This window comes from Lipophrys pholis, assembly GCF_963383615.2.
Source record: "Lipophrys pholis genome assembly, chromosome: 2".
NCBI lineage: Eukaryota > Metazoa > Chordata > Actinopteri > Blenniiformes > Blenniidae > Lipophrys > Lipophrys pholis.
In genome coordinates this window covers 13171163-13315341 of record NC_137636.1, presented here as the reverse complement: position 1 = coordinate 13315341, position 144179 = coordinate 13171163, and the positions used below count along the sequence as shown (strand labels likewise).

The 144179-nt window shown below is 40.7% G+C and overlaps 3 protein-coding genes across 4 annotated transcripts; 2 read left to right on the top strand and 1 right to left on the bottom strand.

Annotated features, from left to right (window-relative positions):
* Positions 1–13960: 13960 nt before the first annotated feature.
* Positions 13961–39355, top strand: lmo1 (LIM domain only 1). Its single transcript, XM_080490694.1, has 4 exons — positions 13961–14596; positions 29413–29626; positions 37023–37148; positions 38571–39355. The coding sequence occupies exons 1-4, from the start codon at positions 14575–14577 to the stop codon at positions 38674–38676; spliced, it is 468 nt and encodes a 155-aa protein (XP_080346820.1). The 5' UTR covers positions 13961–14574; the 3' UTR covers positions 38677–39355.
* Positions 39356–73880: 34525 nt separating this feature from the next.
* ric3a (RIC3 acetylcholine receptor chaperone a) lies at positions 73881–79957 on the top strand. Of its 2 annotated transcripts, none has more exons than XM_080458483.1 (6): positions 73881–74093; positions 76957–77168; positions 77419–77494; positions 77822–77918; positions 78397–78548; positions 78671–79957. In XM_080458483.1, exons 1-6 carry the CDS (start codon positions 73976–73978, stop codon positions 79474–79476), a joined length of 1461 nt encoding a protein of 486 aa, XP_080314609.1. In that variant the 5' UTR covers positions 73881–73975; the 3' UTR covers positions 79477–79957. The 2 variants fall into 2 exon arrangements, with proteins under 2 accessions (XP_080314609.1, XP_080314610.1); XM_080458484.1 differs by having other exon boundaries at positions 73888–73999.
* A 9020-nt stretch (positions 79958–88977) lies between these two features.
* Positions 88978–143953, bottom strand: tub (TUB bipartite transcription factor; the record flags this gene model as incomplete). Its single annotated transcript, XM_080458847.1, has 12 exons — positions 88978–89111; positions 90607–90778; positions 90899–90997; positions 91401–91515; positions 93628–93740; positions 93883–94074; positions 96395–96516; positions 97853–98005; positions 99794–99931; positions 101389–101551; positions 103906–103957; positions 143898–143953. The coding sequence occupies 12 exons, from the start codon at positions 143951–143953 to the stop codon at positions 88978–88980; spliced, it is 1509 nt and encodes a 502-aa protein (XP_080314973.1).
* Positions 143954–144179: the final 226 nt, after the last annotated feature.

The following is a 144179-nucleotide window of genomic DNA, read 5'->3' as shown; positions in this document are numbered from 1 at the left end:
ACAAGGCGGAAGAGAGGCTGAACCGGCTTTCTGAAAACTACAGCGAACACGGAGACCCGGAGTGGTTACAGAGAAAAAAAAGAAAAAAATAACGCGTGGGAACGATTTAATAAGTCGCTCCCTGAAGTTAATAATACGAGGGAACGAGATCATTTATCGTGGAGCCGTGGTTCTCGAGAGTGCTGGGGTGCTCCTCCGCTGTCAGTCAGCTGCGTCGGATATATAATTTAGAAGCAGTTTTCCATTGTCGTTTTTTTCACGCTTTTCACCGTAACATCATTGTAGCTAACTTCACTTTCATGTCTTGTTCCGCGCTACGACCGCAGGCTGAGGTCTGCGTGCAGCTGCATTGCGCTTCGCTACGAGACGCTCCATTATTATCTTCTAATCCACAAAAACTTATTTTTGGTTCATCAGCAACTAAAAAACAAACTCCATACTACTGTAAATGAAAGCTTGGATTTTTTAGCCATATAATGAGCCTTTTAATGGCGCTTGATGTGAAAGAGACCTTTAGTCAGCAGGTGTTTATGTAGGTTGCCAATGAAAACTGCGTTCTATCATTCTATACCTCCATTCCTCTCCGATGTTGAAGCATTTGATTCAGACATCCAGGAATAAAGTGAAAGGAGCAGAAATTCCCAATGTAATGCCGACATGTTGAAAAATAAGCCCCAAGCTCATTCAAGCCTTTTTTTTTTTCTCTCTCTCTCTCTCTATGGTCACTCCAGGGCTCCAGACTAAAGCAAGACGGACGTGAAATACAACAAAAGAGATGCGAGGAGAGGAAATGTTTCTCGCTCTTTGGTCTGCATCCAAGGTTCAGGCCAGACTAGATGGAGCGACCCGGACGAAACCGATGTGTACAGTCCGTCTCCTGGTTCTTGCGTGAGCACTGTCAGCGCTAAATTGGTGAAATCAGTGACGGATCACATTTTGGAGTGACGCAATGACGTGGCTCTCACTTGGCTCCGTTAACGGTGGAAAAACAACCAGTTCTTTAGCGGTGCTCATTTAAGAACTGGCTCTGGCACCGGCCCTGAACACGCTCCTGGTTCCTTTTGGTGGAAAAGCCCTATACACTGTATGTACTTGAGCCTGTGTCTGCATGCCCTTGTGCTAACACTGGAAAGCTGATCCGTGACTACAGTTCCTACTGCTAAAGGCTCTCCACCATAAATAAGTAGACGGATACAGACAAAGTCTCCTGTCCACCTTCTGAGTTCACTACTTTCGTAATTTGGTATATGTCCAGGGAACTTGGGGTTGCGTAGCATACCGAGTAATACCACTGATGACCTGTGGTGTCAGTATTGGGCACTATAGCTAATTTGCAACCAGCAAAGGGCGTGCATAGGACATATACAGCAGGTGCAATCCAAAGACAGAATTATAAAAAGTTTTTTTTCACTATAAAATATAAAATATGTGTGATTTTAGTCTGTTTAATTCTCAACACATTTGATTACATAAAAGTGGTACATAATGCATATATGTGTGCATACTGACATTATCTTGTCTGAAGGTGTTTTTTCATTTTCAACATCTTCAACAAGTGCTCTATAAAGCATCAATAACATATAAAGCTGACAAACATTGACAAACATTTTAACAGGACATGTTATTATATTGGGATAATTTCTTTTTTTTGGGGGGGTGTTTTTGTCCTAATGTCTACTGGCATCCTTTACTAAGATGGCATTGTTCTATCAGCAGCGACTAAGCCCTCAATAGTGAAGTGTCCAGACAACAGAAAAAAAATACTTCTTCCCATCTGTCCATCTGATTTGAGAAAGAGAAGACAGAAGACCACTATGGTGTTGATTCATTTTAACACCACCCCCACCCAATCTTTGACTTTCCAGACAGCCACACTTTTATTTGGCACATCATTTGCTATTGCCACAAATGCAATCATTAATTTACGGTTCCAAGTGAAACGTCATATACCCAGGACACTTTTTTTTCTTTGTCTAATTAAATATAATTTTGAAGCTCTTTAAATCCAACTTCATCCAGATGCACAATCTAATTTTTCATTTGCTTTTGTACATGATATAAGACATCAAGTCAATAATTTATTAAATTACTTTTCCCATTCATTTTCTTCTATCTATAATTGATCTCTCCAGTTGAAATTCTGTTGTTCCTCTTACTCAGCCAGTCTGTGGAGAGTCTGCGTGACATCACTGTGAACAGGGCTTGTACCTCACCATATACCCCCACTGGAAAACACACTCAGACACACACACAGACACACACAGAGACAATGATTTTTTTTTTTTTTGTGCAGCTGTTGTCTTAGAACCTTGACTTTTTTATATAAATAACAGCCTAAACCAAGCATAAAGCTTCACAATAACCTATTTAGATCAAGCTGCTAGATTGAGTCCAACCTGGATTCACACCACACCTCGAAGCTGACCAGGTTGGATTTTTTTTAATTGTTTGTTTTTTATGCTGCATTTTTTATATGAAGCCTCTCCATCAGGCATTGACTTATCGTGGTATACACGTCACCATTCTTGTATGTTATGGATAGCAACACATGTATAAAGTCGTCTCCATTCCTCATTGAACTATGGGAGCCTTCTCAGCTCAAACTTGTCGCTTATGCATATGCATTTGTTACGCAGTATACTGCGATTTGCTTCTGGGCCAAACCAGAGTTGGACTTTAGCAGCTCCAAGACCACTTCACCAAGCCACCCTCAAAATCTCAACTAGATTGACCCGAATACAGCCAAAGTCTATTACTGCTTTTTGTTTTCTAAATGCTGGTGAAAGTTTGTTATATTTCCTCTGCCGTAGCAACAATTCCAAAAATTCTACATAGTCACAAATTATTGATGCACAGTGTTTTTCTAGAATTAAGTCGACCTGTTCTGCAGAAGTTAATATTACTCACCTGCTCTCCCAACTGATTTGCTCCTGGTGGGCGAATATCCATGTGGCTCGAGCAATGGTGGATGATTGGTTGGCAACACGGAGAAACTCTCTCTCCATTGGTTAAAACGCTTTGTCCCTCAAGGATGAAAGCCCGGCCGATGTTTGTAATGGAGCTGCAGTGTTCATACTGTCAGAAATGTCAAAAAGAAGTAACAAAAATTAATTCAAACCCACATACACAGATGCTTTGAGTGTCTTTTCAGTGTGTATAAAACAACAGTTTCTGAACCTTGTGCCTGTCTTGTTAGGAACAGTTGTCATACTACACAGCAGCAAGCTGAACTCCAACATCAGGGCCATTACCTCTGGTTTCAGTCAATCACGAATCATTTTGAGGTTTCTCAGAAGAAATAAACCATCCTCATGGTTAAATTTGAGAACCGCGTCTCAGAGAGGTGAATTCAGTTCCAGTGTAGGACAGGAACAGAGAGGCTCTTTCGTGACTCATACAAACAGAGGCACCAGACCCCTTCTGGATCTGCTTGCACAGCAAGTATGCCTTTCTTCTCACCCACATTAAAAGGCTGCAAGAGCTGTCTCAGCCAGGTGGTTCACCACTATCAACCTGAGAAATGTTTATTTTTAGGTTACAGTTGCTCTGTGTGACTTTCTCGAGAGCGGCTTGCAACTACAGCATGTTGCTTTTCAGCTACTTTCTTGTTCTGAAAGCTTTTGTCCTCCTCCTTTAACCCCAACCTGACCTTAAAATGTTTTTGACTTGATCTTCAGGGTGTTTCACACACTGTAGTTTAGGTTGCTTCTCACTCAGACCCTGAGAGAGCTGTCAATAACCCATCACACAGTGAAAATGACTTGTGACCCATTAAGTGCCAACCCTAAATGTCCAAATGCATAGGTGATAACCCTTATTATGTATCATGTATCTTTCAATCTGAACAAAACTTGGACTTTTCAAATAATAACCCAAGCATTGTTTTAATTTGATCTTTTTTTTGTGCAACCATTTCATGGATTTGATCATGTACTCATTATCGTCACTGTGGCTTATAACCAGACTTTTTATTGATGCAACAACATATTAGCTGTTGAGAGAACATTTACAAACCTGTGTTGTTTAAAAGTAGATATTTTGATCCTGGTCACAATTTTGCTGTGTTGAGTTTGCACGTTCTCCTTGTGTCTTCAGGGTTTTTCATTACATACACCGCCTTCCTCGGGCCCATCAGTGTCTCTCAAATGTCATCAGGTGTGAATGTGTTTGCCATGTGACAGACCTGTTCAGGGTGTATGCTTCTTTCTGCTCAATATTATATAAGTACCATAACTTTTGATTAATGGTACATTACCATCTGTTATGTGTATACAGTATGTTTATGTGTGTATTATCTTTAAAAATGCAAAATTTTTTTTTTTTGTGAAATTTGTTTTCATGGGATTTTGCTCATATGTGCACTGAAAATCAAAGTAGGAAACAGAAAATCCTTACATCTGTTGTCACAATGATAATAGTGAATAGTTGAAAAAGTCTTGGTAAAACTGGCATAAAAGCTTCGGACAATGGACAATGGACTCCTAATTAGATGTTTAATACAGAGGTTCATTTGGCTTCATTTTAAAATTCAGCGCTTTACTGAAACAATTTCCTCTCAATAATTACAATTTCCTTCCAGGCCGACACTTACAATGCAATCTTCAGATCTTATAAAATGTGTTTTGATTCATTATTTCTTAATCAGTGTAGTTTGTGACAAGAAATGAGTTTATAGAATAAGAGCTCAAATAATCAGGGCCTTTGACCTGCTACAGCTGGCTCATTATTGTATGTCAAAGAAGAGCTGAACAGTTTTGACAACCAAGCACAGCAGAAAAAGATCAGAGAAAGAAATAGGTTGTTTCAATTGCCTCTCTGCTATTGAAATTAACTAAAGGGACATCAAACATTCTTGGCTGCATAGTTCTCACAGGGAAGACAGACGACATTATTTGATGCCATCTGAGGCTCACCAGTGCTGAGGATCACACTACAGCTAACTGACACACCGGTGATTATTCATGGCACCCGTGCTTATTATTGTGAAGGAACTGAACAATGGTTTTCTGTTGTGGGAAGTGAACAGTTAGAAGTTCTAACCCCTGCCAAAACAATCGCTCCATGCATTTCTCTCAGCAGTGGAACAACAGAGGGCTGCAGGGATGCAGACATCTCTGTCTCTCTTGGGTGTAATCGGACTCAGATAAATATTTGCCATGCAGTGTGAACATCACACAAAGTCATTGTGATGCGCTTGTGAAGCTTGCTGTGATTGCTTTACTCTACCGCAGAGATGGATTTTTGTCTCCAAGTGACTTTCCCTTAAAACTGGTTACTCTTTGGCACAAAAAAAACAAACAAAAAAACAACAACATTCAACCGGCGAGGGTGAAAGTGGAATGAAAATCTATTTAAAAACTCTTAGGAATCAAGCCAAGAAGTAATTCCCCAAACATAACAAAGAATAAATAGTGGCAAAATAAAAATATTCAAAGCAGTGAAGAAGATTTCCACTTCTCATGTTGGAGGTTTGTTATTTTCCTTTACAAGCCACACCACAAACAGGTGGCTTAGTATGGGCACTGGCATACTGTAAATGATATTGCTTTGTCTTTGAAGAGCAAAGTTAAAGCTCTTCTCTGAATTTCCGCTTCCCCAACAGCAAGCTGGCCTATCTAGCTCGTGTTTTACCATCACACACATCCATCACTAAGTCAAGAATCATATCAATACTTGCCCATTTCCCCATTTGGGTTGAGCTGAGTAGATCAATTCATTTAAAAGGAACCACAGCCAGACATCCGTTTTAGAGATTAGTGCATATATTGGCTAGTCATCTGATGGAGGGTTGAAGGTTCATTAAGTCAATGGAATCCTTAATCAATAGGCAAACTTTAAGCCCAGGCTTTTATGGTGGACTTTCTACTCAGTATGTTGTTACACTGCAGAGGCACAGAGCACTGCACATCCTGGGTCACATTTCCATTATGATTTTATTGTATTTCAGACCTTTTGTGTGTTTTGTCCTTGATAAACAGCTCGTCTCACAAAAAGCTTGAGTTACTCCTAATAGAATGCTATAATCTAGCATCTGAAGTATTGTGAAAGCGAAATATAAAAGCCTTTACAAATATGCACCATAACCTTGGTGCTTCCGGTAAGCTTTGACATGACAATAATGGCAGTATCATATTAGTCAATTGAGATTTTTTGTTCTATTCTCCGAGTTTGAGCAATTGGTGATCTTGGATAGTTACACAAATCTGAAAGCCATCTAACTCGGGCAGTCATATTCTTACAGTATTGTCTGAATGACAGTGGGCGATAGGTCACCACAGTCCTTAACTGCTGGGTTTATGTAAATCTGGCATCTCAAGTTTCTGTCTCTAGTCCAGTGTATTCCCCTCTCCAGTTAAATCATGGGGCACACTCCGGCTGTGATTCTTAAGTGTCACTTGTGTCCACCTGAATTATTGTTTGTGTGTAATGCAGGGGAAGAACTGGGATGCAATGAGAAGTGGTTGTGTCCTCTGATTGATTGTTAAGTGTTGTCCAGGAGCCCATTGCCAGACTCCACTTAACGGCCTGCACAGCAGAAAGCAATCAGTGGCTGTTACTAAGGGTCTCGTGGGGACGGGCCCAGTCATGATTGATCTTCAGTGGATCTCTGAAGATGTCTAAGAGAACTGGGTTTCACCAGAGTGGTGTTCAGGTCAGAGCGAATGCCCTCCAACTTGAGAGTGAGGCATCACATCAGCAATGAAAACTTTGGGTGGTGCAACACAAATACGCTCAAAGTCTTTTTTAACTGACTGAACTTTCCTTGTCCGAAGAAAATTAAACGTCTTGGTATGAGTGATCACAAGTGTTATTGCCACATGAGACTTTTTAATTGGCATGACAAATTGTGGGCATTTGCATACATCAGCTATATGGTATGTTAACTGCAAATTACCACATGAAGCCGTGTATTCTAGTCAAATAGTAAATCCCAGTGGATATATTGCATGTCTCCAGGCACTGTTGTACCTGAAGTCACACACACACACACACACACACACACACACACACACACACACACACACACACACACACACACACACACACACACACACACACAGAGTAGAGCGGTGGGCTCGCCGGTGGTGTGTCAATGTGTTCAGTGACCACAACGCCTGGTGTTAGTCTCATTACGGAGGGATCAAAGGGACATGAGCTTCATAGCAGCGGGGACTCTCCTCAGCCCCCTGAGAAGCAACTCCTCCTCTAATCTCAAAGGTCATATTTAGTCATTCAAATATAAAACAGCATCACATCACTTGCAGTCGTGTGACATGCTAAAGTCTTCTCCAGAGCCAATATCAGAAGAACACCTCCCCCCCCAAAAAAAATAAATAAAAGATCCAGAATGTATATAGCACATATAGATATTGTAAATATGGGAGTAAATATATACATAAACGATAATTTTAATAATCCTCACAGATGCTGAACTTAAAAAGTCGTGAAAATAATTTCTTTGAAATGAGCATGACACAACACATTTACGTCAGAGGTGAACTGAGGTTAAAAGACTCACAGCCTGAGAGATCTGTCTTCTCAGCAGTACTTTCATGAACATCCGTCTTTTATTTTTGATTTTATGTTCCACATATTCTCTTACTAAATTCTTTTCTGGTCTCTATAACAGGATTTTGCACCCAAGAAACCAAGTAGATGCCGGGCAACTTTTGCAAACACACAAATACTGCAGACAACACAATGCTCACAATTAAAATCACCTCAATGATTTTTGTCATGGAACTTAGTTTCCATTCTTTAAATGACACAGTGAGTGGACAATGATGGTGGCAGCTAATAACATTGCAGTGCCAACAGCAGTTCCTCGGGATCTGAGCAGCTGTTCTGCAGTCTATATTGGCCTGTTCTTCAAGTGGAGAAAAAAAAGAGCAACCTAGATGAGAATTTTGTGCTTCAGTGGCTATTGAAAGATGAGGCAATAAACTGCTAAACTTGAGTAATCACACACTCCCCGAGGAATTTCTCAAATGGGGATGGTCAAAAACCTTGAAATTTGAGCCCCTTGCACACGACCCAAGCTTTAACATTTGATGAGATTCATTATTGTGGAGAGCTGAATACAAGTGTCCTCTGATTACAGGGCAAACCATTAAAAGTTCCTACCAGTGTGCATTTCCATGGTAGAATGTCAATGGGATTAAAATCTCAATTCATTCCAGTCAATTCTCCAGTAACAAGATTTCATTAAAAGCAGGCAGGGAGGAAAATGGACTCGAAAGCACTGAAACAGCTGGACTATAAATTATAAAGATGTGCTTTCTGCTAACTGAACACACCTTCAGCTTGCAGATGCATTATTATTTAATGTTCAGAGGAGCTGGTTTTATGTAAATTGGAGTCTTCTATTCTCTTCTGCCCCCTTCTCAATGCCAGGTACTTCCAACCCAAGCAAAGGGAGAGATTATGCAAACCAATTAACATATGAAAATAACGTATTAATATACTGTCTCTGAACTGTATCCAATCAGTTCCTTTTCACTGGCGTGTGTACAAAACAATTAAAATTAAATTTATACTGCTCTTCCTTAACATATTCTGCAGAAAATGGAATCAGTGAGCAAATGCTGACAAAAGTTTTACAGGCCTGTGTTCTTCCTTAAAGGCACACTGACTTTAAGAATATTTATAAGACACCATGCTAATAAATTCCAGTCTTTGTTTCTCCCTAATGATGTGTGCATCTGAGACAAAGCAGTGAAATCCATAGCGGTAGCCAGGTGCTAATGAATGGCTTACATTATGCTGTCCACTAATTACTACTGCACCATAAATAAAACACAAGACAATCAATTAGTAGTAGACGTGTGTTTGTTAGTCACGGGCAGCAAGTTCCTTCAGGCCAAGGCTTTGCAACAGACCTGCCTCTTCAGGGTGTAGCTCGAGAACAAATAGGCTGAGTTCAGATAAATCACATTTTGAATGTTAGTGAATGCACTTCGGGCAATCTACGCACGCAGATTGCGAGTAAATTATTATCTACGGCTTCAACCAGGAGAGGAGTAAAACGTTAGAATTGCACATGGAGCAGAAAGTCCCTTCCACCGAATTAGACAAAAGAAATCCAAAGGGCAGCTGTCATCTCGCCGTCTTCTAATGGAGTTTCGCAAAAAGGCTTTCTCCTCCACTTCATACGACGCTCCTCCAGTTTCCCAGACACCAACTGGCTGACGTATCACACTTGATTTGAACCAGAGCAGGGGAAATCAGAGTGCATTAACACTGCATGTAGAAGGCACTAACTGAATGATCCTAGCATTATGTGGCCTCTGGTCTGGCCTGTCTGCGTAGTTTGATGCATAATTTGAGCATTAATGTAATTTACATTTTAACACAGTCCCAAAAGTAAACTGATTAGTTGATAGTTATCTACTAATGTGGTGCCAAGAGGACCCACATGTCACTTGCATCCAGGCGGGGGTGGGGGGGATTAGGCCACACATGACAAGGTTGGCCGTACAGGAACACAAAGAGACAATGCCTGCCAGAAGGACAGAAAACAGAGAAAAGGTAGCGCGCACACACACACACACACACACACACACACACACACACACACACACACACACACACACACACACACACACACACACACACACACACACACACACACACACACACACACACACACACACACACACACACACACACACACACACACACACACACACACACACACACACACACACACACTCTTATGTGGTAAATGGTTGTCGTTCAGGTTTGCTAGTGTAGCAATTCTGTCTAACAGGATCCATCTTTCTTTTTTATTTTCAAGGACCTTTAAACAGATCATACCAATAAGTAGGGAGAACCGTAACGCTGAAACCGGGGGATATAACAATAAGTTCTCGGCTGTATTTGGAGGCTTTAGACCACTTGCTTGTGCAAAGTGTAAAAATGCTAAGCAGCGTATTAATCAATCTAAAATTCAAATGAATTAAAGAGAGAAAAAAAACTTTGAAGTGTTTAAAGTATTTCTGAGCCATCAAATGCATTTTATTTATGACCCAGAAGATCTCTTTCCCTTTTATGGAACAAATTAGTGCCCCTTGAGATGACAGAGCTGCTTCAAAAAACAAAAAAACAAAAGTGCAACAGAGTTGCAGTCCCATGATGCAATGCTCCCAGTGGTTACATCTGCTCCATTCTTTCATCTTTCTCCATTGTTAGGTGGGAGCTGTCACATTAGGAGGAGAATCGTGGCTCCTTCCCACCCCCAAGTGCCCCTTTTTTCCCATTCCAGCAGTTGGCAGGGTGGCAGGGCCATACAAAGGAGCGTGCACCAGGAGCGCAGAGGGGAGCACCGTTAGAGGAAAAACAGTTTGGGAATTAAGGTCATTAATTTTCCACTTTCAAGGGCTGCCACACAGACGGAGATAAAGTCAGCATAAATATTCTGCCGAAGTTTCTCCTGTTTTTCTCCTCTCCCCATTTTCATCGGCAGCCCATTTATCTCCATGCTGTCAATTAGAGGCAAAAGCAAAGAACTAATTAGGAACTGTGCAATTTTAATTAGCTGTTTTGATAATTAAAGTAATTGGTTCCCTTGTGTTTCTGCAATGTGTGCTGAGAACTTTTTTGATATCTGGGCAGCAGATTTCCTATCCGCTGGTTAATTAGTCACTTTTGCATTAAAAAGGAGCCTTCCTTAATAGCCTTAATTTGCAGTTGAAAAGAGAATCTACCATCAATAATTTGTGTAATTGGTAACCGTTTGATTGTAATTTAGAGGCACGGCCGGACAGCTCGGCATGTCTAATTCCTAATGACTAGGATTAAAGTTGGATTAACTGTTTGGGAAAGGGATTCACTCTCCCCTCTTCCCTATCCACCAAATGACACCTTGTCTACATTTGATTGGTCATGAAATTCAAATTGACTAGGTGAACAGCAGGACTTATGCTCTTTCTATTACTTTCTATATGGTGAGCCTGTCAGGCTACATCAAAAAGATTCCAATAATTCCTACTTTCCACCCACCATCCGAGAAGCTCAGCTAAGAGGAGAATAAAAAGTGGTTACAATTTATTATGTGATGTCTTAAACCCCTGCTATCACAGCCGTTTGTGTGCAGCACTGAGAGGAAAGATGTCCACGTTTGGCCACTAGGGGGAGCAGAACCTTAGATCTCACAGTAACAAAGTAAAGTCTCAGTGTTAAATAAAACTTCATTCATGGAGCTGTCAGTGCGTTCCTGTCTGAATATTCAATTGCATATTAGGCACAGAGTACATTCACAAACAGCAGCTTTATGTCTGCCTTTACTCTGCACACCCCATAAACTCAGGGGAGGCCGTGACTACACAATTTTTCTGAACAAGGACTGAGAGCAACGTGTACCACAACAGCAGAAACGTAAACAGAAATCACATTGATGTTTACAGGTGTCAGTGTGACGCTACAACACATTTAAATATTAGTGGAAGCCGGCGAAGCCAGGACTAAAAGCATATCATTTAGCATCTTAACTATCAGGCAACATCTCTATACTTTTACTACACAGAGCGCCGTCAGTAGTCTGATTAAAAAGCACCATTCATCCCACTTAGCCAGAATACAATTAAGGGACATGGCTTTAAAAGCCCAGCCCTGAAGCCGCTCCCCATCCCACATAAAAGGAGCACTCTCCACTGAGCCTTGCCTGTAAATATCATGTTTGATATGAGGTTTTAATCTGCTTAGCCATTCTGAACTATAGAATGGGCTCATCCTCTCTCTGAAACCCCTGTCCAATGGCTGTGTGCCTGAGGACGAATAGGAACACAACACTAGTGCGCTATCTGATTAGGTGGGGTTAATTACAGAGCACTGTTTTGTAGTGGCTGTATTTGAGAGCCGCCCATAAATAGATGGGCATGGCTAATGCATGCTCAGAAACGAATTTTAATTAACCGTGTATCAGAGAAGCCCACTCAGGGGCTTGTTTCTAGTATTCACTGACCCAGCTGCTGGATGTGGAGTGGGAAGAGGTCTGCACCCAAGACACCGTGAGGGGCTGAGAAGTACACCGAGGCCTACATGAACCATGTATGATAGCCGTGGCACATGTTCATGTCCGTGTCGCCACATATGTTCATTGTTAAAACATGTGCTCTGCAGGTAATTCCTCAAACACAGGCACAAATACTGGAGACACTATAATTTACATGAAACTTCAGCAGCAACATGCAGGTGTCCAACACTAAGAGTTTAAAACGTAAAGAAAGGTATACTAGAAGGGTGATTGTGGTGAATTCACAACTCCATCCATTATTATCCACCCTTCACACACACCATTTTCATTCCCTCGCTGAATGGTCTTCACATTCAAATGTCAAATGGCTATTTGAAGTCAGGCCCTGATGATACTGAACCATTCTTCTCCTTTCCTTTCCAGTTTTCTGTGTGATTGGATTAATTATGTGTCACTCACTTTGCTAGAGGTCAGCAAACATACATTCTCGGTCATAAGTCATCAATCTATGTGACCGTGGAGATGAAAAGTCAAGCATGTCAGCCGGAGAGCTGTACAGAGAGGGATCAGCCCATTGATTTCAGGGCCAACCCAATCTCACCACAGCGTGCAGCCCTGAGAACTGAAATTATCCCTATGGGCTATGTACAGTGAGTTTCATACCTTAGATTTGTGGTGCATGAGCTCATAAGTAAGACCTATGAGATGTTAATTTCAAAAGTGGAGCTGGAAAATGATTCAACAGTGGAGCATGTGTACTCCATACACTGTGGCTTACTGTTAATTCCTATTAAAGTGCTGTAGGGTGTTAATACAGATTTATGGGTATGGCATTTTATTTTTACTTTACACAAGTTCTGACAACACTCCAGTATAGACAAACATATTTGATAAACTTCAACTGCACAACAGTTTTTCAAAATTTTGTTTGTCACAGATCTTCACAGGAAAAGTTTGAGATTCATTTTTCACAATTGTTTGATTATAGAGAAGCTAATGATAATGTGCTGGGAGTAGGGTTATAATATCTGGTGCAAAATGTAACAGAAGGCAAGGACAGACTGAGCAAGCTCACACCACAGACAGCCTGCTGGCTGCTGACGAACCAGCATTATTGTAGCTATACTCCACTCCACTCTCCTAAATGGCTAATCTTTGTTGGATCTCACCCTTAATTGGTTAACAGTCTCCTCAGGGCAAGTGAAAGTGGTGCTATTTAAGGCTCCACCATGAAACAGCAACACTTTCATCTTGGCAATAACAGGCAACAATTATATTACCAGATTCGAAACTGAACCTTCTATCTACCCACTAATCAAAAACGCAGCCCATCTGTTGTGCTGTCTCTTTTGAAACGACTGTTTATCTGCAGCCTGCGCGATAACTGTGTCTGGACACTAATTAACTGCTAAATAGACCACAATTAGATGTTATTTCTATTAAATTCTGCAGGAGAAAAGTACAGAGGAGAAGAAAACAATAAGCGCATTTCATGTTTACCCAAACTGTACCAGGCACTGAAGGGGCAGCATCACATCACTCTCTCTCTCTCTCTCCGTCTCTCTCTCTCTCTCCGTCTCTCTCTCTCTCGCTCTCTCACACACACACACGCGCCCGCGTGCGTGTGCACGTGCATCAATACAATCTTGCGTGTATGCGCTCTCTCTCCCTCTCCATCACGCACATTGAGACTGGCAGTCACTCACACACACACACACACACATACACACACGCGCGCACGCGCACTTTCCCTTAGCTGTGCTTTTGTGTTTTGTCAGAATTAATGAGAAAAGTTCCCTTGCCCTAGGGGTAATTAGTGTCCTTGGAGTTAAATAAGCTAATACTTAGACACCTCTGGCACAAGCAATTATGTTTGTGTATTGAATAATTGATTCAAAGAGGGGGGAAGGGCTGCTAATCAGATCTGAGCATAATGAATTGATTTAATTAACAGGGGAATCCGAGGGTCTCTGGAAACTGCGCGCATTTATTCAGTGGCAGCAGAGGCGAGCGCGGCACATAAACTGGGAGAGAGGCGGTGCGAGTTTGCTTTTAGCAGTTGTCAGATTTGCAATTGGATTTGTTTGAATATAGTTGCTGTTTGGGAGCAAATGAGAAGGAGAAAGGGAGAATATTAACAGCTCGGAGAGCTCAGCCGATCAGTCTGAGCGTCTGATCCCACCGTGTGTGCACATTTTACAGATAGGCGACACTAGATTTTACATCGCTTTTCATTGTTTTGCCTATTTTTTTTCCCCCTCCGTCTCTTATTCGCATGGAATTTATCAAGAGCGACCAACGCTGTTCGACCGCTGTTTATTCGCATCACAGTTCAGCCCGGTTTGAGGGTTCTCGCCGCGTTTATCGCCGTATTCCGAATTATTATTGATAGGGGGGAGAAAACGTGCAGACGGCAATTCATCTTTCCAGGCTTTTTCTTTTTTCTTTTTTTTTTGTTGTTGTTGGTTCATCGAGGCGTAGTCTAGTCAGCCGCGCGTTTCAAAGCCATTTCCAGGAGCAGCTCCGAGCAGACCGAGCGGTGCAGCCTGCAGGAGCCGAGGACGGATCGCCCGGGGAAGGACTCCTCGTTCCTCAGGACGATGGTGTTGGACAAGGAAGAGGGTGAGTAACATGATCGCTCAGCAGCCGCAGGATGCTTTAACCTGGTCGGAGTAACACGGCAAACTACTGACATTTTCCCCCACCGCCGCCCGGACCCTGCGCACCAGCAGCCTGCCTGCGCTCCACACCAGCTCCTAAAGCCCCGCTCCGGTCACCAGTCACGGCAGAAATCCGTGTTTTTCACCGACTGCCTCCGTGCTCCGCCACTAAACACTCCACCTCGACTCAACTGCTTTTTTTTTTTTTTTTTTTTTTTTTTTTTTGGTTTGTTTTTCTCTTTGCACGTTTATTTAAGGCAGATTTCTTTGCAGGAGGCGTTGAAGATGCTGGAGCCGGAGTTTGTGAGCAGACTCCACAGTAGACTGCAGTGCATGTGGCTCCTGGTTTCTTTCCTCCTCTTAAGTGCTTTTCGCGTCTGTGAAGTTGGCGAGGCAGCCTTTGACATCACCACGGGATGGGAGATGACAGGAGAGTGCTTTTAACTTGATTGCAAATTATGGATAGCGCCGCGCAACGCTCGCTCACTTTCCATCCAAATAGGCCTACTTGCATTACTTATCTATTTCAATGTATTTAGGTTAATGGGTGAGGCAATCTAATTAATTTTAATTTAAATCAAACTCGCCACTAATGACGTCCCATTTTGGATTAAACTGATGTTCAGATGTGCAGCGCATTTATCACTTTCGGGTCTAAATGGTTTTCAATGCCTATGCGCTGAATACATTTATTCCGTATATTAGATATCTTTAAGAATGGGCTATTTACAGAAGGAGTATTTATGTGCCTTCAGTCCTCTGATCTTTTTCTGTATTTCATCGCTAAGCTTGATTTGGTAGACCACCTGCTGCCATCCACTGTGACAGCTTCTACAAATCATAAAGCACATTTTTTTTTGTCTGTGTGTGGTACTTCTCAAAGTGTGGTGCATTTCTGTTGTACACTTGAGTTTATCCAAGGCTCCTCCTCCCCCAGAAGTAATGGATGCATCTGTAACCCATTATTTATGTTTGAAAATGGATATTTCGTTCGTCTTTAGCGGAGCATCCTTTCACTTACACATCTAAAAACCAATAAAAGGATTGCGGCAGAGACATAAATTGGTCTGTCTGGCTGAATCCATGTTGTGCTGCTAATGTACTCAAATTAACTCAACTGTAAATTGCCTCCTTTGGATGTCTGTCTAGCTAAAAGTTCCCTATATGATTCATGATTCAGATTGCTTTTAACAGTTATTGGCTAAGCAATATGGTAAATGTACAAGGTGATGCAAATGGCATTAGTGGGAAAGGATGCACAGGAGCATGTAATGCAGTCAATACTACATTAACTACTGATGCCCAATTACAGAACCAGGGAGAGAGGCTTTTAGGAGCATTAGGACTTGCAGAAAAGCTGAGATCACCTGCTGCTCATTGCCTAAAAGCTTCACCCTTTATTTGCTGGTCCCAACCAGCAGCTCCAGCATTTTGGCCAGGTTGTCAACAGAGCAGCTCGGCTCTGGTCTCTTTCACTGTGGTGCCTCTTATCGTTTATTGGCTCTAAAGTTATAGGCTTGTCAATTCTACCTTCTTGTCTAATGTATCCACTTAGTGGATGCACACATAAATGCGTGCGTATGAGATGACGGGGGCGTGGGTTAGTGTTTTGGGATGGCGTATGTGTATGATTACTCTGTGTTTCGTGATTGATTTACTTTTATGCACGTGTGAGTTTGTGCGAGCAGCTTAAGTGTCCATATTTAGTCCTTATGTGGCCCATAAAGCAGGTCATCAGCGTGTTTGTTGTGGTGTTCAAAGCCTGTGCTGCAGGTTGGCGACAAAGTAAAGACGCTGCTTATTTGGCAGACTGTTTCTGAACTCTGACATCTCTCAGAAAAGTCTGCCACAAATTGTGCAAAAACAATACAAGACAATCACCAGAAATGAATCCCAGCGCACTTTTCCTCAGCTTCATTGAGGAAACATATCCCACACTAAACATGTCCCACTGTATAAATCCATTGAACGTGAACCATATTACGCAAAATATCAGCTGTTAGTGGTCATTTTGTCTTTCCGTCTTTCAAACCAAACGTATATTTATATTAGTTTCATGTTGGATGCAGGCACCTGCTCATATTGTAGCACTACTCCAAGATAGCTTACATGCACGTTGGCAATTCCCAGCTTTTTTCTCAAGATGTTCAGGTCAATAACTTCTAATCTCTGGTAAAGCTCCGAGTCTGGGAATATGGAGGAGGCCTGGGAGAGAAATACAGGCTCTGCTCTGTGAAACGACTTAATACGCAGGTTATGGTTAGCAATGAATGTTCCAAAATATTCTGTGTCAACAGTTTATTTCAGCCCTCGATATGAGGTCCCAATTTGTGTCTAATTTGAGAGGAAAGAGCAACTCAGCCATTTTCTCTTCTTCTTCATACCAACAGCAGGAGAAGAAAGTGGATCCAAGCTGAAGGCACATTTCTGCTGAACATTAACATAACTCCAGTATACTTTTTACAGACCCGGGCAAAAGATAAATCCTCCAGCTCCGGATAAATTCCTGGTTACCTGTGCTTGTTAATTTTAGATCGTGTTATCACCCTGTCCGGTGAAATTTGTGCATTCATAAAGCAGGAGCTTGAAAAGCAATGCTTCACATGAATACAGACTGGCGATCTGTCGGCTGCTGTAATAAAACTTGGGCTTGGGGCTCCGATTTTTATTTTGAAATAATAAGAATTGCTTCATTCTTTACCAGCGTTACCATGGTAATACTGTCTTGTAGCGATGTTATATTGATTTAGAAAGTGGACAGCAATATTTCTTTTCTGTTATTTGGTTTCTGAGGGTTGATTTCTAATTTCCAGCTGGAGATTACTTTTATATGTTCCTTAAGTCTTTTCACTTTTACAAAGGAATGCAATTTGCTCTCTTGTATTTGCTATTTTCTCGGCTTATTGGTTTGCTCTTACTTCAAAATTAAACTTGCCCATTTCAAATATTGAAATTACATCTGGTTTTGGTGCTCAAGGCCTTGAACAATATTAAAAAACACATTGCTTCGTTTGATATTTCTTAAGTCAGTACAGTTTTTTTTTTTTTTTTTATTAAGCTTTATTAAAGGCACCTGCATTGCCTTTGCTGCACTTTACCAATTTCCTCTCCAACACATTATGTCAGGAGACAGAAGTGTCGCCTGCACAGATTAATCTCCTTTTTTTCTTTATTTGCGTACATATTGCAAAATACTTACAAAATGTGCACATGTAATAATAACATTGCCTACTCTACATTAACAGGTAACCTATCTGATGCCCAGTATTTTGCCCCCATCCCATATTATGCTAAAGCTGTTCTCATTTTCCATTTCAGCTAAGCTCAGGAAAAAATTAGCACAAAATCACATTAATACCATTTTCAGCAGTGAGTGTTTAATTCCATCTAATCTGAGTCTGATCTTACAAATGCAGAATTCTCACTAGAGACAATTTCGTCTGTCACCACTAAACCCCTAGATCCCTATCAGTCCTGATCATTTCACATTTACGAGTGCGGGAGATGTGTATCATTTTCTGTGATCTAAGTGGAATTCAAAGGGAATGGATCGAGACTTAAGAGACATGTGTTAGCGAGCGCGCCCACCTGCCTTCGATGTAAATGGCTGCACTCATCAGTGTGGCACACAAACTCAATTATGCACACTTGAGCTGTAAGAGCATCCCTTTTATTATCACCGGAGGCCACATGCTAGCCATGTTATCACAGAGATCCTCACAAGATCTGCGGTTAGGCCCCATGCATCACAGACTACAGATGATCTCTGTTGTGTTGTCCCACGTCTGACCCCTTTGGTTCCATTTACACTGAAAAGGAGAAATAGCTCGTACAAGTTGAAGCCATAAAAGAATTCAACATTTGCACCATGTATGAACCAGACACATGTTGTAGGAGTGGCAGCTAAAGTTGTGACAAAATCCACAGTCTGCTGACGAGCTGGGCGGAATTGTTTCTTTTGAAGTGCCATTCCTGCATGCAGACATCAGTGTGTCATAATTGTCGTGCAGAACTGTTCTCAAAGCTGTATATTTGATTATTTGCTGAATTACTTCATCTGGATCTAAAAATATATCAATCGACACATACAACACAAAAAAACCACCCGTCACACGTGCGCACACTTCCTGCAACATCTCAGGAGTTTCCTTTTGCACACAGTTATTTATTCACCTGTTTACCTACTGCGCGCTCACCGTTCTGACTTGTTTGGTATTCGTTGCACTCTGTAAAGATTATTCTTTGCTCTCAGGAAAATCATTTCCCCTTTATTCTGTCATGATAGGCTTACAAAAGGAAGACAGGGGGGGGGGGGGGGGGGGGGGGGGGGGGGGTGACATGCAGCAAAGTTCTTGAGACGAGCAGATGTCAAAACTACAATGTCACCAGCTGTGGCTCTTCGGCAGTTCAGTGCTGTATTACTGCGGAAGAAAATGTGCAAACGACGTACTCGATAGAATTTTGCGCTGAGAATGAAATTGAATGTTTATGTGTTTATCTGGGTGGTGAAGTGCTTTGTTCGGGTGTAAATCTGAAAATCATAATTGCAGTGATCTTAACACATTTCCTGTGTCATGAGCTAATCTATTATTCATTGAGTATTAAGCAGGTCTTGTTTAATCCCTCCTGAAGTAGTCCCTCGATGCATATTTCTATAAAGTCTCTCAGCATGTGTTATAACCTGAATGACACTGGATTTTTAAGGTCAATACCGGTCACCAAAAAGACGACAAAAAAAGATTTGCATTGCTGCTGTAACGTTGGAAAAAGCGCTCAGTATATCACAAGTTGTGCACACAAAAGCACAGAAACCAAGTGACACATCAAATGTGCAAGCGCTCTTCATTGTGCTTCAGGAGAACATCAACTTTGTCAACAGTTGTAAGTCGGTTTCCAGTTGTCAAACTCATGTCAGTTATGTGACTCGCTGCAATGTTGTTAGTTTCTCCTAAACTCCTACAGCTCTCGGCGTCCACAAAAATGTGTCTCCAATCGTGACCTTCGTCTGATCTTTCTTATTCTTTCACGAAGCACTTTCAGATTTCTCACTCCTTTGTTTCTCCTTTAAGATATTCATGTTGGGGTTTTTTTTCGCGGTATATGTCATTGTTTGGCAAGGAAGATATTAGAAGTACGAGTTGACATGCTTGACACAACTTCTGCAAACACGACGTGGAGTCTGGTAGAATAGAGGCACAAAGGGAAAACTCAGTATACCTGCATGACTCTTTGTGATACAGAGTCGCCCTAATGTGTCAGCGAGCCTTGACTGGATCTTTAATTCAGACTGGGGCAAGTGTTTCTTTTCAAACATTAAAAAAAAAAGAGGCGCACATGTTTTGTTATTTTTAAGAACTCTTAACAAAATAATGTTGACCACCAAATATTTTATTTAGTTATCACAATCAAAATCACAATGAAATGACATGGCCTGCCTCAGCTTGAACCAACAAAGGTCGAGCTTCAGTCTCTCCCCTTTGTGTTTACTTTGTACTTTAGACAGTTATAGGGGAAAAGCGCCTTTTTATATTCTGCACCCTGGTGGTGGAATCATTTGTTAAAAGATCTCAAGCTAGAAACACTAATATCCTTTAATGAATTCTTTAATAAAATATGCTGAGGGAGGAATTTGCTGCTTCTCTTATGAGTTTCATGTGTCTATTTAGCTGTACTGTTTTAGTGAGATACTTGTATATGTGTTTCAAGGTTTTGCTTTGTCCTTTTAAATACTGTCTTATAATGGCTGTAACCCTGGCCATGTCTACCTGACAGTGGGACCTCTTGGCAAAATATAAAGAAAAAATGCTAAAGAAAAAAAGGGTGCTAATGCACTCTTGCGATGATGCAGAGTAGAAGATGGCATGTGTTTATTGTGGTACATACAAAAGTAAAAAAAAATATATATAAAAAAAAAAAAATACATTTGTAGTTAGTAGACGGTTTTCAATAACAGCCATGTGCCTTTAAGTTGTAAATCAAGTATGCATTGGTTTGATTAGTATAGGTTTATGCATAACAGAGAGGGACGAGGCACCTGCAGAAATATAATATTGCAATATTGCTCTGCTATACATTTAGGAGTCTATATGAGCAGGTCTGTTGTGCTCTCCGTAAAGTGCCAATTGGAATCCCTGCCAATGCTGTATTTCCTGTGTGTAAAAGCTTTGATGATCATTGTTGCTGAGTAATTTCACTTGTTTTATGCTCCGTGTCTATGTGAGAGTGTGGCACTGAGGGGGGCAGTGTTGGTTGGTCAGTAAAAGAGCCTTTGTTTTTGTGGGTGTAAAGAGCAGAAAAGCCTCTAGTGGCTGCTATTGAGACTTTCAAGCTGTTCAACCCCCTTCACTACAGCTTTCCTTTCTGTGTTCTGCAGGTTGAGTCTCAAAAAGTGAGTTTGGCTTTAAGTGATGGATGTTTCATATCACATTCAGACATGTTGCTGGTTTTGTCTGTCTCACTGCTGACTCTTTTGCTCGATCCTCACTGAGTCTCTCTGTGAAATGAAGATGCTGCACAGTGTAATAAGACTGGACCATCAATTCCTGTAATTTTACCGGACAATATATTTGCGTTTTTTTTCCATTTTCTAATGCAGCATCGGTACAGTATGTAATTCTACGTCTGTTCAAAATGACCTTCACGCAACTATTTTTGGAAGAAAAAAAAAAGTTGCATGAATTTATGTCAAAAGCAACACAATTCAAAGTTTCCTCAGAGCCTTGAACACACACATCCAAAGTAAAGTAGGGTGGATGCTTCGCACTTTCCTGAGATGTTACAGTTGTCTTGTTGGCAAATAGGAAAGCCGGGGGTGCTTTCTCCTAAACAAGAGCCAACTTGCTGAGAACTAATCTCTTATTGGATGACCTTCAGTAAATACAATCTTAAGTACCTAATTAAAGCGTGTGATTAAGGGAAATAGTTCTGTGTCCCTTAAAGCTAACGGATTAGGTTTGGATATTGAAGTTGTTGATTTAATCAGCCTTTAACACTGATGTTTGTAACTACAGACTCAGAGGCAAACTGACACACATTTCCAGTGAACCTGGAATTAACTTAAACTCGTCTGCCAGATATCCAAACTGGCCCCCTTCCTTTCTTTCGTTTTTACTTTCCATTCCATCTTATTTCACTTCAGTCGACCAGTTGTGTCGAGCTGAGCGACCGTTTGATTTCATCCAGTCACAGGAACTACTCCTCGAGGAAATAAAGTCAATCTTTGTAATAAGAGTTAATATAAAAGCATTTCATTAAAGCCATTTTCATAATGAAACATCAAATATCATCTACATTATTTCCCTCTTGAGAGCTTTCAGATGAGACAGCTTAGTTTACCATCTCACATGTTCTCACTCCGTCTTCACCAAGACCTCTCCTCTAATTGTGCACCCACCCAGCCTTCCTCATTATTTACCCCATCAGGTGTGGGAGTAGGTGCATGAATGACATTAGAGGCCTATGCGGCTAAATAACTGCCCCCTGTGGGGAATTTGCATTATTCAAGATTAAAGAACCTCACACAGTGCGCCACAGTATGGTGTTCCTTCTTCCCGTCCATTTTCAACTCACTGAGAACCCTGAATGGCACACCTGTCTCCTGGCATATCCTTTCAAATAATAAGTGCGCAGTAATTGCTGGGGAGTGGGGAGGATTTTGTACATCACTTCCTGACCTCATGAGTGACACAAACTTTAGAGGGCTACATTTATTCCTGTGCAAATGCATTTTTAATGTGGACTAAAAAGTGTTTGTGCATTCTTTTCCGGATGGCGGAAAGTGGCTGTGACAGGTCTAATGGTTTGATTTTTTTTTTTTTTTTTTTTTTTGACAGGAATCATAAAGTGGCAGATAAGATTGCCTCTTGTATGAAAGTTTAAAAGCGTATAGTTTAAGAAAAGATGGATTTTTCCTTTATGCGATCTCAAATGCAGACTGTGGAGGAAATGTCAGCTGCTCTTGTACCTACTCCATGAGGACTGAAGATGAAGATGTATTCACCTCCGTGGTTATTGACAGCTTGCTCTTAAATGGAAAAATGGCAAAATGGGAGGTTTCAAGAACAAAATACCTCAATAGCAAGAGCAGTCAAAGCCTAACAGCACACCTACATTCGATTGGTTGGATGAAATACCAAATTTTCCCCTTGCTCTGTCAACACTCCTGACAGTCCTCCTTCGTTCGGAGCTCTCATGGGTTTATTTGAGGTAAACCTGCATGATAAAACCCTCAATGTTTTGTGTCTTTTCTCCTCCTCCTCATTCATCATATTCCCTCGCTCTCATTTCCTTTCCCCATCTCCCCCTCTCCCACTCTGCTTCTGCTGCTGACAGCTTACCTTGCAGAGCTCTAATCTCAACCTACTACTGAGCAACCAAGTGTTGGAACAAGTCGCCTTCTGTAATAATTTGAAAACTCTGCCAGTTTCATGTCTTTAAAAAAAAAAAAAGGCAGCAATGAATTTAATTAGAAAGCTGTTGCATATCTCTGTGATACATTTCTTTTAATTAACCCCATGTGAATAAATTAAAAATAATAGGGGGCTGAAAAGTGTGGAAAAAACACCCTAATGAAGTTTTCCGTTAATTGGGATGGAGTCTGCAGCCAAACCACAGTGAGCAGTGAGCACCAGGAGCTAACAATGCCTTCTGTAAGCCTCAGAAAAGGGCCCAGGGCCTTCGTGCTGACTTCAAGTGTAAGAAATGCACCTCTGACGTGATGGAAATGACCGTGGGCTGGGAGAAAAGGCAGTCCTGTTCCAGGCTGCTCTGCTGAGACTCCCCATGCCGCGCTTGAAGCTGGGCCAGTGTTATTGCAGCCCTAATGCGGCTGACTCATTTGGAGCGGATCAGGAGTAATTATGGTAGGGAAAGTGGCTGCCGACCGTGGGGGTCAGGACACTTGTAACATGTGAAAAGAGCAATTATTCCAGGAGACAAAACCCTCCCTTATCCTGGGCAGTGCCAGGGTCAATGTAAGGGACGGCTGGGCTCCGTTTCAGCGGGGCTTATTAGCCGCAGCAAGCTGCAAAGTTTGAGAGAGTGCATCTTGTTAATGAACAGTCCCCTCCTCAACTCCACCAGCCCTGTCTGCGCTCTCTCCCACTTACTGTGGGTGTTAATTATGTCATAATCATAGCACGCATACAGTCCCAGAAATCACCTCACAGACCCCAGCATTCATACACAACCATCTGGAAAAGTGGCATGCCATACAGTAATATAGGAGGCTCTCAGAGCAAATTCTCAGAAAAAAACACAGCCAGTATGAAATGTAATATTGACTTGGGCCTTGTAAGAAACTACCTAATTTGAGAGTGAATGCTTATGTCTCTTTGTGTGTGTGTGTGTGTGTGTGTGTGTGTGTGTGTGTGTGTGTGTGTGTGTGTGTGTGTGTGTGTGTGTGTGTGTGTGTGTGTGTGTGTGTGTGTGTGTGTGTGTGTGTCCTTTTCCCCTCCTCTTTTATGCCACAACTAAGGATAGAAATATGAGTCAGTGGTCTTTATTTTGTTTATCATTCAGAATATGCTCATCAGTCTGCTTTCAACTGGCATGTTGTATTCCAGATGATATTATTACCAGATGTCTTGTGTTTTGTCTTGGCGATAGAAAAACATGTCTATGGGCTCAATTACAGCCATGATAGTAGCTCAGTGAAAGGGGCTGATTTATGCACACAATGGCAAGACATCTGCATGAGATCCCTATTAACCTCAGACGCAGACACCTTGGCCCAGGGACAAATTTTATTTGGGATTGCCATGGCCACCGCGTTTACAGTGGTGGCAGAAACACAAAAGATGGGGAGGGGGTGAATTAGCACTAAAGCTTTTAAACTGCAGACTGAGAGTTGGTCTGATGTGGAACCAACACCATAATTTCTAAATTTAGCTATTTTATACGGATATCCATGTTTTAACCTCCTATCTATAGAAGGAATGACTTAACTCATCTGTATTAAAATATATTGCAACATAATTAACCCAAACTGCCACATTGGGTGAAGTCTTCACCTGGAGGGTGTGAGACCCAGGTTTAAACCTTTTTTGCTGCAGAAAGAGCGTCCAATGTGAAAACGAGCCAAGTTGCAATAACTTGCCGTGGAAAACCTGGTAAAGGGTGCAGGTGAATAAACGCTCAAATATAATTAAATGTTTTGTAAATGTGTTTAATATGATTGATTCTGTTATGTATTTCTAGTTCACTGTTATTTGGTAACCTTATGCTGCAGTTTATAGTGTCATTGTTGCCCATTAATGTCTGGATGATGTGTGCAGGAGTGCTTTGAATTAAGAGATTATAGTAGTGGTGGTGATTACGAAGATGAGGATGAAGATGAAGACAAATGTACTTGTTCCAGATAAATGCTATCATTTGGTAATGTAGTATTTAATTTCCCTGGGTATCCTAGTCAATGCATTCACCATGCTGGTGGCTAACAGTTTCTTATTTAGTGCAGCTGGGAGTTGGAATTATAGGGGGCCCCTGAGAGGAGGCCCACCCAGGGCCAGCTTCCACTTCCTTGAAAGCCCACCTCCCGCCCCATGTGTCAGGAAGGCTGAGCGATTCTCATCAAGATCCTTTACCTCCCCATGAACCAGAAAAGCCTGCATCACACCATGGCGTCAGTGCTTTTAATTGATCAAAAGACATTTAACAAAACACAGAAGCAGATGTAACTGTCCTTTCTACCATTAAGGGTGAGTGCTTGTGAGAGCAGCTGGTCCACTGGGATCATGCGTGTAGTAGTGGAGTGAAGAGTGCCATCATTTGTAAGTGAATTTCCTGCAAAAAAGAAATAAATTCAACTATCTTGATAATGGACTGTGTAGTCAATTATGTGGGGAAAAAACTGCTAGTTTAGGTTTCCAAGATTGTGAACTATATTAAAAATGGGAATACAAGTAGTGTCGACTATAAGACTTATGATTTATCCCCGATATCCCAAACAAAATGACACACAGTGATTCACACGAAATGTGTATACATGAAGGATACCATTCAAACGCCTGCTCACTTGTTTTGACAAACACATCCAAACATTTTAGTGATAAGACAGAGACAGAGGCGTTTGGCACAAATCATCTGTCTGTTCAGTCTTGCTATGTCTATTTAAAAAAACGTTTTTATTTTTATTTTTTCTATTTTCAAATATTTCTTTGAGTGCTCCATACTGCGGAATTCCTTTTAAAAACTTAAACATATCACAAAGGTTAGTGAACTGATGTGATTTTTGATAGCTACAGAGATTGAAGTGTAAATAGGGTAACACAAGTCGGATACTATCTATAATGGAAAATACATGCTCTGACAGACTGCTTGGGTTGAGTAAAACTAACTGTACATATTCTTGAAAGATACAATCTAGAAGAAAGAGAGCCATGACAGGCCTCCACACACAGTGCTAATGGCAAATTAAATTCCTGCTCAGGAAGAATATTTGGCAGGGCAAGTGCTGTCTCTCCACTTTGAGGGGTAAAATGCATCCCTTGTTGGAGAATGAATCGTGATGTGGAGAGGCATGCTTTTGGTGACATCAAATGACACTGGAAGGTCAGTGGCACTTGTATCTGTTAAATGGATTGGATTAAGTGGAGGCTGCCTCCTAGTCTGGTGCTTCCTTTCATAATGCAGCTTTTCTTTCTGGGAGGTGGCAAGAATTGGAGGTTCTGTTCTACTCCACCGTTTCTCAGCGCGCCGGGAGTGGTGACAGGTGCAAGAAAATGTCTGGTGGCATTAAGGGAATTGAAAAGACATTTACTTTACACAATCATTTTTTTTTCTGTCACCGCTCTTTGTTTAGCAGGTTTTAGCTACCGCTTGCCACACTGCTATTAAAGCTGTTTTCCAGAGGCTGCTTTGGTACAAGACATCAAACTCATGTTTGTTCCCCACAATGGCTTCGAGAAAGAGGCATCAGCTGAACGAGCGCACTGAGTTCCTGGTAGGCATTAGGTGTTTCTTCATAGAGACATCTCTCTCGCAGTCAGGCCTGAAGGACCGGGACATATGCACGAATAAATGAATGTCAGACTAACTGCAAACACAGAAGCCAGGTCGCACCAAGACACAGACTGTGTTGTCACTTTAATGATGCTGAGCAGGGTTTTAAACAAAGTGTGCATCTCGTAGCGGAGGTGAGCTGCATACAGCAACTCCAGGATAGGTTAAGCTTTGGCCTTTTCAAACGTGATGTAAAACACACACGATATGTTTAAGGAATGTGTGGCGGGTGGTGGTCTCAACCAATTAGGAGTAGTTCTCTGGAGGTGGAGGAACGACCTTTTTGTATAATTAGTTCTCTTATTTAAAGCAAAGATTTTGAGCAGAATAACTAATTAGGTGTCATAAAAGGCAAATTAAAGATTTTTGTGATCCCTGAGGGAATTGAAGCAACTCCTTTCTTTTCCTTCGCACAAGCTTTGAAGCACACACACGTACACATAGGCACAGACACATACGTGCGCGTGCGCACACACACACACACACATTTTCTCTCTCCTCATTAAGACTGTTTTTAGTTCTGTAGAAGCCTGTCAGGCGAGCACTGTTGGCATACCTGCAGAGAGCTGCCCTAACAAGCCATGAAATACAGGTAGAAGAGTCCGCCCTTATCCAGTGTGGCTTGAATTTGAAGCTTTTTAGCTTCATTTACACTGAACATTGGTATTTATAGCAGGTTTTGTGATCCTAATGCACCAGCTTCAAGGGGTCTGTTTTGGGAAGGGAGGGAGGTGAGGGAGCTGGAGGGCAGGCAGAACACTAATTGATGGCTCCCATCACCAGCACTGGACCAATTAGCCTCTCCTTTCCACTTCTGATAAAGAAATAAGACGGCTCAACACCACTGGAGCACTTACTGACATATAAACCAAAGCTATAAATTTGACTAACAAGCTCTCCTATTTCTTTCACCTCTTCTTTAAAAGGGGGAAATGCTAATTATATTACATTCATAGCATTATTGATGTGGCGATGGCCAAAAATTGCAGAGCGAATCTGGATCTGATAAGGTACTTTGTGAGTTCATTTCCATATGTGTGCGCACATGTGGAACACACAGAAAAAGAGAGAAAACGATGATGATTTCCATTTGAACCAAGTCTCTTAAAAAAAAAAAAAAAAAAAAAAAAAAAAGGAAAAAAGTGCCACACAGTTATTTTGTGAAGGAGCGCACACTCGGCAGACTTAGCTGAGAAAACAGTACGGAGAGAAACAGTTTCTTGTCCCTAGCTGAGGTTGTTTTTGTCATTCAGCAAACTGTAAAAGTTATAGTTAAATAACAGGCCAGGCTTCAGAATGACTACAATCACAGTTAACGTTACACAGCTACAGAATACACACACTGTTACATTGTGCACACTCTCCTGCTACAGAAATGTAAATTCAAACTTTATCAGGGTTGGAGAAAATGTACCACTGCAGACCTCTAAAGTGCAACAGTGAAAGAGTGACATTTCATATAAAACGGAGTATAACATGACTTTAAAATGGGCCTTTACAGATACCCACACATACAAATTGTTGGCCTGCCCCCCTGTGATGCAGAGTGTCCAGTCTTTTTTTTTTTTTTTTCGTGGAAAGAGAGAGAGAGAGAAATGTGTTTTGAAAGTAGAGTGGCAAGTGGCGTCCACTGTGTGTTCTTTTAGACGGATCAATAGCTCAGTGTGTGAGAGAGTGTCTTAAGAGCTGTTGTCTTGTGCTTTCAGCTGTGGCAGACCTGTTAGTGCTACAGAGGGGAGCTGCGCGCCCCTGCCTCTGTACCAGCAGTGGCCTGAGGGGGGCTTTTAGTCCAAACACAAATGTCAACCACACATAGACTATTAGTGTTTAGTGCAGTTATTAAATGGACTTTATTTGTCCTTTAGGAGGCTAAAAGGCGCACTTAAAGGGGACCTGCGTGACAGCAGGGCAATTTGCGAGTTTGGTAACTTAGGCTCGCTCATTGCAGACACATGAGTACAGATAAGTGTAAAAGGAGGAAAGGCTGTAATGCTCTGAGTAGGGAGCGGTGTGTGTGTGTGTGTGTGTGTGTGTGTGTGTGTGTGTGTGTGTGTGTGTGTGTGTGTGTGTGTGTGTGTGTGTGTGTGTGTGTGTGTGTGTGTGTGTGTGTGTGTGTGTGTGTGTGTGTGTGTGTGTGTGTTTTTGCGTGAGCCCATCAGTGTGGGTCCTTGTGTGTGTATGTAAAAAAAACAGAGAGTGAGTGTATGCTGAAAGGCACTTAGGCCATAACATATCTCACTGGGGTCTGGTAGCAACGTTTTTGTGGTCAGAGGCTTTTTAAAAGGTTAATGTTAATCTATACCAAACAAAGCCCATGAGGAGCTTTTACAGCTGTGGACAGTTGAGTGAAATGGGCTTTGATGAAATGGTAGGTAACTAACGTACTACACAGCTTGTTGTAAATACCACAGTAAGCAAATAAACATTGTGTGTTTTATTCTCAGTGAAAAAAAAAAGAAAACACAAGACACGCTTCCTCCGCTGAAGCCTGCCACCAGTGATCATGTAACTTTTGTATTACAACATGTTCTTGGTGGAACAAGTAAGTCAAGGCTTTGTAGTCCAATGTGACCCGTGTGCCTATCTACATGGAAGAATGTTTTCTTTAATGCATATGAAGCAGGTAGGCAGTGTGCTGTGGCAGTGCAATGTGGCCGTGTGCGAGCCGGGCTTAGACGCCTCGAGAAGCAGCCAGCTTATCAAAAAGCGAACATGAAAAGTCACTCGTGTTCCTGGGCCGTAAATCACGCATGGCTGTTTGTCTCCTTATCACTACAGGTGTGCCGATGCTCTCCGTCCAGCCCAAAGGGAAACAGAAGGGGTGTGCTGGCTGCAATCGGAAGATTAAAGACCGCTACCTGCTCAAGGCCCTGGACAAATACTGGCATGAGGACTGTCTCAAATGTGCCTGCTGCGACTGCCGCCTGGGGGAGGTGGGCTCCACCCTCTACACGAAAGCCAACCTCATCCTCTGTCGCAGGGACTACCTGAGGCAAGAACAACACACAATCACCTTTCTCCACTCTACAAACACAAAAGCCATGCCATTCGATGAGGTGTGCAAGTAGAACAGATCACCTTTTTTCCCCTCCTGGTTGTGTTTGCTTTGGTTTCTCAGAGCGTTCCCTGTGGCTCCCATACAAAGTTAAAATCAATCTAAATCATGCAAAAACTCCCTCAATGTTGTGCGAACATCAGTGCCATCAGCAAAATGGTGCTGTCCTATTTGTTGCAGCATGCATATAGCACAGAGTAATGTTGTTTTCCCTCCCATGAGCTGCACAAAACCATCTCCATTAGTATAATACATACGTTGTAGTTAATCCTGTGCAGCCATCAAAGCTGTCATGACATCTCTGTATCATCATCCACAATACAAATGCATCATCAAACGGCACGTGGACATTAAATCCAAAACAAAACTGATCGCAATCCGTGTGTTTAACTGGAGCCCTTCATTTGTTGTGAAGCAATTCTTCATTTAACTCTCAGGTAGTGTTAATAGATATGAGGTGACAGGAACCTTAAAAAAAAGAAAACACAATTACTCACTGTTGTTGATTATTTTCCTCAGATAATTTTTGTGTTTACATAAACAGAGAAGACTGCTGTCCTGGAATAGACTCGCAGTCTTCATTACACAAGGGCTCTAGGCTGGAAAAAAAACCTCCAGGCAGGCTTGTTGCTTCACTAGTACCCCCACCCCTCACCCCCTCCAATTCAGATACCCCTGCCATCTGTTTGTTAAATTAAACATGACCACTTCCTAGGCGTTAGGTCACATTCCCTACCATTTATCCGTGAGGCAATTCCCCGGGACCTGACATAGGGAAGCAGCCCTTAGGCGACCCATCCCAAAACTCCCTGTCGAACACTGCGCACCCTGTTTCCATTTCTTGTCTCTCCGTTTCCTCAGCATTATCCCCGAGTTGGACAATTTGAGTATCGTAGTTTCACAAAATAATTTAACCAACATTATTTCAAAATCCAGTATAAAGAAAACCTAAATGAACTTGGGTTGGGGTTTTTTCTACCCCAGTCATGACGTTCAGTGACATTTCAGTTTTGTCCGAGCTCTTCCTCTGACCTGGAAGAAGCCTACACACCACTTCAGAGGCGCTTAGGGACGTTACGTTGAGATAGGCCATTACCATCCATCAGTCCCCACCCACAGTTAATGCTTTTAAGATGCAGTGAGAGGTCCACTAAAACCTGGTGTTGCCCCCAGAAGGGGCAGATGGTGCAGATGAGGTAATAATAAATGGGCAGATGACCAAGAGAAGGCAAAAATGATGAAGCCGGGAGTTTCACTTGGTAAAATACATCAGCTGAGAGGACAGCAGTCTCAACCCTAAAGTCATAAGTGCCTAACTGTGCCAGTGACGGGAGATGAAAAAGGGTTTTTTGCACATTGGACCAGTAAGACGTAGAGGTCGAGAGAATGAATGAAAACGGAAAATGACATATGAAATCAAGAGTTAGGGATACTGAAATAAGAATAAAAGAGAAAGAGTAGTAGAGAGCTTCCTGTGCTCCTCTGCTGCCCCAGATTGCCTAATGAAATCCATCCCACTCTCCTGCTCTTCAGCCTGCGACAAATGCAGAGCACTTAATGGCTGAGATGCTTGAGATGAATTCTATTATGGAACAAATTAAAAACCTTGCCTTGCGTATAGAGAAGAGGCAGTTTGAGAGACCAGAGTATTCAAAAGTAGGCGATGCAGTCCCCATCCGGCACCGTTTTCCTTTTCATTCCCTCTTTTCTGAGCAGTAAGACGAAGGCTCCGCTCACCTGCAGTAATGAAGTTAAATCTGTGCACTGAATTAGCCTCCTGCACTTCATTAAAGACAAGCAGTGGATCAAACACACTTTGGTTATTTCCCAGGCTTTGGAACCCTGCCATGCTCACATTAATTATTATAGGAGCTCCATCTGTGATTGTCCTTCAGTGGCATTAGCAACTTATTGAATGCACCCACACTTCCTTGAATCTTACACTTCAACACACACACTAAATAGGCTCGCATAGCTCAGTCGATGTCCTCTTGTGCCCTTTAAAACCATGAGCCCACAGCGAAATTCACCTCTAATCTACCTGATGATATTTTCCCAGCATCAGTGGGGTTATTTCGGAAAGTATTTGTCTTTTTTTGCCTTAAAAACAAGACTGCATTGAAATGTGCACTTTATTTGTCAAAGAGCTGAACTTTGCACCACATCACCAAAGAGTGGACAGTCAGTCATAGTGTGATCACCAGGACTTCAAGCTAAAAATCAGTTAATCTTCTATTTCATATATTAGAGAGGACATAATAGTCACCCACTTATCAAAATGGAGTATAATTAACTCTAAAAGGAAAACGTTTTCAAGATAATGAACATTATAAGTTATCCACAAACCGGTGAAATAGCGGGGGGAAGATGATAGCTCCATCTGGATGTGACCGTTTTTCAAATGTGGTGTCTCTCTCTCTCTCTCTCTCGCTCTCTCTCTTTACTCTGTTAGGAAGTAAAACAGTTGCTCTTTTTCTGTAACAGTTGCTCTTCTTTCTTTTTTTTCTTCTTTTTTTTTTCCGAGCGGGATAGATCTGAACAGAAAGGTTTACACTTTCAAAAAGACACAACTGTTGGGGAAGGTCAGAACATGCGATGCATGCATTAACAGCTTTCCCTTTTATGAAATCTGACAAACCCTGAGCAGGCAGGGGAGTCTCAGAGAGCTCAGAGAACAGGTAGAAAACTTCAAGAGCCACAGCCCAATCTGAGGGAGGCAACACACAGAGGCAGATGATGCACTGTCGGAGCTTTAAGGGTTTGAAGTTCGCAAAGCAGTGAGTTGAAAGAACTAAAGAAGGCCCTCTATTCTCTAAAGACAAATTGTAATAACCCAATAACAGAGGAAGGAGAGCTTCTTTAAGTTCCTGCCGTCCAACTCTGCTTGCAACATCCCACACCAACACACTGTTACATTTTTAGCTACTAAAAAGGACCTTTTCACCGAGTACAGTCACTTTACTGTGTTAAAGATGGGAAGCAAGGATGCATTGCTGTAACACAGATGTAACCGCATTGAAGAAAGAACTAACGGACCAAAAAATGTAAAGAATAGATTAGAAGTTTGAGCTGTTTGAGATGAGACTTTAAAATACATGTAATTTTGTCAAGTTACTATTGAACCAATGACGAGGATTTGTAACTCTCACTATGTGTTATGTGTGCTTTATCTGAGACCGTAAGATCATTACATTCACATCGAGTATATAAGCCGGGATTATTGATGTGTTCACAAATTACAAACTAAAGTGCAGTAACTGTACCAAGCAGAAAATGTTTTTTAAAGAAGCAAATTAAATATAGTAATGTTAAAAAAAGTTATATTACCATTTCTATTTTAATTGCACATTAATACTCATTTTGATCGATTGATTGATTGATTTAAATAAAATGCATTATTATTATTACATTCATCATCATCATCTTGTGCACAGAAAACTATATGCATTTGTAAGTCAGGTTGAATAAAAACAAATTTCTGCTTTACTTTGTTCCATGCAATAAAAGCTAAATATTTTTCAAAATTAACTGGTTGAAACATACATGTGGGAAAACAAAGCAGTGGAACATATTTGTCTTTTGCTAAACTACTTTAGCTACTGCAGCAGTTGCGGCTTTAGTGCACTTGATTGTTATTGTTATGTTATTGTTATTGTTATGTCCAATTTCAAAATAAAAGTTATCATTTCAACAGATGCTGAAATTTGTATCGAAAGCACACACTCGTGACAGAAATACCCATCTTGCTTTGACTTCATCCTTCATTATCCCACTCCGAAAGCTGTGCCAAAATGTCACACACACATTGATGAGGGGGGGTCCAAATCAGCACTTCTAACCCTTTAATCCATTTAAATGAACCACACAAGCGTTTATTTTTAGGAATGGACCTTTTGTGGTTGAAACCCTGCAACAATACCGATGATTGATCAGCCACATACGCAGGGCTGAGTCTATTACAAGCTGCTCTGAGCAATAATATTTTTGAGAAAGTTGTCATTCACACTCTATTTAAATGGTATTGCTTGAAAAAAAAAAAAAGGGGGGGGGGGGGGGGTGTTGATTTTCTTCTCTACCTTCCTTTGGAGAATATTGATTTATTTAATCCAAATGACCAGGGAAATTGAAGTGCATGAGCCAGTGCTTTCCTACAATACAGGACATGCGTCAGAACAATACGTGTGAATTCTTCAGAAAATAATCTATTCAAATTAAAAAAAAAAAAATTTCACTTTAAAAGAAATGAATTAAGTTTTTTTTTCTTCAAAAGGAATTAGAATTACAGCCTGTGTTCTTTCAAAGGCACTGTTGCAGTGTTGTGAAGCATATCAACGTTTTAGAATATGTCTGCTATAACTCTATTGTCAGTTTTCTCGTGTGTGTGTGTGTGTGTGTGTGTGTGTGTGTGTGTGTGTGTGTGTGTGTGTGTGTGTGTGTGTGTGTGTGTGTGTGTGTGTGTGTGTGTGTGTGTGTGTGTGTGTGTGTGTGTGTGTGTGTGTGTGTGTGTGTGTGTGTGTGTGTGTGTGTGTGTGTGTGTGTGTGTGTGTGTGTGTTCAATAATTGTCAGTCCGTCAGTTACTGGACATGACATTTGGTGAATCGTTAATTCAGTGTTGCCGTCCCTTTTCTAGATCTTTAGGGTTTTTCTTCATGCTTTATTAAGATATCACCATTATATTTCCCATTATTATATCAAATAAATCCATTCTTCCAGCATATTGAATGCCGCCTCAACATGGCTCATCTTGATGCCGCTAACTCCTTTGTTTTTGTGGTAATATGTTGCCGTCCTTGAGCCGAGCTCATGTTTTGCTATGAAACTCATTGCTTACTAATACATGGCACCCCTCAGCTGTTACTCATGAGACCACTGCAGTGGTGTTTCTCTCTCCAGTCGCTTTTAGCTTCACAGGAGCAGGAAGAGAGGAGTGTAATGTGTTTGAACAGTTCTCTCAGGCTGTAATCTCCCCTTAGCACGAGGAGCTCAATTAAGCCATATGTTGATGCCACATTATAACCCAGACACATCAACTGTTGGCGGAAAACCTGTGTGAGTGGGACGCAGCCATTTCCACTGCACTTTCTTACAGTCCAACTCTTTTGTGCCATTTCTGCCTCTGATTGCGAAGCACAAAGCAGATAAGGAAGTCAGGTTAGCATGAAAGAAAGTGGACTGCTCCCTGATATGAAGACTATTAAGGTGATTAAGAAGAACCATTGTTAGTGAGGTGAACATGCCACGGTGCTCTGGCTTCTTTCAGCTTTTTGTACATGCACATAGAATGTCCATAACCTTTTTTTTTTTTTTTTTCCTGAGGTCAGAATACCAGACTGAAGGCTTAGAGTTTGATAGATGTGGGCTTCAACCGACTGGAGTTTATGAATTCTCCAATATGAGCTGAAATGACCCCATTAATATAGCAGAAAAAAAAAGGTTATTCCCACAGTGTTTGGATTATTGGTTTGTAAAGAATATAGATAAAGCTGAAAGGTGAAAAACACGCCACTTTCGTGACCCACCGCTAGGTCTGATTGTCAAACTTAGTGTCAGCAGCAAGCTGGGATTCCCCACCAGGCGTTTTCACAACCTGTATGTATCAACTGAGCACCGTGTCTGGAGCCCAGCGGGGCATAATGGAGATGGGTTAGAATAATCCTAGTAGCTGTTATAGGTGTGTGCATGTCAGTCTCTGTAAGTGACCAAGGCTCGTTCGGCTCTTTCATAGCCTCGGTTCCCTGAGGGATAGAAAAGGGCATCACTGTGTGAGCCCTCGGAGCTCAGGTGTGGTGAAACATGGACGAGTCTCTGACTATCAGGATGACACCAGGAGCTGTGGGTTTTATCGGATGGGGGCAACCTTTAGTCGAATAGTAAACAAAATGTGCAATGATAAAAAAAAAAAAGTAATTTAAAAAATCACTTGGAAACTTGCGGCATCACAGTCGCGACTACTTGTTCTCCGTCCACCAAAAATCGTCTTTGATGATATAAATATTGGATTATAATGGTAACAAGGTCCGTCTCTGAAGCACTGATATTTGGTTTGTTTTTGGATCGATGGTGAATGTGTGAGAATTTTATTTCGACGTTTGGATGAGCAAAAATCTTTGTATCCCCGTCTGTGAAGAGGGAGGGAAAATATTCTTTGTGTTACGGCAGATGTCTACTGTACGAGAGCTTTTTTTTTTTCTTTTTTTTTTCTCGCTAAAACAGTAACCAGTTGTAACAATGTCTCAGTTTAACACCCTGTAAATCCCTCTCATGGAACATAACAACCTTTCTCCCTCTGTTTCTGTCTCTCCTGCTCCTCTGGGGCAGTGGCCCCTAATTAGAAGCAGAGCTGCTGGATAGACATTTTCTTTAACAAGGTGAAAGCAACTGAATGGGACTAACATAAACGAGGCAGAATATCAACACCGCGAGTCCTCCGTCTGAGCTCAACAAGTTTGGAGAAAAAGTGTTTAACATACTGTTGGAATGACAATCTGCTGTTGCCTTATCCCCTCTTGCAAAGCTGTGAAGCGGTTCTTTTCCTGCTGCAGAATATATAAATCTATCTGTGCTCCAGAATCTCCAAATTAAACATAAGGGCAGGCACTTGGAAAATGGAAATGTAAATCTGACTGGAAAAAAGTATTTGAGGTTCCTTTGCTTTGCGGCGAGGAGAGATCTACACCAGTTACTTCTCGCAATGTTTGTGACCTTTATCGTTTGGCTCCTATCTAATCAGCCTAAACAAGCTGCGCTGAGGTTTGAGCCGCGAGTCTGTTCAGTGTGAAACATTTAGTTAACTCTTCAAGGTTACGTCTACCGGGCTCCTCTCTGAATCAAAGAGGAAAGTGAAGAAAAAGAGAGAAGGAATTCAGTCTAAATTCTCTTAAGAGAAATGTATTTTACCTTGTGAATGCCATAGAGTGTGTCGCCTCTTGTGTGAAAATCCAGCTGGCTTTGGTTGGAGACAGACTCATTAGGTACTTCAGTATTGAAAAAGGAAAAACTTTCAGCAGTTCAGATGATTTGCCTCAGACCTGTTTTCATTGCTTCTGCAATGTGTAAATGGGAAATCCTTTGAAGGAGGAGATTAAAACCATGTGATCATTTTAATTAGATCATTAGCCGAGAATTAAGATCTATGTTTGTACCTCTCATTAACTAAAATACCAAGTGAATGCCAAGAAAGATTTGCGCATTACATTCTACATATTTCCATTTTGGCCTATTTCCTCTTCCATTGCAGTATTTCTCGCTGTCATTTTGCTTTTTGTTTGCTCTTCATTGCATCAAGGTAAAGAGAAGGTGGGTTAATCTCTGTCTGTGCTCTCTGTCTTTCAGGCTCTTTGGTACAACAGGGAACTGTGCAGCCTGCAGTAAACTGATCCCAGCCTTTGAAATGGTGATGAGAGCCAGAGATAATGTTTACCATTTGGACTGTTTTGCCTGTCAGCTTTGTAACCAGAGGTAAGATTGAAGATCATAACTGCACAACACATTGCCATTTTAAAGAAAATCCTGAATGAAGTGTTTAAAGTGGCCTGAAGTTCTGAATATCAGGTTTTCTCAAGAAAAACACAAAAAAAAAACTTTCTAGTACAAATGATTTGTTTTTCTGTTTTACTACTTCATTACAAGCAACCATTTGTAAGTGGGGGAAATATCTAAATTGTGTTTGTTAGAATTAAGGTTGCTGTACTGCAAGTGTAATGGTCTGCTAATTAATTTTTGTTGTGACACTCTGCCAACAGTTTGTCCTTGTTTGTGGCCGGATCTTTAACTCTTTTAAGCCACCAGTATGTAAAATTAGCTCTTGTTCTCATGTGTTCGAGGAGGTAAATTCACAATGAAAAACAAGCCCCCCAGAGGTTATGCTGCAAGAAAAGAGAGAATAGTACAACGTTGGTTGGAATTGGTGTTTCCTCAGGGATGGGGCCCATTATAAAATTGGAGTGAGCACAAAGCCCATGGTATGATGTACATAGAATATGACATACCCAAATATTGCTTTTTCCCATTAATATACTGTCAGTAATGGCACCACTCTGAGTGCAGAACGTCCTTTGCATGCTTGTCAGGGGTGCTGTGACCCTGTTCCTTCACACAGCACAAGCCCATTAACCTTCTGCAGGCCAGATTCAGTTACCATAGTGAACACCTGCTGTAAGGGAATTATGACTGCAGTCTCTCTCCTCAGCTGGCAGAAGCGAAGCCAGGTCTCATCTGGCACACAATTGCCATGGCTGTGACTGTTACCAGCTTTATTTACTGTGTTACCAGTCTGGCACATTACTAAAGCCAAGCTATTTTCAGCTACATTCTTATCTTCAATCCCCCTTCAGTGATAATATGGAGCCGTATAAACTGTGTCCCACAAACAAACCGCAGCATAGAGAAGAACAGCGGTAGGGCACACCGCTTTGTGTTATTTTGTCTTTGGAGAAATATCGTTCTTGAGAACCGGAACCAAAGCGGAGTGTGAAACGCCGACCGCTGCAGCAGTTTCTTTGCAAACTCTAGTGGCGCCACCGCCAGTGTTGCTCGGCCAAAGAGAGTTGACCTGCCTTTCATTGGGTGCCAGCGACCGTGTTTGCTTTGAAACAGAAAAGGGTTTTAATCTTTTATTTGAAATCACACAATTTAAGACGACCATCAGAACTAATTTCAAATGTGATGCGCTATCGTGTCAGAGGTCTTGAGCTAAATGCGTGCCATCAAACAGAATCAACATCGCCTGCCGATCTTCAATGCAGCATTTTCCCTACCACTGCAGAAAAGTGTCAGCCAGTCCACACACACACACACACATCTCACTTAGTCATGTCGCCAACAGTAACTCAGTGCTTATAACATTTTCCTCTTTTTTTTTTTTATCCTTTCTGCCAACAGGTTTTGCGTGGGGGACAAGTTTTTCCTTAAAAACAACATGATTTTGTGTCAAATGGACTATGAGGAGGGCCAGCTGAATGGCAGCTTTGAGACACAGGTTCAATAGTGGGAAGCTCATGGCAGCAACAATCGACTCCACACTTTACACACGAGATGGATGTTCTGCTGCACTTGAAAAAAAAAAAGAAAAGACAAGCGTCTGTCTGCTTGCCTGCAATACTTTTTAAAAACCCCTTTATCAGTCCCTAAGGACTTTATTGTAAATGTTCAACTTTTTGCCCCTCCCACACCCCCCAACACTGAGCAGTTACAAATTTTGATGTACAGTTGTGCCTGCTTAGCTGAGCACTGTATTGCTTGTATGTTTTGTGAAATTTGTTTCAGGTTTGGTTTCTTTTTCTTTTAGAAATGGTTCACTGGAGGGTATGTACAGTCTGTTTTCTCTGTATATATAAACTGGAACATTTATTTTATGAAATGTAATGCAATTTTATTACTAGTGTGAATTAAAGATTCTTAAATGTTCATAGTGAGTTTTCTTTTCTCTCGTACCAAAAACCAAAGTTGTTGGAGGTTGGTCCATGTGTTGATATGTAATCATGTAGTCGAAAGCTGCAGCTTGAGAAAAAAAGACTAGCAAGAGAACAGTATATTTGATCTCCTCTTTAAAACATGATGCAACAAAACAAGTTTTATTACATTTTTGCAGAGTTCTGATGGAATTAGAAATGCTGTTTAAAATGAACTAAATAAGATTTTTATTTGGAATAAAAGAATGCTTCTCCAAACTGTGTTGTTGTGAGCGTGCAGGTGTCATGAAAGGGAGTGAGATAAGCTGAGCTGCACTCTGTGATTCATGCTTCACTAATTGCCATCTGATTATAAGAGTGAATTGGCCTGGAAATGAAATGCAACAGCAAATAAATTAGAGGGGGGGAAAAAAAATGCTCATTGAGGTTGAGCTCATCAGCAGCAGAAGCGCAGAGCTGTATTAAAAAGTACTTTTCCAAGAAGTCCCTGTTAATGAAGATGTGCGACACTGTTTATTCCATGAGGTTATATGTCACATGTCGTCTAATACAGCTGTCAGACATTCGGTTTGGTCTGTCAAGCTCTACTTCAGTGAGTTCATTTATTATATGTAGTTATATGAATTCATCTTTAAGTAATAAAAATTCATGAAGATTGCTTTTGTGATGATGCAACATTACTAGATAATGTTTAGGTAGCGCTCCAATTACCAAGACAATCGCCTCAAAAATCACACAAAAATCAATAACAATTGGACTTCCTATTTGTTACCACATTTAAGGGGGCTGTTCACTGTGTGCCTCTGGTTCTGTCTCAGACAAAGGACAGACAAAGGAGGCGTTATCTTTGACCACGGCTTAAAGTCTTTGGTCTTGTGTCGTACAGTGAAAGAGGTTCTCAGATGACTGCCGCCATTGTTGCGCAACCAGAGGCTGAGATAGTCTTCTGACAGTGTCCGAAATGTCTGGACGAGCAAGCCTACTCCTTTGAGATGTCAGAAATGTGCTCCTGCTACGAGCTACAGCAAACAACAAATAGAAACGCATCATAAATGGACGTAAAAGCGACAGCAGAGCTGCACCAAAAACAACTGTCTGCAATTTTCAAAGGAGATAAAATACTGGACCCTATCCAAATTCACCATCTACTTCCATACCAAGCTTTTTCCTTCTACATAAATGTACTTGAAGATTGGTTTTATTCTGTTAATTTTGTTTATGCATGTCCTAAATTATCAATTTATTCTGAAAAATTAAAGTAACTTTTCTTTTTTCAACATCACCACACGCTTTTCACCAGACTACTAATTGCCTGAGGAAAAAAATAATACTTTAAAATGAATAAAAATGATGACGATAAGCTGACAGGTAATATATTGTACATCAGTCTGAAGAGGGGTCGTTGGCCTCTAATTTCTCTCAGTGACATCACATGTTACCGGACCCTTATATGTGACCTCAAAATTAAAAGACAGCTTTGATTTAGTGGGATGCTTTCTCCCACTGATGCACAGCATGTGTAATGCAGACCTCAGAGATCACATCACTGCTTGAGGTTTAGATCAAACCTGTGCTAAAAGCACAAGCTGTTCACTTAATGTATCCTTGATGTTCGGGGCCCAAATAGGGCCTACGCTTAAAAGAAGCTGGGTTAGTCGGTCACTAAACGGCTAAATGTGGTCGGACTGTCTCTCGGATATGTTTTCAGCAGAATAGAAGGTAAACAACTAATACAAAGAAAATCCTCATCACTCTACCATCTCTGAACAATCCACCCAGAGTCCTTCCTTTTGGGAGAAAGCAGACAAACTTCAGATTTTAACGCAGCTGTGACATTCTGTGGGCACTTTCCAACCAGCAGGACACAGAACAGCAATATAATTTGCCAACACATAAATCAAGTGTGCAAAGAGCATTAATTAGGAATTCATTAAAAATTCAGACTCACCAGCAGGTGTGCAAATAAAGGATTAGGTAGACATCAATTATACCACATAAGAGAACATTTTAATTGCAATTCCTGGATTGATTTACAGAGGGAAACAATCAGGCTTCATGCAATATGGCTGATTGCTCATTTTCCTGAAAAATAATGAGGAAAAACCTCACCAGGTAACACACTGTCCCCAGCTGTAAGTTCATAAGCACATACGGATTAAGAGCTGTGCATGTGGTCACGCGTCACACACAGATCTATATAGGCTTTCTTCCATCCATCCATCCATCCATCCATCCAGGTAAAGCATTACACACAGTACATCCGTGTATTACAAGTGTACATGCTTAAGAAAAACACTTCGATACATGTATCGTTAAATACATGCACATGAAACATACATGCTGACACCACAAAGCCACATCCACAACAAGACTTAGTAGCAGGGCACACACCGCGACATATTCACACACATAAATACACATGCATTGCAGCTTGGCATTCCCATCTGCTTGTGTTGGTGGAGAAGTTCTTAAGCACCAAATGTTGTGCTGTTATGACTCAAGTTTGTGAATTCTCCAACCTCCTCTGTGTTCCTGATTACTGCATTATGGCATCTGCTTAATTAGCTTGGCTGGTGTCATATGTTGCACACGAGGGGGTGTTAAAAAGTGCCCTTCCCTCTTGCTCATTATCTGCCTCGATTCATGTGATGTATAATCTCTCTTGACAGGCATTCATATTGACATAGGGACAGCTGTCAGCAGAGCGTGGTCATAAAGGGTGCACGTAGAACAGAAACCACAAGGAGAGCAGATAAGTGGAAAGGCTGCCAAATTTTTAAGTGAAACTAGTGATTCTGCGTTTCATTCTGGATCCATCAGCACTGCAACAGCTCTAATTATACTGGATTTAATTTTATGGTTGAGGGTTTTTTGGGAGAAGGAACTGATAGAAGGTTATGCATTTTGATTACTACAGGTAATATTCAAAGTATGTTGCTGCCAGTGTATTTTCTAAATTGGTGCAGTGTCCAACTCTTGGAGAGGAATCAACCTCATTATTGCCATATGGGAAATTGTAATCATTATCTGCATAACAGTTCTGGACAATCAGTACCATCCAACAATATGCTGCTTTCTTCGTGGGACATAGAGTTTGTTGATGAGAAAAGAAATCCTTTTTTACATCACCTTAATGCAAGGAGCATCTCAATTATTGTTGCAGTACTACAATAAAACAACGCTTGGTAGATAATGGGAGATTTATTGCCATGACATAAACATATCACCAGTCAGATTGCTGAGTCAGCAGTTCTACCTCAGATTATATAAAACCAGTTCTGCAACATTCAGACTCAAACTTGTCTTTTACAAATTTGAACTGACCGTAACTGAAGATGCCGACAAGCTACAAACAATAAAAGACATAAGTGCACCCTTATTTTATCGCCACCCTTTCTCCATAAATAAAATACTGTGTATAAAAATAAGACAGGTAGAATTTCCTTCTCGAGATCAACGGAGGGGTTACAGTATGTTTAAATATAGTATAAGTAACAAAGGAAACAAAGCAAGTCCACAGCAAACCAAGAAGCCACCAGCAGTGAATGGAGACACATGGTATAGCAACATATAATTATATTTCCTTTACTTTTCTGACTGTCATTGTTATGATCGCTCAGTGGCAGAACTGTCCATTGAATAAATATGTTGCTTTCCTAATTCTGCCCAGGGTGTTTGAAGATTTATTGACATCTTGCTTGTTCTGTCTTGATTCTCGATGCTGCTGCCTTACATAGCTTGACATGGTTTGACCAAAAAATTTGACTATAAAGCCCAAACATGTTTGAAACACTCATAAAGTGGAGTGTAGCCAGAGAGGGAACAACAGGACGAGGAGCACAGCTAATGGTGTCATCTCTAACAGTATTCCTTACTGAGGTCCAAGTAGGAAAGCACCTCGAATTTTAAAGTAAACAGATAAACAGAGATACAGAAACTGTTTAACTCCCTCAGCTGTAGAGTGACTTTATTTTCATTTCCAACAAATAAGGAACTCGGCACCACCTCATGATACATGTACTCATACATGTTACTCAAGGGTTAATCAAAGATGCCTTTAAAGAAATTATACTCGGAGTTTGACTCCTCTGTATGGATAGAAAATTCTATGATGTCACAACTTACTGTCTATAACCAAAAAAACAACTTCACATAGACTTCTGATGTTACTCAGTATGCTTTATTACTATGGTGTACAGTATATCTCTCTTCAATTATCAATGGTACAAAAACAACGTCATGCCTTTGGAATGAATATACATAATACCTCAAAATACCACAGCAAGAAAAAAAAAAATAATTCTCGTCTTTTGAGTTATTTATTCAATATATTATTTGAGTAAATAATATGAAACAATGTTATGGATAACTCTTCTGCTTTAAGCCATTTAACAACATTTTTTCCCATCTTATGTAATAATGTACCCAATAAAAGATTTCCCTCATCAAAATAATAGTTTAATAGTCTGTGGGCAGTTTCTAAACAATACTATTCCCACATCTCTCACAAGGCAGCGTCTTTGAGATACGTAGCTTTACACGCAACAGCTATGAAACCTGGACATTTTCATCAAGTTATGAGACCCTCAAGGACTTCTTGGACAGAGCATGAAAAGTGGACCGGCAAAAGAGTGATTGCAGTCAGTCTATTCAGCTGTTGTTGTTGAAAAGCGACATGGATGTTTACTCTGGCGCTCTGGATGGTTACCTCTTGATTTACCCGCGAGCTCACTAGCTTTAGCATTAGTTTAGCGCTGGTCCAGGACTGATCATGTGCACAGGGAGAACAGGCAGGGTATACACTGGCATGCAGATAAGATAATCCTTAAAATAATCCTTTAATTGCTCACAAAAGGGGAAGAATTTTCAGATCAATAAGTAGACAAGGATGCGTGTCATTTAAATGTGGAATTTATTGTAAATTAAATTAGATTTAAAGACTTGCTTTTGAAATACTGATTAAAAAAAAAGGAGAAGAGCCCTGTTTACATGAGTATGTTGTCAATTGAAAATGCAACTTTTTGAAAAGCAAAACAAAATATGAAACTTTTCCAAAACGGCTCATGTGCACTATGGTCATAGTAAATAGTTCCATGCATGCATGAGAAGGATTTATTCATAGCAATGAATGTGGCGTGCGTGCTTCACTCTTCAATTCAACAACACTTCTCTAATCATCTGGATCACATGTGGAGAGATTTTATTTCTTACAAACAATATTGAGTGGGCCAAAAGGACGAAGGAAAACACGTTGGATTGTTCTCTGCGTGCATTAGTGGCTTTATTACATAAGAACAGCACCCACTAGTGGCCGAGTGTGAAGCCTACATCGTTTTTAGCGCTTCTGCCGTTTTCATGTAAACAGAGATCGTTTTATAAACATTGCCGTCAAAACATGAAACCTTTCCGAAACAAAAACATGTTTAATACTTTACTTTAATACAATACTTTGATCATATAACTTAGCTGTCCACATTTAGATGCTTTAGAAGCTCGACTCTCTGCTTTGTTACAGCACATGAAGGGCACCTGGCTACTTCCTGCACTGGCACCAAACATTGGCCCCGGATTAAAGTCGCGACTCGAGTGCAGTAACTACAGTAATGTATAAGACACCCGGCTGCAGGACAAGATCAACAAGAAAGGTTGTGTTTTTATAAGCAGTTCTAAACTTAATGACAAAAGATTTTCAGTGTCTCACACTGTGTCATATATGCGCAGCAATTTCATTGTTTGCAATCATGCCCACAATGTGGGTGTGGGTGGCGTGTTTGAAAATAGAAAAGCACATTATCATATAAAAAAGAAAAGGGTGTTGATATCAATAAATTGCTTCATATATTTTTGTCTGAGGATGCGTAACGCTTATGGGGGGGGGGGGGGGGGGGGGGGTGAATGGATAATCCACGGTCTACTCATGAACCATAACACTGAGTCGCCGAGGCAAATCTACAGTCTTTGTTCCCCAAATAGAAAGATGTGCAGAGATGCTAACTGTGGTCAAGTGATTATTATTATCACTCCTCAAAAATAAAACACATTTTCATAGGCACTCAAAAACTGCAGCATATGTTCTATTGATGCCTAATGGGCCTGCTCGTGCCATGTGCAGGAGACTAGAGAGGGCAATTAGCTCCACGTGGCTTTGATTAGCGGTGATTCCACAACAGAGCTGCAAGGAGTCTAGAAAACAAAATACTAAATTACTGTTGAAGCTCTTTGTGACAGAACGCAATAAAATGAGAGAAACCATTTAAATTCATGGTAATAACAGGTAAATGTGAACATGTTAACTATAGCATGGTGCCTGTGGCTAAGATTATGCATATTCTACCTACAAACAGCCTGTGCCAAGCAATGCATATAAAACTGAAATAAATGGCTACAGATGCATGAACTTGCCCTGAAAGAGGTTTGCTTACTCTGTGATCTCATTCTTAAATGAAACCAATTTGCCTAGAAATTGGTTCTAAGGCCTAATGTTGAACTCTGCACATCAGCTCCACACACACACCCACATGCGCGCGCGCAGACACGCACGCGAGCACACGCGCACACACTTGGGCTCTTACAAACACACTTTCACAGTCACACTGCTTCCACCCCTTCCCTCGCTGCAAATCATGTTTGACTTTGAAGTGCTAATTTTGGAAGTTTAGCCAATTTTTATTTGCTGCTTTGAAATGTATCCCCTAAGCTGCTGCACCAGCAATGAAATATACAGACCTTTACAATGAGGGATAAGTGACCAAAATGAGAAGCGCCTGGTTTTCTTCCCAACATTATATAACTGTGAATAATCCCCACATAGCATTTTCTCCTGTGCCATCACAGCCTCCCATTTATATTCAAAAATATTATGCTGAATTTTTTTTTTTCTCTCACTTTTTGCTCATTCCTCAACCGTCCCCACCTAAAGTTGGAGCTCATTTAGGGTGGCTGCAGCACAATGCCGCACAGAGAAACCTTACAGCGTTGTTCAACATTACTGCTCCATCATGTTTTATCAGAGTTCTGAGAACAAAAAGCATAACTAAAGCAGGGATGTGAAACAGTAATGTGAGGAGATGGTTTCAGAAGATTACTGAGGTGTGTCTGATAACGGCAACATTGAATCATTAATTTTTCTCAGCAGGTGGACGCACGGTGCCAGCCTTCGTCCGTGCACTGCGCTGCCGGCCCACTTCAGTAGCATCTGAATCCTGGCAATGCACTCGGGAGCATGAAGCAGCGGTCACCATTAAGACATATCAGTTGTCTCTGCACATCTTTAAAATAACACGATGCGTTTATATCGAGCTTTGCTCCTTTGTTGTACAAAAACTAACCCTCCACACTGACGGTGGCTTTGGGTAATGGACGCGGCCGTGTTTGCCTTCGTCATGGACGCAAGGATGACCTCAATCACAGGCCCTTTTCAACGGGGCATTGTATAGTGAAATAAGTTGATCAGATTGGCTCCTCACCAAGCGGCCCAGCTAATAACGTGGCAAGCAAAGAGCTTGAGGGAGGGAAGATTTGGAGTGTGGGCCCCTCCGCTCTCCGACGTCGCACTGCTTTAACACAGTCCTGGACTTGGCAATAAATTGCTTTGGTAATCAGCTTTTTGGAAAAAAAGCTTATTTACCGCTTGTTTTGTGTTTATTGTAGTTCTCAGAATAAAATATGAAATTGGATTTTATTACATGTGCAATTTTCTTCTCTCATAAAGAATAGCGGGAGTGTGCATCACCTCGTTGAGTATGGATGATCCAGAGAAGGCGTGCACCGTATATTATGTTTATTATCTCTGTTTTGATGTGCTCTCCTTACACTCCTAGAGATATACACAGCGGGATTGAATGGCAACATTTCATGTCAAAATGTCCAAAAGAATCTGAGAGATCAAAAAGTTGATGAGGCGAACCAGGGAGTGTATTTTTATATACAAGTGGCACAAAGTGAAAGGGGGGGGGAACGTACTGAAGTGGAGGACAGTTTGCACCGTGTGGAAGTATATATCCGATCGGTATTCTGATAGCAACTGAACAAACTCGTTCACTGTACAACTGGAATATGAGCTAAGCTACTTCACAAGTGCACAAACCCAAACCCTGCTCTCAGTGGCGGGTTTCTTCCTCAGCCTCATCATTAGTACTCTGACACAAAGTGCTGCTGTAGAACAAGGTTAACGTAAAGCTAACATAGCATAAGTCTGCCCTCAGCCCAGCAGTTCATTTCAATCTTTGTTGTCGGCACTCAGAACCCTTTTAGTTTTCACTTCATCTTATTTAAGCTTAGCAAATGCATTTAACTACAAGCTGTGACAGAAAACTCAGCATTCTCAAATCCAACTAAGCCCTGCATCACTTCAAACTACTTGCAAATTTTTTATCCACAAAACATGTTCAACTTCAAAGACAGCTTTTATTTTTCCGCTCTCCACAACCCCATATTTAATCATAAAATACTCTAAATCAGAGCCACTGCTATGAACAACAAAACGTGTTTTGGGTGACTTCTCAGAAGCTCACAGATTTCTCAGAGTGTGTCTGCCAGGACACATTTTAGAGGCATTTTCCTGTGGTCCAGCCCACACACATCTAGATGGATAATACAGATTTCCATCTTAAATAATCGCTGTGGGATGTCTTGAATGCCTACAAATAACACAATTACAAATTACATTAAGTCTGTTTTCCACACACACACACACACACACACACACACACACACACACACACACACACACACACACACACACACACACACACACACACACACACACACACACACACACACACACACACACACACACACACACACACACACACACACACACACACACACACACACACACACACACACACACACACACACACACACACACACACACACACACACACACACACACACACACACACACACACACACACACACACACACACACACACACACACACACACACACACACACACACACACAGAGAGAGAGAGAGAGAGAGAGAGAGAGAGAGAGAGGTAGGTGACCCCCCGATGATAATTGATACAGAACTAGATACCCAGTTAAAGTCTGAACATGGGAAACTTTCTCATGTGTTTGCATATTCTTCCTGTGTACGTGTTGGTCGTCTACTAGTACGTCAGTTGCCTGTAGGTATCAGTGTGTGTGTGATTCTCTCTGGCTGTGGTGGACTAGTGACCTGTCCAGGGTTTTCCCTGCCCACACCCATCATCAGCTGGGAGCGCCTCCAGCCCACCCGTCCAACTGTTATTCGGATAACGTTTTACTAGAGCAGTGGTTCACAACCTTTTCTTTAGGGACCCAAATCTCTGCCACTAACAACTTTGGCGACCACACCTCCCCCCACCACACCCTGTACAATTAAAAAAAAAAAAAAAAAAAAGTTAAAGGAACCTCATAACATACTATTTATAAATGACAGTTTCTTTGTTAGATCCAGTTACAATGAGTTCCTTCTGTCTGAGGATAAACTCTTTGGGTTCACACACTGTCTCAGGGTGTTCGGTGGACTAGTGCTGCTTCAGCTTGCAGCTTCAAAGATTCATTCACCAGTTTTCAATCTAAAAAGATGCATTTGCTCTCATTTTGTCCATTGCTTCAATGACCAGTCACTTTGCCTGACATGCCACCATTTTTTTCTCTCACTACTTACTTTTCGAGCTTACCTTTGTCTATTGGAGATACTTTTAATTTAAAAAAAATGTTTTAATGTTTGAATAGATGATACACTTTTAATGCAAACAATTAAAATCAGTTTTATGACTTAAATTAATTAAATGTTGACTCAGCTATTTTTAAGGCATGAAAAAATGTTATACCCCTTAAACTGAAGAGGGCTTTGGCTTCTTCCAAGAACACTCTTTATGACTATAAAGAGTGTTAAATTTTAGACAATTTAATGTACTTTGCTGTAGGATTCAACAAAGGGCGTATTAGAGCCCGATATGCAACAAAGACTCAAAATGTAGCAACGACCCGTATTGTTATAGAATATAATGTAGTAAAACCCCAAATGTAATAAGTAGTTGATAATGTAACAAAAGTGCTAAACCCAAAATGAAATAAAAAAATATATAGAATATAACCCAAAATATCACAACTGGTCAATAATGGAACAAAACGCTGAGCCTAAAATCTTAAAAAGAATTCACATCTACAGTATGTTGACCTATTACGTCCTCTCCTGACCGGTCACTCGCCAAAGTTAACGTTAACACGTTGTTTTGCCCTGAAAATGAAGGACAATGAAGCACAATGCACAGTTTATATCCTGAGCAGGTTTAAACAGCTGAGAGAGGAGGAATTTTTGGTTTGGCGTTGTGGAGGTAAAGTCACACACTTAATTTAGCTTGACCATCAGTTTTATGTTTTACCATGCTATGTTGTCTCGTGTGTATATTTTCTATTCAGGGAGGCTTTTCATCCCATCGTTTGTTCCATGTTCCCAATTGTGCAGCATTTTATGACGAAGTCTCACTATGTAAGCGTCACACATTTTATTGTAGATTACAGGTCATTTTAACTTGATATTTTTGAAGGCGTGACAGCCTTACCGCCCGTACCTTCCTGCTCTTTACCTCAGTTTTACGTGCCTTTGAAAAACTGATTTCAAATAAGAATGACAAGGCCAACATGTGCTGCAGATTTGCATCAATCACAACCATTCTTGTTGCTGGTTTTCGTGAAGCGAGATGGGTAAATGGCTCTGCAAGTCGACAGCTATGCGGGTAGAAATTGTGGAGCTATGTAGCCATGCAAATTCCTCTCGCATTGAAGCCATCTTTGTCAGCTATAATAGACAATGACTGCAGTGTCACTGGCAGAAGCAAGTTGATCCCTGAATTTATTTTGCAGTAATGACTGATTTCTACAATGGTTGTAGGAAAATGTACAAATGGGAAATAGTGTTTCAAATTCTTTGCATTTATGCTCGGTTTGGGGTCCTAAACTGGTCCTATTCATATTCAGCAATTATTCTAGTGGCACATAGTTACAATGAAATCCAAATGAGATCTCTGTAGCACTGACATACTTTCTGCTAGAAGGTACAGGATGCCTCATATATGATTAATTAATTGCGGCAGCCTGCCATCTGTGTTTTAACTGATTAAATAGCTCACAAAGTGGGATGCACCTTTTGATGTGAACCTTTGGGGAACTGGCTCTGTCTTTGTATTTCTACCTTGATTAAGCACAATGCTCCGGCACTTCCTCCAGCCCTCTATTTCAAAGTCTCTTTAATTTGGGAGGAAAGGACACAAAGGCATTTGGGGTGCTTTAAAACGTTGCCCATTTCCAGTAGTCAAGGGCCTGCGTCTCCTTTTTTCATAAAGTGAATGTTTCACACAGGGCTGGGCTGGTGAGCAAACGTCGAGCTTTCAGATAAAAATTGATTCCAGTAAATTCTCACCTGAGATCCATCATGGTGAAAGGCTTTAAAAGGTCACACATGTAATAAGTTCCTATGGTCTCAGTCCCTCCAATAATAGGCCTTTAGTCTGCCATGGACGGCTGGTATATAGAAATAATTGAGTAATCTGTGGACCATTCAATTCAATCGTGGGACTCAGTGACAGTGCAGGGGCTGCTGGGCTGTGAAGAGGTTGTTCTGGAGAGTCTTTCCGCTGCAAGGGAAATGGTTTGTCCCCTAAAGCCATGCACCTCCATCTTTGCAGCGGCCCAGTGGATCACTAACATTTTAGAGGCTCTTCCAGGCCTGGATTTCTGTCATCATTTAAGTGAGAAAACGGGAAGACAATGACATGACAGACGATGCCTGCAAGCGGTAATTAACTCCGAGGCTCTCAGAGTGTTGAACTAAATTAACATGTACCTCAACATATAGCGGAGTGCATTTGATGTGAAGAGTATAATTACTGGAAACGTTTAGAATAACTGTTTAAAAAGTGCAGCTCTGCAAGGGTTTGGCGGCCGCTTTTGTTTTCTGATACATAGAAATTTCCAACCCCTTCTGCTGTTACACCTTTTTGCAATTTATGATGACAATTTGCAACCTTGAAACACATTTCTTTCACAATTGGGTTTAAAACCGCTCCCATCTACAGATGAACAGTGACTAATAACATCGGCTGCAAATACTGTAGCTTGTATATTATCCACTGTATCCAAGTTATTCAGCTGACGATTCTTCGGTTGAAATCACTCCTGCTGGAATGATAGAAACGTGTTTTTGTCACCCTGTGTGTTTGGTAAATATTGATACAATAACAAGACTGCTTTATTATTGTTGTGTGTGTGTATAGACATATATACCTTTTATGGATGAACTGTGATTCTTTCAGAAACCTAAAAGCGTGGGGCTATCCTGGTCTGTCCTACGAGATGAGTATTGCCTAAAATAAAGTCAAAGTCTTCCTATGAGCCTTGACCACAGCAACAAATGATGTTTTTGAAGTTAAAATGCAAGCGTACATATCTTGGATCAGGATTAAACGTTCAAACTGTCAGTTCATGATGAGTCAAAGGCCCATGATGGTCACCACATGTGTAAAAACATATTACCACTCTTTGACACAACATGCATCAGAATACTGAACATTACTGGGTATCTTCAGTGTTTTTCTGGAACGTTCTCCTCGGATCTTGCATTATGGCACCAGAAACTTCAAGAGAAGAGAGCGGCAGACAAGATGTTAGAGGTGTACGTAAGACAGCGTCCACATGTCCCTCTTTCACCTCATCTGGAATGGATGCGTCAAACTTTATGGATGTATGGTAGTAATAGTAGTGTGCCTATGATTTATATTGATAAACTGATATTTATTTGTTCAAAAATTATATAAAAAAATATATAAGTTTGCTTGTTCTGTGTTTCGTTTTTATTCCCTTGTTCAAAGTGAGTTGTTTTTTTTCCTGCTTTGACCAGGATATCAGCACTTTGTGATGCTTTTTCTTCATCGCGGCTCCATATAAAAAAATAAAACTGCTAAACTCAAATTTCAGCTGGTGCAACCAGGTTTTAAAGTTGAGACTGCAAGCTCCCACAGCAGTTAGAGGGGGGGGGGGGGGGGGGGGTTGTCAGTAATTGACTATGAAGCAATGTTGAATCTCTCAATCCCTCTCAGCTTATTCTGATTCTCTCTAGCATTTGAATAACCTTTTCACATTGCAACTCAATATGAGGCTTCTTACAGTAGAGCCTTTGAGTGAACTAGATTGTTCCATCTCTGTATCCGTCTTACCGCACGGCTGACTCTTTTTCTACCTTTACACAACATCTGTGTATCTGTATCGGGAAGAAGAATGGGACTAATGTTGTTGTGCTGTGCGCTACATACCAAACGCGAAAGCTTTCCTGTAATTAACGTCTTTTAAAAAAGGATAATTTGTTGACTACATGGTAGTCAATACCATGCAGCTCTTGGCAGGCAGTGTACGATAGAGCCGGGTCTTGTTCAGACTGCAGCAGCATTTTCATGCAAGACACAGATGTCACAATAGTCTTTACATATCATTTTGTTTTCAGCAAAAAAATAGTGCCACCAACCATCAAAGAAGTGTTCTCCACGCACGCACGCACACACACACACACACACACACACACACACACCCAACATGACAGATTCAGAAATATGAATTAAAGCAGAACAGATGGCCCTTAAAAGTAAAACACAGTAATTCAATCTGGCTAATGGGAGGAAAGCCACAAACTGCTCCATTCTCATTTCTTTGACTGAGAAACTCAGCTGAATTGCTTCTCCAGCTTTAATGCTCAATCCCTCTGTCATAGTGTGTTTCTGTGTTCCCCATGCATATTATAAGACATTTAAAAGGAAAACAGTGTATATTTACTAGACGTGCCTCACCATGTGCACAGACAGGAGCTATTAGTGCCGAGACAAAGAGGGAAATGTATCGTAATTGATTGTTACAAAAGATTACCCTCTTCAAGAAAAACATTGCGCCATTTCACAACTGCATTTGAGACTTTAAAGTGCTGTGCAAAGAAGGCTCTCTCAGCGCCACACATTCACGCTGACATGCAGTTTGCAAAACAATTACCATGCACTGTTGTTTGATCTCCATCCCTCCTTTGGTTCTTTATAAGTGTGAGCACAACTCACTTGCCAGCTATGTGGGCAATCATGGCTCCCATCAAGGGATGTCAGTTATAGGCAAATGGGACACATATTTCCTGCACGGGTCCAAAAAGTGCAATAAGGAATTGCTTTCACCACTAAAATGATGTAGTTAAAATGATAATGAATTGCTATTGGAAAGTTGTGGCCGCATATGTTCCTGCAGTTATTTAAATCCCACAATGCGTCTCCACGACGTTGGGGTGCGACACGTTGCAAGTTTGAAATATAAAATCTGAAATCTACAATGTGTTCCAAGACATAAATTAGGTTGGTTAGGGAGAAGCATTCACCAAAAAAAGCCAATTTAATCATCAATGTAGCATCCAGCTGCAGAACACAAAGGCTTTTTAGGGGAGTCTGTGAGGCTGAATGAACCAGTGTTTGCCTTATGAAGACAAAGCATCGCAGAGTCCAGACTTAATTTAATTTCACTCAGTTCCTGTATGTTTAGGAAAAACTCTCCAGTTACAGAGGGGCTACATTCCCTTATGAAGTTTACCTAATTTCCAAGTGAATCTGAATGTAGATTTCAACTCCACAATTACATCAAATCCTCAGCATTCTGAAAAGAAATGACGGCAGGCTGAATGGATGATTCATTGGGAGATGATTAAAGAAAACTTGTGTGTGTGAAGACGGGCGCAGGTATTGAATCTGGAATTCCCAAGTAGCAGAAAAGTGGTTTCTGTAAAGGAGCAATATAGGTTGGGCACTTCTATTCACTCTTTGGCTCAAATATATTAACCTGCTGGGCGACACACAAACTTTCTAACCTTATTGTTGACAGCTTTTATGAGCCTAATGCACTTTGTGATGTATAGCATAATAACCCGGTCTGTGACTTTAGGGCCTTAGTCTTAATATCAGCTGCCGAGTGGATCAGGCAAAATTATTGTAATGAGACAACATTTCCATACAACAGCAAAATGAGTTCATTACTCCAAGTTATATTGGTGAAGTAACCAAAAGAAATTGATGGTTTTATTAAGCTAGAATTGAATTTTGGCTATAAACAGAATTAGGCAAACATGCAGACTGCGAAATGTAATAATAATTAGATTTGTGATATCAAAAAGGTTATCACTTCGGCACCCCTACGGTTTCTTTCTCATTGCTTTCAAACGAAGGCACTCCTTTCAGCTCGGAGAACGCGGATTTACTGGGTCCAGCGGGCTGACTGAAATTTGCAAAGTTGATACTCATCACAGTTTACACGGCTGTGAATATGCAGATGGAAATCGAATGCAGATTAGAGATCAATTCCAGCCTTTTCTACCAAGTTCAACTAAAAAAAAAAAAAACGATATTTAACGGTGTAACAGATGCGGGAAGCAGGAACCACACGGTTTCACTTGTCCTTTTCTACCACAGATTACTTCACTGGTATCCCTCCATCCCTAAATCCCCAATACTGCTTTATCCAACTCAGGGTCAAGGGGGGCTGGAGCCGGCGGGGTACACCCTGGACAGGTCGCAGTACATCACAGGGCAAAAACACAGAAAGCCAGACAATCGCTCACATTTACACTTGCAGACAATTTAGATTCAATTTACCTCAAATGCATGCTTTTAATCTAAGTGAGTCAACCAGAGCACCCAGGGAAAGGAACCCACAGGGGGGAAATGCAAAATCCACAAAGCAAGTCCTACAAGTCCACCCTGGAGTCCAACTATGGACATGCTTGCAATAAGCAGGGGATGTTACGCACTACACCGCTGGTACAACCTGTCCACCGTGATGGCCAAGTAGAAAATGTCAGATCGCTTCATAAGGAGGAGCTTGTGGGCACTCTCCATCTAGTTAGACGTTAGAATCACATTCAAAAGACCTCATATGAAATTCTTGGGAAATATTAAACTTCTGGGGGAAAAAATGACTCTGGAAAGAATAATTACGGAGTGATAAATTAATTTTGCAAGGGGAACACAGTAGTAATAACAATTACACAATTAAGGGCACGATTTACATTTCTGTGGATCCTGCAACCCATGTATCCATTAGACAAATTATCTGTACTCATTTCTCTCAAGGTTACCATCTCTGTAAGTAGCTGGCTGTGCTCTCCAGCTGTCCACTGAGGACTGCTTCAGTGCATCCTTTACATCAGCTGATTATGCTATCTATCAAGCCCAGCTGTCATTGCCCATTTAAACCTTTGTCAAGTCCTGCATGCATCCAGCCTGCAGTAAACCAAGTAATTGCACTTTTGTAATCCTACACCTCAACATCACTTACACTGTATATTTCGAAGCTACGGAGGTAAGACAGTGTGCTGGAAAAAAAAATTGGAAATAATACTAATATTTTGGAGTTGTGTTGCGTTGATCGAGGCATGGGGAGTAGTCTTGATGATGAACACACTGCTACCGAAAAGAACATTGTTTTGTTTCTGTCGTAGTTACAGCGAGCTAAAAGAAGGGAAAACAGATGCCAACTGCTTTTTTCTTGTTGCCAAGGCACAAACAGGATGCTGGCAGCTACAAAGATTCAATTATAAAAAATACAGAAAATAATTAGAAAAAATAATAGCACTTGAAAAAAATGGCCCCTCCGGAAATTGCGCATAACAATAAATCCGTTAATTAGCTCATTAATATTCAATTGGGGTCAGTGGACTTAATGGAACCTTTTTCATGGGCCAAGGAAATGTTTAACACTCAGTTTTTCCTCTGCCTGTTCTCATTATCAACTATGCACAGGCAGGCCTTATCAGCCCTCCAGATGGTGAGGAACAATGCAGCACCATTATCGTCTTACAGCAGCGTGTGTGCCTTGTAACCGGTGTGTGCCTGGGACAGTGAAGTATAGATACTGAGGCATTTAGTGTAATTGATATGTGGTATATATCGTATTGTTTAGGCCTGTTTGTTTGCTCTGCTGGTATTCAAGGCGAGAGGAGAGGCGAAGATTGATTTTCACTGCAGCCACTCCCGCTCTCACCACAGGTCACAGATAACTTGTCAACGCAGGTTTTGGGGCTAGTGTAAAATGCATCAAGGCTAAACTCTCTCAGGCATACTGGAGGATAGGGAGCTTCATCTCTGCAAACACAGGCCCTCTTGTCGTTGTTACCTTGTGCATGAGACAGATGTTTTATTCAACAAGTACATGGGATGGAGAGATGTCCAAGGAAAAGCCTTTTTTGCATATCTGCTTCCCATTCTTGGTCCCCTTTATAAATCTTCTTCTCTCTGTTTAGCAAATACAAAGAAATGTAATTTTCTGTACAGATAAATGCATTTTACACTTGATCTATAATAACAATCTTAGGGGTTTGGATCATTTAGAATAAATATTTTAAGCTCTCCTTATCATATTACCCTTTAAAAATGACCTTTTACACTTCAATAAATCAGCAATACATGCAAATGTACCGAGTTTCTTCTATGTTTTTTATACAGTTATTTGTATAAATACATCAAAGCATTCTCCCCATTAAAAGAGCCATCTTGACTGAGATCACCCGTGCTTATTATAGCCTCATCTTACTTCATTAAGACACCTTGCCTGGTGGCACAGGATCTGTGTGAGCTTGCTGGGCCCGTGCCTCTGCTCCGTCTCTATATAAGCTCCTCAAAGATTCAGATTACTTGAAGCTATTTTCACCAACACACGGCATCAGCCTATCATCAGAAAGCAGACCAAGACAGAAGCACTCACCCATACACAAATGACTGTCTTAAAGTCCATGATAAAGCCAAGTTTAATTAATGTAGGTATGATGAAAGCAAAGTTGTCACTATGGGGCATTTCAAACCGTTGACATTTACATTGCCTTTGTTGGGATCGCTCCCAGAAATCGAGGACATCAAGAAATGTGCTAGCAAGGATTTTACAGCTCTGTGATTTCCTGAGCAAAGTAAATAATGCAATCTGCTAAGAAATCTTCATTCACTGACAGTCAAAAGGGAAATTGATGCCACTTGTTACAAATATTCACTGCATTTATTTTTTATCAGCATTTTCCATAACACTGCTGGATTAATGTGCCTGAATTTGGAAGATGAACCGTGACATCGTCATTTTCCATTAACGTGCTCCATCTCTTGTATCCATCATAATATCTACAATAGTTAAATGCCAACCTTTTGAAAGCTAACATTTTCAGTTGCGTCCAGGGTTATCCTACTTTTAAAGAATAAGGCAAAAACATGAAAGCTGAGAGTTTGTTATTGTCTGTTTGAAGTAGAAGGTTGTGAATTTTTACTGTGATAAAGGCTATTGCATTTGTTCTTAACATGTCAGTTTATTGACACCATTCTCACAGCAAAGACAGATTATTAGAAATGATATACTGGTTGTAAAAAAAAAAAAAAAATGTGGGGGGGGTTTTGTGCCAATTCAATGGTGCAGAAAAATACAAAGATAAACTGGATGACTGAGAGGAGATTTCCCACCTCTTCCTGAAAACTAAATGCAACTAAAGAAGGTATAAAATAAAAATAAATATGCCTTGCTGAAACCATTTAGGTGGAAGGATTTAACAATGAGAACATTCGTAAACAAATAAATGACAAAGGCTCTGGGCTGTGACAGCTAACAGAGCACAATGTGCTGGATTGAATGTGCTGAATGTGCTGGGGCCAGCCTACAAATAGAGGTGATCCTAAATCATGTGCTTAAAGGTTGCAGCTTGAGAGCCCAGGTGTCATGGATAATTCCCACTCAGATATCTATAGCCTTCACTATCTCACCCCACTCCCCCCCTCACAGCTTTCCTTCACCTCTGTTAAACAGACAAGCCGCCATACTATTGATCCCTCCAGCCTCCAAATGCCCACCCCCTCTCCTCAGGCCCCGGTATAAGGGCAGTCACTAAACCTGTGGGTAAAGGAGAGAGGACACTCCCCACTGAGTGCAATTGGGATTTGAGAAAGTTAAACACTTCTCAAGCACAAAATTCCAGCCTGGGCAGCAGAGAGGGGATTCAGTCCTCAGGCCTCATCACACTCACCTGATCAGAAGGTCAGCACCATCATCATCATTGGACTTCTTGCCCGTCTTGCACTCTCACCGCTTTTCAGTAACTCTGGAAAGGCACAGTTTTCTCATTTACTTCAAACACTGCTGTCAACAGTTTTTGCCGGCGTCCTTGGCTCTGAAAAGATACAGTGTTTGGATTTTGAGAGTGACACACAGTGGGGGGGGTGGGTTAGGTCACAGGTGTGGGAGGGATGAACGGGGTCAGCAGACATGGAATTTGTTAGGATGGTCAACAAAAAAAATGTGAGTACATGAATGAAACCAAAACAAAATGTGCAAAGTTCTACTATTCAAATTGAAATTAGACCTAGAGATGTTGAACACGGAGGTTTTATCTAATTCTAGACAAAGCAGTAAAAAACAAAACATATCTAATACCCATAAGGTTTCTACATTTTCAAAAATTGGAAGATTTCAAGAAATAATTGTAATCTTAATAAGCTTTAACAAAGAAGTATGTAAATTAGTGGAAGCTAAAGGACAGTATGGATTATTTGTGGAGAAGTGGTGGGATTTAATAAGTTATTCTTCTTCCCACTCCTTTTCGGACACGCTATCGGAGTATACTGTTCTGCTGTAATTATTCACTGTTTGTGTGGTAAAATATCTTTGGTTTTCTAGTGTGCACGGTGGACTTGATATTGATTTTGAGCATGTCCAAAATGAAATAAAAATGTAAATGAAATAAAAGGTTCAGGTATCATATATAAGATTATATGTCAGAACATTGGTAAGAGACACAGACGACAGAGCTCTGCTATCGTCAACGACGAGAACGAAAAACCTGTGAGAAATAAAACTAACAACAGAAACAACATTGACAAAAAGAGGGCAAAACAAAGTCAGAAAAATTCTAATATTTAAAAAAAGAATCTGTATTTTCCTCTTAATGATTTAGTTGATTTTCTGCAGCACAAAGTCTGCCTGTGGATCAGTGGAAGTGCACTGGAGCTACTATTAAATTAAACAGATTACATTCACATAATTACGATGCTGGTGAATGTTGTGTGACTGACAAACAGACTAACAGCTAAAAAAATCTGTGCAACATGCTAAGAACTGTAGATTTGAAGAGTCTAGTTAGTTAAAAAAGTAGTGGGTTTTTTCCCCAGAATATTTTTGTTTTGGTCAATATAAAACCTACTCTATTGTTCGGAGGAAACTTTTGTCTCGTTACATTACTTGTGGTCTTTAAGCTGCTCTGCCTGCACCTTGAACAGGTTACAAAACTCTACTTGATTTACTTCTGTCTGAATGTGTGAAAAGTCCTCCATTTATCCATCTTCCACTCCTTTGATAGTCCATCACAGTTCAAACACAAAGAGGCACACATCCACACACACTCATTTAAAAGCCGTGAAAAGACTCCAGTTCACTCCTTTAAAGCATGCACAGGGGGAACATGCAATTACCACACAGGAAGGCATCCAAGTCCTGGGATGTTGTCATTGTGAGGCCAGAGTGGGGACACAAGTCGGAGCATTTAAGGTTCGATTTTGAGTGGCTCGGAGTACCATTGTTGTGTAAATGGACACTTAAACGTCATGGAAACTATAACCGGCATCAAAACCGGCCTGAAGACACCTTGGTCTTGTTTCACTCTGGTTTGGCGGGAGTTGGCGTGAAAACAGCCACACCAGGTTAAGCACAAACTATCTGAAGTACGCTAATAAAAAGCAGTGTCTGCAATGTTTGACATCTCTGACTTCTTTGATTTTCTGGTCGGTAGCAATGTAAACACGGTGCTCTCGGTGTCATCGTGCTAATAGTCATGCAAACGCGACAATCTACCAGTTGGGTTGGCAGTTGACCCAGAGATGCAGAAGTGAAGTTTCGGTCCGAAACAAATGTGCAACCTGGACTGCAAGAACGAGTGGGAAAGCACTCTAAATGTAGCGTTGATAGTGAATGAATGGCGACTTGAAAGTTACATTACAGTGACCAGCAGAGATTAAGAAAATACAAAGTACAAAAGTGAGGGGAGGACATGAGACACCACGAGACCTTCATCAAGCAGAATAAGCCACTAAAACACCCAGGACAAAAACAGAACAGGGCACAAACAAGTTTATCCAATTGTACTTGTTTGGACTCACAGTGTTAAATGAATGAGAGCAGAAAGATCAACAACAAACTCACTGAATATATCAACCGACTAAACAGGGTTCATTGTTCCCAAAAGGTATTCCTACACCAGTCCAGTAAAAAAAAAATAATAATAATCTTCCTCTCTTGCTTAGGTGATGCCCGTGTTACCCACTGCAGTTTATCTTTTCAGACCTGTGGGTCTCTTGTAATACAACCTGCAAGAGTGAAGGAGGGGTATTTAAGGCCATATCACCGCTACCAAAAAAAAAAAAATTTCCACATGTTTACAAGAACAAGACAAGCACATTACGTTCAAACAATGCAGCCCTGCCTCCAATCCTGTGCTCTCTTTCACTCACTACATCTCACCCCCTCGGGGTTAGCAGACCTTCCTTCATGTTCAAAGATTATCTGTTAATCCAAAATGTGCAGGAGCATGAGACGACAGGAAAGGGACCAATACTCTGCGGGGGAGGGAGGGATGCATGGCTTTATTTGTCTGTTGGCTTTCATATTAATCCATTGGAACACAGTGCATTTTTCCCCTTCTTTTCCGGGCATGTGTAAATGTTTTAGAGCCATTTAATGGAAGATGAAATTTTCAATGGATAGCATGTAAAAGTATTAATTGTAAAGACTATTATTTGGTGTCCATGAGGCTGAATCAGCTTAGCCACTCCATTCCCCCATTTGCATACAAAATGCTTTATTTTGGCAATCAATGAAAGTGCTCCACTGTATGTGTGGCTTATCACATGCTTGCAGGAAATGGATTCCTTAGCCATCTCGTTAAATTCTGTTGATGCAGAACAATTTGAAACATGGCACAGGCAGCAATGACATTTAAAGATGCCTCGGCTTAATTATATTTTGCAAACATTTGGGCTGTTTGTCCTCAGGGATAAAGCGCCTCCACTACAAAGTTAACTTGTTAATAATTCAAAATGAGTCTCTCTTTTTGTTGAGCACCAATCATTATCTCCTATTAGTGCTGGTTAAGGGCATTCAAGGTGCCTCAAACACACGGGGGAGACATGCAGCTATTTAATACTTAAAATGAAGAGCACACATGCAGCACAATGAACTTTGTGAATTTCAGCAGAAAAATCAAACCGCCAGAGTCCCCGTGTGTTTTTTAATCTTTGGTCGCCAGTACAAATGTATAGTTGTGGGAAAAAATGTACAACAATGACACATTTGTTAATTTTAACTGAGGTCTGCTTCTGTGTTCTCAATGATCAATTGAGTAACCGAGATCTGACTGAAAATTAAATCGAGGAATTCATTCTTTTGATATCTTTTTTGATCATCCATCAACAAGACTCACAAGTGGTAAACGGACACACTTGCGTAGCTCATTTTCATAGGAATCAGAAAGCACTTTACACAGGTTTTCCACATTCTTGCGCACACTCACTCATCAATGGCGACTGCTGCCGTGAATGGTGCCCGACCTCCCCTGGGAACGCTTTGGTGATCACGAGTCAACATACTGAAAGGGCATGAATGGAGGATTGAACCACTAACCTTGCATTGGATGGCTGCCTGCTCTACCATCATAGAGCAAAATGCAAATAAACCTGCTTGTTGTTTATTGTTGTCTATTACTTATTGTAAGCATCAGTATAGGAACCACCAAATAGTTTTATTAAGGAGAACAAATAAATAGAAACTTAAATATCCAACCTTTGGAGGTGTATTAATCAAGGTTTGATCTTTTTAATGGTCAGAGTGACCGCAGATGAAATTGTGTAACTTCAACACAAAGCCACAGCTGCTTGAATAGCACGGTGTATCATCTAACCAGCAATGTTTGTTGTGAAAGAGCACTAAAGCCTCCAATCATTGCAAGAGATGGAGACATAATGATTTCAGTTGGCGATAGTAATGCAGTTTACAGCAGCCCTCTGCATACAGATGTGAAAAATTATTCCATTAACTGTACGATTTTAGGACAAAAGTTTCTTCTTTTTTCATTATACAGCAGAAAAAATGATAAACACAATTGAAGTATGAAAATACTTCAATCCAAAGAAATAAAAAGAAGAAATTAATTACTTATTCATCTAAAGAAATGCATATGCAGCCTGTATTCGGGTACAATACTTGTAACACACCCATCTGCACTTCCAAAACTTGGCCACAGAGATAGAGTGGTGTTCTCAGCACGGGAGTGACAGAATTAACCAAATGGTCATTCTGCCTTAGGGCGAGCTACAACACTGTAGATTAAACGTTGACAACGAATTCTAGTGTATCCGCAAAACTTTCTTCACTTTTGGGGGGTCCGTTTACACGGCACCAGTTTGCGGATGCACTGTATCCACAAACTGGTGCGTTTTTAATCCGGCTCCTAAGGTGGAAAGATTCTTTCACGGCGCAAATCACTCCTGCAGAGACTGCCTGGAGGCTACAGAGCCTGTTACTGCGCATGCACATCGCTCCCCCTCCCTCCTGTTCATTCAGTTGTAAACAAACATGGCGGCCGCGTAGTGGTACGACTCGCGGTCTATATTCTAGTTTTATCGTCCAGATCAGTAGTTTAATAGTTGAGACTCACCCCTGATAGCATCCGATGTGTCATCGGTCCATGCGGACGTCAGGTGCTCTCACTTTTCTTCACGTTTAAAGCGTCTTGTTCTCTGCACACGTCTGTGTAGTTTCATTACAAAATCAAGTAACAGCGCCCACCAGTGGCCCGGCATACTAACTACATCGTTGTCGCTGTGTCCGCTGCTGCAGCGTAAACGGACATAAATAATATGGATGCACCAATAACACAGATGAGCAAAACATGTTTTAGGGGTTGGAATAACAGGAAATGTAAGATGTAGGATTATCCATGACAACTAAATGATAATAAGATATTATGAATGGAAATAGTTGGGTGTTTCTCAAGTAAGGTGATGATGAGGTGTAGACCAAACAGAAAATTTTGACTAAGATTAGTTGGCAAGCCTAGGAAAACATAAAAAAAAAAAAAACAACAACATTTAGCACGATTTGTAGTTTCAAACTCTGCCCACAAAAATATCAAATATATTGAGAAGCTTTTTTACCATCTTGTACAACTGCATTAGATTATAAATGCTGCAGAAATACTCTGTTGTTCAGTACTCAGTTGGCATTTAGCAACCCAGCATGCTTTATCAAGCCCCTGCTTCAATGCTTCAAGTGAAAATGCATAATTTTTGCATTTTTGTTTCAGAAAAGTTATGCATTTTCACAGTAACGTTTTCAAATCGATGTTTATGATCATATGGAATGGGACAACATTGTAGCATCAACTAATGGCTACTACCATGACCGTTCAGCAATGCCTTGTACACAAGTCAAACAATAATCGACTAGTGTTTCTGCTGCCGACTCATGAGGAGAGGACACGTTCATCCCGAGCAAATAGCTCAGTGTCGTACTGGTTACCACTCTTGCTTCACAGTGAGAAAGTACACGGTTCGGGGCCTTTTCGCACGCCATCTGCATGTCGTGGTATACATTGGTTTTCCCCAGGTAATCAAGTTTTCTCCCACAATCCTAAAATCTGCATTTGAGGCTAATCAGTGATTGTAAAGTTGCCCTCAAGTGTGAATGTTACTGTGTGTGATTGTCTGGCGACATGTTCAGGGTGTAATCTGCCTTTGCTCGTTATCCACTGGAATTGTCCCCCTTGAGGATAACTTGGAAGTGTATAGGTATATCCTTTTTAACCTGATAACCACACCTACTGAATATAATGGGAAATGTTTTTATTGCTTATTATTTTTACAAATCAGATGTCCAATAAAAAGCTTCACTGTTAGTTGATACATTTCACCTTTTCAAAAACTCTGTCTTTTCAAGCTTATGCTACTTTGATCCCATTTTGTGAGAATATATGAGGAAGCTGGAAGGAATCCTTTTCTTTGTCCCGTCTACCATCTCATATTTATTATTTATTTATAAAACACCTAAAGATGACAGCTTGGATTTATTGGCGTTTATTGTGTTCTTAATGTCTTAAGAAAATCATGAGATAATTTTTGAGAGCAGCTATTTCGGTTATTAGCATTATATTATAAGGTTAATGGGGTTAAAACACTGTTTCATTAAAAACAAACGCATCTTTAAGGAACACAAGAAAACCTATTGCAGTGCAGGAAAACATATTTTACATGCATGCTGCATATGTGCTTTGATAAAATTCAAATTCCCCACAGAAACAGGTGTGCATGTTTTGTTCATGACCGTCCATAAAGGCACCACAAATTCAAATTGCATCCCTTAGTGATAGTGTCTGTCCTTCCCATACTAATAAATTAAAGTGTGCAGAGTGGCAGCCATACAACTAAAAGACAGTCAAGGTCTGGCCCATATTGTAAAACATGTTTCGGCTCCATTAATCCACTTCATTCACTTTTCACAACTGTCTTTCTTCTATGAATATACAAGATTCAAATTTGTGACTGTGTGTCCTTCATGACACTCAAAAGCCAGGTGCATCCCCATCAATATCAACAAACAGAGGGAAAAAAAATTAAACCTTCTCAAAATATATACTGTAGGAGTGCAGTGATTTAATATACTGCCATAAGCCCTTGCTCCTACACTCGACATGCAATTTGGAAATAAATTGACTGATTTAGATAGAGGCACAGGGAGGAGTGGGGGGAAAAAAACCTGATGTAAACCTGGTTTGCTGCTATTGAGTAAGGTGACATTGCGCAACAAATCACTTGCATGAATAGAGAAAGAAAACGATTTCTATTTCTAAAAAGTAATTTTGTTTGGGGAAGCCGCGTTGATTGCCATGTATGTGAATCTATTCCTCACTCGACTCGAAGAGGCTGAACATTTTATAAAAGTCAATGTTATATTTTGCTGTTAGCATAATAATCAGAAAGGCCAGACTTTCATCCAAAGAATAACAGAATCTCATTTATTCCAAGTACATAATAGAAGGCCAGCTGCAACAGCCTATCTCTCCCATTCTTTCAATATCTTGCCGCGCAAGAGCAGAAATAGTTGACTTTTACAACAGCAGAGTCCATTGTGTTTTAATTGGGCCCAATGAAGAATAATTAAGTAATTAAAGGCTTGACAAGAAAGAGGCGCAGTAAACAGATAAAAGGAGGCAAGAGCTGGTATTAACAGTGCCTGTACACTGCACAGTGAATTGGACATACCTATAGACTGGCACCACCACTGGCATCAAAGGCGAAAATGGGCCAACAGCCTGGATGTCATTTCTTTAAAGAGGTTGAGGCTGTGAATGTGCACGTGGTCTGGTTCAAAATGTAATACTTCCCAGCTGGATTTTGAGAATGGGAGTGCACTCTGATATTTTAACCACTCTGACATTAGCGGGTTTTATTTTTTGAGTAATTGCACAGCTTGATGTGTACTCAGGGGTTTCCATGAGAACGATGAAAGTCTTATTTCAACAATGCTGCAATTATGGGGAAAATATGGAAATACATTTTGAGTTCACAGTTGAGTTGCCTGGAATAATAGGAATAGAAAACAGAAACGGCGAGCAAGGGTGAAAATGGCAATCCGAAACTCAACTGTCTTTAAAATCCCAGCCCGTTATGAAAAACAATCCTTACTACTAAAATCCTTAATACCCTTCAAGTGTCAAATACTGCAGCGTGTCCATATTACCTTGAAGTAGCTTATGGTGCTACAATTTCCCAAACAGTGGTATCTGCTTTATTGAACATACAGCAGCCATAATCTCTGTTGGCATCATATGCTGGTTGGCAGTGATAATCTATAATCCATTCATCCAGAGAGGGTACACAAATGCATATTTGTTTCCTAGGATTAAAAGCTTATGGAGGCTGTATGGCATGGCCAATAATGTTCATCCATGCCAGTTGACAGAATTTCCAGATGTATTTTGGATACAGGATTATATTTTAAGTCACAAGGCAGTAACCCAAGTATCCAAACACAAAGTACAAGCGAAAACGATCGGTTGTTTTGGGAAAAATCAAAAGCAAATGTATCGTCATGTCAGTATCTCTTTTAGAAATAATTTCATTATTTGGAAGACCCACACAGAAGTGCTGAGAATGGTTAAATAGTCACTTGAAACTCCTCTCCAGCCAGCGCGCCATGTGGCCAGCAAATGAAAAGGTCAAAGGTCAAAGTCCAAGCGTGGAAACGTCTGCAGCCATTGTTTGAAAGAAACAACACCTGCATTGCAGCAGAAATCTGATGCCCGTCAGCACAATGAATGCTCAGTTCTTCCATTAAAAAGGACCAGTATGTGGCATTCTAGTGTCTCTAAAGGGGGGAGCTGCAAAGAGCTGAATACTTCTCAAATCAAATCAACCTCATGTAAAACAAACAAGGAAAAAAGGTCCCATAAATAGAAAGGCTTAGGTCCAGCCATTCCAGGCCACTGGAGAAGCATGATAGTTCAGTAGCGCCACTACTTATACTTATATGTATCAGAGATTATAATGACGCGATGAAAAAAGAACAAGCCACAGCTTCAGGTGATTGTCCATCTTCTACCTGCTTTGTTAGAGTTGCAATTCAAGAAGCATACTGGTCAACGGTCCATAACAGGGCAAAAAGGAGAGGACTATCACGCACGGACTCCCAAGACACAGAGAGAACATGCACACTCCACATGGAAAAAAAGACCTTGAATCAAACCTGGATCTTTTTCCTTCCACGACAGTACCAGATGACGTTGGACACATGAAAACATAAAAGTAGATTAATCTCTTCTACACAAGTTGCTTCAATGATCTACCAAAATAGACTAGTTTTAATTTCAAATACGCATTTTTTTTTTTTTTTCTCATTTTGAAGAAAACATTCTGTATCATAGCTGTTGAAGTATCTCACTACTTATATATAGATTCTGAAAAATATAGGAAAAAGTGCATTGGAAATAGTTTAGTGTCAGGAAGTGAACAACATGCACGCGGCGTGTCGTGCTGTTTTGCGTAAAGTGTACTTTATCAAAAATATCCACTGTGGAGCAATGAGTTGCTGCCCTGACATTCTTCACTTAGCATGAGGAGAACCGTGGTGTGTTTGACAGTAATAAAAGGAGCTTTTGCCAGTGTAATGCACTTAATAATTTCTTTTATGTCCACCTCAGCAGAGCTGTCCTTATACATACACTTTTCCTCTAGAGTAGCCTTTTTCAGTTTACCTGCGCATCAGAAACTCACTGCTCATAAAAAAGTAATCTGCAAATTTGATGTAGGTGCAGATCTTTATAATTAGTGCTTCCTGAGACTTTTTTTTTTTTTTTCCTTTTTCTGGACAAGGAAATGACTTGTTACACCACACACCTAATCAAATGTTTGCTTGTCACACTTTCTGTAGTGGCTCTAGTCAACCTTTCAACACAGCAGGAGTCACATATAGCAAGCCTCTACCACAGCAATGGCAGTAATGACCAGATAGTCCAGATAACGCTTTCCAGCCGTCAAGACCAACCACTGAAAAAATAATGATCTGAAGATCATAACCATTGCAAATGACTCCAAAAAAAAAAAAATATATATATATATACAGTCAAACCCGGAGGTTCAAACCTCCTGGTTTCCCTGGAGAAACACACAACTGACAGCTTCAAACACCTCTTAATAGCTTTATAATTAGCAAGCAGCTCCTCACTGTGAGACGTTCCCAACCTTGGAGGCCAGAAGCTATTTGTAACACAAATATGCCAAACACGGGGCAACACAAAAACACAAACTGAAGTATTTCCTTGTGACATGGGCTGACAATAATGTATACCATAGGTGCGCCTGTCGAGGCATGTACAGCGTTGAGAGTTGGCCTTCAAGGTAAATGTTGAAAGTATAAGATTGGCTAAGCAAGAGGCAATGAAGACATCTTCAAGATCCTTAAAAAAAAAAAAAAGTCTTATGTGATTTTTCCAGCAGGCGTGGAAATTTAGGCTCTCTGGTATCCGATAAAACTGTTAGTTAATTAAGACATAATTAATAATCAATAAAAAATGATGAATATATTAGTCATATACGGATGCTTTTGCACAAAATAATTGAGCTGTCCACTTCTGAAAATCCTGTAAAAGGCAAATCCCTGAGGATTGTGGGTGTTGCATAAAACATAGAGCTGCAATTAATCTGCATTTTAAAGAACAAATGTATATGTTGACAGTGAGTCTATGAAATCACCTAAAGAGGACAAGTCAATCAGGAACAGAACCACACGACCTCGGGGGAACTCCATTATTCATTCTACAGTCTTGATATCCTCTCTTTAAATGTTTCAGGGAGAAATTTACATTTAATACCTGAGAAAGACTACATCAGTGAGACTCCTATCCTTTCTCAGTGTAACAGTGACAGTAACAGTCATGTTACATGATATGAGCTGAACTAGGTGTGTTAAACATTCCGAGATGGAAGCTTCCGGAAGTCTGGCATTTGTGAGAACTTTAGGATGTTTGTCAGATTCTACTATTGGTGAAGATTCTTCAAATATGAGAGTGGGGAATGTGTCAGACCTCTAGATTGTTTAAGAATTGGACAGTTCTGAGAATTCTAAATTGTGTGATCATCATTACAGAATTGATGAGAAGTCTACAATTTCTGAGGGTTGTAGCATGTGTGAGCATCCTAGGCTGTCTTTAAATAGCCTTAAAAGGACATTACAACATGGAAATGTTTCATTTGAAAGTGTTTAAATGTGTGTGCTTTAAGTAGTCAACAGAGTAGTTAAAACAATCTAACTCAACAGTGCAACAACATTAAGTTGCATTTTCTTTACTCTCTCTCTTTTTTCTCAGTTTGTATTGACCATCTCAATCACATTTTCTTATGAACATCACTCTCCACAGGTGGAGAGGACCACTGCTTTATGCACGTTTCAGACATTTGCATCTCCGGGGTGGTTAAACGGCTGGGGTTGCAAAAATTTTCTGCACTTTATCTGTTCAGATGCTTATCATCACACAATCCCATCACACAGGCAAATTGATTCAGGACCATGTCATAAATCCCAAAACAACCTGAGTAGGGGCCAAGCAATGAGCCAAAATCCACAGTATTTCAAGGTACAGTTTGATCCTATTGATCGGTAATTATCGATTATAATGTGCATTGAATGAATTTGGGGAAAAAGGGACATTCGCCGATTCTGATAGACGGCAAGGTTACTCCGTAAACACCCCCCCCCCCGTTTGTTCATGAGAAAAGTCCACAGGGAACCTTTTTATTTGCAGCTCAGGTTGTTATAATTTAACAGTTTTGATTTGAATCCAAAATAAATCCAATAAAGGCTTGTTATGACTCTAAACAATCATTTATTCTCAAATCAATAACTTTGATTGTCTCCACAGACAAAATTCACCACAAGAGGCTTGTTAGCCTGTCTGGCTGCTCGTACTAGTCCGTAATCAGTGGGATGGTAACAAGTGAGGATCATGGAGTCAGTGTAGGATAGATCAAGACACAGAGGCCACAGACTCAACACAACAACACTGTTCAACTTTTGGGATTACTCAAGAAAAAAGAAAAATAGCACTGGCAGCCAATGCTGAACATTTTCTCTTATTAGACCCAGTATCCAAGTAAATATCCTATTTACAAACATGCCATTGGAAATAGTTACCATGCAAGGTGCATGGACGGGAGCAACCGAGGGTTTAATGTTCCACTTTAGGACCTTTCAACCAAAATGGACATTTAAAGTAACTCTACTTTTCTTCATTTAGAACTTGTGCCGATGTAAATGGAGCCCTAAAATATGTGCACACACTTGAATTTTAGCTTCCAATACTCTGCGACGTTCATAAACTATAGACTCAATAACGTTATCATCCCTTGAACAGGCAATAGATCATATTTGGTACCTTTCTAATTCCTGCTTCCAATTAGCTCTGGTTATTTTTCAAACATATCTAATGCAGTCAATCAATTAAGACCCTTTCACCTTTACTGGTGTATAAGAAATATTTTACTGAAATACAGAGAAAATCTTCTCATTTGGAGACTATTTTAAAAATAATAATGCTGAAATATGTGATTTGGGTCAGTTTGGCACTTTTCACAACATTTTATCATGTAGAAAAGACATAGAGGGGCTAATAATGGACAGAGTATATAAGAAATTGAGAGAACCCTTTAAAGAGATAACTCAAAAGAACATGTACAATTTTGATGCAATAAGTCATGTGCAATCTTCTCACACGACTTCTCAAACAATAACTTCTTGTACGACATGCAGACACTCACTCATCTGCTTTCTTGCACATCCACAAAACAAACATGCGTCCTGCCACTCACGGGGGGGGGGGGGGGGGGGGGGGGGGGGGGGCGACTGTGCTGATATATGTACACAATATCAGCCCTGCATGTATGATGAATAACAATTATACAATTATATACATAAACATTTGCTCACATGTATCTATACTATCAATTATTAATTTGACCCCTTCTGGGTTTAACACATTGATCACTGGTTAAAAAAATAAATAAAAAAAAAAACCTTCAGAGTCTCTTGATTAAGCATTCTGTGAAAGACACACGTGGGATCAGCTCTGCCGTGGTCTCCGCTAATAAGTCCCCCAGGTCCCACCTCCAGTACTTGACCTTTGTGCGCGTCCAGCAGCCGTCGCACTCGGCACCCTTCTGTTCTTGTAAACAATTTACACAAACGGCTCGACTCGTATACGGGTGTGTGCCGACAGTCTTCGCCGCTTGCTTTTATTTCTTCATTTAACCATGCTGGCATTCCCAGTTTACCCAGAGACGCATCTTCTGATGGGATTACATTAGTTTAGAATCATTTATCAATATTGTTGGGCTTGTTCTCAGATGTCATTTCAATATCTAGACTAAAATTGTCAAAACTGTGCAAAAAGATGACAATCAATTAATTTTCTGTCACACTTAAACACCACATCATAAAATAATTTTTATTTCAAAAAAAGAATTTCCCTCTTGGATCTGACCTGATAAAAATGAAATTTGAATATGCAATCACATAGCTATTCGAGTAGATTTTGACTCTTATTTGTGAACATAAAACCCTTTATACAAAAGGTCGAAGGTTTAAGAGATAAAAAGTAATTTTGGAAAATACTTGTGCAGTCAGACAAAATTGTAATATTCAGTATATTGTGGAAAAGTTTTTGCACACGGAAGTCTTTGACTGACAGACATCACCAATTACTTTGTCCCTTTTGGTTATTGAATGCTTCTCGGGCCGCAGTGTGTCATTTCAGCATTACTGATGATAAATGAGTTTGCATGCGGCTCCGAGTTGACTGACTGCGGGTTGCTATAAAGATTTGGGTGGAGTTGTCCGTCAAATCTGGAAGGAAAGACATTCAATAACTGCCACACATGTCAAGAGTGCTCTCCAGGATGTAGGCGTACATGCATTCCTGTCAACAACTACGAGAAGACTGCCTGACCAGAACTTCAAAAAGATTCACCGCAAGTTCGTAAACTCCCAGAAAGCCTCAAAAAGAGAAAGGCCAGACTGCAGCACAACAAAAAACACAAAATGAAACTGGTGGAGGTGTGGAAGAAAGTTCAATGGATGGAGAAAGGAAAAAAAAAAAAAAGAATAAATAAAAATCACTTTCAAAATGATGGAAACGGGAAAGTGCAGAGAAAAAAAAAAGGAACAGCACGTGACCTAAACCACACAACCTCTTCTGTCAAATATGGCGATGGTTCTCTTATTTTTGGAGTGCGCAGTATATAGCTGCCAGTGGACCTGCCACACTGGCATGTATTGATGGAATTTGCTTCTGACAGAGCCCACAGGACCGATGTGGAGTTATAGTGAAGCACTCACATTTATCCAAAAGTGTGAAAACTAACTGAAAGACATTTCCTTATGCACTGGAATGTTTACCACTCCGGTCAACATACAGATGAAACAAGTAAGGGGCTTTTCTGGGTGAAGAGGTAGAATATCCTTAATTGGATGAGTTAATTTAACAACCTAAATCTGACTGAGTTGCATTTGTATTTGCTGAAAACTGCACTGAAGGCTGCAGTAAAAACCTGCGGGAGCGTCGCCTAAAAAGATAGACACAAAGGCAACTTCCTGAACAATATGTAGATTTACTTTGACTAAATGAGCCGAAGCAGAGAGCCTGATAAAAAAAAAAAACAACTAACAAAACAACTCTCCAAATAGTTATGGGATGGACACCAGGAGCCCAGTGAAGCCGATACTGATGGTCTGAGGTCGTGTTAAACTGGACGAATGTACCTTTAGGATACCAACACAAGACAGATCACATGAATCACAAGACATAATGTATCTTCATCCCCATTAACCAAAGGTAACTTTGTCTTCCATTAGCCGGTCACACTCGCAGAACAATAATGCACAAATAATGTCAATATAAACATACAAGTGTATGGGTTGTTCAGCTACTCTAAAATACATGCCGTGATTTCTTCCGTTCTCCCCTGTCAGTTGATTCACTTTACTTTTAATCTGTGTTCCATTATGACAACAATGTTCAAAACTAACAAGTTTAGTGGTCAACTCACCAACTAACAAATATTACACTAATTCTAACAGAGAGGCCCAATCAGGCCTCCTAGTGGTGACAAGAGGGGAGATATCCTGCTAAAGCTGACCAAGTGTGGATCTGTGTATTTTTTATTTATTTATTTGTTTCCGGCAAACACTGATTTAGAGATAGAAAACTCCTCCAATCACAATATTTTCACTGGCATGGCACATTTAATAAGCATGCAAAAGTAGTACATGCACGCCTGTTGGCTCTCCCGTGGTGTGCTCGACCGTCCTCCTCCCAGCGCACACCTTTTGTACCTGAGCCTGCACTGCCATCTGCTGCTCTGTCCTATAAAATACACTCCAGAGGGGTTACTGAGTGGAGGGGTCGATAGGTCATGTGTTGCATTCAAGTGCTCACCGTAAACAGCTCACGAGTCAACGCCTGCGTTCCTTTCGAGGAGAGTGATTACTTAGTTTTAGTTAAATATAGTTTGGACCGTCACTCCATGTGAAAAACAGTAAAATAGTGGATACATTTAAAGGGCGACAAATCCCATTAATTCACGATGAAGTGATAATGAATTGATGTTATTCTTTTTTTTGTCATCCGTGTTATTTTCAGCACTGAATTATATACGGTAAAAAAAAAAAACAACAAAAAAAACCCTGTTGTTCCTTCATGTTTGTTGTGCAAAGCTCTCAAGAAGATCAATATTAAACCAGACAGACAGTCAACACATGCATCTTCACATCTGCTTGTTTTATACTCTATGACAAACTATTGTATTGCAGTTTTCAGTGGAAGACATCAGAAATCACAACACAGAGCTGTACACACACACACACACACACACACACACACACACACACACACACACACACACACACACACACACACACACACACACACACACACACACACACACACACACACACACACACACACACAGAAGTGGGAGTTCTGTCACAAAGCAACAAACACAACAACACAGATAACAGTCAAGGTTTGACAGAGTAGGTTCTTGTACAAACGTAGTAGGAGTCGTCTACAAGGTCAGTTGATACCCTCTCCTGGGATTTGCAGCCAGTATTTCATACAGCCCTTGAATGCAGCTGGTTTAATCTGCTCTAATCTGGGCAGGGACATCGCCAGATGAGCGATGACATCTGTGGACACTCCTCCTACTCTTCACGTGAAATAAACGAATGGCTGTTATTTTCTGAGAGAAAATGTCTATAACTACTTGTCAGAAGGTAACTTTGATATCATGCTCTGTCCTCTGTGTTTCTCTCTTCCTGCCCAGAATGCTTTTACCCAGAGGGAAAAAGGAGATGGGGCAGCCCGAGGGTAAGGCAGCTTATCAGATCATCATCCATCCATCTCCACCCTACTGCATCTCCAATGTCGGCTTTTTTTGTGCTGCTGTTGTTGCCAGCTGTTACTCTATACAGAGTGTGCCAGGGCTAGAGGCCCCATCATGGCGCGCACATGTTCATCCTCATGTTATACAACAGGCAAGAGGTGGAAGAAAGAAAAAAAGAAAAAAGGGCTCTTCGAATATTGAAGTGTATTATAATGTGATGTTGAAATCATGGCTTTATACATGCACAGTTGAGTCTGTTGAAACATGTTTGTTTATACTGAAGGAATCTGAAGCATGAAATGAAGCTGCTGTTGCATTGTGTGCCATTATCATTTTAAATTTCAACATCTCATGTCAAGCGCGACACTGATTAAGCTGCTCTGTTTGCTGACTTGGATCTAATAACAGAAGTGGGCACTTAACACGAGACTAATCTTTTCCCATCACTGCACTCCAACAGACGTGAAGAAAGGAGAAGCTCTGTAATTTGAATCATTAAAGCCTTTATCAACAGCAAAATATCTGAACAGAAATTTAACCTCACGTCACTTTCAAATTGAGACAAGCGCCAGCCTGGAGGTGCTGTCAGAGTGAATCGCCCATCACCGCAGGGACCCGTCTTATTATTTAGGCCTCATTTGTCATTTAATCTTAGAAACAACAACAACAAAAAACATCAGGAAATTATTTGAATACGCATCAGTGTTATATAAGAAAACTCAAATTCATGTAGCAACTTGTGAGTTTACAGTTAAAATAGGCCAGAGATATCTCTCACTATGACACAAAAATGAAAATTGTTTTGTTGACCAAACTTGACGCAGTATGTAGTATAGCTAAACAGGAGAATAACAGAAGCAGGGAAAAAAAAAAAAGAAAAAAAAAAAAGGTGTTTCTCACCTTGTTACTGCCAACATCCATGCACACACACAGCGAATCCAACTTCAGCCGTTATTCCTGGTGGTCAGTCTCTGATCACTCAAAGTGGCAGCAGGTGGACATCCTCACAGGATTCAGGTGCCATCACGCAGGACTTGGGTACAAAGCAACAGGTTTAAAAATCACTTGAACTGAGAGACATAGATAGTGAAAGAGTGTCAGTCACGAGCACAGGAAGTGAAACCAGATTCATTAATGTACTTTCTCCAGGAAACAGTTTCAACTTAATCTGGTTCTTAATCACAGTTGACAGGCAGAAATTTCTTCACATGACGTGTCAATATTGGAAATCGGTTTTTTTTTTTTTTTTTTTTACGGGGACCTCCAACAAAAGCCCAAACATGCAGAACACACAGACGACGCCCCACATATACCAAAGCCGCCAGGTGAAGACAATCACACACTCAGGCACAGGTGAAACACATCAGGGCAGGGACAGCAATCAGACATGAAGAGGGAAAGTCAAGTAGCCTGCCTGTCTTCAAAGGTGGAAGGAGTCCTAGGATATTTTTTTTCTACTCAGCTACAGTAATACAGTTACGTTGTTTGAATGATCCTTGTTAAAGAATACTCAAGTAAATGTACTTTATTCTGAAACTATTTGTGCATTTAATTGACACTTTAGTTTTGCCTTAATCAACCTCAATAAAAGCTCTACTTCAAAAGTTGACTTTTTAAGCAAACTATAGTTTATGAACTGTGGTAATGCACATGAAGCAGGAGTTTTTGTTTTCTAATAAGATAATAAAGTAATTGGCAGAAAAAATTAAAAAGGTTTAAATCATTATTCAAAGAAGGGGCATGCTTAGTGAACTGCTAAGTAGATTACGTGATTGAAATTGTACTGAAGCGTGTGTAAAAATACTTGAAAATACTTCAAGTATGCCAAAAATACTGCGTAATTGTATCAATGTGACTATCTTCACATCTCCTGGTATCCAATGGAGGAGGTCCTGGTCACCAATGGGAGATACGCCTATAAAGCTTTAACTTCTAAAGAAATTAATAGATACTCTGATATTTTGTTTTCTAAAAAAACTAAAAAAAAATGTTCTTTAGCATCAAGTTTATTCTATTTTTCTTATAATTTTGTGCCCAAAATATCAAAAATATGAGTAGTTATTATTAAAAAGTTGCCAGCAGTGCCCATGCTGTTGAGCTGTAAGTTACCTTTTAGCTCAACTTTGGATTTTTGACACGCGTGTCTGTTCTTCTACTGAAGTGAAGAATGCGAGGACTTCATCTCAAACGTTCACAACACAACAAGTATACCCCATGAAGACTGACATATACATGACACATAGCATTGTGATAATTGCATTTAAGCCAACAGATGGATGAAATAATATATGTCGTCAGACAGAATTCAGATGGATGTTTCCCTCCCTGAGGAGTAGGATCCTGTTACTCATGAATGACGCATTGCTGCTGTTCCACCTACAGACGGTCCTCGTGGTGATCCTTATCCGCTTATGATGTATTTATTTCCATACTTTTCATTTTTATTGCTTTTATGGAAGCACTGATGCATTGCTTTTATCTTTTATTTATGACATCAATCTAATGTGTAAACATTGCAACTACAGAATGTATAACAAAATAGACAACGCACAATGTTGATGGATAAAAACTGAAATAAATTGAATTTTTACCGTTGATTTTCCCATTTTGCTTAATTGAACAGGCCTATATCAAGAGCATATGCTTATAAAGATTTTGATTGCATGCTTGCTGGACTTTGTAAAAACATTTTAACAGAAGGTTGAAAGACATTTGGATAAAATATTCAAAAATACATTTCCCATTTCTCAGAAGAAAATAATCTTAATCTTTTACTTCATTGATTAGTGGATTGATTCATTAATAACCTGATTGATATGTGTGTGTGTGGGGGGGGGGGGGTTTCAGTTGGTCCCGGGTTCCACCCTCCCATGATGCATCAGCTGTCGGTGCCAGCAGATCCAGACCAGTGGGGTGTCGATCATTCCTATTCCATCGCACACAGCATTGAGGCAAAGGTGAAAGGGATCGGACGAGGCAAAAAATACAACCTGATGGCTCAAGTCATACCCATATATGGCTTTGGGATCCTCCTCTATATCATTTATATAATTCACAAGGTAATTATTCACGGACCGACCTGCAAGGTACACGTCTCTAAAAAATCTGATGTGATTAACCCTTTCTGTGCGCTATAGGAGATTGTTACTTCTTTCTTTTTCATTGTACTATATCAAAGGGTCCAGTAACCATTTTCCCTCATTGGCTGTGTATTTGTCCCATCTAGTATTATAATTCTGCGTAACTGTTTTTGAATTATCACTGATTAATGCTCTATTACTCTTCTCATAATCATGTTTATGTTCACAGCTGACATGTAAGGGGAAGACTAATAAATCAGCCAACTACACCACAGTAGGCCAGAAAAACACGGAGAATACAATTAGTAAGTCCCTTCAGCAATTTGTCTTGATGGATAATTGTTTTGTTTTCTTGGTGCATTTAACAGTTTCTTCATGTTCAAATTGGATCTGTTAATCTCTTCGGTGAAGGAGTAATAACGATAAAACAAATACAGTAGCAAATCATGTGAAAAGCATTTTGAGGGAGAAAAGCAATTTCCTCTGTACCTGCAGCACCACACACACTGAAGTGTCTTATTGTGCGCATTCTTTTTTTTATACACCTACGTTTAATTTGTTCATACAGTGTTTGTGTGAAAATGAATCGCATCTTGATACTAAACCTACATTTTTTTTTTTTCTCGTTATAGTAAATGATCACGAGCTGGCTCGACTCCAAGACAGACTTTTGCAAACAGAAAGGATGATGGAGAAGATTGTCTCTGCGAAGGGTCGTTGCTCTGGCAGGTAAGACTGATCTTACATCCTGTGTTTCATCTCAAATAGCACAAATCTACCACAGGAATTACTCCGAATCCAGTTAGGTGTGACATGACGTGAACAAAATGTCCAGAGTACGAAAGGCGATCTATACATGAGGTGCCAGCTTATCTAAACAATCCGTATGGACAGTATAATATCGACTCAGACGCTTTAGAAAGCAAATCTATTGATAAGGCAACGGGGCGTGAAACAAGAGTCGTATGCAGTCACGAGCAAATGAGAAGATAAAAACAGGACTATAATTTCAGTGTTTTTGATTTTATTTTTTCCAATCCACTAATGAATAAACTTTAGAGGAATCCGGAAGATTCATGAACTCAAGAAGGAAAAGAGTTTCGTGGGGAATAAATGTAATAATCATGGAAGTGGAAGGTTATTAATCTATGGGGTGACGTACACTGCAGTGACTCTGCCTCTTGTGTGTGCTGCTCCTCTGTGGCAGGAGGCGGAAGAGTAAAACCACCACATCAAAGAAGGAGGAGAAATTGCTCCGGCAAATCCGACAGATCACACAGCTGATGCAAGAGGGCCGTTTGGAAGGAGCCTCCCCAGAAATGGAGGCTGAGGAAGTCCCGTACAACGCAGACTGGGAAGGTACAGGCCTGGACTTGTGTGTCCAAGGTCCTCACAGAGGATTTTAATTCAACTACAAGCAAATACATCAACAGCGGTCACTCATGAGGTGTCGTGTGTCGTCTTTTTATTCATGAATGCAGGCTACCCAGAGGAGACCTACCCCGAATACGACGATCACGGGGACAGACCTCGGTTCAAGATGATGAGGCTGGAGGAGACACTCCGTCAGCCCACTGCTGAGGCCTTAGCAGAACGGATGGAGCAGGAAGAGGAAGAGGTTATGGCAAGGAGACTCTCCATAGTGAAAGAGGAAGATGAAGAGGAGAAGGAACAGGGGGGCCGAGAAGAGGAGGAGGAGGCGGAGAAGGAGGAGGAGGAGGAGGAAGATGATGTTGAAGAGGAGGAAACAGTGGAAGACCTTGAGGAAGTAGCAGAAAACATAGCAGTGGAAGAAGAGGAGGAAGAAGATGAGGAGGAGGAGGCAGAAGCGGAGAAAAAGCAGTTGCTCCGTCTGCCTCCCTCACAGCCTGCTGCTGACAGGAAGCAGGAGCGACTCGGTCTGGACGTGAGCAGAGAGCTGCAGAGCCGCAGCGCAGCCAAGAAGCAAATCAGCTTCAGTGACCGCAGAGATGTCTTCCACTACCCTAAAGAGGGGGCCTACGAGGAGGAGGAAGATGAGAAGGACGACGAGGAGGACGAAGCGGATGAGGGCACGGAGGTGGAAGAAGAGGAGGAGGAGGGTGATGAAGAGGATCCAGTGATGGAGGCAGAGAGCCTGCTGTTCAGTTGTGAAGGAAGCTCAAACCCAGAAGAAGAAGCAGAGGAGGTTCATGATGAATACCCCTTGATGGCCGAGCCTCTGGAGGACGACGCTGTTGTCCAGGCGGACGTGCACAAAGGCATCGGGGTGAGCGGGCTGAGGATGCGAAACCGGAGAGAGAAGTGAAGAACATTCCCAGTGTCTGATAAAGAGATTTCAAACCAAACCCTGTGTTCCAGAAGCTCTGCTGTGTTTGCCCGGTTCACTCTTCCCTTGTACTGTTTGTTTTTTTCCCCAAATCCAAAGAGAAACATACAGTGCTGTTGTTCATATTTATGTACAAAATAAAGAATCCTTTCATGTCATCAGTATGATTGACTGACTTATCCCCAATTAATACACAGATGTTGCTTTAGTAAAATATGTAAAATGAGGTTTCATGTGTTTTCTCGCATTTTTCCAGGAATTCTAATTTTGAGTTTTTCAAAACTAAACGTAGTGATAATGCCCCAATCAGAAGGGGTATTACAATGATCACAATCATTTTAATAGTAATATAATATTTAACCAAACCTAACCACGACTTCATCATGCAGCCCCATAATGCAACATTAAAAAAAAACCGAATGTAATAATTCCCAATAAACCTGCGTACTGATCAGATTATAAACCACTTGGTCTGTAAACTTCCTTGGTCTTTATGTACATAAATATTGTCAACATATGTGATATAAATACAGATCAATTCTGCTGTCCTAGACATTCTTCTATTTGAATTTACTTTGCCTCACAATCACTTGAAAAACAGGTTCTCCAGGTTTCGTCCGCATCTGGAGTACGATCTGTTGTTCTTGGTTTAAGTGAGTTCAATATTTTAGTGGTTTGAAATGAATCCACACAAAACTTTACCTTAATTATTGTTACTGTTAGTTTGCTAAAGTGTTCACCGGCAGGAACTGCAGTGTCTTGTCTGAGGACACAGTGAAATATGAACAGAGGGCGATGTGCTTGAACCATGAACTCTGCATTTGGAAGGCAACTCGTTCTACAAACTGAACCAGGTAAACAGACGTTAACCACACATCCCTGGACACAAGACCCAAACATCACTTGTAGTCATATGAAACCCCCTAAGTATGCTTCTCGGGAAAGTTTCTGGACTCCCAGATTATTTTATGGAAATTTCAAACAAATCTGTGATATGTACAACACTGTCATATGAGCTGGTAATATCATACTAATCGTTGAACAATGATATCCCAGATGCCCATAGCCTTTAAAAGTACAATAAGTTGTAATAACTGTTAATTCATTCCAAGTCTCACAGTGAAAGATTTTGGAGTTTTCTATTATCATTTTCCTTTTTCCAATTGATGAGTATACGAAACTATTGTTAATATAAACGTTATAACCAGTCAATGCTAATTGTATCACATGAATCGTGTGATGGGAGGCTACAAACGTTGGGGCACATTTGGCTCCCCCTGGCGGCTTAATGTGGTCGTAATCTTGGGGACGTTTACTGCCGTGTCAAAAAGAACGTCACAATGGAAAGCCTGCAGAGTAGAAGCAGAGTGACAGGGAGCAGCTGCAGAGCTGCAAAGTCTTTTTTTTCTCTGATGTTTAAAGCAAAGTCCAGCTCAATACAGGAAGGAAATGTAAGAATATAAATGTTTGAAAGTAAATGAGGGTAGTGAATTGTGTGTTACAACAAGCGCTGTAATGTAGTTCTTTGCTGCCACAATGCAGCATTTCTCCGTATTTCCTTGTCAAGAACCAAAGTCATTAGCTGCTTTGTGCATTGTTGCCTCTGGAGACTGACGCAATGAGATACACATTATTACAGATTGTGCGGCATTATGCTTTCAGCACTTCATTCATTTCGTCTGTCTATTAGCAGTGGGCAGCTGCAGTGTTAAGATTCAACAACTGACTTCAGCTGAGAGCTATGTGACGTTATAAGACTGAAACAAAACTGAGAGGAAATGCAATCTGTATTTACTTTGCATTGTTATCCTATTTAGAAAAAGGTTCTTAGTTTCTTTGTTCATCGCGTAAGTGATTTCTCCCCTTTCCCCTGATCTCTGAGCTTTATTTCTGTAACTTCAGTAATCTTACTGCACTGCATCCACAGAATAGAGAGTATTCATCAAAGTATTGATAACTGTGCTCTCTGTGTCAACACTTGTTAAAAGTCAAGTTACTTCATTGTAGACATAATACAAACAACAACACAATCATGAATCAGAGCTATCTGAAGAAACTCATCTCCTGCTATTAATCTTAATATATCAGCAGTCGGGCAGGTCCACTGCGATTATCTGACAGATGTTTGGAAGCAACATAATCAGCATTTTACAATCAGCAGGAATCCTTCTGGATGTTTCTGAAAGTTTTTTTTTTTTTTTTACTGTTGTGTCAGTACAAAAACCTAGATGCCTTTCATGAGCAGTGTTTTATGAACACATTTTAAACACAAGACAGGAGTCAGACCTTTTTTTTTTGTAGTTGAGTCCATCCATCCACCTCCTATGTGACTGAAGCTGACTGCAGCTCCCTATGGGTAAATGCAGGGTAACACAAACACAGACGGCAAACACAGACAACCGCACACACTCACATCGGAACCTACGGGACAATGTAGGGTCAGTAGTTAACCTTTGTCAACTGTTAACAACCGTTGCTGCACCGTGAGAAAACAGTGGGATGCCGACGGAAAAACACTGGTGCTCGGTGAGAACATGCAAAAAGTCACACAAAAAGCCTGGAATCAAACCAGGGATTGAACAGTAATTATTTCAACTTATTGGCAGCATCAAGTAACTCTGACATAATAAACAAAATTTAAAAAAAAAAATGAATGATTGAGATGGTGTGTTTGCTGTTAAGAGAGCAGGTGAGCTCAGAGCAGGTGAGCTGCTTAACCCAACTACTGGACGAAAAGAACCGCACGGAAAGAACCGGATTCCTAAACCGAAAAGGTGATTGCCTTCCAGTTTCTCTCTGTTTTTGCTTTGTTTTAGCTGTTTTAGCTCCTATTAGCACCTGTTTAGCCATGGCTTCCCCCTCCTCTCCTCCTATTTTTTCCTGCTCCAAATGTCAGATGTTTAGCTACACCTCGACCTCAGTTACTGACACAGGGACCTGTGAAAAGTGTAGCTTTATTGTAGCACTTGAGGCGAGGCTGAGTCAGCTTGAGGAACGTCTCCTCTCTGTCGAGCTTAGGGCTAGCCCTGTAGCTAGTAAACAGCCGCCAGGTTTAGCTGGAGCGGAGCGTTCTAGCTTAGCAGCGCAGGTAGCTGCTAATTTTAACCCCCCCTCAGTGGCCCCCGAGCAGCCGGGGGAACAGGGCGGTTGGGTGACTGCCAGGGGTAAACGTAGCAGCAAGAAGTCTACCGGACACCCCCGCTACACCCCGCAGGCCTCCGTCAGTGTCTCCAATATGTTTGCCCCACTCAGCAGCACGCTGGTTGAGAAGGACACGCTGGTTATTGGCTCCTCTATAGTGAGACACGTTAACCTAGGACAACCAGCGGCCACAGTTAGCTGCCTGCCTGGGGCCAGAGCAGGCGACATTGAGTCCCAGCTAAAGCTAATGACCAAGAATAAACGGAGATTTAAACGGATTGTAATCCACTGCGGTGGAAACGACGTTCGCCTGAAGAAGTCTGAGGTCCTCAAAGCTAACGTAGAGTCAGTGTGCACATACGCGCGGACCATTTCAGACGAAGTAGTTTTCTCTGGCCCCCTCCCAAACCTCATCAGTGACGAGATGTTTAGCCGCATGTCATCTTTTAACCGCTGGCTGTCAGGGTGGTGTCCCAGTAACTCGGTAGGCTTCATTAATAATTGGAAGTCCTTCTGGGGCAAGCCTGGTCTCATCAGGAGGGACGGCATCCATCCCACGTTGGATGGAGCGTACCTCTTATCTAGAAACATAGCTAAAAGCTTAGCTCCTCCATCCTGACGCACCAGAGTGGGGACCAGGCAACAGAGTCGCAGTCCTACACGCCTCTCTGAGTTTCCCTCTGGGCAGTCACCAGCCATAGCTAACTTAGTTAAACATCCCATAGAGACTGTGTCTATCCCTCGGACCACCACAAGTATAAAACTATCTAAACCTAGGAAAATAACTTCTAATGACTACAAAAACTTAATCCGTATCAAGTGTGAAACTAGACAAAATCAAGACAAAAAAATTAAATGTGGTTTCCTAAACATTAGATCTTTATCATCCAAAGCTCTTCTAGTCAATGATCTGATAACCGAACACAACATTGATCTCTTTGGATTAACAGAAACCTGGCTACGTAAAGATGAGTATGTTAGTCTAAATGAAGCCTCCCCTCCAAGTCATATTAACACTCAAATAGCTCGTGAAAGTGGTCGAGGAGGGGGCGTGGCAGCCATCTATAACTCTCAGTTACTAATTAACATGAACCCAAAACCCAACTTTAGTTCTTTTGAGAGTCTGAGCATGACCATGCGACACCCGTCAAATAAAATAGTAAATTCTGTAGAATTTGTAATCATTTATCGTCCTCCTGGACCTTATTCAACTTTTCTAACTGAATTCTCTGAATTTTTGTCAGATCTAGCCCTGACTAAAGATAAGGTTATCATGGTAGGAGACTTCAATGTTCATGTTGACGTAGAAAATGATAGTTTCAGTGCCAGCTTTAAATCTACACTTGACTCTCTAGGTTTCTCTCAGGTAGTAGACGGGCCTACCCATAAACATCTACACACCTTAGACCTTATTCTAACTTATGGTTTGAATATAGAGCATCTGACCATCTCTCCTCACAATGATTTCCTGTCAGATCACTTCTTAATAACCTTTGACTTTGTTCTAAATAGTTATAAACCTCCGGCTAAAGCCGTGTTAACCAGGTCTCTCTCTGATAACATAGTAACTAAATTCAAGGAAAGAATTCCCTCTGCTATAGAATCAGTAGTGAATCTTCCTGACCCGTATACTGTTGCTAGCTCAGACATTGAATACCTAACAAACAGTCTGACAGATATGCTAAAAACAACGCTAGACGACATAGCTCCTCAAAAAATGAAAATGAAAAAACAGGAAAAGTCATCCCCATGGTTTAACTCATCAACCCGCGAGCTTAAACAACGCTCCCGTAGATTAGAAAGAACTTGGCGTTCAACAAAAACAGACCTAGATTATATAGCCTGGAAGGATAGCTTCAAAACTTATAAGAAAGCTCTGAGTAGAAGTAGAACTAATTACTACTCATCCTTAATAGAGGAAAACAAAAACAACCCTCGGTTTCTTTTCAGTACTGTAGCCAAACTGACCAAGAACCAAAATAGCATTGAGCCCACCATACCTAACAATATATGTAGTGAGGACTTCATGAAGTTCTTTCAAAATAAAATTACAACGCTTAGGGATAACATCCATCAAACCCTACCGTCCGTTAGCCCCATAACAGAGGAACTGGTTAAACCTAACAGTCATCTGGAATGCTTTCAGCAAATACAACTAGTCGAACTAAATTCCCTTATTTCTTCTGCTAAACCAACTACTAGCCTGTTGGACCCAATTCCTACTAGAATTCTGAAAGAGGCACTGCCACTAATTAATAATTCTATACTCGCAATTATTAACCAGTCTCTATCAATAGGCTATGTGCCCCAATCCTTTAAACTAGCAGTTATTGAACCTCTCATTAAGAAGCCAAACTTAGACACAAGCCTTCTCTCAAACTACAGGCCCATCTCCAACCTTCCTTTCCTGTCAAAGGTTCTGGAGAAAGTAGTCGCTAAACAACTCAATGATTATCTGCACGAGAATAATCTGTTAGAGGACCTTCAGTCCGGCTTCAGAATGAACCACAGTACAGAGACTGCACTGCTAAAAGTTACTAATGACCTTCTAACGGCCTCAGATAGAGGTCTTCTATCGGTTTTAGTTCTTCTGGACCTTAGTGCCGCATTTGATACTGTCGATCATAATATACTTTTAAGGAGATTAGAAGATGCCGTCGGCATTAAAAACTTAGCCTTAAACTGGTTTAAATCATATTTATCTGACCGGTTTCAATTTGTTCATGTAAATAACAAATCTTCAATGCATGAACGGGTCCGGTGTGGAGTACCACAAGGCTCCGTCCTCGGACCGATATTGTTTAATCTCTATATGTTGCCACTCGGAAATATAATTAGGAAACACAGCATTAACTTTCATTGTTATGCAGATGATACTCAGCTATATTTATCAATTAAAGCCAATCAGGCCGACCAACTTGTTAAACTAGAGTCCTGCCTCAGGGACGTTAAGTCCTGGATGTCTATCAACTTCTTAATGCTCAACACATCCAAGACTGAGGTTCTAATCCTAGGTCCTAAAAAGCTCAGGGATAACTTTTCAGACAGTCTGATTAGGTTAGATAATATTACCTTAACCTCTAACAGTGATATTAGGAACCTGGGTGTTATTTTTGATCAGGATCTGTCCTTTATTTCCCATGTTAAACATGTCTCCAGGACAGCCTTCTTCCATCTAAGGAATATTGCAAAAATTAGAAACTTCTTGTCCTTCAAAGATGCAGAAAAAATTATTCATGCCTTTGTGACTTCAAGATTAGATTATTGTAACTCCCTAATGTCAGGATGTCCAAACTCCTCTGTTAGGACCTTACAGCTAGAGCAGAACGCTGCTGCAGGTTTACTAACCAGAACTGGAAGAAGAGAGCACATCTCCCCAGTCTTAGCATCCTTACACTGGCTTCCAATTAAATCTAGAATATAATTCAAGATTCTTCTGATCACATATAAAACTCTTCATCAGAAGGCTCCGTCCTGTATCGAGAAACTTCTAGAAGTTTATCACCCTCCACGAGCCCTTCGCTCTGAGGATGCAGGACTGTTGGTAATCCCTAAAGTCCATAAAAGTAAAACAGGAGGCAGGAGTTTCAGCCATATGGCTCCTTTACTCTGGAATCAACTACCAGCCTCGGTCCGAAAGGCCGACACCATTAGTTTATTTAAGAGTAGACTAAAAACATTCCTATTTGATAAAGCTTATCCTTAGGAATAAAATAGGAATAAAATAGGAGCACTAAGTTGAGCTGCTATAGGCCTAGACTGCTGAGGGGATTTTTTCTCTCCCGTTAAAGGGAGGAACTCTACATTTGGAGGTTCTGTTTCTTGTCTTTCTTTCTCTCTGTGTAACAACATTACTGGAGCCACCAGACACTGCCGCCGTCTTTTTTATCCCTGACAGGAGGAGAGCAGGATCCAGGGGATCAGACCCAAGACTCACAGAGTGGAGTTACGACGGTCCTACTACCCGACCCCACCACAGCACCGGGACCCCACCGCAACGGCACGGCCCTTAAACTCCAGACTGAGATTGGCTCATCATCAGACCAACGCTCATCATAGACTTTTCTTAGTATTTGTACTTATCTGGCCTGTCTGCCACTCTCTCTCTCCCTCTTCTTTTCCTCTCTCTCCCTGTCCTATCCCATGTACTTCTCCCCCCAACCGGTCAAGGCGGATGGCCGTCTATCCAGAGTCTAGGGTCCGCCCCACGGTTTCTTCCTGAAGAGGGAGTTCTTGAACTTCTCTCCATGCGAGGGAGTTTTTCCTGGCCACTGTTGCTTGTTACACCTGCTTGCTTTGGAAGGGTTTAGTTGGGTCCTGTTGTACTCTATCATTGTAAGAGCGCTTTGAGATGTTTGTTGATGTGATTTAGCGCTTTACAAATAAAATTGAATTGAATTGAATTGAATTAAGAAAATCGTAACTTAATAAACAAAATGTTAAAAGATGCACTTTCATTCATTGATTTTTTTCGAAAACACAATCCGTTGTTTGACATACTGTATTTTTATTTAGGTTTTCTTTCCCCCATGTGTCTATACCACCACAGTAAATTGTACACGATTTACTGTACATTACAACGAGGGCACTAAAAACAGAAAGTGAGAGAACTTTTGGTTCCTGGACACATGTATGAAAAGCAGACTTTACAGCAAGAGTATCAATATCTTTTTTTTTTTTTTTTTTTAAATAGAAATTTAAAATAGTTAGAACAGAACACAATTGAGTACAAGAATAGCACATTTGATAAAGATTTCCTCATAACCCACAATAACAATAGCAGATTCAGATTGTTCTTTGCCCTCATTCAGCATTTTCTTTAATAGTCATAAAATACAAAATACTATCGTATAATTGAGAAAGGATACTTTGCTCTATAAAGAGCAAAAGGGATTAAGATTTTGAGTAAAAATGTGAACAGCAATAAACTACATGATTTAGAAACTTGCTGCCATTGAAATGAGGAACGTGTCAAACTTCACAACGGTGGGTCCATTTGTGAATTAAATATGTAAAGCAGGATATGAACAATGAGTTTAAGCTCTGGGAGATTCATGCCGTAGCTGTGTGTGTGTGTGTGTGTGTGTGTGTGTGTGTGTGTGTGTGTGTGTGTGTGTGTGTGTGTGTGTGTTGGCAGTAACAGACATCAGAAGACATGAGCACATCCCTGAGCCTGAGTGCCTTAGATACCTGCTGTATGTGCTGCCTAATTTACAGTACAACATAAATAAATACTCATCTCTTTAGTGTCGCAGGCCTTGAACATGATTTAACACACCTGGACTCCAGGATGAATGTCCTTCCAGATGCTCAATTTGGAATAATTCCTCCTGGGACACTTTGTCACACCAGGAATATAGTCGGCGTTCATGAATTTCACATTAAAAACGGATTTGAAATTTGCTACTGAGGAATATCTCCAATGTTTGTCGGAGCAGCAAGCTGTGTACAGACCAATCCAAGCTCTGCTCATTTGATGGCCAAGGTGCAACACTGGAATTACTCTTCGAAGGCACAATAAAGTATGTACAGCTATAGTTGACCCACCACAGACTTCAAAGTAAAGTGCACGCTCATCCCATACATTCACATATATGACAGTGTGTAATAGTACACAGCACTGTGTAACATGCCTTTTTCCCTTATCACGTCCAAGTCTCTAATAGTTTCATATCAGTGATACTCTTCAAACAATATTTTATGTGCTTGTGGCTCTGTGGAGCCAAATACTGCTGAAGGTGCTGCAAATGATAGCAGAGGACAAAACCAACACATAATAAATATGTAAATAGCAAAATAAATATACTGTGACGTGCATGTTCAGTTTAATTGTGTAAGCATATAAGCAGTATCCATGCTTGAGAAAAAAATGTGATTTTCATGTGGTAGACGACATAAAAAAACCAAGTCAGCTTTTTAAACTCACAGATGTGTAACTGTTAGTTATAATTCACAGATAAAGAAGTGTTAAAATTTAATAGCAACTACATAAAGGAACAGTGTTGGGTATGTTTTTTGTTTTTTTTTATAATTCCATTACAGTACAAAATGAATCTTCTTATCAAAACAAGTGTATTTGATTTTCAAAGTGGATTAACTCTTTGTGCTTGTTTCCATCCACTGGTCAAGACCATCCTGAGGTCCCCCCCACCCCCCCACCCCCCCACCCATCCCCAAAGACACACACATATATGTAAAACTTGAGGCCCATAAAGTATTTTGGGATATGCAGGACTTCCAAGGTGCTGGACGATTTGACGATTTCAAATCAGCTCCAGGAATATGTAACAGCCCTTGTTAAGAGGACAGATGGGCCAGTTCAGTTTTCCCGGCTGGGGTCTATTCACAGGCTAACTTGCTATCAAAGCTGGACAGGGCAATAGCGAAGGCTTGCAGGGCGCACATTGGATAATTATAGTCCATGGTGAAGACGTCCTCTGCCACGCGACCAAACTGCATCACAATGTAGTCGGCTGGGGGGAAAAAAAAAAAAAAAGAGATTTTAAACAAGCACATTTTTAAAATCTATCAGTAATAGGCAATAAGTGTGAATATCTGAAAAGTAGTGTTGAACAATCTCCATGAGATAAATAATCTTATCAGCAAACTAGAAGGTGCATTTCAAATGCATGAATATCATTAGTTGAGGTAACGTGAAGCTTAAGAGTTCAGAATAAATACCGAACATCGTCAGAGACGCACACACCCACATCGCGGGCAGTTTCTCTCTGCTGGCCTCTGGCAGGACGTACCGCAGCCTGAGGTGCAGAACAGCCAGGCTCTGCAGCAGCTTCATACCTCAGGCCATAAGACCTCTGAACTGCAAATAGTCTGTAGTCTGTTGTGGTGAGGATGATGCAATAATTTGGTACAATAACTCATTTGCCATAATCCTTTTTCAGTGCAACATCCAATGCAGTGTTATTATGCATCTTGGCACTTATCACTCTGTCTTTTTTTATACTGTTTTTAAGGCACTCTCATACATTTTCTTTTTTTATATATAATTCCGTGTGCCTTAAGTGTTGATATCTGAGTCATCAGCAACAAAATGTCATTCATGTGTGGACCTGTGGTGTGTATTTAAATGACAATAAAGATCCATCCATCCATCCATTAACCCATCTGGGTGTAGCATCATGGGCACCATGTCACCAACATCACAGTGCAGACTATTATGTGACACTTCCCTTTCACATTATTCAGTCTTCGTGTAAATGGGACAATCTGATCTGGTAGATGTCTACATACCTCTTGCCGTTTGGCTTCACATTTGTGTTAATGTGCACCGTCCCTCCCCTCCTCTCTTCTGTGTGATGTCTCTGTCCTCCCTCACCATTATTACTCTGGAGTGCTTTCAGCAGAGCCTTATTTACCTCCCCACCTCCAGTGTGTAAATGTGTGTGCTGTCGCTAGTCTGGTCAGATTGTTTTCATTCTGACATGTTATAGAATATGGTACCACAGCTACAAAATATACCACTATGAAATACAGATGAAATGCAGCAAGTATAAGGACACAAAGCGCTCAGATTGTCATTCAGGTATCTGGAGTAGACAACCCAGGACACAACTGCTCCTGCTCAAAGGTTCCGCTCAGGTGCTGCTTACATTTACTCATAAATCAAATATATTTACTAGTAAACCAAATGAACAGAAATGTGGTCACACTCTGGACACATCACCAGTCCATAACAGGTTGAATATAGAGAGACAAACAACCGCACACACTCGCATTCAATCCTATGAGTAAGTTCACAGAGAAAGCACATGCAAATACAGGGAGAACAAGCATACTCCACACAGAAAGGCCCCAGCCCAGACTCAGACTGGGTTTACCGCTATGAGAAAAGAGTATTAGCTGATAGATACACCTGATAGAACAATGACAGCCTTATTTCCTCTGGTTAGGACTCTGGTGTTTGCCTATAAAACCTAATAGTTTATGGAGTGTGTGTTTTGGACTCACGGTCATTGTCGTGAATAATCTGAAAGTTCTTGACGGAAGCCTGAGTGACTCTGCCGTGGAAATTGAGCACATAGGACTGCGTGTCATCGTTCCACACAGGCGTCTTGTTGTGAAGTTCAATCACACTCTCTGTGTTCTTGTTCTGCCACCTGGCCAGCAGTGACTCATGGTCCTGGAATGAGGAGGAAGACAGTAGCTTTTGTTCTCACGGATCTCAGATCAGTTTATTTTCTAGAGGTGAAGTTGGTCAGCAAATACGTGTGTGGCTGATCAGAAAACGAGGGACACATACGTTTCGCGGGCGAATTGACACTCTCTCATGGTCCATGTTCATCCCAGGAATGATGACACTCATTTTGCGAGGTCCTTTGAATCCTAACACATTGGTTTCCTATATTGAAGAGATGGAAGGTCATCAAAACAGTAACAATGCTCACCACAACCAGGACATTGCCATATTTAACCCAGCATTCATTCCAAGGATATTATCAAGTCATTAGTGTCCGAGCGCTCAAAGTGTAAGAGGGCCCTATTGGTTTTTCTCACATTATTTGTAAATATAACTGTTGTAAACTATAAAAATAAAGACGGTTTTGATGTCTAATATTTTGTTAATCTATGACTCAGGTTACTCCACAGGCTATTGTGATATACCGCTATTGACAATGGCCGCATTAAAGGTGTTTTCGTCAGATCAAATTATGTAACACCTTTTGATAAATACTCAACTATAACAGGATTTTATCGTAGTGTTGTTACTTCAATATGTGATATCAGTTTTCGGATCAGCTCACATAGCAAATAGCTGCTAGCTCTTGACGCAGATTGCTGGCTTCGAGGCTGGTGGTGCTCTTCATGGGGTTCAGACCGCTGTCGTATACAGTGAACTTGGTTCCCATGAGGTTGGATCTGTAAAGGAAGTAAAACACGCTAATGAGTCCGATTGCTGGTCCTGATTGCCGGTTGATATGAACATCAGCATCATTCTAATCCTGCCTGTGGTGAGATAAACTCTGCACTGCAGCTTTTCTGTTGTATATATTAACATCAATCAGGCTTTCCAAATGTTACATGATCTATTGATGCACAGAAGCTGTCAATGTTTCTGTGTCATTAAAAACAAATTCCTCCATATAACTGATTGAAGAGGGTCTTTTCGGGGAAGTGCACTTATATTTTCCTCACACCTTCATGATTTACTACTATAATTATGCTCTTCCACTCTTGTGCTCAATCAAATACGTGCTGCGCATTGCTGCATTACACTGTATTACTCAACTATGAAAGCGCAGTCCTCCTATGGAGTTAAGAGCAGAGACTTTCTAGCATGGCCTGTCATGAATGTACGCCGAACACAAGGTATTGCGGAGTTGTCGTGGCGGAAAATTACACTACACATATTTGACCTGAAAGCAGAGGCTGTCTATTCTTCTGGAGCTGCAACACATATCCTGGTGAACTCTGACCCCGTATCACACAGCAAGCAGGAGAGAGTGGAGCGGGTCCTCAGCCAACACAGATCAAGCACTACTCTCGCTTTACTAACTGTAACGCTCCCGTCAAATACAACAGTCATCAGCATGCTGCCATCAGAAACAGTTAGTCAGAAGGGCAGAAAAAAGTCAAAACAAATAGGAAATAACTGATACAGGGAACAAATAACCTTGTGACAAATCACTGTATACGCTAGGATCTATGTAGTATGTAGGATATCTTAATAAGGTATTGAAGCATTGACTTGTTAAAACGTGCCTGCATCTGGTCATATTTCCACCTTAATAAGGGAAAAGGTTCACAGTTTCATTAATCTATAGTTAGGGTGACACATACTAACTGTGCATTACGGATACATTAACGATAACAAGTGTGAGACAAACATCTGGTCTTTCAGTTTGACTCTTTAAATCATTTTTGTCTTGCAATGTTTATGATGTTCATGAAGAGCAAATAAAAACACATTGCTGGCGTTAAATTACAGTGACTATATGAGTGATATGTTTTGGTACTTCAGCGCACCACATTTCACCTGCATCGTATGTAGCTCTTGATAAAAAACTGCGTAATTACTTCGTTGATCTTTACATGTACAGGTGGATTATAGTAAGACAGTTCTTCATAGCATTGGCTTTTAAAAGTGGCGGCTTTGAGTGGTTGTCTGTGTTCCTCGTTCAGACCAGTAGTGCCCACGACTGTTGAGAAGCTCTAGCTGAAAGGTCACTGTTCACTTAAATTTCCCATTGAAGCAGGACTGTGATTGTGAAGGTTTGAGCTGTGCATCGACCATCGGTAAAGGCCAGCTCTGAAGATTAAAAGGCTGCGCGGAGCCATATTTGATTAAACTCCAGAGGAGTTTCCATGGAGCTGCTAACGCAGCCTTCAGGCCTCCTCTGAGGATTGTGTCACTTCTCACTTTCAACCAATATCAGACTGTCACACTGAAATAACTTTTTGAACAACATTTATAACAGTGACTGATGGATTACAGATAGTTCATACATTAAAGTGACAGGCACATTTTTCAAAATTACACAGCTCCTCCGAGAAGATTGAACAGGTAATAGTTTTAAAAGTAGTACCTTTTATATAAAAAGGTGATGTTCTGTTAGAGTCTCAAATGTTCCCAATTATTCGTTTAGCTTCAATCTCACAGATTTGTGAGCTTTGCTTTCACCCAATAAGGATTCTTAAATAAGAATTACATTAGTGTATTATTAAAGAAAGGGTGCCTCAAAAATTGTGTCAACTTAGATATAAGCTATTGTAAAAAGAAATGAAATTAAACCAAGTAAAAGTGCAATCTCTTCTGTTAAATACGAAATCATGTATAGCATACAAGAATACTTTGCCCTTCCATCGTCTTGGTTGTTTTTTTTAAGTTTGCTCCCATGGGTGAAGACTGGCGTTACACCCTGGACAGGTGGCCAGTCTATCACAGGGTAAAACTTTTAAATCGTTTGATTCCTAATTCAGTTTATGTAAAAAAAAAAAAAAAAAAAAAAAAAAGATTGACAAATGACTTACCTTAATTTACCAATGAAACTCTCTCCACCTCGAGACAGATCGGTGGGGTCAATGGAGATGAGGTAATTTGATGTTTTACTCTTTTTTCTCTTCCTACCAGCCAACAGAAACACCTGCAACAAACCACATGATAGAATTTGCATTTCACAAGCAGGCTTTAAAACCAGTCAACTCATTTTAACAAACATACCAGTAAACTTTGAACGACATGTGTGAGATACATCTTTCCTCCAGCTGGATGTCGTCCCTGCTTACCTTTTTGCCGTCCTCCCTCTCCAGGTGAAGGTAGTAGGTGGGATACATGCCTCTGTCCATGCCCTTCTTGTCCCGGGTGATTCTGCACTTCACTCTGACTCCCTGCGGTGCGGGCCGCAGAGAAAACTCTTCCAGGTCATCCACATCGATGGCGGGTTCATTGGATGGGGGAGTGGGAGCCGAGGCCACCTCCTGCAGGAGGTAACAGCACGTTCGGGGTGAGACCCTCAGCAAGATGGCCGACTGGTGACTGACGCATTGGAGCTGACTTTCATTTAAAGAGCCTAATGAGAGTGAAGGTCAAATTGTCTGGTGGGACTGCAAATGAGAACACTGTGTCTAAAATAAGGACACAATGTGGAGACACAAGATTGAGCTGGCTGAAAGGAAAATAGATTAAAGCAGGTAGAGGAGCAAAGACCAATGAGGGGGATCGTAGCGGTTTTTCAATATGTATAACAGCAACTGTCTTTAAAAATGTTTTTTAGCAATACAACACAGTTGTATTGTTGCAAACTTCTTTGTATGTTCTTATTGGTACTAAATACATTATTTAACAATTATTGTTCAACTTAAGAATTATAAGTAAACCTCCAGGTTAACATGAACTGAAAATAGTTAGAAAACCTGCACATTTAGATTGGATTTACTATGCTTGCCTTCACTCAGTCGATGCTGATAAAAACACATTAATAACATAGTATCTAGCGTGGGTGTTACTTATTTATAGAACGCTAAAATAGGGCACTACAAACGCTCAAAGAAAATTTGATTCATCACTTCTGCAATAACGTAACACCTGACGAGCATCCTTAAAGACACGCTCTTACATAACACGCACTGCTATTGCTCAGTCCCTCCATTTTGCCCCCCCCCCATCAACCAATCACTCCAAAGCACAGCAGCTCAGGGGTACCAGGGAAGATTGATGTGGCATTTGGGGCATCATCGCCCTGCATGCCTGTTTGTATTAGCCAGGTAGAATTTGCATAATTTATCCACACACAGATTCTGGTAATGAAATGAGTGAAACATTATATGCTGATAAATTGGGTTATCATCACATTTAGATCCCTGCCAGTAAAGACATTGAAGCAAATCACGTTTCCCTCTCATCTTACTTCATTATTGTTTCACGCTATAGATGTGATTCATCCCACTTTTTATAATTGTATTCAGTTCTGTATGCGTTTCAATAAAAATATTAGCTGAATCATCCACATTTCTTTTTTTCTTTGCATGATAAAAAGTTTGTGACAAATATGTACGTCTAGATATGCACAAAAAATAAATAACGGGGTGTTCAAAAACCTATGACCGGTAGTGTATAAAGAAAAAGGGTTTGTTGATTGTTTAGTGACACATAGCACCGTTGGTATTGCATATGATACAAAACATAGCAAGGTCGTCTCAATGATGCATTATGACTTTCTCTTTTGCAAACATGAATCACAAAAATTCCTTGTCATCAAAAGGAAAGTATTTCTTAACTTTATTAAAGCCCCTCAGGATGATGGCTGTCTGCCAGCTGAGGTTCAGCAAAAGTTGCAAGATGAATCAGCATCTTTAACATCAAAGTAAGTTTACTGGATGTTTACTTCCAACTTATAAAAAGCACTTTTTGGAGTGACAGTGTCGGACTGACCTGCAATACAGTGACTACGCCTCAAGATTTTAAATTTTTACACTGAAACATTTCTACAAAAAAACAAAGGTTTAACATTCCTCATGAATGTCGTCTGATAAATATCTTTGTTTGAGCTTATTGCTGCAAGAACCTCCATCAATTCAAGGGTTTGTGCAGTATTTCCACCAGCCCTGTGAAGAACAAACCTTTTCAATGGATTCAGTGAAGCTCAACAGGTTGGTTACATTTTGTATAGTTATATATTCAGGAGTTTTCTTTTATCAAATATAAATGAAAAGGACATTTTACAGGCAGTTCAAGCTGAAAACCACATTTTAATCATCACTTTACATGCTTTTTCTTGCCTGTGTAAAGCAATTTTTTTTTTTTTTTATCACAACTAAAGTGGAAAAATCTATGTGTTAGAGTAGCTAAATATCAGAACAGGTGACTCAACAGTTTGCAAACTTTAACGCTTGATTAAAACAACTTTGCATAAAAGAATGATCACAACTCAGAAGCCAAAACAAATACATAAATCAAAGGTATAAAGGATTGAGCTCGGTTATATTAATTCCACATGGGTCGGGATACTATAATAATAATAATCATAATCATAATCATAACCATAGAAGTCTCATAAAGATATTAAGTGTGGGATTGTTGTTATCCTTATATATACCTGATGTTGTTACACATGCATCAAAAACACTGAGAAAACATTATGGAAACTGATTGAAAATAAGGGCAGAAACAGAATCATGTTAAGCTACTGTCTTTCCATTATATGCATTTATAAACAACACCGTTTTAAACATAGTAGACGCCCCCTAAAACTTATAATATTCAAAGTGTGAAAGACATGAGATGAAAAACGAATTGTACCTTGCACGACTTCTTGCTGGTGGCCGAGCCCGGTCTGGTGTTGCTGTTGAGTTGTGATGAACTGGAGCTAATTTCATCGTCGTCGTCCTCCTCTTCATCAAAGTTCATGCTGCTGGATATACCTTCGCAGAAAAATAAAAATACAAAAAAAGAAAATGTAACAATCGCCAAGATTGACATGCTTTGAACCGGCAGTAGGATATATGTAGCTGTCCATGGGAATACATTCATGTTTCATCACTGTTACAAATCCTATATGAGGATTGTTTGATATGTGATAAAACATCATCCAGCATTTGAGCTTGTAAGAGAAGAACTTAAGATCAATGATAGTTTAGAACTTGGCCATTCAACACAATGACAGGTTAAGTAGAGAGAACCATTATATTTAATCATTATAACGGAGATTAATACCATCATAAATGTCTGTTTTCTAATGTTTGACAGGTTGTCCTCTCCGATGTCGTCAGAACTGGATTTTTCTTGTCGTCTATTGTCATTGAGTATTGACGTTTCCACGCTGTTACGGCCTCAAGGCCTTTATGATTATAATAATGTCTGACATCTTTTGCAGGAAGTCTCGCAGCTGATCAGGAGATCTCAGGCAGCCGGCCACGTCCGGCTCTTCCCCTATCACATCATGTTGCTTTTGCTTCGGTGTTGGTTCATTTTGTAGTAAATTAGCTTTCAAAACGTCTCCTCTTATTTCATAAACACATTTGTTTGGGTCAATTTGCCCCCAGTGCTTCGTTCTCACAGTGGCTTTGGAGTCGGGCCATAAAAACACTCAGTGATCTCATGACAAATGTAAGTTGCAGTAAGTTGCATGGAAAAATATCAACAGGTTAGTAGGATGGAAAATATTCAAATTAATAATAGCCCTATCCATATGTTCATCCATTTTATATATGGCATAAGTCACAAATCACAAGTTCATGACAGGGTAAATGCAAGGACACAGACACACATTCAAACCTCTTCAGTGTCACCAATTATCCATAAATAAATGTGTTTAAAATTAGTAACTAAACCAGAGAGAACATGCAGACTTCACAGAGCCCCCCAAGCCCATATTTTACACACCTTCAACCTTTTCAAAACCTTTACATATTATTATGTGACACAGTTCAAGTTATACAACACTGCAGCAGTCATTGAAATGAAGATTTATATGTTTAATTACACAGTGAAATAAGTCTTAATCAAGAAAACAGCAATCAATCACTGTGGTAGTAGTCAGTGTTTACAGTATGAATAATGATCTCAATACTATTCATAAGCCGGGTTTTAAAATGCTACGTCTATTCGCAGTTGCATATTTCCACATGACTCAGCGAGAGTTTCGTCCTCCAACCAGCCCACCAGCAGCAGCAGCAGCAGCAGCAGCAGCAGCAGCAGAGCAGAAAGCAGTGGGTGTGAATCCGAGCAGACAGAAGCTACACTAAACACTGACGGTACCTTTCTTGAGCATGGTGACACGCAGATCCTGTCTGCTCTGTGACTGAGTGCAGCTCATCACAGGCTCGGCATCGCCCTCCTCGCCGGCCGAGTGTCCAACCGTCAGGATCTGGATCTGGCCGTCGTCCTGCGGGGAAGCCAGGCCATCGATTGCTGCCGAGCCACAAAAGAGACATACGACATCAATAAAACCACTGTTCTGCAATCAGTGTTTCATGATCGACATGGAGGCTTCATCTCGGTGAATCTGAGCCAAATATAACAAAGGAAGCTCTATTCATCCATCCACATCAACAATTTAGCAATTGATCAAGAGGTGAATAAGCCTGACTCAATCTGATGGCTTTTCCACCTCTTTCCCTCTGGGCTTTTCTGCTCTCCTCTTATGTTTTAAGTAATTGTTTTGCTCACTGTCTTCAATATTCAATTAAGTTGTAATATATAAGGGTAAACACATTACCTCAGCACTGCTAGAGGCAGTCAAGCAAGTTTAAGGGCGAACGACAGGCTCCTCTCAACGCTGCAACACAACAGTAGCTGCAGTGTTGCTCTGCGTACTGGAAATTTCAAAGTGTCGACTGTGTAATATAGCTGATTTAATCATTTACAAAACGTCTCATTAAAAAAATTTCTCATCAAGCTCATTCTGTCTCGCAATCAAAGATGCGCAAGAAAAACTGAGAATCTTATATAACATCGCTGGATGCTCTACATGTGTATTTTCAGGTCTTCATGGTTAGAATTAAGTGTTTGAGCTCTTGTGATAAACAATTGATCAAACAATTAAATTTAGCTTTTAAACTAAACTTGCACATTTGAGTATGATTAAAACAGCTTCAAACCTGTTCGGAGGAGACGTGTTTGTTTTGCTTTGCTTGAACTCTGCTTTGTTTTTTTTGGTTTTTATTCAAATCAATGTTTGGATGTTTCATTATTTCAGCAGAATGAAGAAGCAGCTTGAAAAACTCCCTCTGAAGGAATCGAGCATTTTCTGGAGCAGATATTCTTAATGAGTGTATAATCCTCACACGCCAAAAAATTTACAAAGCAGTGCCAATCAGCAGAAAGGTCAGCACTCCGGGCTTCAAGTGCAGTTGAATTCATTTACACATTTTATTTTTTTTCTCTCAGACAAAGTTAGTTTTCAGTTGAGTGTTTAGTTTTCATCTCTGCTGTTTAGACATTTTCTCCCAGGGTCACCACAGGAAACTATGCGAGCCACACGTTAGATTTTCTGATGCTACCCTAAACAGGTGGGGATTACCAGCATTGCTCAGGGGCCCAATGTAGGATTCAAAAAAGGGGCTTTCCTAACTTTCCTAAACTCGAAGCCACCACTGCCTCCGGAAGATGGACATCTCCTAAGCTCCAACAAATTGGTTGACAATCTGTGTCAAGAACTGATTTTTGCAAATATAAATAATGGTACTTTGGTAGTGTGATTGTGTTTATTTGTTTATTGCTCTGCACTTTGTTTACATTGTTATTCTTTTAATACAGTGCATTGTGCTGAATCTGCATAACTTTAAATGTATAATTTAATAGCACCACTGTAAAAAAATAAATATTAAAGCGTTCTATTTATTGCCGGAAAACAACACTTCAGCCATTTTTTCCCCTCCTCGTGGTCTGTGACTGTGGTGTTTAAACTGTCCTGTATCATGACAAATATACGAGCTTGGACCGACATGGCGTCATGACAGAGTCAGAGAGTGAGCAGCTGCGATAGTCGTCTTTGTTGCCACATGCGGCCTGAAACATCAGCAGGTGAAACATGATCTGAGAAAGGCCAACAGGGTTTGGACAGACGGTTTCTGCTGCCTGCAGCTGTTCAATAATACAGCATTTTCCTGCTCTTATGCCGCAGCCTGTTTGTAATAACAAAGTCTGCTTCTCTGTATAGACCAAATTCTTTGACCAATTTAATACTGCCATGCTGACCTTTATGTTTCCCCTTCCTCTCCTTCTTGTCGCTGCCTGTCTGCGGAGTGGAGCTGGCCGATGCCCTCCCCTTTTTGACTGAGCGAGGCGGCTGTGTGTCCGATATCACCTTCACCTCCTCCTGTTCAGCTTCTTGCACTAGACACAGGAATGGAGAGGGTGCAGCACGGCAAGGTTATTCAGGGCAGAAAACAAGTCAACCTATATCACATTGCAGGTTTGGTTATGCTATGATTTTCCTTATTTCCACATATTGCCTTTTCAAGTCTTAACTACAATATACGAATAAAAAAGAATACAAAAAAATAAGCTTGATATTGAAGGCAATGGTAGAAGGTTTACAAAGTCGCTCAAACCACATTGCACCACCATGAATCTCACTTTGTGTCAAGCCAAGCAGTCATTTTCAGTTGTATGTCAGATTTCTAATGTTTTTTCACATTATAAGGTGAAATCATTACCGGGGATGCACAGATACGTATATTGCAGAACTGCTCTTATGTTAGTTACATTTAATTTTAAATAAGTCTTAATATATTATCTGCGCCTGTTAAAACACAAGTGTAACAGTTGCATTATTTAAAATACCATTTACTGTACTTACAGTAAATTCTGTTTGACAAATATATGTTTAATTGAATAATAGTGTTATACTCCACTTATTTAAAAACTGAAAAGGAAAGAATAAGGATATGAAAAGGCATCACCCTGACCTTTACAGGTTGTTCCTGCTTCTGCACCCCACTTCAGCAATTAATGCCCAACACTTTAACAAATATATAAATGCTGATTATTTTTTTATGGCGCAAATATTTTCTTGAGCATTATTACAGTATATGTTTTTCATCATGATAAATTGGTAACTGAAAATAACACTATTTTTTTCTGAAAGTCAAATAACCGTTGTTGAATGACACAGTGACACCGGTGCAGGTGCTCAGGTCAGATTCCAGCTAAAGATAAAAAGAACAAACACTCCTGCATATGAATTCAAAAGCGCAGGGATGACAGTTCAGAGGAGGTCAGAAGATTTTTATTATTTTTTTTTTTTCAATTTTAGAGAGGGACTTTATCATTCCCTCTTTTTCCATCAGAATATTAAAATATTTTGTCAACAAATTTTCTCTTCTCTCTGCAGGAAATGTGACAGTTTGTGGCCTTGAGCCCAGAAACCGGCTCTCGGAGCTGAGGATTACATGCTTCGCTCTAGTCTCAGTGTATGAATAAGACGAGCTCATCAATCCCAGGCCTCGCACCCTTTCTACTCGAGTGGTTTTCAGCTCTCGGCGAGGGTCGGCAATCAATAGTGCAGCCATGCCAAAAAGGGCAGCATTCACACAACTTAAGATATATTCATCATTTAACTGCCTTTATAGTTTGGCTATTGATATTGAATTTGCAGACTAACTATCTATCTGAGATACTGAGTCATGTAAAAACTACATTAGAATATCATCTTTTTTTCAGCACAAACACAAACACTTTCTCCAAATGAGACAGTCCGATGACAGTCTGGCATCTTTATTTGTGCAATCGATGGGTTTCTTCTCCCCTCTGTGTCGACAGGGGCTCAGGGGGTAAGGCGGGGTATTTACCATGGTAGATAGTGCTGCAGTTGCTGCTGAGGTAGGATTCTACCAGCGGAGCCTGCTCTTCGCTCTGTTTGGTCCGACGCGTGCGAGATCTCCCATCCACGTTGGACTGGACCATCAGGGGCTCTTGTCTCTTCTTCTTCTGCTTCTGTTCAAGGAGCGCTCGCTGAGATTTGAAGCACACAAAAGCACAGCCGGGAAGAAAGATATTACGGGCACCTTTTAAGAAAATTATTAAGATTTCATTCTCCTTTAACACATCACTAACAGGAACAAACTGAATGAACGGACTGAAATGAAGGGGGAAAAAAACCCTTTAATTTATCTAATTAGTTATATTTGCACTGACAACTTGTAAATCATTATGTTTGGTTCTGTTTTACTTGCTTTCATGTGTATTTTCAGTGTTTAATTTCCAACTCTACATCAGGTATTCCTGTGGTTTCCATGTCTTGCCAGTTTCCTTGTTTCCCGCTTCATTTCGAGCGCTGGTATGTTTTCATATTCCTGTGAATATATCTTCCCTTTGTTTCAAGTCTTTACTGTTCATGCTCTCTGAAAGCTTCGCGTCACACCTGTGGCTCATCTTCCTCTTTTCCTCGTGTGTGTTTGTGCTGCTCAGCTCTGTGTGTGTCCAAGTGACTGAGAGGTGAGAAAAGGGGAAAATGTATCTGAATGCTGTCAAAACTTGAGGTTCCGACTCCGAATGTGTTTTTGTTGTTGCTGCTTTTTAAGAGAGCGCCCAAACAGCTCTCAACATGGTGGCAGGATTCAGTGAAAGTTCAGAAATAAACTTGCTACATGTACAAATAATTTACGATACGTTTGCTCATACTAAGAGCTTTAGTGAAATATCTGCTTGCAACTATAAAACGTTAGAGCAATGGTTTTAGCATATGGACATTAAATTGTACCACCTGAGCTTCATTGTAGGATCATTTATCTGTTCTGTGAACTCTGACAGCAGCAATAAAGATAACTCCTGGAGGCGCCACACTTGTTTCTTTTATTGTAATGCAGAAGCTGTAAACTAGGGAATTAGACCTTCCAAACTTCAGCTGCATTTGTGTTGATGTCATTTTGTCTGTTTTCCATTTCTGTGAATTGAGCTATATCTTACTTTGTTTTTTTTTTTATTGTTACGTGACTCTTGATTTATTTTGGGCCTTTCGTTATCCTGCCTTCGTGAGGTTTTTTGTCGAGTTTATTTTTTATGGAAAATCCCTTTGTGTCAATTTGTGACTGCATCCGGGTTCAGATACAGTGAACGTCACAATCTCTCCAAGAGGTAACGCTCTTCTGAATGTCTGAGACTCGACCAAGTATATATATATATATATATAATGTATATATAAGCTTATATAAGCATTTTCTTAAGCTTGTTTATGATTTTCTCTTATAGGTCATTATACATATTCTATTAGCTATCTTTGTGCTGCAGGCAGGGCTCGGAGTTCAGTGCAAGAGGAAATAAATCTGTTAGAGTCGGAGAACAATACTTGATGCTTACTGATGTGCTGTTTAAACCACCTCAACCGGAGGCTGAATATAGTTATTCATCTGGACGAACTGTCAGCTATATGCAAGTCTTCAAGCCTGAGCTCATCAAATATTGAGGGTTTCTATTAGTGGAGAATCCAGGCTGCAGTGCATCGGGGCTCTGTAAAGCTCACGTCTTTATCACGGCAGCCGTGGCCATACCAGCATAGATGCATTCTATTCACACAGCACAGAGATCTCATGCTTACATTACGCCTCACTTAATCTTTGATATTGAAGGTTTGTAAATCATAGCTTTCCTGCATTTGCTTGCAATGTTACCCGCACACTATGAGAAAGACAATCTGTAAATGAAGACCGTACGTTACATACAGCATCCTCCATTCAATCAGTACGCTTACATGTGAACCAGACCACCTGAGAGGTCTCCCACTGATTAATCATATCAAGGCTGCAGGAGCATTTGCTTTGACTCCAGAGCAAAAACATGAATGTTTTAATGCCGTGCTTAAAATCGGGATGTGAGAAACAGCAGTCTTCTTCGCTGTGCATGAAAATGGTGGATCTCCGGCCTGAGCGTGTTTGTTTCGTCTGGGTTCAGTGTTGCTGACAACAAGCAATGACAACAGTGGGATCAGTTAGCAGAGTGGAGCTGCCAAACATCAGTGGCTGAACATGTCTTTAACTCCAGACTGCACAGAGCTGTTCTATTATCTGTTGTGCTAAACGCCTTACAATATTAAGACGATTTTAAACTCTACTGAAAATAATTGGCTTAAGGCTGCACTCCATTAACTTAAGTCTGTATTATTTAGAGGACTTTAGTCTCTTAGTCTTGGGAGACTTTCAGAGATTACACACCTTCTCATTAGAATAGCATTTGCAGAGATAACAGCTGGCTATTTGTGGCCGTGATGGAACAACGGAAGTCAGTGTCATGACAAAATGACTTTGTTATAATTAATTTTGTCTTTGTGTTACTCTGTTATCTAAAGTGGAGAAAGAAGAGCCCAGACTTACCTGTCTGTCCAGCTTCTGCTGCCTGAGGTTGGTGCCCTCATCATCTAAAGTGCTGCGAGGAAAGGAGAAAGGTTGAGGTGAAAATGCTGAAATCACTCATGAGCTTTTGTAATTTCCTGCAGACAATTATGGCATTATCCACACTGCCTTAATTAATCAGGCCGCTCCTCAACAATGGCAACAGACCTTTAAACTTGAATGTTGCAGTTTTTCTCAGTCTGAGTTGAGGAGCGAGAACTGTAAACTGAAATGAAGAGTTTTAACTCATAAGTTTGAGGATGCAAAGTTGAAATTCCAACATGTTTGTGCGCAGTATAACAAGGTGAAGTAAATTAAGTTCTCATGTTGTTCTAAAAGCATTTGAAGGTACGTACTACTATGCCATAGTGTTGACTCTGACTGTATTCACAAGAGCTTCATATGTTTAAACCCAAACACAATGTTTTCATTTGTATCCACAAAGGGTTTGTATCTGAAAAGGTTTTCTAGATCTGATTGTACTGTTTACCGACTTGACAGGTTGTGATTATGTGCTACTATTGTACTTCAATCGTGAACTGGAAGCTCTGCGATATCAAAATCAAAATGACATCCCTCCCTCTGAACAACAGGTTGTACTACATTGCTCATAAAAGACAAGTGTAAAACAGCTTCATTGACACTATCCGTACTGCTCTCTGATGAGTTTATATAAAAACATATTCCTATACGAGTCATTAAAAAGGCTTGAAAATACTGAACACACACACACACACACACACACACACACACACACACACACACACACACACACAGGATAGACAAATGAAATGCAGCTTGATTTCACTTTAAATGGTATTCCATTTTAACACTTAACACTGTTATCGTGTGTTACTGTCACATTCACTCATTCACATATACATACACACACATTGTTGTTATGCTCAACCAGGATGAATTCATGGTTCAGTATTTAAGGACAATTCAACACGAGGCAAGATTGGGAATCGAACTCACAACATTTTGACTGCACAGTTTCCTACTGTGCCAACTGAGGCATCATCGGCCCAATATATATTTATTTCAGCTCATAGTGAACTTCAGGAGCACACGCTTTGTTTCTGTGCAAAGACATTTAGACAGAAAATGGGTTAATGACTAATAATTGAGCTGAACACTCAAACTGCACAAGGTCAGAATCACCTGAAAAACTGGATCTGTTAATTCATAGAAAGTATTAAATACTTGTTTGAACACAACTTGTGTACACAATGGATTCTTCTATATTAAGGTTTGACGTGAGCAAGCATTTTTCTGTGTTCACGAATGGCAGGCATCACTTCTTTTGTGGGCTGAAAGGTGTTTTCCTCAGGTAATCTCGGCAAACTGAGTATAAAAGCCTATTGAAAATAGTGAACATGTCTAGTGGACCATTAAGCAACATGGAACACAATGTTCCAAGGGCTGCTTGTGTCCTGAAACTTGTTGAGCTTGTTTATTTTCATAGTGACCTAAAAGTTCCAAACAGTTCCTGTTAATCAGTTAATTGGTTGTCTGAAACAATTAGTTTAGTTTGGGGCTTTTTTTTTTTTCATCCAACTTTCTAAAAAGTTTTTAATTTGCTCTGTTTGTTTTTGCCACCTTGTATGCATTCATCTTTTGTAGCCAATTTATCCACGTCGCCGTTCCATCACAGGGTAATGTCAGGTTTTAATTCTGAGAGATGAGAACAAATCTCTCCTTCAAAGAAAAGGGTCAGGGGAGTCAGCTCTCTGAATAACAAAGTAACACAATAGGGCAGCATCTGAGCTTGATGTTATCTGCTCAGGGAACACAAAACCCTTCAGATCATTACCCTTTGATAGCACTTAATATTAAGGCATTCAAAAGCAGTTTATTTCGCAGTTTCAGTCTACTGCAGAAGGTACTGCAATATAAATAAAGTTGACCAACAACAAATGCCGCGTGTGCAGTAGTTTGAAGAAGTTATGAACTATATCTTGAAAAATCATAGAATAGAACTGAAATTTGCTTCTGACAGGACTGTAATGTTTTACCAAGATTGTCAATTAAAACCAAGTTACCCCCTTTAAGACCATAATAGTAGACACCACTGATGGGTAGTAACACGTTAAAAGTAACGCAATACTGCAATCTGATTACTTCTTTAAAATAAAGAGTGTTACTAAACCAAAGTTGTCAGCCAATCTATTAAGGCATTAATGTGATATTAATGCCTCACACAGCCCTACTTATTTTACCCTTGAATAGAAAGTCAAGATATATTAGATTTGACCCAAAAATCAATGCTTAGTTTCCTTATTTGTCTTCAATTGACCTTTCTGTCCACTTTACTGAGCAAACATTGTATTTCATTGAAGAAGAAGTTCCTTAATTTACCATGTGTATACAGTAGAACAGTGAGATTTCATCTTCTGCATTTCACCCTTCCCTCTGTGCAGTATCTGCGCGGCATTCAGGTTTTTTTTGGACTCTGCCCAACAGGACACAGTGGTGGAAATCAGATCAATACAAGCATTGGCCATCACTTTCCTCATTGAAATCTGTTGTCGCTTGAGAGAGCAGACACATCTTTACGGTTTGAGAAAATTTAGGTAGGATGCATTGATTGTATAGCTACATTACAAAACAGTTAATTCCAATAGATTCTTGTTAAGTTAATTTGCACAGCTTTCAAAACTATTGCTCCTTATTGAAGCCGTGAGCCACTTTGGCTTAAGCCACATGCACACGTCTCCCTGAGTCTGTCAGATTAAGTTCAACAACAATGTTCCAGGGTTTTTTATTGACCGCAGGGCTCACACTAAAATACTTGTATGAAAATGAATGAGTGACTATATTGACATTGCAAAGTTAAAACCGAGGACACATTGGTTCATGTTTCCTTTTTATTGTTTTAAATTTGAGACTAAATAAATACGATCTGCACAAAAAGCAAGTGAATATGGTTTTAATATTCATTTTTCTGTTGTACCAATTCTTTGCATCAGTAAATCTTTAGGTTTAGCCAATTTAAACTGCTGTTACAACAAAGAAATTATCGACAAAATGCAAATTTCCTATTCCTTTATGTGTGCAGCTAAAAAAAAAACTACTCCTGAAAATCCTCCACGCTGTGCACTGAATGCCAACCCACTGCTGTTAAAACAGGAGCTATTAAAGCTTGTAGTTCTTTTATTCAAAAAGAACAGCACTTGTGGTTACCTTTGTAAAGGTCATTGTTTTCACAATGAAGACAATATCAAAGGATTAAGAGACACTTCTAAGTCATCCAAGTCCATTTCTCTCCTGTGCTGCATGTGTACAGGGATGACTGTGGAGAAAAATGTGACGGATGCCTTCATCACTGAGCTCAAATGCTTTCCATCTCTCAGAAGCATTCCTGTGTGCTCTGCAGGAAATTTGATATTTGATGCAGTGCAAACAGAAAAGAAAGAAGGACAAATGAAAAACTTTTGTCCGAGTGGCACAGAGCACAAATACCTGCACAAAATGAAGCCGACGTCTAATCTCAGCCAGTGAAAAAAGTCCCTATGAGCTACCACTGGGCAATAAGAATAATACGATATTGTGTTGTGATGCCAGACATCATGTTTTGTTTTTGATATTATAATAGTAATTGTTTAAAGGGGATACGGCTGCATTCTTTGGGTTTTATCAAACATTAACCAGAATATTTCTTCAAGCACGAATCGTGCTCCCCTGTTAATATATCCGTATTTGATCTTATCCATATCGTCCACAAGCGTGCATTTATTTCAGTCTGTACAGTAGTGGGCATTTGCCATGTTCTCATTATACAGGTAAATCTAAACCCACCATAAACTGGCTGCATTCTTTCTTGCTTTTTCTCTTAACAAGCATGTGTGTGTGTGTGTGTCAGTCCTACTGTTCTAAACAGTCCAGAACATACGTAGGGTCTTACATCAGGTTGGGGGCTTCATTTTAAGAACACAGCCATAGAACATCCTGCAAGTCAAGTGAGAAAGGACGCTCATCAAAAAGATAAAAAGAATCTTTAAAAAGCATTTATACAAGTGAGAAAGAGGGGTAATGTTAATAATAAGGATATAAACGTTTATTCATATTCTTCCTTTCACCTGTAATTAATGACAAGATAAAAGTGTCTACTGCAGTCTGTTCATGTCCCGAAAGATATTTCCAGAAGCAGTCCTTAAATGCCCCGTTAAAGCTATGACTGCAGAAAATTGCACTTCCCTCGCAGGTGGAGCAGCATTAATTATTGCAGTGAAATTTACCAAACTTTAGTAATGTGTGAACCAACATTTGACTTTGAACTAGGTGATGTAATTCCACACTGACGCACCGGGGGAGGGACCAGCCAGGTCCACCACTGCTGATACCCATAGTGCAGGCAGCTCTGTGAATGTGCCAGTACCACAAGAGTTATCTTACCAACTGACCCAAAGTTCCCCTCATCATACAACCTAAAGAAGTGACTCATACATCAAAACATATCGTATGTGCCATGTGGGATGTCACTGTATAACAACAGAATGCTGGTACAGTACAACCCAAAACCGTCTGTTAGTGTACAGTTGTCAAGTAAACTATCTTCATAAAGAAAAGAACAATTTAAACACATGTATGTAACAGAAAACAAAGACAAGGCCGAACGAGTTAGGAGAGCATTAGCATTAACAGTGTTACCGACTGTAGCTTCTCTCATTTCTCCTGATTCAGCGGCTTTCAACTGAACGTGTTAATGAGTGAGTTTGGAATTGCTGTTTTTCTTCTTTCTGGCAGACAGAGGAAAATAAACTTAAGAACATTTAATGTCAACAACTGGATATTAAACTCAGGGCATTGACAACAAAGCCTGTTCTGACTGTATTTATGACCATTTGTGTTCCAATAACAAAGTGGAAATTTACCAGATGACCGTCTTTGTCAGTAACATTATTAAACATCGTCTGCATGGCAGCACAAGACCTAATCCGTCATAGTACGAGCTGGACAAACCATGGGCACAGTGGCCTCAAACCTGGTGTGTGTTGGACTGGCTGCACAAGCCTCACAGAACAAGAGGTGTGTTTGGAGGCAACACAGAATGTTATGAGTAGCTATGGTTGACTCACAGGTGCCTCAACATGAAGAATGGGCCACCAGCCAATAATGCCGCACCGGCTTCTGATGACTCGCCAGCTGTGTCTGTCACCCCACAATTGCGAGTGCGTCATCACATCCAGTCCATTTCTCCAGAAACTCATGGGGGACTGCAGATCCTTTTTAATGCAGTGTGAACTACAATTTGGGTTCCAGGAAGCCAGGTACCCAACCGACCGCATTATGTTGGAGAAGCATCTTTAGGCCACAGCACTTAATGGCCAACTTCTGTGGCAAGTCACACTCCAGACTTGTCCAGTCATCATCACCTTTCCTGATGGTCCCACTAACAAGCAAAATTTCTTTTTTTCAGCTTCATCCACACATGCCCTCATCCTGGGATACCCATGGCTGAAGGTATATAACTCCCACACCACTGGCAGCATCAAATCCTGGAGCAACCCATGTGGAAGCACTTGCTTCAAGGCATCAACCACCAATGACATCTAAGTACTTAACCCTGCAGTAATTGCTATGTGACTGATTTGTTCAGTAAGGGTCAGGCTACCTTCATACTCCTGCATTGCTCCTGGGATTATGCCAATGATCGGCTTCCTTGCTCCTCACCTCCTCTGGGAAATCTTTTCTCTCTGTCATCTCCAGAAACCAAGGCCATGAATGCCTACATTCATGGCACTTGGTGCTGCATCTGCCTGTTGAGCACCTGCCGGTGTTGGACACTTGGCTCCTGCAGGGGACCAAGTATTTCACCAAGCCAATTTTTATTGGAGGTTTATCCGTGGTTTCAGTAGAGGGGCTGCCCCATGGCACTCTTTAACCTCTGCTCAGGTTCGATTCACCTGGAGCCCTCAGACAGATGCAGCTTTTCACCAGCCTAAGAATCTCTTCACATCCACTCTCATCATGGTGGTACCTTATCCCTCTCAACAATTCCTAGTGGAGGTGGACATCTTACTAACTGGCTTTTTGTGCCTGAGAACCTCAGGTCCCAGGTCATTCACTGGGTTCATGCCACGCCCCTCTTCTACCACCTGGGAATACAGAGAATCCTTATCGTGCTACGTCAGTGTTTCTGGTGGCCCACAGTAGAGAAGGATGTCAAGGAGTATGTGACCGCTTGTCCAACCCGCGCTCAACACAAGACCTCCTGTCGCAAAGCTCCCAGACTTCTGCATGCCCTACCTGTTCAGCGTCACCCCTTTCACAACATCTCCCTGGACTGCCAGACTCCAAGGGTAACACCTTTATCCTCACTCTCATCAATCTCTTCCCCAAAATGGTTTGCTTGGTTGCATTGCCTAATCATCCCGCGGCCAAATATACTACGAAGGCACTACTCTCATGTGTGTTCAGGAACCACAGATTTCCCGTGGATGTGATATCAGACCATGGCGTTCAATTAATTTCCAGGTTTTGGTGAGCCTTCTGTGGACTGTTGGGAGCCAAGGTTAGCTTCACCCTCATGTACCACTCCCAGACCAAGGGGCATCTGGAGACGGTGAGCCAGAAGGTGGAGACAGACCTCAGGATTCTGGCCTCAAAAAGTCCTGCATCTTGGTCCAAACAGCAGTTGTGGGTCGAGGTCATCCACAGCTCCCTCCGAAGTGCCTCTACTGAACTATCAGCCTTCCAGTGTGTGCTGGGGTACCAGCCCCCGCTATTCCTGGCCTTGAAGACAGCGGTGGGTGAGCCTTCAGCAATGGCCCTGGTTTGTCGCATTTGCCAGGTTTGGGAAAGAACTCACTGTATACTCTTTCAGGTGGGCTCCATATACAAGAAAGCGGTCACCAATGTTGACTCAAGGCACCCTCTTACCAAGTGAGACAACAATATTGGCTCTGCCTCTCACAAGGTCTGCCTCTCACTTCGTCAGGCCATTCCCAGTGTGCCAACTTGTTAACCCTTCTGCTTTGAGGTCCATGCAAATCGCACCTTCCATGTGAGCCACCTCTAGCCAGTATGTTCCAGACCAGTCCATTGTTGCCACCATCACTGGATCCTCCATCCCAACTTATCCTGGAGGGTCAGCCAGTTTATACCACGAGAAAGGTGCTGTCGGTACGCAAAAGAGCACATAGGAGACCTGGTTGGGAGGACACAGCCCTGAAGAACACTCCAACGAGCCAGCCAGTAACATATGTGATCTCAGCTCATCACCAATTTTCACCAGCAGCATCCAGATGAGTCTGGGCCATCAGGAGTTGGCTCTTGGGGTTCGCATCTCTTACCTGTTTTATTTTTACTTACCTGTCATATCCGCGTCTCTCCTCATTTGTCTTTCCTGTTTACCCTGATTGAGTTGATGTGTTGCACCTGCATCCTTCCTGTCCCAGTGTAGTTATACCCCTCTGCTGCTGCATGTTCAAGTCTGCTTTTGGGTCCAGCCATGTTTGTGATAATAACAAAGCCCTGTAATGAGCTTGTAAATGCAATCAGGTGTGTTGAATCAGGGATATAGCTCAAACATGCAGGACAGGGGCTCGCCAAGAATAGGATTGAGCACCCCTGCTCTAAATGATCAAAAAGCAATTACACATACCACCTGATAATTCATAAAACACTTGGTATGCAAACGGAGATTTGCTGACTACTCTTAGAACTATTATTGATTTTGATAGTCCTGCAATAATTTTCAGTTAGGTTTAAATCACATTATATATTTCAAAACATGTGCTGACAGTTTGTTACTTCTTGGACTGTATATGTATCTCTTTTTATTTACAGCAGTGATGCATGATGAATAATAGAGCATAAACAGTTGGTTTGTCAACACAGTTATGAGTTTTTTTTAATAATCGTCATTCCTCTTTCAAAAATATGACAGTGACGGAAGAGTCCCACAAATACAGAACCAGTCGATAAATATTCATCGTATCTGCATCTCTGTGCTGGTGGTTCTAGTTTGATGAGACAGGCCCACACAAATGCAACAAAATAGTATTTACCTCCCACTCTGTCAGACATTCAAGCAAACAAAGCACTCTATGTCTGCAATCAGACTAATCAAGTGTGTGAATAGGCATCAGACAGGAAGATAATGAGTCAAACAGAGCAGCTCTAGAGCAGGTCAAACAGCTCAATGCTGTGTGAAGAGTCTATGGTCACTCTTCTTCACTGATGACAATGTTTACAGAAAAGGCTTAACATCAGTTAACATAAGATATATATTTGATGTGATGCAGCAACAATGAAAACTCATTGTGAAAAGGCCCTGTGTATGAATGGTTAAATAGAAATGAGTTGAGTTTCATCAATTGTAATAAAGGTCACATGTGAAATTCTAAGCAACAAAATGAAACAACATTTACCAATACAAAGGTGCAATAGGGTACCTTTTGTTGGCAAAATCATAAAAACTTGCTTGTATTTATAGCAATCGTTGCGATATACTGTACAGTATAAGCAAATCCTTTACACCCACACAAACTGAGCATCTCGCTGCATTTTGAGGCTGCAGGAATGTGTGATCGCCCTGGATTTGCAGATGTGTGAACATCAAATATCTGATTGACCTGTACTTACACAGACTTTGGTATATAAATAACTATTTTTGACATTGTAAAGACAGAATATGTCAAACATCTGTCATACATTTGAAATTCACTACTGGATGTTCTTCTCCATAGGATTTCAGGAAATACTTTAAAAGACTTAAAAGATTTCAAATAAAACAATATCTGGATTGCCAAAAATGTACACAAAAGCAAACGCAATTCTTCATTTGTATGCCACAATGCAGAATAATTGATGGTGATAAAATGAATATGATGAGTAACGGCTCACACACAATTGACTTCCTTGGTCAGATTGCCATGCAGAGGGTGACACTGTCATGACATATGAAAGGAACTCTTGTCAAGGTCATGTACAAAAAAGAACAGGAGAGGTATTTTCATTTTTTTAACAATGTAAAACAATGCTCACAATTCTTTTGTGAAGAACTAATTAATCTGCCTGTCCTCTCTGGGCTCCCAAAAAAGAAACAGAAAAAAAAGAACATCTTTCCACCGATGAGCGCTTCCACAAAACTTCTTTGCGGATGTGCCTTTTTTGTGAGATAGGTTTGCTTCATTTTCTTGATTTCTGTGAATGCATGCGCTGTATATCGCTAATGAGATGACAGTGCAGCTGTCTCCTCCAACCCTGCACACAGGCCCATGCATTTTTAATGGAAGCTTCAAGAGATGAAAAAACTGCTCATTGAGAAACCACCAATCCCTCTGCTCCCGTCCTCTCCCAGACTCTCAAATCCCATACTCCAAGAGATAACTGCTAATGATTAGTGTCTTGTTTAAATTGCTTTTGTTGCCCAGCAGCCATATTATTTTTCCATTTCCGCAAATCATTTGTAAAAGAAAAGTGAACAAGTGAAGAGGCCAAAATGTAGACGTATCACATCAAAAAGAAAAACCTGCCCTTGTCTTTGGTGCTGCAGCTTAATTGAATCTAGTTTTTAAAAAAGGTTTGTGCTGTATGTTACCGATTCCCATTGCAGCTCCTTAATGACAGGCGTTTATACATACTTAAGTTTAAAAAAAAACTTCAAACATTGCTTCCTACTGTTGTAAAGATGCAGTCTCATCCTGAAATTTGTGGATTGCCACCGTAACTTATAGCAACCGTGAGCCAATGGCATCAAAGCAAGCAGGGGAAACCATGGCAATGGGCATTCAATCAGAGGAAAGAGCCAGCAGCCACTGCACTTGAGGTGATTAGAGCAGGTATAGATTTTACAACAGCAAAAGCCACATTAATGCCCATATTTTTGGGAGGTGACTGCAAAGATGTTTTTTCATCAGTATTAACCAATGGCGGGGCTGTATCCTAGATCGATCATTCTGGAACAAATGCATGCAGTCATGCACAGAAAACACACACAAGTACAAGCAACTTTCTCACTGATTTGAAAGCCATGGAAAACTGACCTAATAGGCAGGTAAACTTTCATCTTATGTTCTTGACATCCTGATGAAACTACTTCTATGGAATCAAACATAACTGCCCTGCATCGGACCATTTAGAATGCAATCAACTGTATCAGATTGATATAATAATTCAAGAAATCCAATATTTCCAACAGTTAGTTCATACAGAGATTTTAAATCTAATTTCTTGTAGTTTATAGGACCAAGTCCAACAATAAAAAAAAATTACAAATTAATGTCCACATTAATATTAATTTGTTCCACTAAATATGTTCATTCACAAATTTCCCATACCTTCTCTTTTGCGACAAAAATCTAATCTACCATCATTAAACACTTTGCTTCTGTGTCAGTTCAGTGTTACTTTATCAGTCTAATCTCTTTGCCAGACACTCACACAACTAATCACCCGCTCAAATACACAAACATGCATGCACTGCTTCAAAAACCAAACAGTATGCCCTTTTTCTGGGTTCTCAGACATGTGGTACAGTACCTGTAGGGTATCCAGTCGGAGGAATGCTTGGAGCTCATTCTGTATCAATTGCTCTGACTGCTGCCGCCTAACTGCAAGGCTAACGGCCTGCAACAGCACCAGTGCAAGTGGCTATGGGGGTCTGAGGACAGCGATCACAGCCAGAGAGCCCACATCGCCTGTTCATCCTCTGCACACAGCGCTATATTCCCAGCCTGCCTGTATTTCTTTGTATGTCCTCTAGCTTTCCACTAGCAATCCAGTCAGACAGCCGCACGCTTCAGTCATGCACACTGAGCACATGAAATAGCCGTTTTCTTCTCGTCCATGTGTATGCCTCCAGTCAATGCCTCTCCTCTTCTCCTCTCCCATCCGTCGCCTCAGCTCCTTCTCTGCGCTGGCTCTCTTCCCTTGCACTCACTCCATAGTCTCTATCTAAATCTCCCTCCGTTTCTTTCCCTTTAAATCCCCCCTCCCATTCTCATTCCCTGACCAAATCTCGCTCTCTGCCTCTTTGCCCAATCTATCTCTCGTTATCTCCTGTACAGCATCACCCACAACAGCAGTGGGTGCAAAGCCCCAACTAAAAAAGCGAGAGAGGTTATAGAGAATCTCTTTGTCTTTCCTGTTTGATGCTGCCTTAATGCTATTTCTGTACAGTGCCACCCACTCCTTCTCATGCAACCAATACACACACACACACACACACACTTTTCACTCTATCTTTCTTGCGCACTATCTGTGTTGCATTAGGCATGTAAAGCAGGGACTCAGATGTGTTTTCTGGAGCATAATTTATTTATTCTCTCAGAGTAAGAGGCATTAGCATATGACTGTGCAGACTAGTGTTAACAGCCTTTAATTCAACACTCTCTACAGCCAGACAAAGGCACCCTGTGATAGTGCCACGGCTCTGAACCTCTCTCACACACATCTGCTTCCGCCCTCCGTCTGCCGCCCCTCACTGTCACCGCACAAACACACATCACTCACTGTGCTCCCAGGGTTATTCAGGAGTCCATCTATAGACAGTTAAACCAAGCGGCTTCCTTGTAACGAGCCCCGTTTTAAAGGAATCAATTCATGTCATCTCCATGAACAAGCATCTAAATTTCCAGTGTGTGCTCTATGTATGTTGACAATCCTCCGCAACAAACCTAAAACTTACTCGGGAAAGAACATTATTCCAAAGAGCACAAACTAGGTTTTGCCTGAAAAGGTGGTAAAAACCTTTTTCCCCCCTGTATTTCATCATTTGATTGGAGCCACATCGCAGTGCCTTGGCTATATTGACGTGTATTTAGGACATCCGCTGTTGTACACGCCTTATTTACACAAATGATTCAAGATGGCTGAGGTATTTAAAAAGTGATGACGCCTACAGTGTGAAATCCATTCTCCCATTCTAACGAGTACTGACACATGTCAATCAGAGTAGGCACTCGGTCATACCATAAGGCTGCACATTAGGTATTCTGCATCGTAAAGGGATATTCAGCCATCCTCGCTTTATTATTTATTGCACTGTTGCAAATCAGCATGGAAGACTGAAAAGAAAATGAAAACCAATCCAAAATAAAGACTTTATGACACAATAACATTTTTTTCAATTAAAGATTGATGTGTTTTCCCATGCGATAGCTACTATTGACTTTAATTTAATGAAGTGTTTGGCTTGCTGCTAAAATATTGATTCACATATCATTTTAAAGATTTCACACTTTGTCTTATTTTGTCTTCCATGCAATATTTTTAATTTGTCGTGACAGGAATGTAGCATTCAATTTAAGTTTCTCAACGGTTTTTAATATGCCTCTTTTATTTTGCTGGGCTGATATATTGACCATGTCCACTGTTAATGGACCCTAATAATTAGCCTGGCAAGAAAACAATCAGAAATTCTCTTCTAGGGTAAACAGCTTGAACCACAAAATATAAGCAGGACATGACTGGAGTCTCTTGTGCAACCAAAAGACTCAGCACCTACTGTAACTGCTTTACACAATCACAAATACACTGCGGTCTCTGATGGCATGGCCTTTAAAAAATGTCACATTACAAAGGAATGTGTGAGGAATAAAGAAAATGACAGTGCAGACAGCAGTAAAATAAACAGGCATTCAGAACATTTGAAAACAGATCGATCCCTCATGCAGTGACTCTCCCTGTGTCAGACACCAACGACGATGCTCAGACAAAACATGGTCTGTGGAGTTTTGACAATGTGGCCGACAATTCAGTGGAAATAAACTAGCTCTGTACAAGTAACCCATTTAACCCATTTAATGAAGAAATTGGATAATCTGCCCCAGAAAAAGAGCCTCGTTTTACTGTATGAAATCACTGAGGGGATGCTGGCAGATAGGATTTCACTAAAGTGGGAAGTAAAGTCAGATGTACCTCCCACACAGCTCTTCTGCAGCTTGTTCTACAAATTATCATAATTTCACTATACAAGAAAAGTCCAGGTTGTCCCTCGTGAAAACAAACACACCAGGCTTTTTCTGACGAAGACGATTTTTTTGTGTGTGGGCAAACTCCACACTGAAGACACTAATAATGAGTGAAAGGGATCATGTAGTCTGGACAGGTCACCAGTCCACTACAAGGCAAATACAACTAACCTGCCACAAATACACATATTCATACCTGAGGGCCATTTTACACCTGTGAGGCAAAGCCTCTGACCATAATCCACAACTGAAGATTGAAAAATGCCAGAACGTGTAAACTTCTTGGTCGCAAGTAGTTCAGTAGCCGTGAAATCGAAAGCTATCTCAAGACTACCTTGAAACTGACAAACATTTATAGTCAGGTTGTGGAGTTTGCATTTTCTCCCACTGCAATTGTAAATCTTCTCAGGGCTGCCTGGTTTCCTCCGACAGTCCAAAGACATGCATTCAATGTTAACTGGTCTGAATGTTGTGTGTCACCCTGTTCAAAATCCAGGGAAAATATATTCCACAAAGACAGAAAAAAATAGTAATCCTTCCATTTGTATTTGCATGCACATCTATGTGTGTGTATACAATTCTGTGTTGGAGGGAGTTAGGGTAGGGGAGTGATAAATTGTGATTTTTGCAGTTAAATTTAAATGTACAATTTCATTTTTTTTTTTTAACTGAGGGAGTGAGATTGTGTTGAGATTAAAACACGTCGAAGTATAATCCCAAAACCAATGACAAAGTTTGTTGGCTAAAAATGATGATTTGATTCTAAATGTCCTCTAATTAAAAATCATGTCCTGTTGGGCTCTGCGGGCTAAAAGGTTCCTGCGAGTACTGCATTGCTAATCTCAAATCACAGAATGAAGCTTGAAATCTGTATTTGAATGAGAATCAACTCTACCTGCAACATGCTGAATCACCTCATAATTTGAGGAATAGCATAATTCTTCAGATAAACTCACCCCCTATAACAATTTATTTAAAAAAAAAAAAAAAAGTGTTACAAAGCAGTGGGATACATGTCAATGGCATTTGATGGTGTAATGTCAATAAAGGTAACGGCGGCCATTCTCTGTGGTTAAAGATGTCTGCCCAGCATATGAGCTGGGGTGATGAAAGTGGAAATAAATGGAACAAGCCACTCCACTGAGGAACAGGTGTAAGCACAGCACCCTGCTTAATATTTGATGCTGAAGGGTGGACTTTGAAGTTCAGCTTTGGTCCTCAGAGAGTTAGCAGGGGGGGGCAGACTGCCTTTCATATTATTTTGAGAGGGCAGCACTATAGCTCTTTCTTTCTCTTCCTTCTTTCTTTCTTTCCTCGCTTCCTTCTTTGTCACAACCACTTCAGTATCAAAGAGCAAATGATAAATGATAAGATCTTTTCCACAAATTTAATTTTTCCGGTCCAGAGTTTGAGCAGTTTTCCCAGAGGCATCTCACTGTTGGTAACAGGAGGCCGGCAGCATCAGCAATTATAATAATGGTCCTGGCATTGAGGGAACACTGATGTGAAAATGGATCTCTGGCTTGTGTCTGCTTGCCCCTGTCATTCTGGCTGAAGCACAGCTGCAGAGCACAAAGCCTCAATAATAGAGCAGATATAGAAAACATGTGCGGACCGACGTGTGATCTCCACCTTTGAATGAGTTGTTGAACTGAACATTTGTATATTTTTTTCTAAAACAGTACAGATATAATGTTTTTACAACGGTTGTGGTCTTTTACACAGCATATCTACTGTGTATCCAGTGAGTCAAAAAGTCTGTCTCCAACATGAAGAAGTACTATCTAGTGATTCCTCCAGCTGTGTCTGACTGCAGGGACAGCAGTTTCTGTCAGGGCCATGGAGCATCCTCCTCACAAAGACAGCACAGATGACTGGAAGGATGGCCCCACCCCCACCACTCAATATGTTTCTACTCACCTTCTCACTTTGAGCATAAAGTTGCGTCAGGTCACGAATGGCACGAATCTCAATGTGACCGAGGATCACGAATTTGACCTAAATTATACGATTCAGGGCAGAGGCGACAAACACCGTCACTAATAGTCGTGACCTGTTACCACGCATTCCAAGTGTTGAAATGGTGGCGAATGCTCACAAGTCGTTTTGCACAGTCACCAAAATTGTTCCTTGCAGTCGCGCAATGCTGCGGGAGAGCCAAACTAAGGGAAGCTTGTGCTGTCGTGCCACCACGTCACGGACCCTACCCATCAAGAATACATCACAAATGCCGTCGCGCCCTATTACGAATCATCCTGTATCACAAGTAATCAACAAGGCGATTCTTGAGATTGGTGGAATATTTTTTTAGGCGCTGACAAAAACACGCTACACGAACACCAAGAATGTCACAAACCGACATGTCCTGTTAAGAATCCAACCCAGATGCGTTAAGTCACATTGTGAATGTTACGAATATGCCACAAAATCCAAAACATAGGAACTAAGAAGGCACTAAGAGAAGCGGTAACATACAGATGGATGCCAGAAAATTTGAATATCATTGAAAAGTTCTTATTTTTTTCATTTACTTTTTCATTTCATTTAATAAAAACTTGTGAAAAGCTTCAAGCAATTTTGAATTTTAACTGTTAAAAAGTCTGTAGATGCTGGATGACTTATAAGCCATAATAAAGAAAGACATGAGGTATACTTTTAGTAACCTTGTCTGGCTGGTAGGGTTGCAGTTAATAGAGCTCAACAAATCCCTTTCCGTGAGCAAAAACTTTTAGAAAGCACCATTACAGTACAAATACTATGCAGCGATTGTGATCAACACTCCTATTGTGCTCGGTCGACAGAGGGGAGATAAAGCTGGATTTCTCCGCCACACTTGGAGACGTTCATGACACATTCAGCCTTGAAATGAGGACTTTGAAGGAGGCAATTAGGACACAGCTAAGGAGTGAGTCACTGACGAGATCCATGTTACGTCAAGTAACACACGGGAGCGGCGATGCTTCAGAGGGCCTGGATGAGAACCAAAGGGTCGAGTAAGCAATATGTTGGTGAGTTAAAAGAGGCCTGTCTGCATCCAGATTAAGAGGATGGAGTGTGTTTAATGATGCTCACCTGTTTAATTATGCAGTCACACTACAGAGAAATGAATAGGCGGAAATGGATTTCAGATGGAGCAACATGCTGTGAGTCACTCGGTGTGTCCAGAAGGGAAGCTCAAACACGTCTTTTGCGTAGAAATGTTTTGCTGAAGCTTCAGAAAGCAGGGAAACACAGCTGTTACTTCTGACTTCGTGATCTTCTGGTTTTACAAAAAAAGAATGTCACTGATCACGAAAAATATGTACATGAAAAAGCAGGCAGGCTATTGTTCACTCTTATCACAGAGTGAGGAGACATGCAAGATACCTCTCTCAGTCTCCTGTAGAAATCGTAGTCATTTTCCGATAACATTTGATTCTCCAACTTTTACAACAACAAAAAAAACTTCTAACATCTGTGTATACCTGCAAGAAAAAACCCCGCCAAGACCTGCTATGAATCAGCATTTTTTTCTGAAGTTCAGCTATAATTCAGTAGATCATATTAATATTTATAGAGGGAGACTGCAGGAAATATCTCCTCAGACAAATATTCAAGGAAATCTTTGTGAGAGCAACCGCAAGTGACTAAAACCAAAAACCCAACGTTTGAAGGTTGCTGTGAGGCCTTTTGTAGAAACAGTGGCATCTTTATTTAAAGGGGAGTAGTAAATCTTTGAGGGAGAGAGTGCGCACGAAGAGAGAGAGAAACAGAGACTATGTGTGTTTGTGAGTGTGAGGAAAAAGTAAATCTCACAGCTTTAGAAACAGTTAGTGCAGCAGCTTATGTGTGGCCTCGATCGATTTCCTCCAACGTGGGCGACACAAGGGTTGCTTCATTACATCATATAGGCAAGAGTTTAACTTCACTTCTATTGCAGAACCACTTATTTCACAAGAGTACCAAATCAGGTGGATTAAAGAACATCTATATATCCACATTTTGAAGCGCTTTATCAAACAGTCTCCTTGGATGGAGATGATTCGAGGTGACAAAGGTGCAAAGTCACTGTGTACACTCACACTTGTGCTCAGTTAACGGCAAACACATGTTCTTGAGGCTTTTGAGGAAACTGGAGTACGTGGAGAAAACAGGGAGAACATGCCAACTCCACAAACCCAGGAGCTTTTCACTGTGAGGCCCGTTTACAGATCATATGCAATAGAAAGTGTCCTATAGAAACTCAAATTACAGTCCAATTACAGTAAATTTGAGAGGATTAGCATGTGGCAGGTCTTCAGTGGCTTTCACACAATTTTTGGGGTGAATTTTAAATCCAACAAAAATATTTAAGATCTACTCAACTATACAGTAGGACTAATTGCAGATCATTTATTCAGTCAAACTTCGAAAGACACAGCCACCAAGAAAGCGTGCCCTATATCAAAAATGTTTGTAGTACAACATATGACCTTCCATCTGGTGCGGCCGTGGCTTGGTTGGTATAGTGGTCGTCTCTCAATAAGGAGGTTGCTGGTTTGAGTCCCCATCTCCCCGACCACATGTCGAAGTGTCCTAGAGCAAATCACTGAACCCCAAAACTGCTCCCAATGTGTGCCAAGCCTCTTTGAGGTTTGTCACAGTCTGCAAAGTTCTAACTCAGCATTGCATCTTATACATGCCAGAGATCAGTGGCCCTCCCTCACCATGCACAGACTCACACACTGGTACAACTTTATTTATAAATCCGTCATTGGCCTCATCGGGAGGAAAACGCCAACAAAATGTGGCTGCATCAATGTATAAAAGTCCTCACAATGTGAATAACTTTGTGTACACACACACACACGCACACACACACACACACCCACACACACACACACACACACACACAACACTGTATCAACATAAATCCTGGTATCACAGTGCTCAGTGCTCATCTGAGACCATGCATAAAACATGATTTGGATTAGAAAATGTCACACTGGATGAAGCAGTGTCCCAGCGTCCCAGTGGGGCAACCAGATGGACTGCTTCAGTACACCAAAGTTCCTCTCCATCCTCCATTCCAATGCACAGCTTTTTTTCTGTGTGCGGCCACATCTACTTGCAGATGACATGAAAACATGCAAATGTTCACACTCTAAAATACATGTTTTTATTGATTAGTATGGTATCATCTTGGTCAGTTTTAATGATTTTTACCAATCAGATGCAACTTTTACAGTAATCTGCTATTAGATGCTTTTGCCTGAAAACTCTCATCGCAGGGATGCGAGATGCAAATTAGCTTCAGCGATATGACCTACATTCTTCTCTGTTGCAGTGTTTGTGTGTATCTTGGGATATTCCTAATCTGTAAAGTCATTTTGAAATAACAAAAAATTAAGGTTTAAACCACAACCATCCATCTTCAGCACCCGGCTTATTGAGCTGAAGGTATTGACGATGAGGGGCAGAGGACAGTTTGCCTGTTATCACAAAGAAACAACCACAGACACACACGTTTTGTCAATTTAGTGACATCAATTACCCTTTCCTGTCTTTAGGGCTGTATGAGAAACCAGACTACCCAGAGAATTACCCACATGAACAAGAAACTCCCTACAGTTAAACACGAGCATAAAATGTCCCTTGTTGCTGTGCGGTGAGAGTGTTAACTACACGACAGAGGCCTAAATGATCAGATGGAAATATACTTTAAACAAATATTTTCTAAACGTTATAATAACACTGAATTCATGACACCTTCTCAGTGTATGCAGATGGAAATGGAGATACGCTCATGTATATATTCTAGATTTCAGATGAGATTAATCTTTTGAAGTAATCTGATGACGGGTATCGTCCCCATTGGTATAGTAAGTAAACAGGTGTGGAACTGCACATTAGCTTCAGCTGAAACCCCTCCATACCCATATTCATTAAGGTCAATCTGTAAAGTCCCTCCAAGATCAACAGGATGGAGGAAATGGTTTTCAGGATCATACGTAAAATATGACATTTGCTAAATACGACACCAATGGTGGCTTAACAAGACATAGACTGGAGTCAATCAATGTGATGACCTGTACCAAGTCCTGAGCGGGGTTTCCACTGGGAAGCCACTTGTTTCCAAGGGCAACAGACAAAGATGCAGAGCTTAAAAAAAAAAAAGAAACCCTATATGGACAGATGAGTCATATGTTCCCCTTGCATGTACAGATGTGTTTTGATATCTAGGTGGCCAAATTGTGCATTAAATGAGATTTCCCAGCTGTTAAAGCTATACTACTCAACTTCATGAGTCACTCATAAAGATACATTTCCTGCTTTTCTCCCCCACTGATTAAAGGCAGGGTTTCACGACAACTAAATCATCATAGTGCTTCCCTTCGAAGGTTGACGCCCTGCCCTTGGTTCAAACGGAGGATAAGAAGTGAATCCCACTCAGGCTGACGCACACACATTCCTCACACCCCGCTGACAGAGACAGCAGCAAGGCAGAGATGTTAAATGAGACTGTCGTCTTGTCAGGTGGTGTACAGTGTGTGAGCACGGTGTCTATCTTTAGAGGATTATATGCATGTGACCCACAGTTTCTAAACTGTCTCTGCTCATACTTATCCACCGTCCCTATGCCTTATCTTCAATTCTCAAATTAGTTTTTACGGTGTCACACACTCACCATCTCTACTTTGGAAACCTCCCAGTAATTACATACAGCAAACTGCTGCAGATAAAAGCAGGGAAAAGGAAATGGTGAGTCACAGGAAGAAGAAAATCAAATAGAAAATGTCCGTAGCTTTAAATGGTTTAAGTCTTCTGGCCCTCATTTATCTCCTCATATAGAGCAGGTGAGTGTATGAGCTAGTTTCTGATGAAATCTTGTTCACTGAAACTTTTCTTTGTTAAAAAAAAAAAAAATTAAATAAGGCTCTCTATGCAAGTCTGACTTTAATGAATGAGTTATCAGTTGTGAGTAGTGAGATGGGGGGAGCACTGACCATTCGTGCCATTGTTGTACACATCCCATCCTAACTCATCATCTTGGTGAGGGTGCAGGAGCTGATCTGTCGTCCTCCGTCACTCTGCCTCCTCTGACACAGGCTGGCTCGCTTCTGTGACCATGGCAACAGCTGGGACCAATTATCGTTTACAAGCTCGCTGCTCCACTACTTGATCATAAATTTCATGCCAGGAAACCACGCATGTATGAACTCTGATGCATCCACACTTCGCCAGTTGTCACAGCTATGATTTATTTACATGTGGCTGTACCTGAAGCAAAACGTCACCGGATGCTGCAGTGAGTTGCTGTGCTTATTTCTCCTGACCACCAGCAGAGGGACTCGTCCAACAGTGGAAGATGTATGTAATGAGGCTTCGTGAACACATGGGGGAGCTGTACACAAGCTCTGCGGGCTGGCTCACGCTCCTCTGGCTGCACCCTGGACAAGAGGAAATGCAATCCGACTGTGAGAAGTAAGAGGCTGAGCCCCCATTCACTCAAAAGTCAGTAGTGGAAATGTGGGTATCTTAAGGTTTGCCAATGACATCCATAGAAAAATGTTTTGCTGTTTGTTTGGTTTGTTTGTTTGTTTTAGGTCAGTTGGGTAGAGCACCTTCACAGAGGTATCGAGGTTTGCGCTGCTTCCCACTGAGAATATCTCAATTAAATCCACAGTTTGCAGAATCTCTCTGGATTAGTCCCTAATTTAAAAAAAAATCCATGCATTTCAGACTATGTGGTGGTTCGAAGTTGCTCTGAGGTCTTAATGTCTCTCTGTTTGCCCCGTGGTGAACTGGTGATCTCTCCTGCCTTCACCCAGAGGTGGCTGTTATTATCAGTTTGAACCTGAACTGACCAAAGAGACATAGAAGATGTACTGTATAAAGGGATGAATGCCTTGCTCAACACATCAGAACATAAACATCTTTTGACATATATATTTTATCATCCATTCATCTGAACTATTCTATTGTTTTATTTACATTTTATTCAGATTGTTTTAAGAGTTTGTTGCAAGGTTATATTAACTCAAGGTTGATGTTATGATTCTATTGTCACTTACACACAAACAAAAGACAGAAAAAAACCTGGTATTCTTAAAGCATATGAGGAGCAGTTATTCATGAGTCTTTTAGTGCCCGTTTTTAAAGCTCTGGAGTAGAAACCTGAGGGCAGGAGCATTAAAGCAGCGGTTACCGGTTTTACTTGTGAATTTGTGTTTTTCCTTTAGTTATTCATTCATTCTCAAATTGGGATTATTGACTGATCACTTTGCTTTGGTTGACAAATTCAAACATTAGTTAATTACTCTTGTCAAATACACCCCACCACATATTCATCATGTTTTTCTGATAGTCATTGGATTTTCTCCACTCTAGATTTAATCACAAATGTGGAAAAAAACAACAACAAAAAACTTAGAAACCACAGATATTGCAATGTAAAAAGCTGAAAGGCTTTCCTGGAATTTTGACAACAAATTCCTTTACTTCCATTAAAAACTGTGTTCATGTTATTTGCTATGACAGCGATGGATTCATTGATGAATAGAAACATTCTGGCTTGGAATTGCATACATGTTTGAATCTGTTTTTGTTCCCGCTATTGATTCAAACATGTTGAACTATGAAGATTGTCGAAGACATCAATAGAAGAATGAGTTCAGTGCATAGAAAAGGACCCCGAATTTTCATCATATTTCATCATGGTGCTCTTCAGAGGACCTTGTCCTCGACATCTTGATGAAATACAACAACCACAGTGTGAACAATAGGGCCATACAAGAGAGTGTGATTGTATAACCGAGCTGTTGCTTCAGTCCAACACAGAGGATCACCGGTCACATTGCAATCTCCTGTGTGTTTGCTTTGCCATTAAACATTTAACGAGAAGTGACATCATGAAATAAAACCTTCAGAAAATGGTTGAGAAAACAGAAAAGAGGCATAGTAAAATGAATTTCAGCTACAAACTACTTCACACAACCATTTAGTCGTTATCTGTTATTGATACTAGTCGTCATCGGGTCGTAATTTGTTGTGTTATTGAAACTACTTCACTGTCCTACTGAAAACAAGCAAATGATTTCTGATTATCCACTATTTATTCAGAGTAAGACACACAATTTCTTTTAAACTCACAACCAGGGGTTGGTAAAATACTTCAGAAACCAACCCACCCCCAAAAAGGGGGGGGGGATGTTGAACACTTCCTTAAGATATGAGTTTTATATTGTTCAAATTAATTTTGACAGTTAACTTGGCCATCATGTTTTTGTTTTCCAGAAATTAGAAATAGAAGCAGTAGGAGTAATAACAGTATATCAACAGGAGTGATGGTTTCTTTTTGAATACATTAAACTGTTATATATATATATAAATATATATATATATATATATACACTCAACATATTCACTAAGCTGTGCATATGGGTGCAGATTTTGTACCACAGTTTCTGTGACTCTGTAGATATGGCATTAGTGTTCAGCTTTTGCAGCCTTTGTGTTTGAGCTCATAGTTTAACTATAATGCTGCAGCAGCTGTGTACACTAACACGTTTAAGCATTGTTATCAGGCTGTCACCGTAGCGTTTATGGTGTGTTACTGTTTTGTTTTCAATTTGTGTGCAGTTTCTGTACTGGTGAGTAAAATACTAATGTTTCAATAGCTGCCATTATTGGCCAAATACTGCACTCAAAGGTCTAAGAGGGAGGCCCACCTAATTTTCTCTATGGCCAACATAATTCCTGGCCATGCTACAGAATAAACACACAACCCTTATTCAGAAAAACTTAATACATCGTCACAGTTTACACCATGGTGTTTCACCATAGCAACCAGCTACAGGGGCATATCACACACATGTCCACCAGCATTACAGAGCGGCGGAGAAGAGGATGGAGATGAATAAAAGAATGGCAAGAGGGAACTGCATTAACATATTTTCTTTTTATTTCAGAGGCTTGACAAAACCAATCCTCAGAGAATGCTTTAGAGATCCAATCTATCTTAATAATTCCACAAATGGCTGGCACAGCAAAAAGGCCCTTCACAAAATAAATAGATGAATGAAACAAATTCTACACACTCAGATTACAAAAGCACAGGGTTTTTTTTGCAGCCGAGATTGAGTCAAATGAGTGTTTGTGTGAGGTATCTCATAGAACTGCTATATATAAATGCATCTTTATCAACCGTTGGTAATCCACATCTAAAGCAGGCTGAAAGATAGATCTCCACTTATCTACAGTGCAGTAGAGGATAAGAAACAACAGTTGGAAACATGAGCAAATGCGACAAATAAAACCATGTAAAATCAAAGAAAGGAGAATTGGATGTAGTTTTATTGACCTTTCATAGTGTCTACAGCGAGGGTGGTAAACACGCAAAAAAGCAGGTATAACACTACTTTGAGATCCAAGACTACAACAAAGAGATGAGTGAGGCAGCAATGAAAGTTACCTCTGTATTGTCACCAAATGACGGAGCATAGCTTTTCTACGGAGGTTCGATTGTGAAACCGTGAAGCCAAACAAACAACGAAACACTGTGGTTGGCAGGATTTTGGCAGATTTGTAGACATGAAGAAACACAGAATCAGGTCATCTGTTTTAAAAGAGAAAATATAAGTATTTTGAACCAGGGAGCATCAATAAAAATAGGATCATGTTGAAACTGCAATCTTTTCTATGAAAACTTCAACATTTTCATGTTATGTGAAAATAGGTTGAATGCAGACTTTTTTTTCTTTTTTTCTTACAAAGTAAGCACCCCTCTTGACATACAGCAAAGGGTAATAACTAGATATGTCTGTGTTTATAGGTCATAAAGTCAGCATTGTACCAGATCAAATTGAGACTTTTGTGACTTTTGTGACCGTTAACTAAAATGGGTTTGACATCCCTGGTCAACATATATTTCTCAAAAAAAAAGTCTTTCGGTACTTTCCTGCAGTTTAATTCTCATCTCAAAGTCCTCCTTATTATATATGCTTCCTATTTCAAAACCTGATTGTACATCCATCCTCTTTTGCTTTACCCAACTCAGAGGAGCCAATGGAGCGCAGGCTGCAATTCAGGACAGGTCGCCACAGCATCACAGGGCAAACAGAGAGCGACAGACAACCAAATACACACACACACACACACACACACACACACACACACACACACACACACACACACACACACACACACACACACACACACACACACACACACACACACACACACACACACACACACACACACACACACACACACACACACACACACACACACACACACACACACACACACATCTACAGGCAATTCAGCCACACCAAATACCCAGAAAAAACTCATGCATGTACAGAGAGGACCTGGTCAACTGTACAGAAAAGCCCGCTTGGCCGACTCTAAACAGGAACTTGGAGACCTTCTCACTGTGAAGCGAGACTACTAACCAATACATCACTGTGCACCTCCAAGCTGCCATTGCATTGCATTTCCAAATTGTCAGCCCTGTTTTCTAATTACAATAATAGTTTTGATTGCTTCTTAAGTGGCAATTAGAGCCAAATATACAACACAACAGAGGCCCGAATGGTTGCCAGCAACCAATTAAATCATCACGTGGATTGAAAAATCTAATTATTGGAATTTCAGTGGTGTTTTTATTTTTGATATCCTCATTGATGTTTGAAAAAAGATATAAAATCAGAAGACATTAGAAAGCAGACAATGTAGTTGGTGATATTCAGCCTTGACGAGTCTCCCTAAACTCACCAAAATAATATTTCACAGTCTCTGTGAGCAAGGAAAACATGCTTTATGTATAACTACAATCTTAGGTTTTCTTGCAGTTCCACTCTTCTGTTCATTCCCAATGTATCCCAGCTCACACACCTACTAAACCTCACCAGTCACTCTCTGGAAAGCCTGATGATGAGAAAACACTTACCGTCCAGGATTGTTGTGGCAGACACACATCAACAACATGCAGGGCTGTTTGAGGACCAGGATCCAATACCTCTGATTTAGACAATACAATTATCTTGTTGTGTCCATAATTCCAGATTACACAATGATGCCGGATGGTACAAGTAAAAGGTTCCTGCAGTTGTCGTTGTGGATTTCATCTATATAGCCTTTTTCAACTGCTTATTCAGTCCCAAAGAACTTTACATTGTTAGTCACATTCACCCATTCACACAGCAATGGTGGTGGCTGCCATGCAAGGTGCGACCGCTCTACTAACCGAGCCACAGCCGCCCAATATTATTAAGGTAATTTTATTTCATGAGTATTGTTGAATTCCAGTTTAAGTATTTAGTGCAATAGTTGAGACATAAGTTCAGCCAACCACCTAATAAATATGTGAGGTTTGCAGGTCCATTTCTTTACTTTTGAAGAACATCCATTCTCTCCAAGATATTGCTATGTTCTTCTGAGGCATCATTCATGACCTGTCTCATAAATGTGTTCACAGATCCAAACATCCAATCAACATAACATATCATCCTTTAAACTTTCCACAACCAGCAGTTTCACAACTCCTGTCCTGATGTCCTCCGAGTACAGGTATTGTATTAGGTGGAAGATGATTTTAAAAGAGGTGGTAAAGACGCACCACTACAGGATTCGCCTTCTCATGTGTTATGGCTCATCTATGAACATGAGAGAGACGGTCACCTCCTCCTGCTCTCAGCTCAAGGGTCGTGACAGTTTTAAAGCACAAGGAATAAATGCATAAGTCTGCATTGAGCCAAAGTCCTTCGAATGCTTTGAGAAGGTGTCATTATGAAACAGAAACATGTTCAGTTACCAAATGACTCAGCCATACACTTTCAATACATGTGATGACTTTCTGCTCTCCACTGCAGGAAATAATAATTTAGAACAAACCTGAAAAAAGAAATCTGTGCGAATCAGAGAATGCCTTAAGCATGACATTTCAGATTATTTACTTAAGGGCTAATTCCCCCTGCTCTTGCGCCGCCAACCATTACTATATAAAACAAGTAAAGCACTAAGATGTGAAAAAAACATATTTTTTGTTGATTTTCTATGAATCATGTTGGATCTATTCAGATGCTTATTGCTTTAAAAGAAATAAAAATAAAAAAACTCAGCTTTGTGGATTGTTCCAGCTGCAATTTGCTGACTAATGGTGATCTTGTGTGTTTTTCCAGGTGCGGTAATTTTCAGATTTTCAAAGTATCAGACTTACAGCAGATGTAATCACATGAGTTACTGTGACCATTTAGATTAGATTTTAAACATGCTCCATTCACACATCAGACCGTTTGAAGTGGGAGATGTCGGAGTCAAGTACCTCATCAAAACTACAGACTAAAACATAATCGCACTGTGAGTTCTTGGGTGCGAGCATGTAGCGAAATTGCAACTTCTACCACTGATCTTAGAACTATGTAGAAGTTTCTCTTGTCTGAAAATGCTCAATAATAGGGTTTGGTTTTTTTTTTAAATAGTAGCACTGGAGTATAGCTAAGATTGGCTTGACTTGGTGAGAAAGGGTAATGACTTGATAATGTCCTATAAAGACCACTCTGGGCCCAGTTGCTTGAATTACTCAGCTCCTCTTCTATGCTTCAATTACCATGTAGCACCCACAGCTACCAGCTTTCGTAATGGCTCACATATTCCCAAGAGGCTAAATATGGCCTTTTGGAAAGCCATAAACTGCTTTATAAACTGCTGTGGTTTTTGTTTAAAAACACCTGCAGGGCAGAGCCATAGTCTAAACAATGTAGGCAAAAACAGTACGCACACAATGTACACAAAGTATGCACAAAAATAGCTTACAATGTGCAGAACGTACAAAAACATGGTGCCATGACTCAGCTGCCTTATAAACCTGGAATCTCCCAAATATTTTCAGTGCAATCTACAATGATGAAGAGTGGGGTGTAAGTGAAAAGCCCAGTCTGACAGGGTGAGGCCCATTCACAGCTATCCTAAATGGTAGAAATCACCAAAGAAAACTTGAAGACTGAAGGTTCCTGCCAGACACATTTTTTTGAGGAAATCATTATCAGACAACTATCTACAAATTTGTGGGGTAAACGTATGTTGGGTGTTTTCGGGTCTGACAAGTCAGCCAGAAGCATCTGAGCTACTTATTGACCAACATATACGTAGATTGTCGTCTCCTTAAAAGAAAACGCATACAGCGCGAGAGTTGATGGGTACACCTCCACTTCACTGTTCACTAACATTGGAGCCCCCCCAAGGGTGTGTGCTCAGCCCACTGCTCTACACTCTGTTCACATATGACTGCTCTGCCTCCTCTCCATCAAATCTCATTGTCAAATTTGGCGACGACGCCACAGTGCTCAACAATAACAATGAACCACCAAACAGGACTAAGGTGCAACATCTGACATCATGTTGTGATAACAATAACTTGGTTCTGAACATCAAAAAGACCAAAGAAATTATTGCTGATTCCAGCAGAAATGGATCACAAAACCACTGTCCTCACTTGGCAGTGAGATGGTGGACAGAGTGTCTAACTTCCAATTCCTGGGAGTAACCACATCAGAACACCTGTCTTGGAGCATTTAACACCTCCTTGGCTGTGGGGAAAGCACAGCAATGACTGTACGACCTACAAATCCCAAGATCATTGAGACTACTCTTCCAGAGATCAGTGACTTCTACACCACCCGCTCACTGAGGAGAGTGCGTAACATCATGCTTGTTCAACACCACCCGACGCATCACCTCTTCCACCTGCAGCCATAAGGTAAAAGGTACAGGTCTATACGAACCAGAACCACCAGACTGGCCCGCAGCCTGTACCACCAGGCAGTGAAGCTGCTAAATTGTTTCCCCCTCCCCACGTTGCCCCATGCTGACACACTCACCGTACCCTACTGTTACAATCGCTGTGAACTGGACTTTGCATGGTTGCATTAATCATAACATCACTCAATAATTGTCTGTACAGTCCCCTGTGTGTTGACATGGCCTCTACAGGTTGCAGTCGCACTCTTTTTGTTTATTACATTTATGCCTGCACTGAATCATTTATTGTTATATTTTCCTGAGGTAATTGAGTAGGACTATGTGCAGCAGGGAGGAGTGCTCTGAGATTCATTCATTCAGAAAACTGACTTGACCGGACCCGAAGTAGACAATTACCTGAGTTGAACAGTAAGATGATCAGTGCCATGCTGGTGAGAGATCCGAACACATTAGACCTTTGGAAAATACACTGTATGTTTTGGATTGTAGAAGTTTGTTTGTGAAGGACGTTGAACTGTTCTGAGGTTCTGGCAGTGAAGGTTTACGTCATCAGGTCAGCACGTGGCACTGCGGCACTTTGCCACGTCAACCATGTACTGCAAACCATTGGATCCCTTAAAGCAGCACGATCGTATCAGCTCAGGGTCCATCAATCATCCTTTCAAATGGTTCTATCGAGCCGCAGCAATGACAACCCACTAGGTTAGCCCCACCAGTACACTGAACCCTTTGGATATTTGACATTCATGTGGCGTGAGCTGAATCTCCAGAGGGAAAACACCAAGCTCTTTGAGTTGAGCTGTCGCTCAAGGCTCAAGCTTGTGACTGTTTCCATTGCGAAACTGTCAAGCATTTCAATGTTCAACATGTGGTCTTGCAAGTACTCCCTGGAGATACGCCAGGGGGCAGTGGTCGGAATATCAGAAAATTAATTTGCTCCAAGACACCCTCTAGTGGTGTCTCCTTTAACTGCACCCCAAAGGGCAAAAATCTAATTTGTATATTCAGGCAATCTAGTTCACCACAAAATTAATGCAAATACCCAAGTGCTTCTTGTTCCATCACTCTATTCTATTACTTTCCTGAAACAGACTCATTTTCAGACCCAGGGCGCAGTCAGAAAGTCATGCTGCTCTAGATTCTTTCTCCGAAAGCATGTCTGCTACTGAAAGAGTAATTCAGCACATACTCACTTTGATGTGACGGAGAAGCAACACCCTCTCCAGTTCTAATAAGACACCAAAAGCATCAAAGAGAGGAGGCGACAAACATTGTCATGCTACTTAACCCTGTGAAGCCCGAACCAACCAATATTACCTTGATTCCTATTATCATTATCCATTGAAAATTGAAACGCATTAAAACTTGGATATGAAAACGAGCCCCAAACAAATTAGATAGCAAGTGAATTTTTTATGTTGTTGACAATTAATTTCATCTTGTTTCCTTTTTTTTTTTGGGGGGGGGGGGGGGGGGGGGGGGGTAAATTATATGGATGCTAAAGTAGTGGATCACACAGTGGGAGGCTCAGATCCATTGCAGCATCAATGGGTTTGGCCAACGTGTTCATTACAGTAAACCGCCTTAAAAACCCAGCCTGTCAAAATCTGCATTTCTTTGTGGCTGGGATGGAAATGGGAGTGTTTTCTAAACATAGGGCCTCGTACAAGTTTGACAATGTTTTTAAAAATATAAATGTGCAGTTATTCTGTGTATACTATTGAATTCACATTAAACAATGAACAGAGCTGCATAGAAATAACGACTGATTAGAAAGTTAAGAGGAAGTCTTGATAAGTGCCACAGAAACACCGCCACAGATCCATTCAACTCCTCCTTCGACACTTCAGAGCAAAGATAGTCATTAAGTGACAGCGTGGGGTTGTTGAATGCCCACTGAAGAGTAGATTGTCAACTGCACAGAAAATTTACATCATAGATGTTCAGTGGACAAATATGCAGCAAATGTGCAATGCTGACATTGTCGATATAGATGAGAGTCTCTGAGTTTTGGTTTTCAGCACCTTGCTGAATATTAACTACCAAGAATGAAAACAAGTGTGGTGGAAACAAGGGTGTCCAGCCTGCTAGATCTAGAGACATTTAATAGGAAGGCGATTGCATTACACTAGCACAGCTTAAAGAAGAGTCATCACAATTATTAGATGCATTTATTATTTCAAAACAAACGCAAGATTTTCTTTTAAATCATTTAAAGAATGACATTTCTTGCTTATATCGAGTAATTAGTCTCTCTCACAGCTGCACGGTGGAGTGGTGTTTAGCACTCTCCCCTTGGAGTTGGAACATCCCCTGTTCAATTTTGCACTTGAGGGTCTTTCTGTGTGATATTTGCATATTCCTCTGGTACATGTGTGGCTTTTCTGACTGGTGTTTCTCCCACGGTCCATGTGTCTGATTGTTTCTCTGTGTTTCACTGGCAAACTGAATTAGTTTCTTTCAAAGTTTGAATCATAAACATCATATAAAACAAATCCATAGGTTCAAAGGATTTCCCATGCATGCTGATGTTCGAACACTTCATTTATCAATGCAAAAATACTCAAATGCAAATATGTCTGCATCATCAGCAGTTTTCCCATAATAGTTCCTCATCAGATGGTGCTTCCCTTTACAGCAAGTCACAAGTACAGCAAGTTACTGAAACTTGCACCATAGACTTGGCTGGTTTTTACAAAAAAACCCAATCCAGCTGTAACTGGGATTTGAACCTGGTAAGCCACCAAAAGGGAATTGGCTCTTTATCGGAAATAACCCACATTCGTGAAACTGCAGAATTTCTTCTGTTTCCACATCTTTTTTTCCAACATGAATGCCACCACAACAAACACTGACAGCTTCCTCACAGCATCGGCGAGCCAGAACACAGAGATGAAACTCCACCACCTTTGCACCTGATGTCTCTCCCTACTTGTCAGCAACAGTGGAAGAGATGCTATACTTCAGGCTCAGAGGCAGGTCAGCTGGCTTCACTTCCCAGACACTTCACTTGCTTTTCTTTTTACCTGCAGAGGAAGTGTTGGATTGACAGGCTGGCTGCCTTTGTTGCACAGCTGCATCATAAACCGTCTCTGATCTCCACCTGGAAAATCTTTGAGCTTCTCCTCATTGAAACCTAAAGCACCCACGTCTTTATTCCCTCATAGGTCGTCAGGAAACTCACTTTCAATACAGAATATTCACTATTTCATATAGTTTTGCTCCCAGCTGCATTATTGTAATAAATGTATATTATATGGGGGTTTGTTTTAGCAGAAATAAATCAGACAATGGATGAATATTATTACAGACAGAACATGTTTTGTTGTCCTAATCTGTGTTTTTGTGTCCATCTGGATTACTTTAATCAAACCAGTCGGTGTCATACTGAAGAGACAGTCTACAGTATTTTCTGTACCACTTTATCCAACTCAGGTTCACAGGGCAGTGCAGCCAATCCCAGCCGACTATAGATGAAGGCAAAGTGCACCGTGGACAGATCATGTCCATCACAGGGAAAACAAAGAAACAGACAATCACACATACACACCAGCAGACAATTTATCTTGCACAGTAAACTTACACACTGTGTATCAGATAAACGTCAACATGAAAGAGATCACTATTTTTGTGATAAAGATGCTTCTTGAGATTTACATGGAGCTTTCCCAAAACTTGGGAACAAAATGTCCCTCCAACAAGGCTGCAAGAATCTACAAAGTTGGGTCAAAAAAAGGACATATAGGCTTTCCTATTTTATCATCACAAACACAAAGGTAAAAGAATAAAAAGAGCTCTCGGCCTTTCTGTGTGGAGCTCACATGTTCTCTTCGTGTGTGCGTGGGTTTCTACTGGGTACTCTGGTTTCCTCCCACAGTCAAAAAACATGCACGTGAGGTTGATTTGTGATGCCAAATTGCCCCGAGGTGTGTGTGTGTGTGTGTGTGTGTGTGTGTGTGTGTGTGATAGACTGACGACCTGTCCAGGGTGCATCCTGCCCTCGCCCATAGTGAGCTGGGATCGGCTCCAGCGTCCTGCGACCATGAACAGGATAGAAGATGGAAGAATGGATGGATGGATAGATAAATGGATGGATGGGATCTCCACCAAATACAAACCGTTTACAATGCCAATGAACATGGATTACCTTGGAAGCCAGTGACATTCGTGTTTCACAGATATTTTAACAAGCATCCTAATGGATACACAGATGTATGAGGTGTAGACCTGATTTTATTGGCAGAGAATTTTAATCACAAAAACCTTTTTTATACCTCAGTAAATCATCACAGACTTTTACAACCAGCAAACAAGCAAAAACATGAGGCGTAGCAGTGCAGTGTCTTTGTTTGGTACCCTTCTTTTTTCTACGTAGTGTTACTACAGAAACAGGCAGTCGGTAACTAAGCCATGAACTGCATAATGACAGTGCAGCAGAAAGCTTGTTGAGCTGAAGGGGCACAGGTATGACAAATGAACGAGCGAGAAATGAAAGACCACTTCACCACAAATAATGGGAGATCGACAACAACGTGTTTATGTTCAGGTAAAAATCTAATCTTGGTGAAGCACTGGCAAAACATGTCCCAACTATATTCCGTTGAATTAAACACGTCACAACAATGATGGACATACATTCACTGGGTCTTTTGTTAGCAGTATTGAAATGGGTCCATGCATCAGGCCAGGGAGCTTGATAGCTCAAAATCGAGCCTGGGTAAGAATTGTGGGCCGACTTCCACAGCAGACGGACACTCTGACACTCTCTGGACACAGCTGTCACTTCAGCTGCTCTCATGCTGTAGCAGCAAACAGCATCAAGCCAGTTTTTCATTAACAATTGCACAATGATAAAAAAAATGGCGATACTCAATGCTTTGTTTTGATACTACATTATACTATATACTATAAAATGGGAATCTAAAAAGGAAGAGAAAAGAATCCTGTTTTTTATGACATGCTACACTGTGCAACATCGACTTCATTAACTTGGGCTTGACAGGAAGTTTGACTAATCTTTTAGTGATAACCACAGCGTCTATCAATATGCACGGATATGAGCATCTTTTAGATCAAGGATGAGCAACTTTGATCATGGTGAGGACCTCACAAAAAATTCCTCTCCCAATCTGTGATGTATTTTTTAATGATGCATGAGAACTGGAGCTACTTATTCAACATAAAGAGCCAACTGAAATGCTGTGACTTACACTGATTGAATCAAACAGAATACATTTGATAATATCCACCATTGACCTAAATCTAAATATTTCCAATAGATATTGGATCAATTTACCCTTTTTCCTTAAATCAGCATTTCTTTTAATTGTCTGACAGGCCGTGAAGAAGACAGTTACCAGTTACAAACTTTTGTTTTTCTACTGAGGGCAACACAGAAAACCACACAGATAGCAGGGGCACTCAATAGAACTGAAGTACATCACAGAAATTGTATTCAAATTTTCTAGACTCACTTGCTTCCCGGCATTTCTTTACTTCAGCCATTTTTGGTCTTCAGCAGCCACACTTTTCCTTGATTAGCCTCGTCAGGGCAAACATTTCCATGTCAACAATTGCCTGAAAACATTTCTCTTTCCGTATCAGTAGAAACTGTAGAAACGCTGAAATCCATGTACTTTTCATGTGAGAGCACGAATCGGTGCTGTGTTTTTTCTGAAACAACCACCTCGGAATGTTTGCAGTACAATAGTTTGAAGAAAACCGTCAAGTGATTTTAACATTCATTGTACAGGCCCAATCGGCATCTGCTGGATGTAAGAAATGTGTCTCTGCATGTGATCCAGACGATGGGAAAGTAAATGTACACTTCATTGGCGCAGTACAGACATCATGACCCGCAACTCTAAAAGTCAAGTTGTAGTCAAGTGGCTCTTCATATCACTCAGTAGGCTTGAAGCAACTCTTCTTTCAAAAAAGTTGCTGAGTTACCTTGTTCAAGCTCTGTTTTTTACTTCTGAATTTCAACATTAGGCAGTCTAGTATGAATTTTATGTACGGGCCATATTCTTGATGTTTTTAGAACTTGCTGTGTGAATTTAAAACTGGACTCACAGTTCAGACGGCTGTAGGGTGGAGGGTAATCTTTTAATTTTCACTTTGGTATTTTCATCCATTTGTTTTTAATATGCGTTATGTTTATCTTTGAGAAACACTTGATGCACGTGATCCCTTGTTGTAAAGTGCAAAGTGCTTTGCATTTTGCATTTCTTGTATGATATTTGCTACATAAATTAAGATTAGTATAGAGTATAGCCACCCTGAGTCAATGTTTAACACAGTGGAAGTACAGTGAGACCGTCTGAATGGTTGCATATGGTTTCAAAGTGTGCGTAATGAGACAGCGAATGAGTTACAGTAACTGTGAGTCAGTAACTTATCAATGATGAATTTTGCAGCACTGTCTGAATGATGACCTGGTGAGTAACATACACATTGCTAATGTTTTCTGCCAGAAGGTCGGTGTGTACAATACTGCGGCGTACTGCAAAGCATCTCTGGAAATTTTGATGAGATTTTGATATTTAGGTTTTTCTCTACACTCTTTACTAACATTATTTTATTCAACAGTTCAACATCCTTTGTTCTATTATGGAGACAACTGTCCTCTTGGTTGGAGAATCACGACTCAACTCTTCAAATTCTGTGTCGAATAGTCCAACTCCACATCATAGCTGTGGTGTGATTCATTATTTAAACCACCCACAGTGGCACAAATGTGTATCCCTCCTTCAGTAGCTATCAGCAATTTTCCAACCGGTCAAAGTTATTAATGATCTTTTCATGGCCTCAGACAAAGGACTCATCTCTGTTCCTGTCTTGTCCGATCTCATTGCTGCATTTGATACTCTTGATCGTGGCATCCTACTGTAGTGACTGGAACATATCATTGGGATTAAAGGTACAGCACCAAACTGGTTTCGATCATATTGTTCAGACTTCGTTCATGTTAATGATGACTCTTCAGCTCAGAATTAAGGGTGGGGCAGCATGGCTTGGTTTGTTGAGCGGTCGTGTCCCAATCAGAAAGGTTTGATTCTCATCTCCACCTCCATATGTGCCAAAGTGTCCTTGAGCAAGACACTGAACCCCAAACTACTCCCAATCAGTTGACAGCGTGGCTGCAGCATCCATTGGTGTGTGTGAATAGGTGAATGTGATTAACAAAGTAAAGCGCTTTGGGGCCGCTCACGCAGTTGAAAAGTGAAGTAAGTGAAGTAAGTGAAGTCCATTTACCATTTAGAACTGATACTTTTCATATTAAACATGCTTCCAGTAGGGAATATTAGCAGGAAATACTCCATTAACTTCTATTGTTATGCAGACGATACACTAATCTATTTATCTAGGAAACCAGATAATACTGATGAAGACATAAAGGCCTGAACGAGCCGTAATTTTTCAGAGTTTTCTACAAATAGAATCAAGCTACCAGGCTCTTCTTATGTGGAACCAGCTCCCATTTTCAGTTAGGGAGGCTGACACAGTCTCTACTTTTAGCGTTAGGGTTAAGACTTTTCTATTTAATAAAGCGTACAGTTAAGGCTGGTTCATGGCACTCTGGACCATTTTCACATGAAGCGGCCATAGGTTAAGACTGCTGGAGACCTACACTGAGCTTCTTTCCTTTCTCATTCAGCATGTGTCACTATTACATGTTACTAATATTGGTCTATCCCCTGTAGTCTGTGCTCTCTCTTTCTTTCTCACTCTCTCTCTCTCCTCTCCCTCAACCTCGCTGCAGGATCTCTGACAGTAGAACTATAAGTTCATGGTCTGAGCCTCCTGCCACAATCCATCTGTAGCGAGAGGATCTCTGTCTGCTGAATTGAGTGGAGCGTCCCTACCCCCTACCCGAACCAATCCCTCCTCACAATCTATCTGTTTGTCCTGTCTTTTTCTCTCCTTCTATCCCCTCACCCCAACTGGAACAGCAGAAAGCTGCCACCTCTGAGTTTGGTTACGCAAAGATTTCATCCCGTTGAAGGGGAGTTTTTCCTTTCCACTGTCGCTGATGCTTGCTCATGTGGAATTGTTGGGTCTTTCTCTGTGAACGTGCCCTGAAATGACTGTGTTGTTAGTGGCGCTATACAAATAGAATTTAATTAAATATAACTGAATTGAATTGAATAATCTAGTACTTGGCACAAGGTTTCGTTTTTAGACATCAGAATGATTTTTTTCTGCATATACTAGAAAGTACTTTCAGCATATACACACAAACAGTTTTCAGATGTGAATATCAGACGTTTTTGCTGTTGCCACCGCACACTTGTGAGCGGAAGAAGCTCCGATCACGTCTTAGATCAAATATTGATGAGTCAAAAGCCCTTTTGAAGCTCTGGCGTCAATGCATTTCAATTTGTATCCTCTTGAGTTCAGGAAAAAACTCTTTCAGCTTCAATCATTAAACACAGGTGTAAAACTATATATCCTATGAGAGTATCTTCGAGCCGCAACTCATTTAAATACCTTTTCTTTCTTCAAATTCAATTTAAGGTTGATTAGTGTAAAGAGATACTGATAGACTCCTGTCAGCTGCACATTTTTCAAAAAAATAATGAAAAAAACCCCACAGCTGAACTCAGTGACGGCAGTACTGATTTGACAGTATTATTGACCGAACAAACATTTCAAAGCCCTGCCAACAATCACAGGCTTATGACAAACACACACACCAGGCGGTGTGCAGAAACCTATCAAGGCAAAACATCTGACCAGCAGTGAGCTGGTTCTTCAGCTGGTTCTTCTGGTGGGACACTAAATAAAATCTGCATAATCCTGTGCTGAATGATGAGGATTGCAAAAAATCAAGAGTGATCAGACTGGAGATAAGAGGCAGTGGAAAATTGTCCTTCTTAACCTTGACAGCTGCTTGGCCTTCATCATCATGGCCAAAGCATGATGGCCAGGCCTGAATACTGGATATAAAATACATTCACTTACCTTCATGAAGGGAAAAAAGGGTGTCTGCTCTCAGCTGTACATGCATCAATGCCAGCATTCACTTAATTTATAAAGCCAAAGCTACTGAGAAGATTTCATATGGAATGCTCTACGATCAAATACAGATAATCTATAAGTCTCAAATTCATAAATGTTTAGTTATTCATTCCATTTGGAAATGACCACGGCTGTTACATTTATAAATGGCAAAATATCAATAAAAGCTCCACTTCCGCCTTGTGTTTGATGGTGGGAACATGATGTACCTAAACTCACCTTTGTCCGTGATTAAATACATTAAAAGTCTGTGCTGTGAAGGTTCTGAATTGTATCTTGTCAGCCCACCTTGCCCTTCCATCTCTAGGATACAGTGTTTACTGACTAGGTGCCAGGACACAGTGTGATTGTACATGCTGTAGCTCCAGGAACAAGCAGGCTCCACTGTGAATTACAACGGCAGCCTTTGATAAAACTTGACTGCCTGTCTGCAGACTTCAGGCAAATCTTCTTGTCGTAAAATCACTTGCACATGACCTAGCGCGGAAATACAACTTTAATCATCTTTAGAGTAATTTCAGGAACTAATGGACATGGAGGTGTGATGCTCTGAACACATAAAAAGGTAGATAAAATAAAAATACTCTCCACATTGATCCGACACTGTAAAACAAAAGACACAAAGAAGCTTGTCTAAAACAATGGTTTCATCTTCTATTATGGAAACCTTAAACTTTACACAGTTCTCAACCTGCTTTCACATGATGATGATCTTATCTTTTTACATTTACTTTTTGTCATTTATATTTTAAATACATTAGCAAGTTTACATAACAATAAATCATAATAATAATAATAATAATAATAATAATAAACTTTATTCATACAGCTAAACAGAGATGCCAATATTAAGACTCAGTCACCCTGTTGGTCCTCAACATGGACTGTGACATGAGCAGAGTCTCATGTATGGAGACAGAACCTCTGAGGTGCTTCTTGGTCGACATCTTTAAAAGTCCAATACAATGTGAATGTCAATTGTAAAATTCACTCTGAGAGACCAAAATAGTGTGTAGAGACTTATAATTATCATTACAAGCTTTTCTTTTGCACAAAATCAATACTTTATTGCTATAAATACCACAAACTCATCAACCTAGATATGTAACAAAACCACTGATATTTAAAGGCCAAACACCCACACAGCTGTCGGCTTGTTTTTGTTCATTAGACCTCTGCTCAGTTTGACACTGGCTGCGCAGGAATTACACGGATCCACCAAAGATTACAGTGTGGCCGTTTTCATGTTAACAGGTGCTATGGACTCACCGAGAGAACCCACAAACACCATGCGTACGCCCACACGGCCCTGAGTGGGATTGAATCTGGCAAAGTAAGTGAAAAACACCTGTCTGTGTACAGGATAGACTGGAAGCGGCAACAGCCTTCACAGAGACCTGTAATGTTAAATACAGCCATACACGTGTACAATATAGACACTGAAACCACATCATCATGCCCCACTAAAGTTGTGCAGTCACCACTGTCCGTCTATTTTAATTTTTGCTATTGCACCTTACCTACTGCTTGACTTTCACATCTTCCAGGTAACAGCTACCTGCGAACGTGTACACAAACCTCCCAGGGGTATTTATAAGATGTATTAAACCTGACCGGATTAGACTTTTGCATTGGTCTGGTTTTGAATTATAAAAAAAAAAAACATGGTGAATAATTGGTGGTGTTGTACGAGTGTACATCACAATATAGCTTTGGTTGAACTCGTTGTGGCCAAAAGAAGGACTGAGCAGTCTATTTAATTGGTCATTTCTAACTTAATCTCCAGCAGGGTAACTGTGACTCTGTCGAGGCAGTCCATTAGTGGAGATGCTGCAGAGGGGCAATTTGTGCAACAGGAGATGCCATGTGTTTTCGAGGTTGAATAAATAAATAAATACATAAATATTGCAGTAGGAACAAATCTGACTTTTTTGAGGCACATGTGGAGCTATCCCTCAGAGCCTAGAACTAATCAAACATCGCTGTGAACACCATTTCACAACAGTGCATCATCTTAAGAGGCAAAAAGACCATTGGCTGTGGCAGCAGTCTCTTAGGATATGCAAGAATGGATTCAGAATACCAATTACACTGCCACAGCTAACAGCTACAGTGCCATCAACCTCCTCCACACACCACAAAGAGCAGATATATTTATTACTCCTTATCCTTTAAAAAGCTCTCCATCTATATTATGTTTGGATGTTTCTGTTAATGACGTATTTTTACTCCTGTAATGAAATGTTATCTATTATGTAACAAATTAGTGCCCAAATCAGCCTGAGATTAACTGTATGAGTAAACATGTGTTGGCAAGACGATGTTACACTTCTATTACATTTCTAAGACGGTCATTTTACTTGAATGTATCCAGAGCCACGACTGATTTTTTTCTAGTTCTAATCAACCAGGAGGACTTGACTCATTCACACTTATGACTGACATGATGAGGACAATGATGATATCTCTCTCACACACACACACACACATACACTTTGTTGTTGTGATTTACAATTTATGGAGTGCGTCATAAATCACACAGTCATACACACTACTCCTCCACTTTTTCATAATTTCATGGCCTTCCAAGAACAAGAATTGCAGCCCTAGGGTATAGTAAACCTGCCATCAACAGAGGCTTTGCTGGTTGGGTTTCTCATTAATGTCCTCTGAGAAGTACATCTACATTACATACTTTGAATATGTTACGTCTTGCTCACAAGATTCCCCCTACTGAGAGCGAGGCTGTCAACTTGTGGGGTGATTAGTCCGGCTTTGGGGTTGAAGCTGATTTGTTTTTTGTGTGTGAAATCAGACCAGAGTTGTGATGATGTTTGGTAGATAGGTTGAAAAGTCCAACTGATTTAGTCTATTTAGCCTTTCCAGGATGTTATTCTAAGAACAAATTATATTGGTTTTTAACCACGACAAAAAACAAACATGATAGATAGATAGATAGATAGATAGATAGATAGATAGATAGATAGATAGATAGATAGATAGATAGATAGGCTGCATACACTCAGGTATGATGGCAACATGTTTTCTCCAAAAACAGTGGAGCAAACATGAATTAGTAATGATGTGATGCTGAGGCTGCTTAATACACTCACATCGCATCTCTTCTGTCCAAATCCGTTGCACCTGTCAACTAATTGCGCATGAGGGGGGTGTTGGGGCGAACCAAGATGCAGCCTCAGCTTTTATAATATCGTCGTTTGACAAATTCCAAAGAAAAAGAGAAAAAAAACAAAAAAACAAACGCAAGCAGCGTTTGGAACGTGCACTTGTTGTGAAGGGAAGGCTTACCTGTCATAACTCCATCTACTGTAAGACATGCTCCTGTTGCTGCTGACTCCCTCCATGTCCCCGGAGAGCTGGCTGGACAGGACTGGATGGTGAGACGGCAAAAATCAGAAGCGTGAAACGCGCCTATTACCCCTTTTCTCTCGCTCTCGCTCTCTCTCTCTCTACAACAAACACGAAGTAAAAGCCTGCGTTGGAAGTGAATGAGCGGGGAGGCTGAGCTGAGCAGACCGAGACGGACGCTCTCCTGTGGACTGTACCACTACCGGCAGGGAGGGGGAGTTA

Coding starts and splice junctions, on each gene's coding strand:
- ric3a (XM_080458483.1), top strand. CDS start 73,976: ATGTCTATAACTACTTGTCAGAAGGTAACTTTGATATCATGCTCTGTC. Junction 77,919..78,396: donor AAGGGTCGTTGCTCTGGCAG/GTAAGACTGATC, acceptor CCTCTGTGGCAG/GAGGCGGAAGAGTAAAACCA. Junction 78,549..78,670: donor GTACAACGCAGACTGGGAAG/GTACAGGCCTGG, acceptor TCATGAATGCAG/GCTACCCAGAGGAGACCTAC.
- lmo1 (XM_080490694.1), top strand. CDS start 14,575: ATGGTGTTGGACAAGGAAGAGG. Junction 14,597..29,412: donor GGTGTTGGACAAGGAAGAGG/GTGAGTAACATG, acceptor TTATCACTACAG/GTGTGCCGATGCTCTCCGTC. Junction 29,627..37,022: donor TGTCGCAGGGACTACCTGAG/GCAAGAACAACA, acceptor TCTGTCTTTCAG/GCTCTTTGGTACAACAGGGA.